The sequence below is a fragment of the Lepidochelys kempii genome, chromosome 23 (genome assembly GCF_965140285.1).
Source record: "Lepidochelys kempii isolate rLepKem1 chromosome 23, rLepKem1.hap1, whole genome shotgun sequence".
Classification (NCBI taxonomy): domain Eukaryota; kingdom Metazoa; phylum Chordata; order Testudines; family Cheloniidae; genus Lepidochelys; species Lepidochelys kempii.
This window is the reverse complement of record NC_136402.1, coordinates 2,432,541-2,572,275: the sequence shown is the minus strand read 5'-3', so window position 1 is coordinate 2,572,275 and position 139,735 is coordinate 2,432,541. Positions and strand designations below refer to the sequence as shown.

At 55.5% G+C, this 139,735-nt stretch overlaps 1 protein-coding gene across 1 annotated transcript; it reads right to left on the bottom strand.

Moving 5' to 3' along the window:
* Positions 1 to 60,667: 60,667 nt before the first annotated feature.
* Positions 60,668 to 139,097, bottom strand: SLC8A2 (solute carrier family 8 member A2). Its single transcript, XM_078850048.1, has 8 exons — positions 138,959 to 139,097; positions 116,154 to 117,987; positions 74,444 to 74,547; positions 73,254 to 73,271; positions 66,998 to 67,122; positions 66,009 to 66,108; positions 65,425 to 65,700; positions 60,668 to 64,054 (listed from the first exon to the last, which is right to left on the bottom strand). The coding sequence occupies exons 1-8, from the start codon at positions 139,023 to 139,025 to the stop codon at positions 63,678 to 63,680; spliced, it is 2,901 nt and encodes a 966-aa protein (XP_078706174.1). The 5' UTR covers positions 139,026 to 139,097; the 3' UTR covers positions 60,668 to 63,677.
* Positions 139,098 to 139,735: the final 638 nt, after the last annotated feature.

Genomic DNA, 139,735 nt, shown 5'->3' with positions numbered 1-139,735 from the left:
CCCTCCCTATATCCCCTCCCATCTCCAGCTCCCATGAGTGTCTGTCTGTCTGTCCCCTCCCTGTACTCCCTCCCCCCCCCCGGCTCTGGCTCCTACTGGTGTCTGTCTGTCCCCCCATTCTAGCTCCCACTGCTGTCTGTTTGCCCGTCCTGCAGTCCACCTGATCTGCTGTCACCTCCCCTGCCCACATTTCAATCCATCTCACCCCCACTTTATATGGGCCTCTTCCCCCTCCCCCCAGTCTGTGTGTCTGACGCATTGTACTGACCCCTAGCTCAAGGGCTGTCCTGGGCCAACAGGCCCCGCACTGCCAGCATCCGGGGAGGAAGGAGGGAAGAGTTTACAGATGATTTAAACACTTCACCCTTCTGATTATTCTGTATGTATTATTTACAGAGACACCCGCTTTTCCTTCCAACTGGAGATCACCTGGAGCAGAATGGTTTGCAGTTACCACCAGAAGCTGGGGAAAGTGGCCCAGACGTTGCTGTATTTTTATTATTATTAATAATTCCATTGAGTTCATTAACGTCTGTGTCCTGCTGTCTTCTCAGGGGCTGGGCTGCTGTTTTCCCTCCACTGTCTCCAAAACCTTGGGGGCAGCGTGGACACGGTTATTTCCAGCTGCCTTACAGCAAATTTCAGGCCTTGCTCAAGTTGTGAAGGGGCAAATTCCCCTCGTGTGGGTACAGTCCCACCGGGATACATGTGCGGTGGAGCGGAGGAAGGGGACTATGCTGTAATGCTCTGCCAGGACCTCGCTGCTTTCATCCACAGATCTCAAAGCGCTTTACCAATGAGCCTTATTCCCAGGTTACAGATGGGGAAACCGAGGCCCAGAGCAGGGGAGATGACTGGCTCCAGGGCATCGATCAGGCCCAGAGCAGAGTTGGGTATAGAATACAGCTCTGGGGTCCCCTCTCCCCTGAGGTATAGTCACTAGGAGAAACAACCTCCGCACCTTTGGCCTACTCTGCGTCTACATTAGGGGGTGTCACGATGGTGGTGAGAAAGGACAGCCTTCACTGCCATAGTTACACCGATGCGGGTTGACCAAGCTTAAGCCAAACTGATTCCTAACTCAGGGTTTGTCTCCATGGAGAAACTGACTGGGGCTAGCTCTTCGGAAATCACAACTGTGCTATGGCCGTTCCAGGGCCACGTGGGGAGTTTATTGTCAACCAGCATGAGCACTTTACGTTCACACCTGACTGTCCCCGGGAATAACTTCCCCCGGAAGGCAAGCCCTCGGAATCCACACCCACATGCACTGAAATGGGCTTGGGGGGTCCTGGTGGAGAATCAGCTGAACGTGGACTCCTGGCGCCCGCTGGCGAACGCAATCCCGGGATGTATAGATGGGGGGCTTTTGAGAGGTTATTTTCCCTCTGTGTTCGGTCCAAGTGCGACCGCTGCTGGGATCCTGCATCCGGTTCTGGTGCCCACAACTTGGGAAGGAGATTGATCAATGGGAGAGGGGTCAGAGAAGAGCCAAGGACATGACTACAGGATTGGGAAGCCTACCTTACCCAGAGACACTCCAGGAGCTCGGTATGTTTAACTTATCAAAGAGATGGTGAGGGGCGACTTGGACATTAGCCTCAGGCAGGGGGCTGGTAACCGGAGTCCTGGGGGCTTCAGCCCCAGGCCCCAGCAAATCTAAGCCAGCCCTGGCGACCCCTATTAAAATGGGGTCGCGACCCACAGTTTGAGAACTGCTGCACTAATGCAATCCAATGGCTGAAGTTGAAGCCGGACCAATTCAGACCAGCAACCAGGGGCAGATTTTTAACAGTGAGCATAATTAACCATTGCAACCATCCACCAATGTGTGCAGCAGATGCTCCCGCTGCGTCGGTGTTTAAATCAAGATGGGCTGATTTTCTGAAAGAGCTGCTCTGCTGTGAACAGGAATTCATTCAGGGAAGTCCCCGGCTGGCCTTATACAGGAGGTCAGACCGGATAACTGCCCAATGGTCCCCTTTCTGGCCTTGGAATCTCTGCATCTATGAAGACTGATGAAACAGTGCAGATGTCGCCACCCTGTGCGATGCTACAGCGCAGCTTGCCATATTGCTGAAAGCCCCAGCTCCTGGAGTCCTGTGAATCCATGAGAATTTCAGCTTGCATTGTTGGGGGGGGGATTAATTTCTAGCCCCCAAGGTTGTGGACAAAAGTTTGACTGCCCCCACACACATGCTAAAAACCTAGAAGGTGAATAAAAAGAACACCACATCTACCATTTTTTAAATTGCATGGATTTTTAAGCCAATCTTGTGGTTTGGAAGGGGTGGGCTGTCACAGGGTGATTGGCCCTTTTAAGAGGGAGCAGGGCCCATGCACCTTGCTGGTCAGCTGCCTCCCCTTGTGGCTTAAGAGGAGGCAGCTGGGCCATATAAAGCAAGGGAGGGCTGGCTAATGAAGAAGTGTTCCAGACTGGAGGAGAACAGGGAGAAGAAAGCGCCTAGAAGACAAAAGCTGCAGGAGAGCAGTAAATGTGAGTGGCTGGTGTTGAGGAGAACTGGCTGGAGCTAGGGATACCCAGTGAATTGCAGGAAGGTTTTTGCAGAGACCCCTAGGAAAGAAATTGAAGAAGCTGGCTCAGTGCATGCTGGTCCTGGCGAGAGGGGCTGGGAGAGGGGAACCCCAGAAGCCAGGAAGGGAAGACAGGAATGGATCGCTCCTAAGTGGATCGCTTCCCTTGAAGCTCTGATGCTGGTTGCTGTTGGAGCCAGGATACTGGGCTTGCCGGACCATTGGGCTGACCCTTGCTTGTAGGAGACCTGCTGTGGGGCTATGGGAGAAGACTTGTGGGTCACGGGGCTGTCTAGAGAGATGGGGAGCAATGGAACTGGGGCAGAGTGGTGGATGATCTTCAAGCAGGATTCCCCAATTCGCGCACCAGGTTGGCATCTCAGCTGGTGAGGCTGAAGGACATTGCTTTCCAAACTCCCCCTGCTCAATGAGTGAAGCTGTGGTGCATAGACCAGGCCTGTGGGTGTGGGTGGGACCAGGTGTCATGCAGTTTGGTTTGTACTCTGGGCAGATTTTCACCATGTCAGCCGATTTCTCCTGTCTTTGCGTGTGCAAACCCGGGTGTCCGAGTGTGTGTGCATGTGTGAACCCACATGGGATTAAATGGCCTAAAAAAAAAAAAACCTTGCTAATGCAGAATTTAAGGTGGCCTGGAGCAATCTGGTGCGTTTCCAGAAGGTCACATTCAGCAAAAACTCACCCTTGTGAAAGCCAGCAAATCCAGCATTGAAGTACACCCCCACACAGCGTTCACTTGGCCCCCCTGGAGCTGGCAGCAGCCCCTGGGAATTATCCGCAGCTGCCGTGTTAGGTGTAGGTGTGCGGAGTGGCGGAGGAATTAATTGGAGCAGCTTGGAAGAGTTGTGATGGTGACAGAATCCCTGGTTTCTCTCTCGTGCTTTCCATTCCTAAATCTCCGCTTGCGTCATTACCTTTAATGCTGTTAACATCACAACTCCTCAGCAAGGCTGCTGTGCAGATAGGGAAACCGAGGCAGACAGCAGCTAAATGATTTGAGTACCTCTAGGGCAGGGAATTGAACCCAGGTCTCTAGCTAGCGCCTAAACACCTGGACCATCGCTCCTGCACACATGCCCCTGGGACTCAGGAGAGCTGTGTCACACTGGGGTTTTGGTTTAGAGGCCCAACGGTAATTCCAGCCCCACTGTGTCCAGCATGGCACAGACGCAGAATGAGAGGCCAGCCCCTGTCCCAAAAAGCTCACAACAGAAATGCACAAACAGGCTGCAGACTGGGTTGCTTTCCTAGGCCAAGCTTTGCAGCCAGGTTAGAGAGAAGCTGCTGCCTGTGATATGTGCAGCTGGCAACAGGGGGCACCAGAAAGAATATCTGTCTTTTCTAGCTAAAGAGCGGGAGAGGAAACTGAGGCAGAGGGCAGGGGCGTGAGCTGCCAAAGGTCAAACAGTGGTCCCCTGACATCCCTAGCCACTGCGTCATGCCGTCTGTAAAAGGGATATACAAAAATATCTCCTTGGTCCGTTTTGCCTCTGAATTGTCCACGTCTTCAGGGCTGCCACTTACTGTGGTATGTACAGCGCCTGGCACGGTACCAGTTACAATGATAACTATTTCATCGGCATCGCAGTAGCCCACAGAGCTCCCTGGTGGGGATCAGAACCCCCCCCCCCCCACACACACACACACTGTGCTAGGTGCTGCATGAACACAACAGAAAGACGGCCCTAGCCCTGAAAAGCTTGCAATCTAAGATGAGAGGAGAGAAAGGAGGCTCAGAGGAGGGGGGGGGGCAAACTTGGCCCTTTCTCAGGGGTGCTGGGAGCCTGGGCTTCCAGCTGAAGTCACATGTGGGGGCTATGGAAGCATCACGGCCTCTGGATTCTTGCTCCCCCAGGCCGACTGCTCAGACACCTCGAGTGAAGTTGCCAAGCCCTGCCTAACCGGGGAACCCCTCTCTGGTGCTGACAAGCCGCCATCTCGTTCCACCAGAAGCACGGAGCCCGGGCCGGATCCTCCACTGGGGTCTAGCAGCATCACTCCGGGGGGCTTTACCTCAGGGCCGGCAAGCGTTTGATGCGACCGCGTCTAGCTGGACTGTACGCTGCTGTCAGTCTCTCTTCCGACCCCGAGCTGGTGTAAACTGGTGCGGCACCGTGGATGCGTTATGCTGATTCACACCGCTTGGCCCAGATGTTTTCCACAGTGCCATCCCCTCCCACATAATGCTCACTCAGTCGCCACCTGACTATTTACATAGGCGACCTCTGGGGTCTAGAGCAAATGAAACCTGTTTCCAATGGGCTCGCCAGTCAAGCCACCTGCACAGAGCTCCGAAGAGTGGGGTTTGGTTTTATTTTCCGTCAGATTGAGGCTGGATTTGACTGAGGAGTTTTAGGAGCTTTTTTTAAAGGAAGCTTAAGGCCAGTAGCAGAATTCACAAGGCAGCCGGCATTACCAGCCCTGCAGTGGCCACTGGCCTTGTCAGCAAAAGGGCAGAGACAAAGGGTTGTTTTGTTTTTAAAACCATGGAATTTTTTTTGTTGATGGCATGGCCTAGTGGTTAGAGCAGGAGGGAATGGGAGTCAGGACTCCTGGGTTCTATTCCCAGTTCTGGGAGGGGAATGGGGTGTAGTGGTTGGAGTCAGGTGGGGGGCTGGGAGTCAGGACTCCTGGATTCTCTCTCAGCAGTGGGAGGGAAGTCACTGAAACTTAGGCCAATTCTGCCGTGTGACCTCAGGGAGATACCATCCCATGGAGTAAGGGGGCTGTTTTCTCTGTCTGGACGGTGAGATCTTTGGGGCTCACCCTGTCTCTGAGCTAGGGGCCCAGTATGTTCCCACAGCAAAAGGGACCATGCTCCCAGCCGCAGCCTCTAGGGGGTGCTGTGATGTTAATAATATTGCCCCTTTTGGCCCCAGCAGCCAGCACTAAGATCTGGGCCTGTGAGAAGACCTTGATGCTACAAGTCGGGTGCAAATCTTGTTTCCTTGCCAAGAACGCACCCCAACTCCTGTTTCCCCGAGTACCGTCGGGACAAAGAGCAGCAGGTGGGTTTCTTGCTCCAGAATTCCCCGCGCCTGCCCCTTTATCTGGTTCTGTGCCCAACAAGCCCTGCCTCTGTGAGCGTGTGAATAAGCGACCGCTTCTCGAGGCTTTCTCCCCCTCCAGGCTGCAAACCACCCTCCTAGTCCCTGCGCTGGCACCCAGGCGACCCCCCCCTTGGCCCACATGGCTGAGCTCTGTGCCCTTGGGCACCCCCGCTTGTGCCTGCATGACATAAAGGGGCTCCTGTTCCCCATTCCATGACAACTTTGCACATTTTAAAAAAAGTTCCCGTGCCGAATCGGGACAAAACATTTGCAGTGTCAAAAAACGACACAAATGGAATACTCCAAATCCACTCATCAACAGACACGTTTCACTTCAACAACCTCAAAGCATCTTGTTCTGATTTTGATTTTATTTTTTACTTTTTTTTTTAAGTGTCATTGAGTTAAATTTCAACATGACGAGTCATTTCAAAAAGAGCAAAACCCCAAACTTGTCATTCTGAAAATCTCCAGATATCCCATTCGGACAATTTTGAAAGGTTTCTTCTCAATGTTTTTTTTTTAGTTTTTGTTTTTTGTTTTGTTTTTTTTTGGAGTCAGGAAACTTGTGGAAACCAACCTTGTTCCCCAAAACAGTTTTGTTTCTGCTGAATTGGCACTTTTCAGTGCATGTGTTTAATAGAAAAACTTCTGACAGGCTGTACGTAGCTCCCACGCTGGCTTTGGTGAGATCAGGCATCGTTGTGAAACTACCGTCGTTTAGGGTTAGATCCGCTTTCTCGTTAAAGCTTGGCTCTTCTAAATGCTCTAAAATCCTCATGGTGACTTGGATTGCCTTGAAATTTGGTGCACCACATGAGGGCACAGAGCAAGGTGAGTGGTCCAAATTTGGGATTATTTCACCAAGGGGTTCCTGAGATACAGCCTCATAAGTATATAAGAACAGATGTAGTGGGTCAGATCAATAGGGTCCATCTAGCCCACTATCCTGTCTTCAGACAGGTGGCTGGTGCCACAACTCCAGGGGGAATTAACAGAACAGGGCAATTAGAGAGATCATCCCCTGTCATCCAGTCCCAGCTTCTGGCAGCCAGAGGTTTAGGGACACCCAGAGTATGGGGCTGTGTCCCTGACCATCTTGATTTAATAGCCATTGATGGATCTATCCTCCATAACGTGTCTAATTCTTTTGGAACCCAGTTCTACTTTTGGCCTTCACAACATCCCCGGCAAGGAGTTCCACAGGGTGACACTGCGCTGGGTGAAGAAATACTTCCTTCTGTTTGCTTTAAACCTGCTGCCTATTGATTTCATTGGGCGACCACCTGGTTCTTGTGTTCTGTGAAGGGGTAAATTACACTTTCCCTAGTCACTGTCTCCACACCAGTCATGATTTTATAGACCTCTATCGTATTCCCCCTCAGTTGTCTCTTTTCTAAGCTGAACAGCCCCAGGCTCTTTAATCTCTCCTCGTATGGAACCTGTTCCATCCCCCAGATCATTTTTGTTGCCTTTCTCTGCACCTCTTCCAACTCTAATACATCCCGTTTTGGGCTGGGGTGACCAGAGCTGCAGGCGGTATTCAAGGTGTTTGCGTAGCAAGTGTCCTGGAAAAACACAGCTTTCCTGAACATAGCCTACAAGGGTTTGCCCAGACTTGGGGATCAAACCCGTGGCTGCGATCCTGGCCAAAATGGTCTCCTTGAGTCCATACCTGTACAGGCCCCCAAAATGGGTCACTTCCCTCTTTCTCTAGGGTGACCAGATAGCAAGTGTGAAAAATCGGGACCCTTTTTGAGGGGGGGACAGGGGGAATAGTTGCATGTATAAGACAAAGCTCCTAATATCGGGGTGGTCCCGCTAATATCGGGACATCTGGTCCCCCTCTTTAGGGCCGAGCTGGCCCTGTGCTCTGGACCCTGATTTTGAAGCTGAGCAGGGGATTTAGGCACCCAGCCTCACAAGGATGGTGGGGGGCAAATCCCCAGGTGCATGTGGAAACCTCAGCCGTGCTGCATCCAGGGCAGGGACTGCCTGGTGAGCGGGGGATGTTGCTTTAAGGCCCGGGGTTCTCTCCCACAGCGGGTGAGCCGAGGAGGGATGTTTCAGTGATAATGGTGACTGGCTGACAGGATGATTAGCACTGATTGTAAGTTAGGTTTTGGAGGGGCTTGGGCAGATAACAGTAATTTGTGCCTGTCGCCTTCCATCACAGCCGCTTGTAGGGCTTGGCAGCCTCCCCCAGATGGCAGCTAAATATTCTTGTCTTCCTAGTACAACTGAGGGGGGAAGGAGAGACAAGGAACTCACTGGAGTGGAACCCAGGAGTCCTGGCTCCCAGCCCTCCCCTGCTCTAACCACTAGACCCCACTCCCCTTCCAGAGCTGGGGAGAGAACCCAGGAGTCCTGAAGGAGAGAGGAAATATCTTTATAGCTGCTTTCCTGCAAGGTGGTATGGTCCAGTGGCTACAGCACTGAGACTCAGGACTCCTGGGTTCTCTTCCCATCTCTGCTACTGACCTGCTGGGTGATCTTGGGCAAGTCCCCTCTTTAGACCGGGTTGGCCCAGCCCGTGCTGGGAAGGGGATAACTCCTAGGCGGGGTCGGTGTGGGGCTGGCTTGCGTCGGTCAGCATTGGGTGTGTCCAATCAGAATGGAAGAGGTGGCCGGTTTCCCGAGCCACTGGGTTACATCTTTGACAGCCCCAGGTGTCAGCAGTGCCTTTCAGAGCCGCCCGGGAAATCAGCGCTGATCTGTAGCCCTCTGGACCAAAGAGGGTGGTTTCATCAATTCCAAGGCCAGACAGGCCCATTGTGATCTAGCCTGACCTCCTGGACAGCTCAGGCTGGGGAACTGCCCTGAAATAATTCCCAGAGCAGATCTCTTAGATTTAAAAACAGTCAGTGATGGAGAATCCACCATGCCCCTGGGGAAATTGTTAATTACACTCACCATTAAAACGGTGGCCTCCTTTCCAGTCAGTCTGTCCAGCGTCCATTCCCAGCCACTGGATTGTGTTCAACCTTCTTCTGCTAGACTGATGAGCCCGTTATTAAATATTTGTTCCCCAGACAGCTACTTACTGACAGTGACAAAGCCACCCCTGAGTCTTCTCTTTGCTAAGCTCAGTTGGCCAAGCTCAGTGAGTCTATCGCTGTACAGCAGGTTTTCTAACCCTTTTGATCGTTCTCAGGGCTCTTCTTTGACCCCTCTCCCATCGATCCACCTCCTTCTTGAGTTGTGGGCGTCAGAACTGGATGCAGGGTCCCAGCCGCGGTCGCGCCAGGGCCAGACACAGAGGGGAAATACCCTCTCTGCTCCGATGGGAGATTCCCCTGTTTATGCAGCTTGGAATGGGGTTTGCACTTTCGGCTGCAGCGTCGCATCGGGAGCTGATTCTCCACCAGGCCCCATAGAGGCCCCAGCCCTCTGTGGAGATAGAGGTGGTTAGGGACTATTTAGAAAAGCTGGACGTGCACAAGTCCATGGGGCCGGACGAGTTGCATCCGAGAGTGCTAAAGGAGTTGGCGGCTGTGATTGCAGAGCCATTGGCCATTCTCTTTGAAAACTCGTGGCGACCCGGGGAAGTCCCGGATGACTGGAAAAAGGCTAATGTAGTGCCAATCTTTAAAAAAGGGAAGAAGGAGGATCCTGGGAACTACAGGCCAGTCAGCCTCACCTCAGTCCCTGGAAAAATCATGGAGCAGGTCCTCAAGGAATCAATCCTGAAGCACTTACATGAGAGGAAAGTGATCAGGAACAGCCAGCATGGATTCACCAAGGGAAGGTCATGCCTGTCTAATCTAATCGCCTTCTATGATGAGATTACTGGTTCTGTGGATGAAGGGAAAGCAGTGGATGTATTGTTTCTTGACTTTAGCAAAGCTTTTGACACGGTCTCCCACAGTATTCTTGTCAGCAAGTTAAAGTAGTATGGGCTGGATGAATGCACTATAAGGTGGGTAGAAAGCTGGCTAGATTGTCGGGCTCAACAGGTAGTGATCAATGGCTCCATGTCTAGATGGCAGCCAGTATCAAGTGGAGTGCCCCAAGGGTCGGTCCTGGGGCCGGTTTTGTTCAATATCTTCATAAATGATCTGGAGGATGGTGTGGATTGCACTCTCTGCAAATTTGCAGATGATCCTAAACTAGGAGGAGTGGTAGATACAGTGGCAGGTAGGGTTAGGATACAGAGGGACCTAGACAAATTGGAGGATTGGGCCAAAAGAAATCTGAGGTTCAACAAGGATAAGTGCAGGACCCTGCACTTAGGACAGAAGAATCCAATGCACCGCTACAGACTAGGGACTGAATGGCTCGGCAGCAGTTCTGCAGAAAAGGACCTAGGGGTTACAGAGGACGAGAAGCTGGATATGAGTCAACAGTGTGCCCTTGTTGCCAAGAAGGCCAATGGCATTTTGGGATGTATAAGTAGGGGCATTGCCAGCAGACCAAGGGACGTGATCGTTCCCCTTTATTCGACATTGGTGAGACCTCATCTGGAGTACTGTGTCCAGTTTTGGGCCCCACGCTACTAGAAGGATGTGGAAAAATTGGAGTGAGTCCAGCGAAGGGCAACAAAAATGATTAGGGGTCTGGAACACATGACTTAAGAGGAGAGGCTGAGGGAATGGATTATTTAGTCTGCAGAAGAGAAGAATGAGGGGGGATTTGATAGCTGCTTTCAACTACCTGAGAGGTGGTTCCAGAGAGGATGGTTCTAGACTATTCTCAGTGGTAGAAGATGACAGGACAAGGAGTAATGGTCTCAAGTTGCAGTGGGGGAGATTTAGGTTGGATATTAGGAAAAACTTTTTCACTAGGAGGGTGGTGAAACACTGGAATGCATTACCTAGGGAGGTGGTGGAATCTCCTTACTTAGAAGTTTTTAAGGTCAGGCTTGACAAAACCCTGGCTGGGATGATTTAATTGGGGATTGGTCCTGCTTTGAGCAGGGGGTTGGACTAGATGACCCCCCAGGTCCCTTCCAACCCTGATATTCTATGAAATGTTTTTCAGACTCCCTGTTTCCCAAGGGAGAGGTTTCCCGCAATCCTGTAAGCATGGCCTACATTCTTTGTTCCTTGCTATACAGATTTACATTGAGCTGTATTAAAAGGCACATCAGATGGGCTTGGAGAAGTGGGGCTGTCAGATCGGGCTGCAGTGACCAGAGACTAACAGCGGAGGAGGAGGAGAGGAGAAATAATAACCCCTCTGTCCTGAAAAGTCCTCTTGTAATTGGTACTTTCTTGCATGAGACTTCATTATCGGTTAAAAGAAAGCGGCTCTTGGAGGTAATTTATCACTAATTGCCCAATTATCTTCCTCCAGAGGAGTTTTAAAAGGAAACCACTTGAAATACTTTTAGCAAAACTTGAGGCAAATATTACTACCCCCCGTTTGACTCCTCTTCTCAGATAGGGGGCAAAGGGAATGGGGCTGCTTTCAGGATGCCTGGGTTTAATTCCCCAGCCTTCCCCATGCAATCTTGTTCAAGTCACTTAAGGGGAGATATTTAAGAGGGCTAGAGCCTCAAAGGTAGTTAGGTGCCAATGAAAATCCAGGAGGTGCCAATTTGCCTCTTTAGATGCCTCCGTCCCTTTGTGACTGTCCCTATTTAGGCCCCTAAAGCTACAGATGGGTGGCTTTGTAAATTCCAGTAGGGAACTATGTGCCTAATTCCCAGTGGTTCCAATGGGAGTTAGGTGTGTAAACATCTTTGAGGCTCTGGGCCCTGAATCACTGATTAGGGCTTGTCTACACGGGGGATGCTCACGAAACATTAATCCTAATTAACTAAAGGTATGACTTGAAAGTGGATTAGTTAACCCCCTGTGTGGATGCTATTAATTTGAATTCTGAATATTTGATTTGATTTTAATTTAATTTCACTTTGGGCTTGTCTACAGGGGGACATCTGGTCAAGTGAATCTGAATTAGGGCTTGTCTACAAGCTACAGCAGCACCAACACACCACTCTACTGGTGCAGTGTGGATGCTCCCTGCGCCAACCGGAGGGATTGTCTACATGGGGAGTTAGGTCAGTTTAACTACACTGCTCAGGGATGTGGATTTATTTATTTTTTTACACCCTGACCAAAGTAGTTAAACTGACCTAATTTTCTAGCATAGGCCAGGCCTCAACTAAAGGTGTGAATTTGAAGTGCATTGATTAAACTGCATTAAATCCTTGTTCAGAATTAAAGTGGCCTTAATTCAGTTTATTTTAATACTTTCAAAGTGAATTAAACTGCACTGAATTTTAATTCCGAGTTACAGCATCCACTCAGGGGTTTAATGCAGTTTAACTAATCCACTTTAAAAGTTAATACAGATGAATTTACATGAGTGGCCCTGAGTGGACAAGCCCCTTAGGCCGTATAACATTGTGCAGAAAAATGGCTAAACACCTTTTAAAAATCGTCCTGACTCGCCCGGTGTCTGTTTCGCCATCTATTAAATGGTAGAGATGGTTGGAACACTTTCATCTTGCCCTTTTTAAACCTTTTTTGTGAAATTCTCAGCCCAGGTAAAATTTCATTTTGAAAACAATTGGGGGGGGGGGGATGGAAAATCCATTTTGCAATTAGCTCTGAAAATGGCCATTATAATCCTTCATTTGTCTGTGCTAATTCGTAAACTTTTCAGGGCAGTGGCTGGATCTGGGCAGCACCTGGCACAATGGGGGGGGGGGTGGGAGGCTGATCTTGGCCAGGGTCTAGGCAGCACCCGGCCCGATGGGGCCCTGATTTCGGTAAGTGCTACTCAGCGCTACAGTGGTTTGAATAATCACTAACCCCATGTACTGGTTTCAGAGTAGCAGCCATGTATCCGATGAAGTGAGCTGTAGCTCACGAAAGCTCATGCTCAAATAAATTTGTTAGTCTCTAAGGTGCCACAAGGACTCCTTTTCTTTTTCCCATGTAGCGGGTGTTCCTAAACCTCCATCTGGCACTGACCGCTGCCAGCGACAGGATACTGGGCTAAACCATTGGTCTGACCCCGTCTGGCCGTTCTTATTAATGAACGCCGATGGAGTGTATTGCGGTATTACCACAGAGTGTCATAAACCGTTTGTCATACGAGCTAGCAGGAGAAGCTTCAGACATCCTGCCCTGCATGCAATCTGCTGGGGCTTGCAGCACCCATCCCATTTTGATGCCTGGGATTCACACACCTCCCTGAGCTATTGTTCCAGGCTCTCTGCAGACTCCGGCAGGCAACAGCTGAGATTCACCACAGCAGAAGCCTGGGCGCTAGACGCTGACCTGTAGGGTCTGCGAGTGATTCGGGGCTCTGAATTCTGCCGAGTTCCACAAGGACCAGAAGCAATTTTAAAGGGTCAGTGCATCGTTCCTCTGGCTAATTGTAATGGCTAATTACACCAGAATGGGGAATCATGTGCCTGGGAGACTAATTTGTTTTGGGGTGGGGTGTTTTTGTTTTTAAAGGGACCTTTTGCTCTTTCCCTTTGGTGGGTTGAGCCTTTGATAGGGCGATAATGATCGTTTCATACCCTGATGACTGCTAATAACATCATCTGCAGCTCTGCCACCTCTGTTCGAAGGATCATCACAGATCATGCAGATGAATGACTGCCAGGAAGAGGTGGGGGTGAGGCATGTAGCCCTGGGTGTGGTGGCAGCGGGGTGGGGGGAGGGTTGTTCGTTCTGGTAGGTTCTACTCCTGGTTCTGCCGCTGTGGGCAAATCATGTCTTTATGCCTCAGTTTCCCTTCCCTGTGTCCATTTAGACTGAGCAGGTTGGGGTTGGGGCTATGTTCCTGCAGGGTCTCTGGTGGGTCTGGGACGGTCACACACTCTGCGCAGCACCTGGCCCAGTGAGGTCCCGATCTCCGCTGAGGACTGTCGGTAATCCAGAGCTCTAATTCATGATTGCGGAGGTCTTGTGCAAAGAACATTACACCACCTGGCTCAGTGTTTCAGCCAGTCCCTATTAGAGAGCAGAGGGCTGATTGCCCCACATCTGGCCTTCTTCCATCTCTCTCTCTCTGCAGCGTCTGTGGCTGGCCGCTCTCCGAGACAGAATAGTGGATTAGAGGGATCTCAGTTCTGATCCAGGTTGGCAGTTAGAGGGGGGAAAAGGTGGAAGAACAGGACTGAAAGGGACAGAAGAGAAGGGGAAGTATGGGGCTAGAGGCTTCTGTGATAATCCTTAAAGAGATTGTCCCATTGCACAGACTTTTCCACCTCTGTGATGCTTTCTCCAGCAAGCCCCTCTAGGATCTGTGCAGGTGGGGGGCAGGCAGCCATGGGATGCCAAGTGACCATGGTAAATGTTTAATAGCATCTCAGAACTAGGGCCATACTGACCTTCTGCCAGCCCCCTAAGGAGCATTCAGAACAAAGAGGGCAGCTTGCAAGCTGAAGGCTGGTTTGGAGACACTGGTGTCTGCGCAGGGAATCCGGTGAAGACTTGTGTAAACTTTTTTCTCCCACGGGGGTGGCTTTGAATTCAGGGGCTTGATCCCAGCTTTCCTGAGCCCCTGGGCAATGCAGCCCTCAACCATGAGCCTGGCCTTTGATTTGCTGCATTAGGGCCAGGCTGATGATAAAGTGCCCATCTCCGAGGTATTTGGGCTCCAAGTTAAAGGACTCCAGGTTTGTAAGAAAGGCCAGGATTCCCAGCAGTGCTACGGCCCTGTGGCACATGGCTCTGGCTGTGTAAAGGGGGTGTTAAAGGAAACCCATAGCATAACAGAGAACCATGCTGCTCCCCTTCACCCAGCCCCCACCTCCCTGTTTGCAGCCCTCCCCCAGCCTTGCCAGGTGCACCCCCACAATCTCACCAGCTTAGGTGTCTTTCCCCAGCCCAAACCTGCTGCCTTGACAGGCTCCATGCACGGGGAGATCTCAAAGCACCGAGCATCACCTTCCATTGGGGACCTTTCTCAATTACACATGGGGGCAGCCGTCACTTTGATCCGTCACCCTATGAGAGAGCGAAAACTCTCCTAGTGTGTGAGATCAGAAGTGACCTGGGTGGAGTAGATGGGGGCAGGAGGTAGATACGAGATGGTGAGTGGATGTAGATATAGACAGACAGGGGCTAGATCGGTTGCATTGCCCTTTTTCCTGCCTTCCCACCAAGGATCTCAAAGCACTTCCCAGCCATCAACGAATTCGCCCTCCAGACCGCCCAGTGAGGTAGGGAATGAGCTTTATCCCTGTGCTACTGAGGAGAAGCCTGTGGGCTGGTCTGCGCTATAGAGCTGGGTGGGCTTAACTAGGTCGCTCAGGGCCGGGAGGGATTTCGTGCCCTGCGCGATGTGCGGAAGCCAAGGTGGGGGTCAATCCTGGGTCGAGGGAGGAATTCTGCCGCCTCTCAGGGTGGGGCGTTTGCTGCAGTGACAGAAGAAACCCCCCCTCCCGGTCCCCTGAGACACAGAGACGTGCGAAAAGCCCTGCAGCGAGGTAGGAATAGAACCCTGCCGTCCAGACTCCCATTTCCCCCTGCTCTGACCGTGGAGGGAGGAGAAAACGCTGCCAACTCTGGGGGATACAGGATGGAGAAGAGGTGATGACTTTTGTCTCTCTGCAAAGTCCAATATCTGCAGCCAAAAACGAGGTTGGACGGTACCCTGCTCTTCTGAGCTACGCTCCTGCTCAGGAGCACGGACGGATGCTGTTTCAGAAGAATCTTGGGGATTCCCAGCTCCTTCTTTAACCCCTAGACCCCCACTCCCTTCCCAGAGCCAGGGCTAGAACCCAGGAGTCCTGATGCCCAATCCTGTGCTTTGACCACTAGGCTCTGAACCCACTGCTCTGGATTTCTCAGTTCCCTACAAAAATGAAAGTGCGTGGCCAGGCCCTCCCTGAAAACCCTGATCCTTTTGCTCCATCCCTGGAGGGAAAACTCTTCTCTTCTCCTCCCCTCACCCCCCCCCCACCACCACCCTCGCAAGCTGCCAGCAGCCTGCTCAGCACAGCTCCCTGGGAACATGATTAATGGCCAGGCCAGCTCCCCAACCTCTCTCCCCTCTCCCGTCCCTGGCTCCGCTTCGGCCACAGCCCCCGCCAGCTGTTGGGCTCACATCTGGGCTGGAGCAAGAGGAGGAGGGTGGAGAAGACTCCGCAGATGAAGGGGAGTAAGACATAGGCTCCATCCACCCACTGGGGTCACAGCTCAGCCGCTCACCGAGCCCAGGTCTGCGTCTTATCTCAAGCAGCAAGCCCCCAGCCTCTTCTTGCCTGCTTCCCGTCCCTTGAGACTGCAGGAGGGCCGTGATTGATTTTTCCGAACATGGCACCCAGAGGCTACGGTGACGGGCAGCTGGATAAAACTCCAAGAGAGCTCGTCTTTCCTTTTGATGGTCAGAGAACAAGGGAAGGTCTGATTCCCAGCTGCTCCAGCCCCGTGCTTAAGAGTGGGGTGGGGGAGGGGTGGCTTTAAAGCCCCTTGCTGCCCTGCCTGACCCATCCTGTGTTGTTTAGAGCAGCCTCAAGGCTGTTCCAGCTCACGCACTACCCCCTACAGGCCCCGGGGGGGCAGGAGAGAATGGCCACAGTGCAGTGAGCTCTGGCCCCGCCCCTGATTTGCTTCCTAGGGCAGGGGCTGACAGGAGCAGACTGGCCAGGGAGGCCCCCCAGCATATGGGGGGATTCTCAGGGGTCCATCCCACCCCAGAGGGGCCTGAGGTTGAAGCTGCTGGTCTCAACCTTAGGCTCCAGAGTGGGAGAACCTCCCACAAACCCTGCTCCCCCCCCCCTCCAGTCCCCTTCCCCCTTTTTCTCTTCCTCCTCCCACCTCCCTCCCCAACTGACTTTATTCCCCATAAATGTGGGGGTGGGGATAAGATGGGGAGATGCAATTGCAGGCCTAGAAAGCAGCTACTGTCCCTTTAAGGGGATCCCTTCCCCCCTGGTGGTGGGGAATCTCACTCCATCATTGTCAGGCACCCATCCCCTTGGCAGGGAGTGGAAATTAATTCCCATCCAGTTTGAATTAAAATGCAAAAAAAGAAAAAAACAAAAACAAAAAGCCCCATTCCCTCTGACCCCTGGCACTTTTTTTGTTTGCAGTTTGACACTAAACTGGGAGGAGAGGTAGCTACGCTGGAGGGCAGGGATAGGATACAGAGAGACCTAGACAAATTAGAGGATTGGGCCAAAAGAAATCTGATGAGGTTCAACAAGGACAAGTGCAGAGTCCTGCACTTAGGACGGACGAATCCCATGCACCACTACAGACTAGGGACCGAATGGCTCGGCAGCAGTTCTGCAGAAAAGGACCTAGGGGTGGACGAGAATCTGGATATGAGTCAACAGTGTGCCCTTGTAGCCAAGAAGGCCAATGGCATTTTGGGATGTATAAGTAGGGGCATTGCCAGCAGATCGAGGGACGTGATCGTTCCCCTCTATTCGACACTAGTGAGGCCTCATCTGGAGTACTGTGTCCAGTTTTGGGCCCCACACTACAAGAAGGATGTGGAAAAATTGGAAAGCGTCCAGCGGAGGGCAACGAAAATGGTCAGGGGGCTGGGGCACATGACTTAAGAGGAGAAGCTGAGGGAACTGGGCTTATTTAGTCTGCGGAAGAGAAGAGTGAGGGGGGATTTGATAGCTGCTTTCAACTACCTGAAGGGGGGGTTCCAAAGAGGATGGATCTAGACTGTTCTCAGTGGTGGCTGATGACAGAACAAGGATCGTTGGTCTCAAGTTGCAGTGGGGGAGGTCTAGGTAGGATATTAGGGAAAACTATTTCACGAGGAGGGTGGTGAAGCACTGGAACGGGTTCCCTAGGGTGGCGGGGGAATCTCCATCCTTAGAAGTTTTCAAGGTCAGGTGTGACAAAGCCCTGGCTGGGATGATTTAATTGGGGATTGGTCCTGCTTTGAGCAGGGGGTTGGACTAGATACCTCCTGAGGTCCCTTCCAACCCTGATATTCTATGACTGAGTCCCCTCCCATCCTGCTGAGCCCTGGGAGGTGCCAGGCACCAGCAGTAGCCTGGAATAATATCACAGGCGTGAGGGAGCAGAGGGTGGCGCCCCCCTGTGGCTGGGGCGCTTATCCCCTGGTGCCGTTGGGCTGCCGGCTGGGGATCGATGTCTCCTGGGCAGGTTGTACAGCAGTGACCCAATGCCGTCTTGTGTTTTCCCAGGTGCCGGACTGTTAAATTTTCTACCTGCTCTTACTGGAGGGGGCAGAGCTCCTCGGCCATTCTGTTGGCCTAGGGGCTGCGGAGTGTTACAGGGTCAGAGGCCCATGGTGCTCTCCAAGGGGACTTGACCTTAGTTCTCTCTTGAGGCTGATTTTCCTTATTTCAAAATGAAAGTCATGCCAGTCTGCATGGCCACATGGAGCATGCCCACAGTGCTCTCCCGCTGGAGCACTTTACTTTAGTTCTTTCTTGTCAATGCTTTTCCTGATGCTGCAATAAAGTTGTGCTAAACTGACAGCACTAAGCCCTCATGATAGTGGGTGTGTGGAAACATGAACACACACACTCTCCTCTGCCTTCAGTCCTTTCTTTTCATGCATTCTCCTTGTTGTAAAATGAAAGCCACGCTAGCCTCAGAACCCCCGCCTCATTCTGGCTCGACGCAGGGTGGAAATTTCTCTGAGTCTCAGTTCCTCCATCTGTAGAACGGGGGAGATGCTTAGACGGTGAGTTATTTGGGGGCAGGACCTGTCTCCCACTCTGTGCTTATGCAGCACCTGGCGTGATCTTGGTCAGGCCCTCCTGTCCGTCATGCAAATAAAAAAAAATGTATGCAAAGTATTATAAATTCTGAGCAGATCAATATTCCATATTCTGTGTGGTGAGCAGTAGACCCGAATAGGGTGACCAGAGGGCAAGCGTAAAAAATTGGGTAGGGGGTAATATCAGGACTGTCCCTATGAAATTGGGACATCTGATCACCCTAGACCTGTATGCAGCATGTGTATTGTCAGTCAGACAATTTGTACGCACACCCCTCTACATACAGAACCCCCCCCAACCTTTTAAAAAAAGCAACTTACCCATTAGTCTGGAATTTTATTCTCTCAGTAGCACAGGCCAGTCGGTGGGATATAACCCACCTTTGCGCCATAAGGGAATCCTGGGACTGGAAGGGACCTCGAGAGGTCATCTAGTCCAATCCCACGCACGCGTGGCAGGAATGAAAAGCTTTACACTGGATCCAGGGCCAGGCAGGAGCGCGGCCCCGAAGGCCTGTTGGTGTTACACCCGCGAAGAGATCACTCTGCGCTTTCGCTGGGTCCAGCTCAATCTGAAGTAGCCCAACACGTGAGGGGCCCTGGAAACGAAAAAGGGAAAAGCTGCAATGGTCGATCACTGGCTTTTGAATTGGGGGGGGGGCGGGGGGAGGGGAGTCGATTCCCAGGGCGCCAAAAACCAAGCAGGTAACAGACCTGACTGCACACCTCTGGTGACTGGTGGAGCAGTCCCAGGTCTGCTGCTAATGAGTGTGATCTCTAGCAGAGCCCCCCCCCCCGGCCACCTGAAAGCATGGGGGTCATTCAATCAAAGCAGGGCAGAGTCTCCACCCTCTACATTAGAGCTTTTCTGATATAACCATTCTGCCAACCCTGGCCCACCTCCACCTCCTTGCTTCCCAGTTACACCTTCCACTGCTTCCATGTCACCCCAACACCCCCCAGGGGGGGCTGTCAGTGTGGGGGGTTGAACCGCAGGCCTTGGGGTCATAACATAATTCGCTACGACTGGAATTAGAATACCTGTCACAGGCACATCAATGGGCATAGCTTTAAATACCTCCTCCATAGGCCATGATGGAGTTCAAGGGAGGAATTAGACAGGAAATTGCATGCTATGGCCCATCAGGGGAGCTCTGTTCATAAAGCCAGCGAGGGGCGGGGGGGCTGTTTTAAGGGGCAAGTGAGAGCGACGGGTCTCTACCTGCCACGAGGACTGGGCTGAGACCCAGCCAACTTCTCCCCTGCAGGGGAGGTGGGTGATGTGACTGAATCGGTCTAGAACCCTGCTCAATGGGGTTAGCTCTCCACTGGTGACCAAGAGGCAAAAGATTCTGTAGCTTCTTCCAAAGCCTATTGACAGCGATTCATAGATTATAAAGCCAGAAGGGACCATTGCAGGGCCTAGAGCATGTGGGGCGAGAGCTGGGACTCAGGACATCTAGCTTCCATTCCTGGTTCTGTCACTGATCAGCAGCAAGTCACTTCCGCGCACCGTGCCTCAGTTTCCCCACCCCACTACTTGTCTCTTTAGATTGTAAAACTCTTTGGGCCAGGGACTTCTTTCACTCTGTGTCTATGCAGCGCCCAGCCCAACGGGGACCCTGATCTCGGCTGGGACCTGTGCAGAGCTGGGACAGCTAGATGCTACTCCAATATATATAACAACAGATTATGTCTTTAAAGCTAATTTTGTCCACCCCCATTTAAAAGCCTTTTTGCCTTGTTTCATATTTCAAATAACCCTTCTCCTAATCCCCTGTGTTGTCTCCCCAAGTCCAGCAACCAAGAAAGCACCATCCCTGGGATACTGCATCGTAAATTACAGGCCTGCCAGGTCATAAAATCAACAGGGCCCGAGTGTTTATTTTGCTGCATTAGACCAGCCCCTCCATTACAGACAAGAAAACATGTAAGGAATGCCCCCTTTGAATTTCTCCGCTGCATAAACGATATTTATTGCATGGCAGCTGTGAATTTAAAGGCACAGCGCCCGCATTTATGACCTCTCGTTACATACAATTTTCAGTTAAAAGAAATCCTTTTTTTTCCCCTCCCCTCTCTCTTTCTCCCTGCCCAATAATTCATTCTGGGGCCAAAAGGGGAGGGAGTGGAAAGGATCACTTGAAGTCTGCGTTGGCATGCCGATAAATTAAAAAGGAGAGCATCTCTCTGTACGGCAACACAACCAAACGACACTGAAGAATGAGATCTAAAAGAGACACACAAAGTGCATAGGTGGTTGCATCTGAAACACGGAGTGATTAGTTTTTCAATTAAAATCTGACGTTTGCCAGCTCGCTTGCCAGCGCTGCCAAATTAATGTATGCAGAAACAGTGATTTTTTATTTTTTTTGAAAGGAAGAATAGGAAATTCAAAAAGGATGGATGGATGAATACAGAGATAGAGAGGAGTGTGCATTGGGATGGATGGATGGATAGATAGATAGATACCATTTCAAATAAAATGGATTTATACTGGCAGATCCACTAGAAATTAAATAGCCAGATCCCATTAAAAATAAAATGGATAGATAGACCGACGGATCCACCAGAAATTAGGTGGGCAGATCCTAATAGAAATAAAATGAATAGATAAATCCCACTTGAAATCAGATAGACAGTGAGGCCAACCAGAAATTAGGTGGGTAGGTAGGTAGATAGAATAGATTTAGGAGAAAGTTTTCTATTTCTCAGGTCTGCAGCTTTTAAGGAGAAGAAAATCTCATTAGAACTGTGTTGAAACCAACTTTTTTGTAAATGTGTTAACTTTGTGCCATCCAGAATGAGGGTGTTTGGGGAAGTTTGGTTTATCTGTTAGATTGATTTGGGAAGGGTGGGGGGTGGTTGTTTTGAGTCTTGATTGAGTTTTATAAATTCTATCCCATTTGTCTTTGAAGATATCGCCACCTTCTCGCTAAAATCCAAAGCTTATAAACCCTCCCAGACTTCTATCCGCTGTGTTTCTACAGATACCATTTTATGTTTCTATAGCAGCTTTGCATTTGTGGATCTCAAAGTAATTTAGCAATGTGGCAAATAACATACACGCCGTATATTAAATATCTATTTGCCATGATATATCCTCATGTTTGTTTGCCTGCAGAGACACATATGCAGTTAATTCAGGGATAATGCCACTGATAAATTAAGCAAACATGGGCTAAAGAAATTTATCTGCAATTTGAGTTTATCCATTGGTTGTTTGAAATAACATTGGTTAAAGCAATTTTCCCCTTGGCTGATGCAAAAACGACACTAAGAGCTGGAAGTTGACCTCCTTTTTTAAAAAAATCAAATCTCTAGAGGAAAGTTCTTTGGGTATTTTAAGTATTAGATTCCAAAGCAAGCCACTGGTATCGGATCTAAAGTTCAAAGGCCTATGTCCTTGGTATGGTAAATAGATCATGTGGACGCAACAATGTGATAATCTCCTTCCTTCTCGAAAAGGAAAGGGGAAAGGAATGAAAATGATGATTAGGGTGAAATTTCAGGATCAAATGCATTTTCCAGAGTGGCCCTTTAGGACAGATTTGTTCTTAGTGTGTCTTGTTCAGTTGTTTGTTTCTAAACCCTCTAAAAGCCTTTAAACACAAATATTTGCTAGATACAGATTAAAAACTGAGAAAATAGGCCCCTGGGTTTTGCTAACGTGCCCAGAGCAGCCCTGGGAAGTTTGGAGAACATTTCTTTTTTAATGTCCAAAAAGCGGGTTTTGAAAACAATATTTCAGAATCCTCATTACAGGAAAAAGCACCCCAAGATTTCACACACACACACACAAACCTTCTGCTTTCAGGATTTCCCACCGAACACAACAGACCTGTTTGTCTTCAGCTTGCAAACAAATCGGCCGGCGTGCAAAAGATTTGCCAAGCACACAGTGCAGAATCCAACTGCAATTAATGAGGACTCTGCAGAATTAATGGCAAACCGGTGCCACCGTTTCTGGTTTGAGTCCTTCTGACTGTGTGGGCTCTTTGCCAAAGTTGGATCGTGTGGGGGGTGGGGGAGGGGAGGCGGGTGTTTTGTTTTGTTTTGTTTTGTTTCAAACAAAGTTTGGATCCTCTTGTAAAAGTGACTTATTTTAAAGACAGACTCAGGGAATCCTTTTTAATGAGGATTTAAAACCCCTCCACTGTGGCTTCCAGAGCAAGAACAGGGCATGTGGAGGGTGAAACAGACAGGCCAGTTTTAGACTATTTAAAGAAGACAGTTGCATTTTTCTACCTCCCCTTCCTTAAAAAACAAATGAACAAACAAGGTGGATTTTAAAGCAATCTGGCCGGGGGAGGAAGAAAGGGATGAGAGAAGCAAAGGAGAACAGAAGGTGCTTATGCAAATAATTCATTGGAACAAAAGGGACACACACACACCCCCGCACCCCCAACGCCTGTAATAAAAGGCTGGAGATTTTCAAACAGGCGGGAATGGGGGTGGGGAAGGGTGGATGGGTGAGAGAGACACCGAGAGAGCTCTCCCCAGCCCCTTCCGTTCTGGCGAACCCACAGAGATCTGCTCACTCTGGCAAGAGGCCGGTTTTCAGGGGTTGGGTTTAGTTGCTGGGTGCTGGCTGGCCTCAGTGCCACCCAGGAGGGTGGACAAGATGACCCGCTTCCGGCCTTCTATCTTTCTTCTCCCCCCGTTGGCTTTAACCGCCTCCCTATTTTAAAGGCCGTGCATGTGCGTTTCCAGCACGGGGAGGGGGCTGGATTCAGAAGTTGGGGGATATTTTCCACGCCGGGGCTTGGGAAACTCAGACGTGATTTGGAGCCGGGAAAAAATAAACTTCCGAAAATAAATCAGTCGCGCCTGTTACTTCATATACTCTGTGTCTTTCCGTGCCAGGTGGGGCCCAGGCGGAGAGGTTGTTCTCCAGGGGTAACAGCGACCCGATTAACTGCATGGTGCTTAGAGGGTTAGGACGGTTAACGCAGCAAAGACGTAGCTGACCTCTGGCCCTGGCTGGGATCAGAGCTGCAGCAGCAATCCTTTGCAAAACCCTCCAATTTGTTTTGAATCCTGCATCTCTTCCTAGCGTTTTCCAGCCACCCCCCACCCAGGGTTACCCGTGGTTGTGTTTATTATTGTAGGGTTAGCTAGATTACTTTGCTCTGAAGAGGAAGGACAGAGGTTGAGGCCTTGACGGCCTGCTTTGTTTTCCTATTTATCTAAGGCACCATCCCGGTTGGGGTCATTGTGAGGTCAGATCTGGCCCTGTAAAGATCAGCAGATCTGCAAAGATGCCCCCTTCTAAAGCTCTAATCTCCCCCACAACACCCCCCACCCACCACCGCATGCTGCCCCGAAGCATTGAGGGGAAGACGAAGGATTCAACAGTTCTGTTCGGGAATGTAGATCTGCCATCTTTCAGTCGAAACCCCACAAATCACCACCAAGGAGACCCCCATCCAGGTGAAACATACAAACTGCCCGCTCTCTCTGTGAAACAATTTCCCGGCTTGTTTGCTCTTCATCCACCCTGGCTAAGCTGCTGACACACACTCCCCCCGCCCCCGTGCAATCATTTACATCTGTGCAAAAATACAATGCGTGCCCAGAACAGACTGGGGAGAGCTTGGCTGTGGGGAGAAAGGAAAGCCCTGGGTGCGTGGCAATGGAGAATCGAGTTTGTTGTAATTAACCACCGCAACCCACCAAGGGTCAAGGTGGATTTGCCATCACTGGCCGTTTCTCAATCAAGTTTGGGTGGTTTTTTATTCTATCTGTTGTAGGGCACAAGGTGTTACTTTGGGGCAGGCTTCTGGCCTGGCTGACAGCAGATCCTTCTGCCTTTGGAAGCCGGGAAGTTAGTTTGTATGTTTTCCAGAAACTGAGGGGGGAGAACTTGGCTCATTTGTGTCTCTGCACTCTGAGTGTGTGTGTGCGCGTGGGGTGTTTTAAAAATATTTTAGCGGCTGTTCACACACACTCACTAAACCTCTAAATGTTCACACACACACACAACCTCGAAACAATGTGTTCATACACACCCAATAACTTTAGATAGTGTACACGTAAACACACACACACGCAACCCCTAGACAATGTTCAGACACACACACACACACATTTATCTCACTGTAGCCTGAAACCAGTCAGCTTTTGGGACACACCCACTCCGCTTGCTTCAAGTTTATTGTGCTTCATAAAATTTGCAAGAGAAGCTTCAGCATATTACATTACTCAGCTCCCAGCGTTTGTACAGCGGGGCAGTCGGGGGTTGATCTCCAAAGAGGAAGATCCATTACACTTCAGTATTTCCCTCCTGCTTCTTTGGTGTGGTTTTTACTTATTTATCCCTTCATATGTCCAGTGTTGGAATGTATAGATCTTTCCAATGCCTTGAGGAGGGGGGTTTATGTTTCATGCCTGATGAGCTGCTCAATAAAGGTGCTTTTCATGTCACATCCTGAAAGGCAGGCAGGCAGAAAAGAGTGAGAAAAAGAGAAAGACAAAAGGAGGGTAAAAAAAATGAAAGAAAGAATAGAGTGAGAAACTGAAGGAAAGAAAGAAAGAAAGCGAGAAAATGAAAGAAAAAAATAGTTAGAAAAGGGAAGACTAGAGTGAAAGAAAAAATATGAAAAAAGAAATAGAATGAGAAAATGGAAGAGACAAAAGTAGAAAATAAAATAAAAATACAGTGAAAGAAAAAAGAAAATTAAAAAGAGAGAAAATGAAAGAAAGAAAAGACTCAATTGGGAAATGAAAGAAAAAGTGAGTGAAAGAAACAGCAGAGTGAGAGAGAGAAAGAAAGATCAAAAACAGAGTAAGAAAATGAAAGAGGGAAAAACCTGAGAGAGAGAAGACGAACAGACTGAGAAAAAGAAGAGAGAAAAACAAAGCGCATGAGAAAAAGAAAGTAAAAGTGAGTGGGGAAAAAGTAAAAGTGAATGTGAAAAAGAGAGAAAATCAGAAACCGATAGCAAGAACAAGAAAAGAGAGAAAGGAAAAGGTGAGTGAGCAAACGAAAGAGAAAGAAGCCGAGAGAGAGAGAAAGAAAGAAAGAAAGAAAGGAAGAAAGGAAACCCCCCCCCACCCCCCAGCCTCTCCGGGGGCCAGTCCCAAGGCTGTGGAGCGGGCTCAGGGAGCTACTGGGGGGGAGAACTGGCTCTTACGGGAAGAGGCGGCCCGTGGGCGGGGTGCGCCGGTCCGGCTGGCTCAAGGGGGCGCCTACCACAGTCCCAGCCTGCAGGCCGGGGGGCCCTAGTCACACCCAGTGTTGGGGTTCTCAGGGGCTGGCTTGTTGTTTTGAAATGGGATTCGCTGGACTTTTGGCTTATTGTGAAAGTGGGGAGGCTTATTTACCGCATGAAAGTTGGCAACTGTGCCCCTGGGTCTCTTTTCTGCTCAGCTCTTTTTCTTGCTCTGTTTCCAAGTCAGGGGGAAGTTTCCGGGTAATGGAGGGATAATTGCAGCTTCTCTGCCAGGCCAAGGCAATTAGCAGCGATTGTGGCTCACACCAGGAAAGATTGGGGGGGGAAGGCTCGTTTTGGAAGATAAAATGCCTTAACACTCAATTAATTCCTCAGATCCGGGGCTGATAAAGCAGTGGGAAGTTACAGCCAGGCGATTAAATAAACAAGTGCAGGAGGTTTGGGTTCTGGGGGCAGAGAGAGCAGGTGGGGAGGGGAGTGGGAGGCAGGAGAGACTGGGGGCAAAAGAAGAGCAGGAGAAAAGAGACTTTGGAGAAGTTGACTAGAAGTGCAGAATACAGGACCGCTAGCGAGTGCCCACAGGGGCGGCAGAAGGGCTGAGGGATAAATCCAGAGCAAAGAGAAGAGGGATCTTTCCCAGGAAACAATATATTCAGGCACTGGGTTCAAAACAAGTGTTTTCTTTTAAGCAGGTTTAAAATAGTCATAATAAATAACAATTAATTAATAATTCCACGATCCTTGCAACTGGCTTTTGCTTCTTCCTCGGAGGCCCCTGCAGTCAGAGAAGAATAACAAATAAAAGCCAGCAGGAGAGAGATAAATAAGTCAGCGCTAAATGATGGACCTGTAAAGAACTTAAAGCCCAGGGAGGTGATCTGGAGAAGCAGGAAGAAAAGCAGGCTTTGAAGGCTGCTTACCCAGAATAAGCTTCTTCCACAGCAGCACAGAAGGGCAGAGTTAGCTGGAGGTCTCTGAGCTCTCGGTTATTGGGATTCCTCTTGGAATCCGGGGGGCTGGTTTTTTGGCTAGAAACTGGAGGTCCTTCTCCTGGCCTAAAGTCGGTGGAAAGCCGCGCTCGGCTCTTTGGGGGAGACGGATGAGTTCCCTCTTTGCCTGACCACAAAAGAACAGCCCTAAGTCTCTTTTTATCTGGGCTAAGTTTACTTGAAAGATTTAGAAAGTAGATTGAATTTGATCCAGTGAAGAAAGAAAGACAGAAAATATACTTCCAAGACTATCCACAGTGCGCGTTAGAGCCGGGCTGGCCATTGTAACGAGAAAAGGACAATATGAACTGCCAAAGCGCTCTTAGGAAGCCTGGGATTTGTTAAGGTGATCAAAATTTTCTTTTCTCCTTCACAGCCTGGATTTATTTTACAAAACACACACAGTCCATTTAGTTTCTCTGCTGGGACCCATAAAGTTAATTCAACTAGAAACAGATTTTTAAAAAAAAATCCTCGCACTGTTAATGGCAAACTAATTACCCCGGATAATATTTTGATCAACAACTCCCCTCTTCTGGCTCGCAATCTGTAGGCGAGTCAAAATAAACTTTAAACAGCAAAACAGCCTTAACGTGTGAGGACGAGGGGCCTTGTAGCTATCCAGTTATGAAACGAAAAGCCATGCACAATTCAGATTGATTCAGCCGGGTGGAAGTTTATCAGTAAAAGTAAAAGCAAAAGGGAAACGGATTTACTTTAAAAAAAGAATATCCTCCGCCCTGGCTGCTTTCGTCTGGTGTTTCCGTGGTGGTTTGGGGTTGGCTGCCCAGCGGGTCTGTTAAATGTTGATCAGATTTGTTTGTTTAGAAAGTCGATCAGTGTCAGCTACTTCAGACAAATAAACTCTCATGAGGATGGAGAGAGATTTGGGGGGAAACAGGGGAAAATAATACAGAGCAAGAAATTTCACGACTGAAAAGATCGCAGCCTTGCTCCGAATGAAATATTCTACAACCTGACCGGTCAACCGCCCCCCTCCTTTGGATCCAGAAGGACGCAAGCAGGCCGCAGAGACACCCCCCCCCCCACAATAAAGCGAATATCCTACAGTGCTGTGTTAAATGTAAACTACTAAAAAAAGGGGGGGGGGTTAAAAAAAGATTTGAGGAGGGAAGGAACCTGTTTCTGTGTTTGCTCCGTTTACATTGAGGTAGCTAAAAGCAGCCCTTGTCTTGTGCGCAGGGATGTTTCAAAGCCGCATTAAGTCGGGGTTCAGTTGTAAACTTTGGGCAGAAGCCCCCCAGCTTCTTAGCGCTGCGGTTCCAGGGCGCGGCCAGCGATCGGTACCCGCAGGACGCTTTCTGCCTAGAGGAGAGGGCGGGGGGGGCCACGTTTTATAAAAATAAGTTGGCCCAAGACCTCACAGTCACGGGGCCAACGGGGTATAACTAGGGTGGCAGAATTTGATTTTTTGGGGTGCGGTCTCGACAGAAAAGATTGATTATTTGTAAGCATTTATTTTAGATTTGTATCTACTTAAATTTTCACAGCTGCCGGAGATTCGGGGGGAGGGGGGGTCAGACAATTATTTAATTGCGGTAGAGGCTGAGGCTGGAAAGGTGAGAGCTTGATCAGCCGTTAAAACGCAAACCACGTCGGGTGTCAAACTAGGCAAAGTAACCAGCCTTACATCAACCACCCCGGCCTGGTGTCAGGGTCCGTTTGCTGCCCCGCTTTGGGACCTGCCTCCTTCGGCACTTGGACCCGAATATGTTTTCAAGCCGCGTTTTTCTTTCTTTGCCTCGCTGTTGCCGATGGACTCGCCCTTCGCCGGGGTCTGTGCGTCTCCGGGGACATCGACGTTCCCCGGCACAAAAGTCTAACCCTTCCCAGCCGGGCTGCAATCTAACGGAGGGGACGAGCTGTAGGTAACCGCCTGGGGATCAGGGTTTCGGCTCAGCTCACCCAACGGTAATTTAGCCCCTTCCCAACTTGCAAAAGCTCCCTTTGCTGCTGGTGCTTTGGGGCAGGAGACGATCCCCCGGAATGGTTTTGGTTAATACGTTTTGTTTTTGTTTTTTTTTTTTAAATCCGGATTAATAATAGAAAGCGACAACGAGCCCGAAACGGACACACGTGCAGTGAGAGAAAGGAGTCGGAGTGGATGGGGCTGGAGCGGGCTGGTGGGAGAGACATTTACCGGTTGTGTGGACTGTCCCACGCATATATTGTACTACACACCAAGAGCCCGATCCCTGTGTGCATCTAGTGTGTGAAGACGTGTGTAGGCTATAGGCGTGTATGTACACATCTGTGTGATGTGTCTGTAACATGGTGCAAACAGAGGACTGCCCCCTTTTTCTTTCTCTTTCTTTTCTTTCTCCATGCACCTCCTCAGTCTATCGATTTATCTATCCCCATACACCCTGTCTGTCGGTCTATCCCCATACACCCTGTCTGTCTGTCTATCCCCATAGACCCCCTCGCTCTATTTATCTATCCCCATATACCCAGTCTGTCGGTCTATCCCCATAGACCCCCCTCTCTCTATTTATCTATCCCCATACACCCTGTCTGTCTGTCTATCCCCATAGACCCCCTCGATCTATTTATCTATCCCCATACACCCTGTCTGTCGGTCTATCCCCATACACCCTGTCTGTCGGTCTATCCCCATAGACCCCCTCGCTCTATTTATCTATCCCCATACACCCACCCAGTCTGTCGGTCTATCCCCATAGACCCCCTCGCTCTATTTATCTATCCCCATACACCCAGTCTGTCTGTCTATCCCCATACACCCTGTCTGTCGGTCTATCCCCATAGACCCCCTCGCTCTATTTATCTATCCCCATATACCCAGTCTGTCGGTCTATCCCCATAGACCCCCCTCTCTCTATTTATCTATCCCCATACACCCTGTCTGTCTGTCTATCCCCATACACCCTGTCTGTCTGTCTATCCCCATAGACCCCCTCGCTCTATTTATCTATCCCCATACACCCTGTCTGTCTGTCTATCCCCATACACCCTGTCTGTCGGTCTATCCCCATAGACCCCCTCGATCTATTTATCTATCCCCATACACCCACCCAGTCTGTCTGTCTATCCCCATACACCCAGTCTGTCTGTCTATCCCCATACACCCCCTCGCTCTATTTATCTATCCCCATACACCCTGTCTGTCGGTCTATCCCCATAGACCCCCCTCTCTCTATTTATCTATCCCCATACACCCAGTCTGTCTGTCTATCCCCATACACCCAGTCTGTCGGTCTATTCCCATAGACCCCCCTCTCTCTATTTATCTACCCCCATACACCCTGTCTGTCTGTCTATCCCCATACACCCTGTCTGTCTGTCTGTCTATCCCCATACACCCTGTCTGTCTGTCTATCCCCATAGACCCCCCTCGCTCTATTTATCTATCCCCATACACCCTGTCTGTCGGTCTATCCCCATACACCCTGTCTGTCTGTCTATCTATCCTAGGCAATGGTGTTACAAGCCCTGCTTATAATATGGCCCAATCAGATAGAGAATGATAGAAGTGGGTATATGGGGTTAGATGGATGGATAGATTAGATAGAGTGTGTAAATGTAGGGTACATTGTATGTGAGTGTGAGTGTGTGTGTGTCGTGTGACACTGTACAAGAAAAAGTACCCAGTCGTGTGTGCATCTAGTATATACATAGTGTGTATGGCTGTATTTGATTAAAGGGCTCAATCTAATAAATAGATGGATAGTGTTTGTGTAAATGCAGTGTACATTGTAGGTGTCTGTGTACATACACATAGTGTGTTTGGGTGTGTGTTGCTAGACAAGTAAAAGTACCCAGTTCTGTGTGTTCATCTATTATATATGTGTATATATGATTGTGATGTGTGTACCTATAGACACACCTGACTATACTCTGAGGATCCTTTGTATGTGTAGATAGATGGGTGAGTTTGGGGCTATAGAGAGAGTTGTGGCGTACAGTGTGTGTGTTTATAATTAATACACATGTGTATAATCTTACACAAATATAGATGCATATTCTGCACACACGAGTGCGCTGCGTGTGACATGCATACACATAAGATGGTTGAAATACGTCTGTTGTTCTGCGATACGTGATGCATATGTTTGTGAGTTGCTGTATTTATCCTGTGTCTGTTACACACACATTCACACCACGCTGGGGTGGTCTACCGCATGCGGCTCTGTGGCGTTCCTCTTGCAGTCGTGGGCTGGGGTACAGGCTCCTGAGAGCCTTCGGTCTTTTCTCATTGGTAGTCAGGGGTGGGGGGAGTTTGATTTTTTTTTTAATTACAAATACCCCCTATGTCTGCCCGCTCTGCGAAAATTTCCATTATTTTTCTGGTAGCAACGGGAGGCCAGGTTTTATTGTATTAAAAATAAATACAACTTGATTTATCCAGAGGGAGGGAAAAATCTTGCCACCAGATTTCTGAATGATTAAAATCATCCAGGGCAATAAAATTTGACCAAAGGTGGGGGGAAGAACTCCTGAAGGAGATTCCCCTCAAAAACCAGAATAGCCCCACTGCTCTTGGTTTGTTTTGTGTCTATACTATGGGGCTAGGCCGGCATAAACTATGGTGACGGCCCGGTAATGTAGACATGGCCTTTGACAGAGATGCAGTCCAAAGTATTGGAATGGGGTATAACTGGTCAGGGAGGGGCTAATGAGAGGTCAATCAGCCCCAGCCAGCTGTACCTTGGGAAGGTGTCAAACCAGGAGGGGGAAGTTAAAAGCCCAGCTCCGTTACGGTAGCCGGGGAGGAGGAGGGGTACTTTGGAGTTAGTTCTGTGATGGAAGATCCGGCTCGGGCCAAGGTATCCTGGGGGTGGGCAAGCCTGGTGCAGGAACTTTCATTCCCTGTAACCAGCTTGATTTCCCTTTGTGGGTGGCTCTGCGGAAGAATCAGCCTGTACCAAACTCCTAGCTGCTGGAAGCAGCCCAGGGATACAGCAGAGGGTCTCAACAAACAGCCCAGGGTCTAGGCCATGTGGAGTTAAGACCCCATAGATAAGGGCTGGAAGGTCCCGAAGCCAGGCCGAAGCTCTGGCGTGGCGCTGCCAGGGTATTGGTGAGCGTGACTCAGTTTACCCCCGAAGGAGCAGGACTAAAAGGGGCTGGCGGGCTTGGTCACAGGAAGAGCCAGCCAGACCTGCCAAAGGAGAAGAAGCTGCTGCACCACACCCAGCCCCGAGGGGGCGGCCTGGCAAGGCCTATAAGCCCTGCACTAAACTACTCCTGGGGGAATTCTGTGCCACTGTGCATGTGCAGAATTCATGCCCCCCGCAGATTTCTTTGCTTCCCCACAGAAAAATGACTTTCTGACAGGGAAGCAAAGGGAAGCTGCAAGAGAAGTGCCACACCATTCCCTAACTGCACAGGTACGTCGTTTCAGGCACCCAGAGCAGCCAGCGGAGAGGTAAATCACCGCAGGGCTGGGGACACCCCTGCCAGTGGCTCCTACCCTGAGCAGGGATAACCGCTGCTAATCCCAGCTGGGCTGGAGACAGAAGAGGATGGGACTTCCTCTCCCCCTGCAAGGACCCAGAAACTTCCCCCAGCTGCAGGAAGCTCAGAATCCTCCCCCTGCTTCCTGCCCCATCGCTCCTCAGCAGTGCGGCGAGGGGCCGCTGTATGGGGAGCTGCTCCCCCATCCGCCCAGCCCCTGTGCTTTCGGACCTCCCATACCCAGACGCCCCTGCCAAGCCTCACCCGGTACACCCAGAACCCCCTGGCCCTCCATACCTGAACCCCACCCCACTGAACCTCAACCCTTGCATCTGGAGCCCCCTGTTCCCAGACCCCCTGCCTCCGACCCCTGCACGGAGACCACCCCCCACTGAGCTCTCTGCACTCAAACCCCCACTCTGATGAGCCCCACACCCCTGCACCACTCTGAGCCCTCACATCCAGACCCCACACCACTGACCCCCAATTAGTTCCACTCAGACCCCCACCCCACCAAGCCCCACTCCCCCAGCACCCGGACCCCCTCTGCTGAGGGCCAACAACCTTCACCTGGAAGCCCCTGCAGAGTCCCATTGCTCCTCCACCTGGAACCCCGCTCCCCAATGAGCCTCTGTGCATCCAGATCCCCCCACACCGGGACCCCCACACACACTTAGCTGCCTGCACCCAGATTGTCGCACGCAGAATCCTCTCACCCCACACCTGGATCCCCCCCACACTTTGATCCTGCCTGGGGGAACCTGCCTGCCCCACACCTGGTGCACCTGGCACAGAGGGGCAGGGCCCCAGGGTGTTTCTGGGGCAGGCCCAGGCCTTGTGCTGTGTCAGGGTTGGGTGCAGCCTCACCACTGAGTCCATGTCCCCGGGATGGGGAGGTTGCAGGGTGATCTCCCACCTTTGTGCACTGCCATGTGGAGTCTCTGCATTTATTTATTGACAAATAAAACTTGCAGAATTTTAAAATATTGTGCACAGAATTTTTTTATTTTATTTTTTGGCACAGAATGCCCTCAGGAGTAACTAAACTCAACAACTGACAGTGTTGGATTTCCTCTCTCTCTGCTTCACAGGGCTAATAAATCCATTCAAGGGTTGTGAAGCGCACAGATGCCAAGGACTGGTCCATTTGGGGGCTGGCAGGAAAACTAATCTGAATTAACTAAAGATTCAACTGCGTGGGAACCCCCTGTGTGGACACCCTCATTCAGAATTCCAGGGGCCCTGATTCGGGTTGAGTGCTGTAGACAGAGATCTGTTAAAACTGACCTGCATGAGCTCTATGGAGTGTGTGTTTCTTCCATGCGGGTGAGGTGAGGCTGGGCATGTCCCCTATTTCAGAGGGGAACTGCTTTACGGCTGGGCTGTGGAACTTGTGCCAAAGCAACCCCCACCCCACTCCTGGGTTTCTTGTCTACACTTAAAAGTTAATTTGGATTAAGGCCGTGTGTGAAGTCAAAGCCCACTAGCTAGGCCTGAGCGTCTCATGTGTTGATACGCTTATTGTGGAATAATGCAACCTCCAAAGAGAGCTCCTGAAATTGACCTAAGCTGCAAGAACATAAAAGTGACTCCAATTTTGCAGGATCTTTGAACAACCGCCGCCCCCCCGCCCCCGCTGCCTTTGGTGAACTTTCTTTGAACCTCCTCCTCCTTGCTTTCTCTTTTTGTGAGCATGGACCGTGGGAGGCATGCCTGTCCTGCTAAGGTAAGGCAAAGAAGCCTTGATGGGAGCAGGAAGGTGTTTCCTTACAATCGGCTACTCCACAAAGGAACCTGAGAAGCCTTTTCCTTAAACATCTGTCTGATGCTCACCTCAGAGCAAAAGCCCCCCGGCTGTTTTATACCTTGTACTGCCCAATGTAACAGGAGTGCGGGGAAACAAAGTGGGATACACCTTTACCTGTCCTTTTTCAGCCAGAAGCCTGCAATCCAGCCTTCTGTCCTCCTCGTCTCCCATTGTTGGCTTGCTAACGAATAGACTAGGGCTGTCGATTAATCGCAGCTAACTCATGCGATTAACTCAAAAAAATGAATCACGATTAATCGCCCTGTTAATGGAATACCAATTGAAATGTATTAAATTTTTTTGGATGTTTTTCTACATTTTCAAATATATCAATTTCTATTGCAACACAGAATACAAAGTGGACACTGCTCACTTTATATCATTATTTTTGTTACAGATATTTGCCCTGTAAAACTGATACACAAAAGAAACGGTATTTTCCCCTTCAACTCATACAAGTGCTGTAGAGCAATCTCCTTAGCGTGAAAGTGTAACTGACAAATGCAGATTTTTGTTGTTGTTCCCTAACTGCACTCAAAACCAAAACCATGTAAAACTTTAGAGCCTACGAGTCCACTCAGTCTTACTTCTTGTTCAGCCAGTCGCTCAGACAAACAAGTTCGTTTACATTGACGGGAGATAACGCTGCCCGCCTCTTGTTTACAATATCAGCTGGAAGTGAGAACAGGCCTTCGCCTGGCACGGTGGTAGCCGGCATTGCAAGGTATTTACGTGCCAGAGATGCTAAATATGCCTATGCCCCTTCATGCTTCAGCGACCATTCCGGAGGACATGCGTCCATGCTGATGATGCTCCTTTAAAAAAAACAATGTGTTAATTAAATTTGTGACTGAACTCCTTGAGGGAGAATTGTATGTCTCCCGCTCCGCTTTACCCGCATTCTGCCATAGATTTCATGTTCTAGCCGTCTTGGGTGATGACCCAGCAGATGTTGTTCATTTTAAGACCACTGTCACTGCAGATTTGACAAAACGCAAGGAAGGTACCGATGTGAGATTTCTAAGGATAGCTACAGCACTGGACCCAAGGTTTAAGAATCTGAAGTGCCGTCCAAAATCGGAGAGGGAGGAGGTGTGGAGCATGCTGCCAGATGTCTTAAAAGAGCAACACTCCAATGCGGAAACTACAGAACCCAAACCACCAAAAGAGAAAATCAACCTTCTGCTGGGGGCACCTGACACACATGATGAAAATGAACATGCGTGGTGCCTCACTGCTTTGGATCGTTATCGAGCAGAACCCGTCATCAGCATGGACGCACGTCCCCTGGAGTGGTGGTTGAAGCATGAAGGGACATATGAATCTTTAGGGCATCTGACACATAAATATCTTGTGACACTGGAGACAAGAGTGCCAGGCGAACGCCTGTTCTCACTTGCAGGTGACATTGTAAACAAGAAGCGGGCAGCCTTATCTCCCGTCAGTGTAAACAAACTTGTTTGTCTGAGCGATTCGCTGAACAAGAAGTAGGACTGAGTGGACTTGCAGGCTTTAAAGTTTTACATTTTATTTTTCAATGCAGTTTTTTGTACATAATTCTACATTTGTAAATTAAACTTTCATGATAAATTGCACTACAGGACTTGTGTGAATTGAAAAATACTATTTCTTTTGTTTTTTTTACAGTGCAAAAATTTGTCATCAAAAATAAATCGTATATTCTGTGTTGTAATTGAAATCGATATACTTGAAAATGTAGAAAACATCCAAAAATATGTAAATCAATGGCATTCTCTTATTGGTTAACAGAGCGGTTAGTCAAACAGCCCTAGAACAGACATCTCACATCCCAGCGGCATCGCTTCAACCGGCCGCCCTGAGTCTGGCCGTGTAGACGTTCCCTGGGAGTCAGGACTTCTGGGTTCTGATCTATAGGTGGGAGTGTGAGTGTATACGTGTTGCAGTCCTGGAAAAATGCTTCCCCCCCCCCCAACACAAAAAAAATGTTTTTTACCCATTTCCATGACGCATTGTGCTTTCCACAGACCGGCCCTTTCCTGGTGGAGAAACGCCCCTTTGGGACTTTCCGACGGGTTCCCCCTTGGCAGCGGCTCCCGGCGCGTTTGGCGGGTGGCTCGGGGCCGGTGCGCGGTGGCGGGCGCTCCTTGCGCGGGGCGGAGGTTAACGGACCGAAGAACCGGAGAGGCAGATGAGCCCCTAGCTTTGAAATGGCCCGGGAGCCCGCTGGCCGTCAGCGCCTCTTGAAGGGCTGCCAAGCCCTTCGCGCAGACCTGGCCCGCTCCGCTTTGGCCGGGGCGCGGGGAAGAGGCCGGCCGGGCTCATGAGGGACACTGAGGGGCTGAGGCTCGTTCACGGTTCCCCTTTATCACCAAATGAGCAACATCTGTCAGCGGGCCTCGCGCGGCGCCGGTTCAGGGCTGACTTCGCCTTTTCACACGAGTCGGGAGACGCCGGTTCGCGTCCTTCCTCCCCTTCCTTCTCGGGAGGGACAGCCCAGGGCTGGGGAACGAGCTGAGGATCTGGGCCGGGTGCGTTTTTTAACGGATCATTTAAAGCAACGAAGTTCGTGTGAGGCCAGTGTCGTGCTGTCCTGGTTTCCCCCGGCTGGGGCTTTCACGCAGTGTTTCTCCCCTGGCTTTACACCATCGGGGTTTACACCGTCGGGGGATGGATCTGTCCCTCAGTAGCCAGAGTTTCTGTTTGAAAAGAGTCCCAGATCTGGTGGCGGATGGCTGGGGCCGGTCCTCTGTTGCCCCGCACCTTGCACGGTCAGGATGGAAAATGCTCCCTTTCCACCTGCCGATTCCTCTTTCCCTCCGGTGTGAAACAGGAGTCGCCGGGCAGAAGTCAGAGCCCGGCGCGCCGCTGGGAAGCCAGAATGAGCGAGAGCCGAAGTGCGGCCTTGATTCGGTAGCCCGCTCACGCCCATTTTGGACCTGGTGTAAACTGCACAAGGCGTGAGCCAATGGAGAATCGGGCCCCTTCCGTGGAATTACTCCTGACTTGCGTTAGTGCCAGAGGTGACCTAGAGCCCCCAGCTCTCTAATCAGGATAGCCCGGGGCTGCAAACACCTGCTACCCGAACAGGAGTGAAGTTATTCGGGCCCAGGCCTTCAAAGGGTCTAGGCGCCGGATTCCTCTGGGAATCAATTCCTGGTTGCACCTCCCAGGGAGATCCGAATCTGGCCCATTGAGTTAAAGGTAGGGGTGTGTCTCCAAAGATCTTTTTTCAAACTCAGTGAATTTAGGGCCAGATTAACGCCATTGATCGCGGATTTAGGACCACGCTCTGTGCTGGTGTAAATCCGGAGTAACCCTGACCGTCTTCAGTGACGGCGTCTCGCCGCAAAATGCACCCATCAGGGTAGAGCCCGGAGAGATCATGAGCCAGGTTACTCCAGATAAGGATCTCGGGCCCTCGGATCGGAAGCCAGGTCTGGGTCCCAGGGTCGAGGTAGGGCTGAGATCCCCCCGATGAGCTTCCCGACCCCCTGCTTCGCTCCTGGCTTCGCTTCCATCCGGAGTTTGGGCTGGTCCCACCTTCGCTGTTCAAACAGCATTAAGGTCCCCGTGGCCGGAGCCTGCGGCGAGAAAGGTGAAGCAGGGACCGATTCCCCGCGGCCCCCGCTCCCTTCCCAGGGGGGCAAAGCCTCTTCATTGCTCAGCACTAGACTCAGCCTGATTCCCCAGCACTGCCTTCTTCCAACCCCGGCCCACCCTACACGCTGGCAATCAAGGGCCTGAGCCCAACACAGCGGGGCCAGGATCTGTAGTCAGCCCCCAAGGCCCGACCTGCAAACCCATCTGGGGCGTCCCGTTTGATTGCAGGGCGCAGGCGAGCAAGACGCTCTGGCTGGACTCATAAACAGCAGCGCTTGTCACCCGTAGGTCTCCAAGCCCTTTACGAAGGAGGTCGGAGTCATTACCCAGATGGGGGAAACTGAGGCGCAGAGCGAGAGGGAGCAACTATGCCCAAGGTCACTCATTCGGCAGAATCAGGAATAGAACCCAGGCGTCCGGAGCCACAGTCTGCTCATTAGACCGCACTGCGGCTGACTCTGCGCGGCTGGACCCCTGGATTTCTGGGGGGCGGGGAGGGGAGGGGGCGTCGGCAGGGGGCGAGGGGGTCTGGTGATCGCTCTGCCGCTGGGGGTGCTCGGCTCACTCTAGGGGGAGCCGGGGGGCGAGGGGCCGGCACAGAGGCGCTGCGTGCGGCTGTCTCTACGCCCGGTCCCGGCGGGGTTTGCCGCAGCCTGGGTCTTGCCCTGATGCGGCTACGCCTCCGTCCGAGGGCAGCTGGTTGATCCCGGCGGGAATTGCGGGGTCAGCGGTTTCTTTAAACCCCCCGCCCCCCCAAAAAATATTAAGTAAACTTTCGGCATGTCCACTTCTCCACTGATAATAATAATCAAAGAAGCCCTGCCAATCGCCCGGCGCTCCGCGCTCCCAGGGACCGCTCCGCTTGACGGATGTCCCCCTGGCTCTATCAATAACGCACCGGGTTATCCATCACCCGGATTGATTTATTAGCGGCTAAGCGGCGGGGAAATGAGATACCGGCTGCTCTGCGGAGCTGAGAGGCGAGATCCGGGGGCCTGATTCGGAGCTCCTGGGCGCGCATCAGCCGGGCGTGCGATCCAACGGCCTTACTCCGGATTCGGGCTGCGTCCACACGAGGCGCCAAGCATATGAGTCCCCTGAGGGTGCGCGCGCCAGTTCTCATCAGGAGTGTAAACAGCCGTGGTACCAATCAGAGACACCTGTCTGGGAAAAACAGGCCCAGGGAGATTTGAACTGGGATTTAAGGACGATCAATATGTCCCTGACGCCCAGAGGCTCCCAGGGTTGGTAACTGGAGATTAGCTGCCTGCAGGTGAGGGGCTGGCTGCTTTGGCGAGCAGAGTGATTAGTCTCAAATAAAGTCCCGTTTACTCTGGATCCGCAAGGGGAGCGGATCCGGAAGCGCTGTGGGCTGCAGAATAACTGAATCCACCCTGACTCTTCCCGTCCATTCCCCAGCACAGAGAAGGCCTGGGGGGTCCTGCTTTGATTCTCTGATTCTCAGAGTCCTGTGGGAACCGATGCAGAAAGTTGGAACTCCTGGGTTCTCTTCCTTGCGCCAGAGAGGGAGTGGGGTCCAGTGGTTAGATCAGGGATTGGAGTGCAGGACACCTGGGTTCTCTTCCGTGCTCCAGAGAGGGAGTGGGATCTAGTGGTTAGATCAGGGTTTGGAGTGCTGGATTCCTGGGTTCTCTTCCTTGCACCAGAGAGGGAGTGGGGTCCAGTGGTTAGATCAGGGATTGGAGTGCAGGACTTCTGGGTTTTGTTACCAGATGTGTGCAGGGGGGTTGTCTCTTGGTGGGGGGGGTCAGGATTCCTGGGTTCTCTTCCAAGTTCTGGGCAGGGGTATGATCTACTGGCTAGAGAGGGGGACTGGGAAGCTCAGGACCCTGGGTCCAGCCATGGCCTCCTAGTGTGACTCTCAGCAAGTTGTTCCCCACCTTCACTGTGCCTCAGTTTCCCTGCCAAGGGTCATTCTCTTTGTCTCCCTTTCCCAGCCATCTCCCCTGGCACGCCATAAACCCTCTCCAGCTCTGCAACGGAGATGCGCACGCCCCAGCTTACTTCGAAGTCTGGGTATGTCCCAGGGAGCGTCTAGCAGCCACCATTTCATTAAAGGCCTCCCGAACAGACTCCTATTAAGCTTGACAGGCCGGTTGACAAATCGCCCAGGCTGGGCCCGTTCCCTGCTCAATGACATCATGGCCTTGTGGCTGCAGCTGCCAAGCCCCGGGAATGGAGGCCAGGCCGCTGGGCTGCGTTTAACCCATGCCACCCCCCTGTGGGGTGTGCGGCTGAGCCTGTGGGCCCTGAGTCTAATCCCTTAGTATTAGGGGTATATTACAGTAGCACCAAGGAGCCCAGCTCATGGACCAGGACCCCCTGGTGCAAGGGGTTGTACAAACACAGAGCCAGCCCTTTGCTTCACATCCCCTGCCCGCGCCTCTCCACTGCCCAAGCTCCTAGATAGTCATTACCAGCTTCCCAATGTGTCTGTGGACAAAGCAGGGAGGGGCCCTGATCTCGGTCAGGGTCTGTGTAGCACCCAGCACTCCGGGGCCCTGATCTCGGTCGGGATCTGGGGCCTTGATCTCAGATGGGTTCTCTGCAGCTCCTGGCACAAAGAGGCCCCGAGAGAGATCAGGGCCCCAAATTGCTACTGTAATAGGCTGAAACTCTGGCCAGTGAATCTATCTCATTAACCCTCTGATCTCTGGGGAGTTGCAAGCCTGCCGCACCTCCAAATCTCTCTCCTGCTGCTTAGGGCTGGAGGTTTATGAAGGCCCAACCATGCCTTGTGGCCCCCTGCCCTCCCCCCCACAAATAAATACCCTTTTATTTCCTGGGCCTGCGGAACTGGTTGCATCAAGATATTAGGGAAGCGAAAAAGCTCAGCACTGACCAAGGGACTCAGTGGTTTCACGGCTAATAAGGGTGACAGCTGCAGGGACGCTAGGGAGGGTAGCAACGTAGACGGGATCTGAACCCTTCTTCTTTGGGGGAGGGGCCCAGCGCTTACTGACGGGACTGGGTCAGGGAGTCGGGGGTTATCAGGCTAGCTGGGGACCACTGGTCTGAGCTGGGGGGCGGGGAAGAGGAGTGGGGCAGGGGGGATATCAGCCTAGAAATGTCTCCCTGTGGGGCTGTTAGTGCAGAATTCAGAGGGGCTCATGCTTTCCTCTGAAACCAGTGGTGTCGGCCACCAACTCACACTCCCCTCCCGGAGCCGGGGAGAGAACCCAGGAGTCCTGATTCCCACACCCCACCTCTGACCTCTACACCCCACTCCCCTCCCCTGGGCCCCTTGACGAGTCACTTCCCTCACTGGGTCCCTCGGTTTTCCTGCTACCTTTTGTTGGTTTAGACCTGAACGCTCTCTGTAGACCCATGTGCCAACCATGAGGAAACTCCACTGAAGTGGAGTAAAGCTACCAAAATTCTACCCTGATGTAAATCAGGAGTAGCTCTATGAGATCAATGGGGTTTGCATGGTGTAAATCAGGACTGAATCTGCTGAAGTCAGTGGTCTAAATGCTTAGGTATGCTACCAAAGATAAGGGGGTAACGTTGATGTAAATTAATGAGGTCACACTGGTGTAAATCAAGAGTTACACCATTTACTTCAGAAGACTCAGACGCCAATGTCACCTCCACTGACTGAAGTGGAGTGACTCCTGATTGACTCCAGCGTCACCACCACTGGCTGAAGTGGAGTGACTCCTGATTGACTCCAGCGTCACCACCACTGGCTGAAGTGGAGTGACTCTGGATTTACACTACTTACTTCAGAGGAGTGTGAATCAGGAGTCACTCCACTTCAGTCAATGAAGTTACACCAAGGTCAAACTAAGGAGAGATCTTTGTCAGGTGTGGAAATTCCTGGCCCCTTTCTCCCCCTACCCCTGCCCTGGTGTCTGCCCCACTTCTCCCTCCGACCCCCCAAGATAAGCCAGCAGCCCCAACAGAAAGCTGCACGTTCCTCCAGAGACGCGGGGACAGGGCCCCGACTTTAAAATTCATGTGAACCACCCGCCTGCTCCCTCCCTGGCTTTGATTAATGATCAGAGCAGGGAGAGAACACAATAAATATCGTAGGTGAGTGGAAAACACTGGGGCATGAAGGAAGCCTGAGTTAACCCTTCCCCGGCTGGGCTGAAAGCTGCAGGAGCCTCGTTGGTTCACTTGGGGGTGGGGAGAGCCTTGGTTCCCGCCCCCCGAGGTAAACTGAGGCCGGATGCGGCACCTTGTGCCGCTGTTTACATTAGATGGAGCGATGGCCTTTTTCACTCCCATATTGCACTGCAGCAAATGGCGGGGGAGGGGGGGGGTCTAACCATTGTCCTGGGACCCTACACAGCACCAGACTAGAAACCCCGAGTCCCCAGTCCGGTGCCTTTAAACCAGGCTTTGTCCCCAGGCAGGGTGAGCCCCGGGTCTGGCGCGGGGGAGGCTGCGATCTCCGGGCATGGCTGGCAGGTTCCCGTTCTCCGACCCCCCCACCCCGGCGCCCGCGTTTGCCCCGCACCAGCCTGCAGCGAGTTAGAAAAACAGGGGTCTTCCCCCCTCTCGATAAACAGTGGCTTACAAATCAAAGGTGGGCGTGGAGTGAAAGGCAGCTACAGCCCGGCTGGACTCTCTCAAGGGGAAGGGCAGACCCCAGGGGTTTGAAAAACATTTGTGGGGACACCACCCCCCCCCAGCTCTGGTTGTGGGGAGGTCTCTCTCGGGGGAAGAAGCACAGCTGGGACAGCTAGAACCCAGGAGACCTGAACCCAGTTTGCTGATCTAACCACTAGACCCCACTCCCCACCCAGACCAGGAGAGAGCGACACAGGCAGGGTCTCCCGGGCCAGCCAGAGGAGGAGGGGTGAGGCTGGGGGGAGCAGTGGGGCTGTCTGTGGCAGGTCCCAGCCTCGCCCCCCGAAAGGGTTAAACTAGGATTTAATCAACGGCGGCTAATTAATCCCCTGGCTGACATCAGAGCGCGGGCTTCACGGCTGGGGAGGGGGGATCTAATTCACTCCGCTGATTTCTCCGGGGAGCGGGGCGGGGGCGGCTGCAGCCGCAGGACCGGAGACAACCCACATCAATCACCGCGCCCGGGAAGGGGGCGAGGCGCGCGGGGGCTGCGCGGGGGCGGATCTTGGCGCGCGCGGGCAGGTCTCCCTCCCCGCCCCCATCCCCGTAGGTCGCCTATGGGGGGCCACCCCCTGCATCTGCCTGGGCCTGACACCCGCGGGCCCTGGCTTGTTGGGCCTCCTTCCCCATTGCCCGGCCCAGCTGGGTCTGCCAGCCCCAGGGGGCTCGGGGCAGGCGCGCCAAGGGGGCGCAGCCTGCCCCCTGGCTTCCCAAGGCCCCCCACAGTGGGGAAACCAGGACTCCTGGGGTCTCCTCCCAGCTCTGCCCGGGCACTGGGCTCTGGAGGGAAGAGCGGTGGGGTCGGGAGTCGGGACTCCTGGGTTCTTTGCCAGGGACTCCGCCTGACCTTGGCCTGGTAGGTGCCTCAGTTTCCCAATCTGTACAATGGGGGTGTTGTGTGTTCAGTGCTGGGGGGGTTCTTTATTTTCCCTCCACCTGGCTTCATCCCAGCAGGGCTGCTCTCCCTTCCTCAACAGCCGGTCCTTTCATCCCCCCGCCCCCGGGCCCTAGCTGTCCTGTCCCCCCAAACTCTGCCCTTGGGAGCTGGCTTGGCCCTGGGAGAAATGGCTTCCTGGGCCAGGCAGGATTGGGCAGAAGGAGCAGGGGGAATTGGGGTGCTTGTTTCCCCATGTGAGCGGAGGCGATTGGCATGGGGGAGCTGGGGAGATCTAGGGGCTGGGGTCAGTTTCAGACTCCATCTACCACCCCACCCCACCCCCCCTTCATTCCTGCCTCCTTCTATTAGGAAGATTTATGGGAACCTTTTGATCTGCGGAGAGCAGTCCCTGGAGATAAAGCACCAGTTTCCCATCCATCACGTTGGGGGGCTGTCACGGCTGGGGGGGGGGCTGGCAGACGCGGGGGGGGTGTGTGGAGAAGCGTGCTCCTAGCCATTCTGCCTTGGAAGGGTTAAGTAAATACACTTTATTCCTCCTCTACGGCTGCGTTCAATTCCCCCCCCCTCTCTGCCACAGCCTGGAGACCCCGAGCTGGGACCCATCCATCATGTGGGCCGAGCCGAGCGCCGGCCGGGCGTGTGTAAATAAACCAAGGCAGCGCATGGGAACGGGGGGAGAAGCAGGAGGTTTCCATGGGGAAAGGAGCGGGGCAGGGCCAGTGTCCGAAGTGGGACCGAGAGATGTGGATGAGAGAGAGAATAAGAGAGAACCCAGGAGTCCTGGCTCTCAGGCTCCCCCGCTCTAACCACTAGACCCCACGCCCCTCTGAGAACTGGGAACTGCGGTGCTAACGCCCATTTCACTATGTGGCTAAGGTGGTTTTAAACAGAGAGATGGATAGCAGGGTGTGGGGGAGCCAGGACTCCTGGGTTCCATCCCTGGTTCTGGGAGGGGAGCGGAGCCTAATGGTCTGGGGTGGGGGAGGCGGTGCTGGAACCCAGAATTCCTGGGTTCTATCCCTGGGGTCTTGTGGTTAGAACAGGTGGGCTGGGAGCCAGGACTCCTGGGTTCTATCCCCACTTTGGGGAGGGAAGTGGGGTCCAGTGGTTAGAGCTGGGGGAGGGGAGGGCTGGGAGCCAGGACTCCTGGGTTCGATCCCCAGTTTGGGGAGGGGAGTAGGACCCAGTGGTTAGAGCTGGGGGGGGGCCTGGGCTGCAGGACTCCTGGGTTCTATTCCAGTTCCGGCTCTGACTTTCTCAGGCAAGTCCTTTCCCCTTTGTGTATCTGTCTCCCCCTGGCCCCAGGGGGATGAGGGACGTGGTCCAGTTACTCGGCGATGCCCCATGTCTTGTCCCTTCCTTGCAGACGCGGGATGGCACAAGACTGGGGGGGGGGATTGTCCTGGTTGCCACGTTCCAACAAGAAAAGGTTTCCCGCCCCCACCTCCTTGAATTGCAGCTCGCCCTCCCCTCTGGCCCGCGGCCAGACCCCGCATTTCCCCGAGAAGCCAGCCCCGGCCCCGCCAGCCCGCGGCGGCCACCCACACCCCGGTTATTTCCTGCGCCCGCGGCGGGCGGGCGAAGCCGCTTCAGCTCAGGGGACTTGGCCCGGGTGAGCGTGTGGCTGGGAGACCTCCGGGGGCAAACCCGCAGGGCAGGACGGGGGCTCGGTAGGGGGCGCCCTCCCCGCAGAGTCAGTGCTGGCCTCTGCCACCAGGGGGCGCTGTGCGGGAGGGGGTTGAGCGCAACACCGGGGGGCGGGGGAGGGATGGAGCCCCCCAGGTCCTTGGTTGGCTTTAATCCTCCACCCCACCTGCTTGGAGGGGAGTAACCCCAACCCTCCCCCATTAGAGCAGGCCAAGTCTCCCCCCGGTTCTGCTCCCGCCCCTGGGGGGCTGGGCGGCCGGGTGCGTGTGTGTGACAAGAGTCCCACTGGGCCGGTGCCATCTCTCCATTGGGGGGCCAGACAGTCCGGGGGAGGGAGGGCGGAGGAAGGGGGTGTCCCTGTTTTCCCAGCGTTGGAGGGGGGGATTATAAGATATTTCAATAATAAGGGGGCTGGCGGTAGGCAATCAGCTGGGGGTCCTGGGTCCAGCAGGACTCTGCTGCTATAAGGGATGGGGGGCAGCGCCTGAAATTGGAGCTGGATTCCACCCCCTGGCAAGGGACTTTGGGTGCCGCTGCTCCCCCCTCAGGGGGGTCCTTATCTCCTGCTACGGACTCAGCAGGGGGAGTCCCCATTTCCTGCTCTAACCGCTAGATCCCAGTCCCCTCCCATAGCTAGGGATGGTAGATGGAACCCAGGAGTCCTGGCTCCCAGCCCCTTCCTGCTCTAACCACTAGACCCCCCTCCTCTCCCACAGCCAGGGATGGAGCCCAGGAGTCCTGGCTCCCAGCCCCCTTCCTGCTCCAACCACTAGACCCCACTCCCCCGATAGAACCCAGGAGTCCTGGCTCCCAGCCCCCTTCCTGCTCCAACCACTAGACCCCACTCCCCCGATAGAACCCAGGAGTCCTGGCTCCCAGCCCCCTTCCTGCTCTAACCACTAGACCCCACTCCCCCGATAGAACCCAGGAGTCCTGGCTCCCAGCCCCCCCCCCCCTCCCCTTCCAGCGCCAGGAATAGACTCTCCGAGCCCTGACCCCTAAGCCCCACATGGCACCTACCCCACTGCATCCCTCCGCAGCCAGGGCGTGAACCCAGGAGTCCTGACTCCCTCCCGCAGCTCGGGGCCAGTGCCCGTGGAGACCTGGCTGGCTGGGGCGAGCCCCCCACCCCAGGTCCCCTCCTTTAAACCAAACAAATCTGTCCGCAGCCCCTAAATCCGCCGCGGGGACGGAGCCGCGCCCAGCCCAGCCCCGCGGCGAGGGCTGGGCGCTGGGGGAAACATTTGTCTTCCCTCCCCCCGGCCCCCGGCCGGCTCCCAGTCGCCGCCCCGCCGGGCCGGGCCCCCGCGCACGGCCCGCAGCCATCGATTGCCGCCCGGGCCATCCATCAGCCGCCAGAGCCGCCTTCGCAGGCCTCGTTTGTCATCCGCCTTTCGCCCGCTGCTCATGGGATTTTTATTCAGATTTAATTTGTTTTCGCTCCTATTTCCCCCCCCCCGCCCCCTTCCCTCGCCAGCTCGGCTGCTCCCCGCCCCGCGGGGTCCTGATGCTCCCCGGAGGCGCCCAGAGGCGGGGGTGATGGGCCCCCGAGCAATGGCTGGGGTTGGGGGGCACGGAAGGGCGTCGATGCTGTGGGGGCGGGGTCGCTAGACAGAGGGAGGCGGGGGGGTGCCCATGGATTCGCTAGAGGGACCCGGATAGGGATGTCCCAATTTTATAGGGACAGTCCTGATTTTGGGGTCTTTTTCTTATGTAGGCTCCTATTACCCCCCTCCTGGTTTTTCACATTTGCTGTCTGGTCACCTTAGTAGGGACAGGTAGGTCTATAGCTGGGTGGGGGTGGAGAGCTACACGGGGGTGTAGGGGAAGGGGGGCACGGATAGCTAAATAGATAGAGAGGTACCTATGGGGATGGTTAAGTAGAGGGGTGTGTATGGGGAGGCAGGGACTGTGGGGTGTGGGGAGGGAGGGAGGGATGGGGCTGTGTATGGGGATGGGTGGGTGGATAAAGGAGTGGGGGGGGGTGTATGGGGAGGAAGGGAGGACGGCGGGGTGTGGGGAGGGAGGGGTGTGGGGGGGATGGCTGGATGGCTGGGGGTGTGTGGGGGGATGGATGGATAGAGGTGGGGAAGGTAGGGAGGGGTGTGTATGGGGATGGACGGATGCTGGTGTGTATGAGGATGGATGGGTGGATATGGGGGGGGATGAGAGATCATAGACTATCAGGGTTGGAAGGGACCTCAGGAGGTATCTAGTCCAACCCCCTGCTCAAAGCAGGACCAACCCCAACTAAATCATCCCAGCCAGGGCTTTGTCATGCTGGGCCTTAAAAACCTCTAAGGATGGAAGATGTGAGGGCAGGGGGGATGATGGAGGGTACGTTTGGGGATGTGGGGAAGGGGAGATGGTGGGTGTGGAGAGGGAGGGAGGGATGGGGGTGTGTCTGGGGCTGGATGAGTGGATAGAGGGGTGTGTTTGGGGATGAGGGATGGGGTGTATGGGAAGGAAGGGATGGAGGGATGGGGGTGTTGGGATGGATGTGTGGATAGAGGTTGGGTGGGGATGGGGGATGGAGGGATGGATGGGTGTGGGGGGAGGGAGGGATGATGGATGTGGGTGTGTGGGGGGATGGATGGGTGAATGGGTGGATAGAGGGGGGGTGGGGATGGGGGAGAGAGGAATGGGGTGTGTGAGGGGAGGGAGGGGTGGGTGTGTGGGGATGGATGGGTGGACAGAGGTTGGGTGGGGATGGGGGATGGGGGATGGAGGGATGGAGGGATGGATGGGTGGGGGGGAGGGATGATGGATGCGGGTGTGTGGGGGGATGGATGTGTGGATAGAGGTGTGTGTGGCGATGGAGGGATGGGGTGTGTGTGGGGATGGGTGGGTGGATAGAGGAGAGTGGGGATGGGTGTGTGTGGGGATGGATGGGTGAATGGGTGGATAGAGGGGGGGTGGGGATGGGGGAGAGAGGAATGGGGTGTGTGAGGGGAGGGAGGGAGGGGTGGGTGTGTGGGGATGGATGGGTGGATAGAGGGGTGTGTGAGGGGATGGGAGAGGGAGGAAGGGATGGGTTGTGTGTGTGGGGTGGGGTTGGGTGGGGTTGTGTGTATGGGGAAAGAGGGATGGAAAATCTTGGTCATTCGATCTCCCCCCCCACCAGGCCGGCCCCTTTCCGGTGTCCAGCGGGCCTCAGCGCCGAGCTGTCCAAGGTGGCTCGCCGGGCCCTGGCTTCCCGAGGGTGCTGCCCTGTGTGTCCAGGCTGGGACGGCCGAGCGTGTGTCTCTTACACCCTCTGTGCGCAGGTGTAAACGACTCTCCCCGGGCAGGGCACTGAGGCGACAAGTCTCCCCTGGGGTATTCCGGGGGTGTGCAGGGGCCAGCCTGGTCCCCAGTGTAACTCAGAGCACTATGGACACAACAGGGCCTGATCCCCGGCGGGTGTCGCTCCGTGGGAGTCAGTGGGGCCTGATCCCTGGTGGGTGTCAATCGTCCGTCACTCTGTGGGAGTCAGTGGGGCCTGATCCCCGGCGGGTGTCAATCGTCCGTCACTCTGTGGGAGTCAGTGGGGCCTGATCCCCGGCGGGTGTCGCTCCGTGGGAGTCAGCGGGGCCTGATCCCTGGCGGGTGTCAATCGTCCCTCACTCTGTGGGAGTCAGTGGGGCCTGATCCCCGGCAGGTGTTGCTCTGTGGGAGTCAGTGGGGCCTGATCCCCGGCGGGTGTCAATCGTCCGTCACTCTGTGGGAGTCAGCGGAGCCTGATCCCTGGCGGGTGTCAATCGTCCCTCACTCTGTGGGAGTCAGTGGGGCCTGATCCCCGGCGGGTGTCGCTCCGTGGGAGTCAGTGGGGCCTGATCCCTGGTGGGTGTCAATCGTCCCTCACTCTGTGGGAGTCAGTGGGGCCTGATCCCTGGCGGGTGTCAATCGTCCCTCACTCTGTGGGAGTCAGTGGGGCCTGATCCCCGGCGGGTGTCACTCCGTGGGAGTCAGCGGGGCCTGATCCCCGGCAGGTGTTGCTCTGTGGGAGTCAGCGGGGCCTGATCCCTGGTGGGTGTCAATCGTCCCTCACTCTGTGGGAGTCAGTGAGGCCTGATCCCCGGCACGTGTCAGTAGGCTGTATCTACGTGGGAACCGATGGGGCCACATCCCCAGTTGGAGAATCTGGCCCAACGCTCCCCCTCTATGCCCACTTTGTTCCAAACCCGCTGTCTCCCCTCCCTTACACCAGTGTCACTTCCATGGGGTCTGATGCTCAGGGCCCCTTTCCCCGGCTCAGGGCAGCTCCGTGGGGCTGTAAAGTAGGCATCCTGCTCAGTCTGCTTGCCGGCGCGGTGGAAAGGGACCCGAGCCTCAAGGCTAATCCGTCCTTGTGGCTTGAATGGAGTTGCCTCTAGTGTGGGCCAGAGGCCAGGCCAGGCCTGGGGGGTTGAGCGACTGGTGTTGGCCCGGCTGGCCGTGCCGGTAAAAGGGACTGAACGTGACGCGGGAGCGGGTGGCGGTGGTAGGGGAGAGGTCTGGCGCTGGGTGCTCTCTTGGCTGGGTTTTTAAGGATAACGATCCCATTTTCCAGGAACTCGTGGGAGGCGCGGTGATAATTATTAATTATGCCCTTTAATGGAACAAAAGGGGAACTCGGAGTGGCTGAAGGTCACGCCAGCCTCTCATGTGCCATCCACTTGGAAACTGGAACAGAGCTTGCTATTGCAGTGACCTTGCAGTTCTGGGAAGGAGGGGAGAAAGCCGGGGGGAGGGTGATGGAAAAGAGGATGATCAGACGAAGCTAAGGGTCTAGGTGGCTACTTATGTGGTGCAGTGGCTAGCACACAGGGCTGGGAGGCAACTGACCTGGGCTAGTTCCACCTCTGTCTATCATTCTGGGCAAGTCACTTCCCAGCACTGTGCCTCAGTTTCCCCCACTCTGTGGGGCATGGGCTGTCTCTTGCTCTAGTTCTGTGCATGGAGGGGGCCCTGATCTGGCCCAGGGAGAATTTGCTCTCAGCTCGTTATGGGAGTTGCTGGAAATGGGGTTTCACAGCAGGCACGTTGAACAGAACGGGGTGAGGCTTTCCAGGGGAGTAGCTGATTTGCCAGAAAAGGCAATTTCAGGTTGGCTGAAACTATTCACAAATTCGTGTTCATTTCGGGCGTGGGGGGGAGGGAGTTCGAAAAAGTCATTGTTTTTGTTTTGCCGTTTTCAGAACGAAACCTTTTTGTTTTGTTTTTTTGTTTCCAAACGCTGTTTCATTTCCACCCGTCACTGGGTGTGTTAAGGAAACAAAAAAGGTGAAAAATGCCCAAGAACTAAATGAAAATAAAAGAACCCCAGAAAATCAAAACCAACACATGAAAACAATATATATATATACATATGGGGTCAAACGAAACAGTTTGTTTGACCCAAAATGACATTTCGGGGCAGTTTATTTGTTTGGGTGAGGAAAACAACCCAACTTCCCCTTTGGGGTTGACCCAAAATGAAATTTGGGGGGGGAGGGGATTTTTTTGGTTTGGCCACCAGGGTGGAAAAACAAGACGCTGGGCCTGGACGACAGGGGCTGGGTCACGTCACCAACTGCCCAGGCCTGTTCGTTCCCTCTCATGCACCAGCCGCTGTGGGAAGAGGCCACTCGGCTAGCTGGACCATGGGGCTGACCCCCGTGGCCGCTCGGCTGGTGGCCGTGGCTGGTAGGGGTTGGCAGCTCAGGCCTTGGGGAAGGAGAATGGAGCAGTTCTGAGCCCCGCAGGCTGGATGCCCCATTGGCCAAGGTGCAGCCAGGAAAGGACGGGCAACTTGGGCTGCATTTTGCTGGTGTTACGGGGGGGAGCACGGGCCCTACTAATTGCCTCTTTCCCTTCCCCACCCCCCCTCTTGCAGAGAGGAGTCTGCTGGGTACCATAACTCATCCTCTGGCTCCCAGCCTCGTCCCCTCTGAATCATCCCTCCTCTCTTCCCCTCTCCCTCTCTCTCGCGCTCGGTTTTAATTTTCTAGGTTGTGCTCCACTCCTGGGTCAATCACAAACATTTTTCTTCCCCATTGTCAGCTGAGCCGTCGCGCTCAGGCAGAGAGCTGCACAACCCAATCAGCCGCTCTATGGATTAAAATCGTTGTTTACGGGCCGGGACCATTGATCACCTAAATGGTTTTATGTTAATGAAGGTGGTTTTCACTTCCATTTTTCTTAGCCAGACTCTGAAAGCCTTGGACAGGTGCTGCAAAGCTGGGGTTTTTTTTAAAGCCACAGTGTCCCCTCTTTCTTGTCCTTTAATAAAGAAGAAGAGAGCAAGGCTCCTTCGCTCTCAGGCTCAACAAAGAGCGATAAATCCGGAGCACAAGAAGGATTCTGCAAAGTACTTGGGGAAGGTGGGAGCTGAATGGGAGAGAGGGGACGGATTATATCAGCCTGGTGACAAACGAGCGAGAAAGTACAGTGGCAATGGCAAGCCGGCCCTTTGGCTTTAGCTGGGGGAGAGCTTGCAGGCCCGGGTATCAAACCTCAGTGCCGTTCAACAGGCACGGGGGCAGAGAGGTAACATTTGGACTATGGTAGCACCCAGAGACCCTGGATGAGTTCAGGGCCCCTACTGTGCCAGGCGCTGCACAGGGCCTGACCGAGATCAGGGGTCCCCCTTTGTGCCAGGCGCTGCACAGGGCCTGACTAAGATTGGGGTGCCCCTGTTTACCGAGCGCTGCACAGACAGCTCCTGTCCTGAAGGGCTGCGATCCCCCTGTTATCAGCAGAGGAAACGGGCACAGAGAGCCAAGGTGACATGACCAAGGTCATACAGAGAATCCACGGCAGGGGAGGGAATTGAACCCGGGTGTCCTGGACGAGATGCACTGCCTTGCCCACAAGGTCACCCGCCCTTTCGGTGAGCGCCTGTGGGTTGCGGGCCTGCACGCCGGCTGTGTGGCTACGCGGAGCTGCCCATCACGGCTGGGGGGAGGGATAGCTCAGTGGTTTGAGCTATTGGCCTGCTAAACCCAGGGTTGTGAGTTCAAACCTTGAGAGGGCCATTTAGGGATTTGGGGCAAAAACTGGTCCTGCTTCAAGCTGGGGGTTGGACTAGATGACCTCCTGAGGTCCCTTCCAACCCTGATAGTCTATGATTCTATGATCACCCCAGCGTCTGACTCCCACATGACATGCGGTCACGCCCCTGAGCCCCCTCCCCGCTGAGGGCGCCTTTGGAACGAAATAACTCTCCTACGGCCTAAATCCCCTTTGACAACGAGACTTGATGCCTCCGTCCGCCACGCGCGGCAACACCCATGCGCCTTTAACCATCCGGGCCGGGGAGCCTGGTTCTTGCTCTCTGCCCCCGGGCCCTTGGTGCGCGTCATCACCGTTCGGCTGCACTGGGGCTTTCATGCTGGCTTTGCCCAGGCGGGACGGGCTGCAGGTGGTGAGCAGTGCCGGTGAATCGGCGGAGCGGGGGCGGGGCCAAGCTCGGACAGGCCTTGGGGCAAGGAGAGGGGCCTCGGGGCAGAGGGCGGGAAGAGCAGAGGGTGGGGCCGCAGTCCAGGCACCCGGGCCCACAAAAGAGTAATCTGGCCCCTATTTTTTTGGGTGGGTGCTTGAACCCTGGCACACCCATGGATTCAGCGCCTGTGGTTGCAGCCGCTCTGTCTGCTCTTTGCATGTCCCCTGCGGTGTTAAGTCCCCCTCTTGGACTAGTGACAGACAGAGCGATTCCTCTGTCCCCCACCCCGGCATGTTCGTCTCTGCATAACTTTAGAGCAAAAGGTTGTTAGACCCGGGCCTTGTTACACATTCAGCCCCTTTAAGAGCAGTATTCCTTCCACCACCCCAGGCACATGCTTTGGAAGTTTCATTATCCCCCTTTTACAGATGGGGAAACTGAGGCAAGGAGAGCAAAATGATGTGACTGAGGTCTTGGCTGGAGCCAAGAACAGGACCCAGGCTTCCTGTCTGCAAGAATGATTAGAGGCCTGGTGTGTTATCCTGTTACCCCGGGAGGTTTCAGTGGCGTGAGTCCTCGGCCCAGCCAAAATCCGAAAGGGAATTGGCGCAGGGCCGGTGCCCCGTCCCTACCTCAATTACAAGCTGTTTGATCCCCCTGAGAAAACAATCTGGAAAGAGCTTATGGGTGGAGAGGGCAGCTGATTAAGCCCCAGGGAATTAGGCTGGCCAGAAGCCAAGGAGCAGGGAAGGGGCGGGCAGGGAATGGAAGGATGCAGAGGGGCTCAGGAGTTGCTTGGTGCGGGTGGCAGGATGAATCCGCCTTGAATTTGGTTTATTTTTGCTTCTGAAAGAGGGGGTGGGCTTCTGGGGCAGGGGTGGGGCAGCTGGGGCTGGCTGGGAGGGGCCTAGGCTGGTGGTCGGCTCCCTCCCAGCAGTGGGTTTAAAGAAATCAGGTCAGTGGGTCCAGCTGGTTACTAAACAGTTCGCTGCCTGCGGGGCAGGATGCAGCTAAAATGGGCAAGTAATGGGGCCCACGCTGCTCTGGGAGGCGCACTTAAGTCCCCGGCACGAGGACAAACCCCCATGGGGAACAATGACATGCCCCTGAAATGGCCATTCGCTGGGGGGCGGGGGGGAGCTGCTTTTGTTGCTGCCTAGCTGCCAAGCTCCTAATGCCATTTAGCTTCAGCGAAGGGAGGGGGTGAGAGGCTGGAGGCATCACCATGCTCACTGGGTGACCTTTCCCCAGGTCCCCTGGGCAGGGGGAATCTCCCCAGCTGGGCTACCCCTATCGGCCCTGGATTTCCGTCGCCTTTAACTTAACACAACCAGAGAAACCTGAGCAAAGTTACTGTTGTTATCTGAATTATGATAGCACCTAGGGGTGCCAGTCATGGACCAGGCGCTAGGCGCTGTATATTTTTATTGCTATTAGGTGTATTATGGTAGGGATATACAAAAATACTGCCCAGAAGAGCTATTAGGTCCCTATAATAAAAACACCCCCCCCCCCCGGCTCTTCTTCAGCTGGAGACCTCAAAGTGCTTTGCAGCCCAGTGTCATTATCCCCTTTTACAGCTAGGGAAACTGAGGCACTGAACAGGGATGTGAGTTGCACCAGGTCACTCAGCAGCCCAGTGGCAGAGCTGGGAACAGCTACTTGGAGGATCGGTATAAATGTGCTGTGTATTAGAATACTCCCAAGACCATCATAATGGTGCCTTGTCTAGACAGCACTTCTCGGCGTACCAAAAAGATGTTGTGTGTATCAGATACTTCTTGGAGCATCAGCCGCATGGTGTGCGTGACAGGCCTGCTCTAGGGAGCGTAACAGGGCTGTAGCTTGTAACCATCCTAAGATTAGCATAGCGCTGTGTATTAAATCCTCTGAAGGGTAAGTGACCCAAGACAGCAGTGTCTCACGGTGCTATATAGTACAATACTCCCGGGGCTCGCCGAAGGGGCTGGGTGTGGAATACTCCCCGGAGTATTACTCTGAAGGATGCTGTGTGTAACAATACTCCCGGGGCTCTCCTAAGGGGCTGGGTGTGGAATACTCCCCGGAGTATTACTCTGAAGGATGCTGTGTGTAACAATACTCCCGGGGCTCTCCTAAGGGGCTGGGTGTGGAATGCTCCCCGGAGTATTACTCTGAAGGATGCTGCGTGTAACAATACTCCCGGGGCTCTCCTAAGGGGCTGGGTGTGGAATGCTCCCCGGAGTATTACTCTGAAGGATGCTGCGTGTAACAATACTCCCGGCGCTCTCCTAAGGGGCTGGGTGTGGAATACTCCCCGGAGTATTACTCTGAAGGATGCTGCGTGTTACAATACTCCTGGGGGTATCACAGCAGTGGACCCAGGGGTCTAGGAAGAACCAGCCCCTCGCCCTAAGTGGCTGCCGTCGCAAGCACTCGCCCCATCATTGCTCCCCCAGGGCGGAGAACCACCCCCACACCTGGTGCTTGGGGACCCTGACTGCACAATAACCCCATTGAGCAGGGCTATTGTGGGGGCTCTTCTCTTTGCAGGATCCCCCCTCCCCAAACAACTACCCCACTACACCAGTTACGCCGCCCTGTCCAGGCCGTTCAAAGGGGCTCAGGTTTCAGGCTCCGTCTAAATGAGGCTATTTGTCCTGTTTGGCTCGGCTGTTAAGGGGGCAATTAAGGGGGCAGGCCAGGCAGGAGGTGGGCCCCTCAGGTTGTTCCCAGGGTTCCTCGCTTGACCCCACACTTCCTGTATTTAGTCTGCCCCGCTGGCTCCGCGAGTGCAGGGCAATTACTGCGCTGGCTCCTGGAGACCGGCTCGTTAGGATGATGGCTTAACACCAACCCCGCCCCGCCCCCCCAGGCCACCCAGCTATAGCCCCCTTCCCGATTTGCCCACCTTAACAGCCAGCCAGCCACCCTCTGTCTGCTAGATCATAACACCCTCCTTTTACATAGGGAAACTGAGGCACATGGTTTGCCCGGGGTGACAGAGCAAGAAAGTGGCAGAGATTGGACCAGAACCCAGGTATCCTGGTTCTTAGTGCCCTGCTCGAACCAGTCATCCCCTCCCAGAGCTGGGGACAGAACCCAGGAGTCCTGGCTCCCAGCCCCCGCAACTCTAACCACTAGACCCCACTCCTGTCCCAGAACCAGGGACAGAACCCAGAAGTCCTGATTCCCAGCCCGCCCTGCTGCTCTTACCCATCAGATCCTGCCAGGATTTTACCCTGGTAACTGTAACGGGTTACTTTAAGCCAAACTCAGTGAAAACCCGGTAGCAAGAGCTGCGTCTCTCGTGCACATCTGGAGTCCATAAATACCACATGCTGCGGAGGTGAAAGGTCAGATCCGTGGTCTTGTGACAAACCGGGGGGCACGGCCTTTCCAATTCCCCATGGCGTGACCCTCAGCCCCAGGCTCACCCCAGTCCTACATGCCCATCGCAGGATTCTGCTCAGCTGGTGTGAATGGGCAGCGGCCTGTTGCTTTTCCCTGCCTAGCGACTTTAGTGGGAAGCAGGACTGGTCTTCCACGTAGGACCATATCTGATACTTAGCACGTCCCGTCCACAGATGTCAACGCAATGTATCATTAACCCCATTTTTTCATTCCAAATCAGAATGAACATCCAGACGTTTGAAACGTGCCGCAGAATGAAAATTCAAACACTTTTTGATTCAGAGCCACCCGCACGTGTCCTTTCCGTAAGGGCGAAACCTGATCATAGCACGTAAAACTCTGACCTGCCATATCGCCGTAGAAAAGACCTGTCAAAGGAATCCAGTTAGCCATCCCCCCCCTGCCCTCCCCCCGCCCCCAAATATATGGCTGCCACTGCCATGGGCCTGCGAAACGGTTCGGTTTGCAATGGGAAATTGTCCCATGAAACATACTCAGGGCCGGCTTGCTCAGGAGAGAGGCCGCGAAGCAGAGCTGTAGAGGCCGGGCTGCATTTCGGGACGCGCACCGCGCTTGGGGGAGGGGTTACTGGGATTTGGGGCGTGGGGGGGGGGGCGGGAGGCAGGGCGAAAGGTTGATTTAGGGTCGATCCTGCCTGTGCAAAGACAACCCTGCAAGAAATCAAGGTCGGGTCTATTTCCGCTATGAGTTGGCTGGCAGTGCTGGGTGGGATCCAGGCCCGTGCTAAGCCGGGCAGGTGATCACAGTGGTCCTGAATGTCGATGGGAAAAGAACCCTCCAGGTGCTCCGCCCCGAAGGAGAGGGACGGGAGCCCAAAGGTCCAGCTTGGTCTCAGAGTGGGGTCCCTCCAGGGCGGGGGGGAGGGGCACACATCGGCGGGGGGCCACGTTGGGGGAAGCGTGCCCCTTCCCCAGCCACGCTGGGCCTGTGACAGGGAGGTCAGAGCGACAGATACGCCTGGCACGCCTGGTACTACGGCGATGGACGGAGTATTTGGCTTTCCCTGCCCCCCCGGGCCCGTAGGGGGCAGAGTGTGGTTTAGACCCCCCCGTGCAGAGATTCCTTCGCCCCCCCTGCCTTAGACAGCTCTACCCCACCTCTGGCTGGTATCTTTTTGGCCACGGGTCACACTCCAGAAGTGGCTGCAATTAGTAACTGATGCAATCAGGCCTTATTGGGTGGTAATTCTCCAGAGAGGGACAAGGCGTGTGGGACCCAAGGATGGGACCTCTTCCCCCCACCCCAAATCCTCAGGGATTAAAGGGTTCAAGATGGCGGGGGGCGGGGTTCCACCGTTCCAGTGAACAATTCCGCCATGTGTGATCCAGCCCCACCAGCTCTTCGGAGCTGGCATCGTTCTTTATTACGCGCCACTAAGGGGCAGCCTCTCACCCTGGTGTCTGGGCGCTGGGCCTCCCTTGCACACACAGGGAGTAAAGGTGCCTTTGAAAGCCAGGCTGCAAAGGGGCCGTGCTTTCCTGCCCAGAGCGGGGAAGTGCCCACCACAAACGGGAGCGTGAGGCTCAGGGATGAATGAGTCATGGGTGGGTAAAACTGGGGTTTGCTCCTGACGCGCCCCCCCGCTCCGCAATCCTCCCCCTGACTTGGTGCCCTCAGGAGCCCAGGAGTCTCGAGTTCCAGTCCAGAACCCATGTCGGCCTGGTGCAGCTTCCTGACCTCACGGAGAGGGTCCGTGCTGGGACTGCCGGGGATAATCCCTTTGCTCGCCACGCTCAAACCTCGGCCCTCTCCGAGGGCAAATGGGACCCTCTTTCGTGTCCTCGCTCCAGCCATGGAGGGTTTGTGTTTTTTAAATGCTGCTTTTATTTTTAGTTGGGGTTAAACCCTGCGCCGATTGGAAGTTTCCAGCCGAACAATGGAGGGGCCTTTAATCAGGTTTGCACCAAAGACACACAGGCCAGCTTTGAATGCAGGGTTTTAGCAGCCGGGTGGGGAGCGGGTGAGGTGGGAAAGCAAAGCCGCATCAAAGCCGAGGTCCCTTTTGAAGTGGCTAATCCCCTTTGGAAATCATATTCGGGGCATAAAAGGCACACAATGAAAAGAGCCGCCAAGGTCAGACCCGGAGTGTCGGGGGGTCGCGGATCCGCAACGACGTCTCTATTATCCGCCCGGCTCGGATGTGGATCCAAATCCCACCATTGTCGGGGGAAGCAGCTGAGCGCGTTAGCCCAGCCATGGGCGGGGCTGGGGGGGACCGGGCCGGGCCGGGAGAACCGACTCCTCGCAGCCTGCAGCCGAGGACAAAGGGAAGGACAGATGCTGGGAAAGGCCGGAAGGTCCCTTCCCCGGCAGGGGGCAGCGCAGCGCTCACAGGATGTGGGTCATGGTAGCATCCCAGGGCCCCCTTTTGTGCCCGGTGCGGCGCAGACCCAGATCTGAGCCAGCCCCTGCCCCCAAAGGGCTGGCACGTAAAAGCGGGGAGAGACCCTGTGACCCGCCTGAGGTCCCACAGCAGGGGGAGGGGCAAAGCCAGGACTGGAAGGAACCCAGGAATCCTAGTGCTCACTCCCCACTCCTCTAGCCCCCTGCATGCCACTCCCCTGGCCAGGCATAGAACCCAGGAGTCCTGGCTCCCAGCCCCCTGCTCTAACCACGAGACCCCACTCCCCTCCTGGAACCAGGGAGAGAACCCCGGAGTTTATTGATTCATTTTTCTTTTCCTCTCCTGCTTTCCCTGCCCCCGTCCCGGCAAGCCCCCGGGGTTCAATTTGCACCACAGCTCAGCTGGGCAGGCTGTGCTGGGGGTGGGACGGGGGGGTCAGTCGCTCCTGGCTGGGCGACCACTGGGAGGTCAGGCCCCCGCTGACACCGCGGCCTGGCCGAGCCATCCATCACTGGCTGCTCCTGGCAGGTCAGCGGGGCCGCGGCGAGGCCGGGAGCCGCCGGGGATGTGTCTCCACGCTGGCTGCTAATGCCAGGCGTGCAGGGCCGGGGGGCGGGGGGCGGCCACACGCCATAGGGGCTGGATGTGGGGCCCGCCAGGGATCAGCCAGGGGCTCTGGGGAGACCCAGCCCAGTCACACGTGGGCAGAGGCGGAGAGACGTGGGCAACACACACAAAGCTGGGCTCTGCCCCTCCAGCAGGGGGCAGCGTCTCACACACACACACACAGAGCTGGGCTCTGCCCCTCCAGCAGGGGGCAGTGTCTCTCACACACACACACAGAGCTGGGCTCTGCCCCTCCAGCAGGGGGCAGCGTCTCTCTCTCACACACACACACAGAGCTGGGCTCTGCCCCTCCAGCAGGGGGCAGCGTCTCTCTCACACACACACACACAGAGCTGGGCTCTGCCCCTCCAGCAGGGGGCAGCGTCTCACACACACACACACAGAGCTGGGCTCTGCCCCTCCAGCAGGGGGCAGCATCTCTCTCACACACACACACACAGAGCTGGGCTCTGCCCCTCCAGCAGGGGGCAGCGTCTCTGTCACACACACACAGAGCTGGGCTCTGCCCCTCCAGCAGGGGGCAGCGTCTCTCTCACACACACACACACAGAGCTGGGCTCTGCCCCTCCAGCAGGGGGCAGCGTCTCTGTCACACACACACAGAGCTGGGCTCTGCCCCTCCAGCAGGGGGCAGCGTCTCACACACACACACACAGAGCTGGGCTCTGCCCCTCCAGCAGGGGGCAGCGTCTCTCTCACACACACACACACAGAGCTGGGCTCTGCCCCTCCAGCAGGGGGCAGCGTCTCACACACACACACACAGAGCTGGGCTCTGCCCCTCCAGCAGGGGGCAGCGTCTCTCTCACACACACACAGAGCTGGGCTCTGCCCCTCCAGCAGGGGGCAGCGTCTCTCACACACACACACACACAGAGCTGGGCTCTGCCCCTCCAGCAGGGGGCAGTGTCTCTCACACACACACACACACACACACACACAAAGAGAAACCAGAGGAGCCCCCCCCCCATTCCTACTTGTAGCTGCTGGGGGGGGGGGTAGCACCTGCTGCTCCAAGGGGACTCCTGGGTCCGCAGCACCTCCCTTCTCCCCTGCCCCCCTCCCCGCCCTCCATCCCGCCGAGCGCTGCCCAGACCCGGCGTGCGGGAGACGACTGGTGTTGCGTAGGGTGGCCATGCACCCCTCACCGAGCCCCCGCCCCACCCCCCTGCAGCCCAGCGCCCCCCTGCCCCCCGCCCCACCCCCCGCAGCCCAGCGCCCCCGAGTGCCACACTGGGGCATTGGGGCCAGCACTGACTGCGAGGGGAGAAGCCCCCTGCTGAGCCCACCCACTATTCCCGGCTGCCCTCTCTTTGGGCTAGATTTGCCCCTGGCTATTTTGGCGGGGGGGGGGTTCCACTGGCCAGGCTGTAACCGCCCCCCCCCCCCAGCGGCTCCACGGGCTGGTCTCTATTCGCTCCAGGCCCGCGGGCACCAGGCGCCTCGCAGGCCAGCGCCGCCCGCCCCACGGCTGGAGCAGCTGCGCCACCTTGTGGCAGGAAGGGAGAACTCGCTGCATGGGTAGCGTAGAGCAACCCCCGAAATAGGGGCTGCTGGGACCCGGGAGAGGGGGGGGTCCCCGCTTAACACCGGCCCCCCCCAAAAAAACCCCCACAAAGGACTAGAGCCGCAACGGGAGTTGGGGGTCTCACACCCGTTTGGGCCAAGCCGCTGGGCAAGCTGGACTGAGTTGGGGGGGGGGCACGATTATAGGCAGGTCAGGACTCCTGGGTTCCATCCCTCGCTCTGCGGTGGGCTCGTGGTTAAAGCGGGGGTGCTGGGAGCCAGGACTCCTGGGTTCTATCCCTGACTCTGGGGGCTAATGGTTACAGCAGGGAGGTCCGGGGTGGAAGCCAGGACTCCTGGGTTCTTTTCCCAGCGGTGGGAGGGGAGCGGGGTCTAGTGGTGAGAGCATGGGGTAGGGGGTTGGGAGCCAGGACTCCTGGGTTCTTTTCCCAGCGGTGGGAGGGGAGTGGGGTCTAGTGGTGAGAGCAGCGCATCCCTTAAGCAAGGCTACATACAAACGCCTGAGAAAATGCAGAACACGCAACCTCAGGCCACAGCTCGGTTTTCGGTGGTGGCGCGTCCTCTCGTGGCCTCCCTTGGTAATGACACCCTGTGTACTTAGCCAGAAAAGGTTTGTACCTCTCCATTACTCACCCAGGACATGGGGCATTTGGAGGGGGGGCGGCACCAGCCTAGCGGGTCCATTGAGCTGAACGAGGGTGGAAAGGGGGGCAAAGATAGTGTGTCAGATGAGCCCCTTGGTCTGATTGTGGGTGTCCGGAAGGGGCAAGGGAGACCAGGTGAGACGGCAGGGGGGGGGGCCCTGATTGGGGGGTGGGGGCAGCGTGGGAACCCAGCCGAGCAAGAAAGCGACTGTCCCCCTGAAGTCAAAACACAAAGTTCTCGTGCCTCTTTTTTTTTTTTTTCTTTTCTTCAAAATAAATGTATTCGGCAAGTCAGCCGGCCGTCCCGGAGGGTGGCATGCATGTTTCCCCACCGCGCTCTCTCGGCCACGAAGACATTAACAGGCAATATTCAAAGGTTTATGGCAATTCGTACAGAAAGAGACCCAGCGTCTCAAAAGGTGACGGACAAAACTACCGACAGAGAAGAAAGAGACTAGAAAGAAGGGGCAGGAGACGGCCTCTCTCCCCGCCCCGGCCCAGGCCGGCAAGCTACAAAATCCCTGGTCTGAAAAGTGTCGTCGTCCAAAAAAACCGGGACATGGTGGTAAGAAATCCAGGTTAAAAACCCTGCCCTCTGCATGGGGCCAAGTCTCCCCGTGCAGCCCCAGCCACGTGGCTCATGGCCAGGGCCCACGGAGGGTGACCATATGTCCCGATTTTATAGGGACAGTCCTGATATGTGGGGCTTTTCCTTAGATAGGCTCCTATTACCCCCCAGCCCCTGGCCCGATTTTTTACACTTGCTAACTGGTCACCCTACGCCCACGCCTCGCCTGTGCAAAAATTACAAGGCAGCCAATTGCGAGGTGCTTAAAAAAACCCAGGGCATTTGACAAAGAATACACAACGGGGCCTGGAAGGGTGTGTTCGTTTTGTCGTCTGGCAGTGGACCTGTGGAGGCTTTTCTCTGCAGCTAGAAGGGCTAGAAACGTGTGTTTTTTAAAAAAATATTAAAGCCAAGATTCTCAGCTAATTCCCCCCGTCCCGGAGCTGGGGTTTTATAAACCACACCCCGCATCGTGAGAGCTGGGAACGCTGGCTAACAACCAGCCAGGTTGAAAAGGACCCATATTTCCTCCCCCCCCCCCATTTAATAAGGCTTTTTTTACTCCTGGACTTTGGGGATACTTCTCAGAAAGAATAAAACTCAATGCTCTAGCGAGGAGTTCCCCCCCCAACCACCCCGCTTTGAAAGACGCAGACGCCTAACAGGGAAATGACCCAGTTGCACCACCCCGACCAAAGCCACCGCAGGCCCTAATTAGGGCTTGTCACTCAAACTGTTCTTTAGACAATTGGGTTTCTGACAGACTTGGCTGCGTCCCGCCAAAAACGTCCATGTTTTGGTTTAACACTCCCTCCGAATGCCCCCAAAATGAACAATTTTCCAACCAAAATGAAGATATGTCCCGTCTGATCAGCTGCCGGGGAGCCCCATGGGAGTTGTAGTTTGGGTGCCTTCCTCTCCCGTTCTCTATGGGCAGCGCTCCCCGGCCAGACTTCACTTCCCATGTTGCACCGTGGCCAAGCCGGAAGGCTGTGGTGCTTCATGGGAGATGTAGTCCAAACAAGCAGCCCAATTAAGAATGGAGCTGGGAGCTGAACTACACTGCCCATGCAGCGCTGGACTGGCATTTCAGACTTAAAATAGTTCTGTTTGCAGCCAAAATATTATAATTTAGGGGTTTTTTCACCAAAAACTTGAAATTCAGCATGGAAAAAAACCCCATTTTCCAGACCCCCTGTAATTTTAATATATGCATCTTCCATGCAGCCCCCACCAGCCGCTCCTCTGCCCCCTCCTGCTGGAAATTCTGGAGTGGCCCTTCCTCATCTGGGCCTACTTTGCCTCCTCGCCAAGCTCCGACGTGCAGCCAGTGAGCAATGCGGACCTTCAGCGGCTTTACCTGAGCCATTGGCTTTACTGGAGCTCTCTTGGGAAAGCTCAGCGCCGGGCGAGGGCTCCCTGTACAAACAGCTGCTCTGTCCCACCCCAGAGGTGGCTGCATCTCAGCGCCAGAAAAAAAATCCCTGCTATTCGAAATGATGTCACGTGCCCCCACCCAAGCCAGTTGGCATCACACAGCAGGGATCGGACCCTCTGTCCCCCTTTGCAAACAGCTCCCATCAATGGCTTGACCCAGGTCTGTGGGGGCAAGGACAGATCACAGCATCCCCGTGGGGCCAGGCCCCTGGAGTTCGGGGGTTAATGCAATTTGGGACTTTGATCTCCCCTCAGCTCCACATGGTGACTGACGAGCTACATGGCTGGATCAAGGGACAACCCCTCCCACACCCCCCCCCCAGCACCACCATGGGGCGGGTCATGCCCTGCCCCATGGAATGATGACGCCCCATGGCCTGAGGGGATGTGCTGTGGAACGGGGCGCACGAAGAGGCGCTGGGAGAGGGGAATGGTGGAGCAGTGGGTGTGGGTGTGTGTGGGTGGGTGGGTGTGTGCACGGTACGTGTGCGTGTGCATCGCACACACACACACACACACACGTCTGCACCGGGGCGTCAGACCAGGCTGAGGAGCAGGTGGCCCCCCCGTCCACGAGCGGCCGGCCGGCCGGCGGGGTGCGGAGGACACACACCACCGGCCTGGCTGGCTGCCGAGCCCCCCGCTGCGAGCGGCCCCCTGCTGCAGGCCGACATGGGGGGGGCGCTGTTCTTCCGCCGCAGGTGGGATCCGGCGGCTGGTTCTTGCACCTCTCCAGAGCCGGGGGTGGGGTGGGGATCGAGTCACTCCCGTCCGTTCTACTGCCCCCCAAATCGCCCCGCCAGGCCCAGCCGAGCAGCTGCTGCAGCTCGAGTCCGCGTCCGGCCGGCCAACGCCCCAACCCGTCCCCAGACCCGAGGAGAAGAGCACGAGGCTGAACAAAACAAGTTAAACGAAAACGCCATGGGGGTGGGGGGGGACTGTTGTGGCACTCCCCCCCCCGTCTCCCCCTTCTCCTAAACCTCCCTGCCCTCCGATCCCCCCAAACCTCGCCAGCCCCTAGGGGTCACGCTCGCTTCCACGCACCCCCTGTACGCTGAGGGGGATGTGCCAGATCCGATGTTCATGGGGATTGTTCATGGGGGGGGGGGGGGCGGTGACATCAATCAGGTGCTAAAAATTAGGGGCGGGCTTGTCCCCCCCCATATAATGGCTGCACCCATGACAGACTGGGGCAGGGGACGGCTCCTGGTTCCACACAGACCCCACAAAAACAAAAGAGGACACTCAAAGATCTGGGTGCTGGGATGGAGCAGGACCCCCCCCCTTTCCCCCCAGGAGGTGTCTCTGGGCAAAGGGGACGGTGGGGGGGGCAGCGTCCCCCCCGCCCCATCCCCCCCCCGACGCCGGCTCAGAAGCCCCGGATGTGGCAATAGGCCTCGAGGCTGGAGAAGAGGATGTAGAGGAACCAGAGGCCCAGGAAGAGGCCGGCGGTGAGGAGTTTGGCCGGCCGGGGGCCCCCCAGCTCGCCCCCGATGCCGGGCCGACGGCGGTACAGGAGCACGCTGATGCAGACGAAGGCGAAGATGGTGAAGAGGGTGACGGAGAAGGCCAGCGTGCCCGTCTGCACCTTGAAGTCCTGGCCCTGGGCGGCCCAGTAGATGGCGGCCACCGACCAGGCCACACCCAGCCCCAGGAACACGTTCACCGCGTTGCTGCCGGTCACGTTGCCGATGGAGGCGTCGGCGCACTGGTCCTGCAGGGCGGCCACCTTGCTGGCAAAGGTGTCTGCCGGGGGGGAGACATGGGGCATCAGCTCGCGGCCACGGAGCCGCCCATGCAGCCCCCTGGCTGGGGGCTGGCCGGTGGGGCTGGCACCTTAGACCCCCAGCATCCCTGCTAGCCCAGCCCTGCCCCCCACCCAGCTCCGCTGGTGCCCCTCACTTCCGACCCACAGCCCCTGCTAGCCCAGCCCTAGGGCCCCCGGCCCTGCCGATGCCCCTCACTCCCGACCCGCAGCCCCTGCCAGCCCAGCCCTAGGGCCCCCGGCCCTGCCGATGCCCCTCACTCCCGACCCGCAGCCCCTGCCAGCCCAGCCCTAGGGCCCCCGGCCCTGCCGATGCCCCTCACTCCCAACCCGCAGCCCCTGCTAGCCCAGCCCTGCCCCCCACCCAGCTCCGCTGGTGTCCCTCAGTCCCGACCCACAGCCCCCTGCCAGCCCAGCCCTAGGGCCCCCGGCCCTGCCGATGCCCCTCACTCCGGACCCGCAGCCCCTGCTAGCCCAGCCCTGGGGCCCCCGGCCCTGCCGATGCCCCTCACTCCTGACCCGTAGCCCCTGCTAGCCCAGCCCTGGGGGCCCCCCCAGCTCTGCCGGTGCTCCAACTCTTGTAAAATGTCCCATCACATCTTTAATGATCTTGGTGGTGAAGTCTTGGCTGAAAAAGCCACTGTCCCCTAGCGTCGCCCTGGGGCATTGAGGTCAGCCCTGCCTGCCAGGGAACGGAGCCACTCCGGAGCCCCCAACCCGCTCCCTGCCGCCCAGAGCCCCCTCGCGCCCCACTGCCCGGGGAGAGCGCCCCCTACTGAGCCCCCAACCCACTCCCTGCCGCCCAGAGCCCCCTCGCGCCCCACTGCCCGGGGAGAGCGCCCCCTACTGAGCCCCCAACCCGCTCCCTGCCGCCCAGAGCCCCCTCGCGCCCCACTGCCCGGGGAGAGCGCCCCCTACTGAGCCCCCAACCCGCTCCCTGCCGCCCAGAGGCCCCTCGCGCCGCACTGCCCAGGGAGAGCGCCCCCTACTGAGCCCCCAACCCGCTCCCTGCCGCCCAGAGGCCCCTCGCGCCGCACTGCCCAGGGAGAGCGCCCCCTACTGAGCCCCCAACCCGCTCCCTGCCGCCCAGAGGCCCCTCGCGCCGCACTGCCCAGGGAGAGCGCCCCCTACTGAGCCCCCAACCCGCTCCCTGCCGCCCAGAACCCCCTCGCGCCGCACTGCCCGGGGAGAGCGCCCCCTACTGAGCCCCCAACCCGCTCCCTGCAGCCCAGAGCCCCCTCGTGCCCCCTCGTGTACTCTATGGGCAAAGCACCCCCACAACCCCTGGCTTTCGCCTGGCACTGCCCAGCCCCAGCCCTGTGTAGCTCGCGGGCCGTGCCAGGCTGCATACCCGGGATGGAGGTGCCCAAGGCCACGAACACCACAGCGTTGACGGAGTCCTTGAGGCCCACAGTGCAGCCGAAGTGGGAGGCCAGGTCGCCGATGAGGGCGGTGAGGAGCCCGATCACCAGGATGGAGATGCTGAAGCAGGCCCAGCCGTTCCAGTACTCGGTGGGCGGCACGCAGGCGAAGAGCACCTTCCAGAACACCGTCAGGAAGTGCATGACGTAGTCGAAGCAAGACGGGAGCTTCTCCTCCCGCCCGTCCTCCTCCTCTTCCTCGTCACCTGGCGGGGAACGGCAGCATGTCAGCCAGTGTGCCGGCCCCCAGTGCTGAAATGCAACCACTGCTGGGGTGGGGCAGGGGGCTGTTTATACAGGGATCCCTTGCCTGGCACTGAGATGCAGCCACTTCAGGGGCGGGGCGCGGGGGGCTGGTTACACAGAGACCCCTCAGCTGATGCTGGATGGAGCCACCTCTGGTGTGGGGCATGTGGGCTAGTTATACAGGGATCCCTCACCCGGTGCTGAGATGCAGCCACCTCTGGGGTGGAGCACGCGGGCTGGTTAAGCCCAAGCCAGCCCTGGCACCCACCTGCGCTCACGGTGATGGCGTCCAGGAACTGCTCCCTCCAGGAGTGGGTGCCAATGACAAGGGCCAGGTTGGTTTTCTTGATCAGCTTGTCCACGGTGTTCTGTCGGGGACGGGGCTCAGTCAGTTTCCAGGTACCAAATCAGGGGGGTGGGGGGAAGGGAGAGGGGTGGGACCAGCAAGGTCCACTCAGTGTGCCCCTCCACGAGATGAGTTTGCCAGATCTCAGCTCCAGTCCCAGCCTCGAGGGCGGAACGGGCCTTGGAGAGCCACCCCCCTGTCACCCCCGAGCAGTGGGTCCCTGCACTTGGGCACATTGGCAGGGGGGAGTCACACAAGCCCCGAATTCCCACTGTTGTTCCCCCCCCCCCGAATCATGTGGCCTCTCGGGGAGTGTGTTGGAGAAAGAAAGAAAGAAAGAAAGAAAGAAAGAAAGAAAGAAAGAAAGAAAGAGCGGCCACCCTGCTGTTCTCCCATAGTGTGTGTGTGGGGGGCAGTTCTACCCCCTCCTGCCCTGCTCCCGGAGGACGATAGTCCCCCCAGTTTGCTGCTGCCCCCTGGGGGGGTGGGAAGACCAATACACCCTATGTCTGCTCCCCACCACCTCCTTGCTGGGTGCTGTTGGTCAGGCGTGACAGACGCACGGTGCTGTACCGGGGGGATGGAGCAGTGTTGTGCTGGGAGCTTTGAGGCGGAGAGGCCTGGTCCCGTTTGGTGCGAGCCGGTTGAAACGAATGTCTCAGGAAGGAAGCACGGCCTAGTAGTTAGATCACTGGGGGGTCCGGATGCCCTTTCTCTGCTCTAATCACTAGCCCAGTGGTTCTCAACCGGGGGTACGCACACCATGACTGAGAGAGCTTCCAGGCGGTTCATCAACTCATCTGGAGACCCTCCATCCCCTCCCAGAGCTGGGGAGAGACCCCAGGAATCCTGACTCCCAGCCCGCAGCCTGCAGACCACGCTAGCCCGGCGGAGGAGCGCGGAGTCATTGCCTTAAAGTCATACGACTCCTCAATGATGACTTCCAGCCGGCAGTTCTCCCCCAGGATCGGCTTGCCCATCTCGGCGATCCTCCAGGCTTCCTCTTCCTCTGCCGAGAGCTTCTTGTCCCCGTCGACTGGACAGGACACAACCAGTGAGCCTCCCAGAAGCCGCCTCGGTTTCCCCATCTACCTCGCGCCTCAGGGACATCGCTGGCCCCCTCCCCACAGCATCTGAGTGCCCCACACACTCCTGTAACGCGTTTATCCTCCCCACACCCGGGGAGGCAGGGCAGCGCTGTTGTAATACAGATGGGGAAACTGAGGCCCAGAGAGGGACTTGCCAGGCCAGCACCCTGACCCCTACTCTGCCTTCCCTCCCTGGGAGCGACTCCCGTGAAGTGGACGGAGCCAGCACCGGTGTGAGCGGACCAGCCCCTGGTCTCGCCTGGGACGGGCTAGATGCGGAAGGTGACGCAGCCCATTGCCCGGGATGTCCCCTCCCGCGGGCAGGGCTCCGCCCCAAGGTCCCGATCCAAAGCCAACGGAAGCCAATATCCCCACTGCGCTTGGTCGGCTTTGGATCCGACAGCCCGACGGGGAAGCTGGGGACAGACTGGAGAGAAGGCACCGGTTTGTAACAGGGCAGGGAACCAGCCGCCAGAACAACTCACCCGGGGTGGCAGCGGGTTCTCCATCATGGGCATATGGACCCATCCATCCATCTCCATATGGACCCATCCATCCATCCATTCCTATATGGACCCATCCATCCGTCCATCCCCATACGGACCCATCCATCCACCCATTCATCCCCATACAGACCCATGTATCTCTGCACCCATCCCCATACAGATCCATCCATCCATCCATCCCCATACAGACCCATCTCTCTATCTATCCCTCCAGACGCTCCGGGAAGCCAAAAGCAGGGAGGTCGGCGCCACCAGCCAGCAGGGGGAAATCGGAGGCCCATGCAAGCAAGCGGCCAGCAGCACATGGAACAGAACCCAGGAGCCCTGGCTCCCAGCCCCCCACCCCCTACTCTAACCACGAGACCCCACTCCCCTCCCAGAGTTGGAATAGGACCCAAGAGTCCTGCTCCTAGACCTCCCCACACACACTCCGCTCCCAGGAAATAGAACCCAGGAGTCCTGGCTCCCAGTCTCTGCTCTGATCAGAACCCAGCACTTGCCCCCTAAAGGTATACATCACGGCTCTGAAAGTTTTGTTCCAATATTATTCCTACATCAAATCCTTTTAAAGGGCAGAGCAAACACCGCTTGAAAGGTTTCGAATATTTTATGCCTCTAATACTTGGCCGCAGCCTGTTTCTTGAGCTGCCCAGGGACCGCTCCATAAACATCTGCTTTCTAATTTATTTTTCATCTAACTTAGCATGTATATAAGCTGGTGCGTGTGTATTTCGTACTTCTATGTGGAGGTTTACCGATGTGTGTGTGGTTACATGTGTGTGCATGAGTCCATGCGTGTGAGGGTGGACACGCGTGTGCCAGCATGCTTTGTGTTGGCACGTGTACATATGTTCGCATATATGGCCATCTGTGGTTATGTGTCATGGCCTGCATGTCTTGGCACGTATGTATAGTCATGTGTTATGTGCTGGGAGTAGCCACTGACCTTCATATGAGACAGCCTTCAGAAGCTATTCAGTAGGGACCCTAAAACAGTAGCGTCCACTCAGAACATGAGCAGATGTCCCTGATGAAAACGCAGACACACGCAAGGCATATGTGGGCAGAGAGGACGCTGTTTTATGAAGGTTTGTGCATGCAAGTGAAAGAGAGGCTGGAAGACCAGAGACACGGAGAGAGGGAAGGAAGCAGTGTTGGTAGGATGGCCCGGAGAAAAAGCTGAGAGAGGATTTTTGGGCAATGTGCTGCCTGGAAAGGGGCTTGGAACTGCGAGCAAAGTGGCTGTCTCCTGTTATTTGATTCCCTCCTGTGTTTCAAGGGAATGGGAGTCTATATGCTCCTTGTAATTAAACCGGACTGCATCAAAGAAATACCTGCCTCTTGCCTCCATTTCTCCTCTTCCCAGAAATCACCCCCCAGAGCCCCAAGTTTTGGTTACCGAACTGGGTCAAAGAAATGTGTGTTTTGCAGGTGTGTTCTGCCTACGTCTGTATGTGGGTTACTGTGAGCATGCAGAGCAGTGCAGGGGTGCGTGGGTGCGTGGGTGAGTGCACACCCACACCAGTGCTGTACTGCAGGGAAAACCCATCCTGACGGTTTCCAGGAAGGAAATTAACATCCAGCCATGTGTGCCATTCGCCACGGGAGATAGCGACAATCTGGTTCCCTCTCTAATTACAATCAGCTTGGTGTGATGTGTCCCCTCCCAGTAGCCATCTAAGGGTGATGTTGCCAAGGACACTTCAGGGGGCTGGCACCCTCCCCTGGTTGGCTGACACCCTGCCCCGCTGGGCTGCCAGCTCTTCCTTTCCTGTTTCAGGTTTGGTGCAATTTCAAAAGAATTCAGGCCGCCACTGAACCTGGCCGAACAGTGGGTTTTCCTCTGGTGACTCATCTCCCAGCGCCTGGAATGACCTTTCTAACCCAGAAAGCTGGGGTTGGAGACCAAGTTTAAGTGACCCAATCAATGGTCCCAGATCCCCAGCTGGGGTGAACTGGCTTTTTTGAAAGCTGCTCTCAGGCTTTGTGACACATGAGGGGAGCCTGTCTTTCCACCTCCGCTTGCCTAATGCCACGTTTCCTGCTCTGTTATCGTCCCGTTTCCATGACAGCGACATCTTCCCTGTATATCGTCTGCTGTCCTCCTCTTTGCCATCTTCCGCCAGGTGGCATCCACACAAGGGCTTGTGTAGAGATGCGGTTTTTTGACATCTGTCCAACATGCCCAAACCACTTCAGTCTTCTTCCTGGAATCACTGGCTCTCATCAGCACCGGTTATTTTACGCCAGTTCTTTGCAAGCGTCACGGAGGGACTGCCTTAAGCTGCCCGCCGGGGGTTTCTGGCATTTGCCAAGTAACCACGTGGGGTTCACAACAGCATTGCGAGACTTTCCACAAGAACCTCAGAACTGCCCTACTGGGTCCGATCGGGGGCCGTTCTTCCAAGTGCCCAGTCTCCGACGGTGGCCCATAGCAGAGCTACACACTTCTCCACGACAGACACACACACACACACATCACCACAATCCACACACCCAGACCCACAACACACACACACATCACCACAATCCTCACACTCCCACGCTCCCTCCCACTCACACACGCTCTCTCTCTCACACACACTCCTTCAATTGCTCTCAGTCCCAGCCTGCCTCCCGTCCCCAGCCTTGGTTTCCCTGCCTGCAAAGCTCTCTGCACTATGCAAGCAAGCTCTCCTGGGCAGCCCTCTCCCAGCCCGGCACCCGTCCACACCAGGGTGCGTTACTGCAGAGACCCACGGTCACTGGGTTTGAGCTGATGGACTCTCCCCCTTCCTTTGCTACCAAGCCCAGCCCAGCAACACTGACATCACCAGCTGCTCCCTGCAGGATGGAGTATTTTATCTGCCCGGGGGTGCCGGCCAGCGGGCAGCTAAACACACAGCCCGGGAGTGCCCCCTGTTAGCAACCGCAGGACGAGGCCCGAGCAGGGCTGGAACGTTTTTAGGGTGAATAGGGAATTGTCCATCCAAACTTTCCTCCCTGACGGAAAACTGGCAAATTGTCCGAAAGAAAGCCCAGGAAATCGCCTGTTTTTTTCCAATCCGATAATCAAATGCTTTAAAATGGAACATTTTCAGCTGAACATGGGATATTTTGCAGTTTGGGGCCCACTTTTTTTGGTGTGTGTGTGTGCGGGAATGTTGGTCACTTTTGGTCAAAATGTTTGCTGTTTGGGTCTCAAGAGGTTTGGGGTTTGGGGGCTGAAAACAATTGGGGGGTTTTGACGACCAATCAACGTTTTCTGCTGAAAACGGCCCCCGGCTGCTGTCAGAGGTGAGACAACAGGCCAGGGGGGCTCCTATGTTCCAACAGGCTGGATAGGGCAGTACCCACCTCTCCTCCACCTGGGTACATCTGCACTGCAGAGTGAGCCTCCCCAGGGCTTAGCTGACGTGCATGCCGACTCACGCTTAACACGCCCGCCTGCAAGGGTCTGCAACTGCACATGCCCACACCCGGGTAGCCACGTCCACACTGGCACTGCCATGACCTGGGTTGGGTGCTAGGATTCGGGGGGCGGGGGCATATCCCAGGGTTCTGAGGGCCTGGAGCTGCTCTGGGAATTGCTTTGCAGTGTATTATGGGAGAACTTTTCTGTCCTCCCCAGACCCCTTTACTGAAATGTTCTTGGCCCACGCTACACGTAGCTGGCTTCCGACTGCGCACAGACCTCACTTCTGTCTGTGCCAGCTGGTGCCAAGCCACGGAGAACATGCGGTAAGCCTCACAACACATGATAAGCCGTAGGGAACACATGTGAAGTTATGGAGAACAGGTGATAAGCCGTGGAGAACATGCGGTAAGCCTCAAAACACATGGTAAGCCATGGGGAACACATGTGAAGTTACGGAGAACAGGTGATAAGCCGTGGAGAACATGCGGTAAGCCTCACAACACATCGTAAGCTATGGGGAACACATGTGAAGTTACGGAGAACAGGTGATAAGCCATGGAGAACATGCGGTAAGCCTCACAACACATGGTAAGCCATGGGGAACACATGTTAAGTTATGGAGAACAGGTGATAAGCCGTGGAGAACATACGGTAAGCCTCACAACACATGGTAAGCCATGGGGAACACATGTTAAGTTATGGAGAACAGGTGATAAGCCATGGAGGACATGTGGTGAGCCTGGAAACGTGTTAAGCCATGGAGGACACATATGAAAGCTGCATTATAGACATTCCCATCCCAATTTGTTTCTACAAGGCCTGAATATACAGGTAATTAACCAGTGGGAAAACGTATCCAGGGGCATGGTGGACTCTCCATCACTGGCCATTTTGAAATCAAGATTGAAAGTTTCTTAAAAAGGGTCTGCTCTAGTCTAAACAGCAACTAATTCGGGGAAGGTCTCTGGCCTGCCTTAGAGAGGAGATCGGACTAGAAGTCAAAACACCCTTCACAAATTCAAGAATTGGTCAGAAATCAACAAGAGGAAATTCAATAAGGACAAGTGCAAAGTCCTTCACTTAGGGGGGAAAAATCAAATACAGAACCACAAAATGGGGAAGGATTGGCTGGGGGGGTCATACGGCTGAGCACGAGCGTGGGAGTCAGAGTGGATCACAAATTGAATATAGTCAACAATGCAATGCAGTTGTGAAAAAGGCGCATGTCGTTCTGAGGTGTGTGAACAGGAGTGTCGTATGTGAGACCCGGGAGGCAACTGTCCCGCTCTGCTCGGCGCTGGGGAGGCCTCAGACGAGCCCTGCCCCCCCGCCCCCCGTGCATGGGGCTGTCCTGTGCCCTGACCCTCCTGCCCCCTGCGCATGAGGCTGACCTGAGTCACTGGCCCGAGCCAGCCGGCTCCCTCTGGGGGGCTAGTGTCACTCACCGCCCTGCACGTTCCTCTGCGCTGGGGTGCCCGCCCCACGGTTTTGTGCAAGTGGGCGTTTGTCCCGTTGGCTCTTGCCAACTAAATGCCCACTTTTGCCAAAAGGTAAGTCAGGATGGCCAGGACAGGGCTTAAAAAGGGGACTGGCTTGGCCCAAACAGGGCGTCTGGTCACCCTTGTGGATGCTGGGTGCCATTCTGGGGACCGCAATTTAAGAGAGAGATGGGGGCAAATTGGAGAGAGCCCAGAGGAGAGCGACAAAAATGAGAAAAGCTTTAGAAAGCCTCGTCACGGGAGGTTTTGAAGAACAAGTTGGACAGATCTGTCAGAGACAGTCTAGATTGGCTTGGTCCTGTCTCAGTCCAGGGGGCTGGATTTAATGACCAGTCAAGGTCCCTTCCCACCCGACATCTCTATGAGTCTATGGTCAGAATGATCCCGTCAGGCCTGGGAATCTATGACGCTACTCATCTCTTCTTTATGTATTTCCCTTCCTAAGCTGCTGTACGTGGAACTGTATCAGAAAGCGCAAGCATGGACCCGCAGGCCTCTCCGGCACTTCCCACTCCCTGGGAAACGGCGTGAGTTCTGCTCTTCCGATGGGCGGCCAACAAGGCTTGGGAGTCCCATGCTCCTGGCCCCCTGGAGACACCCGCACTGGGGCGGGCTGGGGGACAGATGGGGGGAGGGCAGAATGGAGGAGAGGACGAGGTGAGGAGAAAGGGTCTTACCTTGAGTTAGCAAGAGAGCTGCAGAGAGAGAGAGGGAGAAAGAACATCTGATGAGCCCGACCAGCAGATCAGAGCCACGCAGAGGGGAACCAGAGGGAAGATCCCGGCTGAAGGCAGGAAGCCGGGCTCAGAAGTGGGGTGAGTGGGGCAATCGCCCATAAGCTGGGCTTTTCCCAGCTGGGCTCCTGCCCGCAAGGAACCAGGATGAGACCTGGCAAACTTGTTTCGCTGAACGGGCAGCAGGTTGTAATACGAGTTAGTCACAACTGGCACAGTAACCAGAGATGCATCCCCATCCACTACACCTCTGATCTTTCCTGTCCCATTAACTGGAAGGTTTCTCTAGCCCTGCCCTCTCTCCTATGCTGGGGCCGGAGAAGCTGGATCCGATAAACTGGATTCATAATGCACACACATCAGAATCCATGGGCAAAGCCTCCGGCCAGGCGGGATGCGAGCGAGGGTTGTTCTCCAAGCAGAATTTCTCACGTTGCTCCTTAAAGAAATCTGACACATTTGACGTCTCCCGCTGTGCCCCACAGCCCGGCTCAGCCTGCCCTGCACGATGTCCTGAAATCATCATCACCGCCACCCACAACTGGCAGCAGGACCCAGGAGTCCTGACTCACGCTCGCCCCGATCTAACCACTAGGCTCCCCTCCCCTCCCAAGAGCCAGGAATACACAGAACTCAGGAGTCCTGACTCCCGGCCCCGACTCCCACCCTGTTCTACCCACTAGGCCCCACTCCCCTCTCAAAGCCTGGGAGAGAACCCAGGAGTCCTGGCTTCCCCTCCACTGCCCCCACTCCATGCCATTACCATGAGATCTCACTCTTCTCACAGAGCCAGGGATATAACCCAGTAGTCCTGGCTCCCAGCCCCCCTGCTCTAACCACTTGACACCACTCCCCCCTCCCCCAAGAGCTTTGGATAGAACCCAGGAGTCCTGGTTCCCAGTCCTGCATTCTAAGCAATAGACCCCACTCCCCTCCCTACACCAAAACTGGAACCCAGGAGTCCTGACTGCGATGGCCCCCACAATGGGACATGCCCCCTCTCTTCGCACAGGGACAGGGAGCCGGTGGCAAACTGACCCACCCCGGCTTTAGACCAGGAACACGTCAGGTGGGCGGAGAAGCAGGGATCCCCCAACTCCAGCGTGGCAATGGAAGCAGGTACCCCCCCTTACCCGAGATGCCCCGTTTCAGCCAGCGCGGCTGCCCCAGCTCGATGAAGAAGTTGTCCTTCTTCTCATACTCCTCATCGTCCACAATCTTCACCTGCAGGCTTTTCCTGGAGAATGTGAAAGCAGGGTCAGCAAAACAGGAATCCTGGGCAGCAGGCAGGGGAGAGACAGGCGGGGAGGGAATCGCCGCCTCTCCGGGGCCACCGGAGCCCAGTGGGCTAGTTTGCTTCATTATATTTACTGCTACCGTAGCCCAGTGGGCTGGCTTGCCTTTATTACATTGACTGCTTTGCATTATATTCAGCAGTAATGCAAGAAACCAACTGGCCTGTATCCCGTCAGATATTAGCTTCAGCGAGTTAGCATAAGGCTGGAGGCCTATGAACTCTGCACAGAGAAATGGCCCAGTGGGAAAACCCCAAGTATTTGAAAGCTGAAAATAGAGTTTAAGGGGAAGTTCTGATCACCGGTAAATAATTCAACCACAGAAGTGTCCTGGCAATGTACATGAGATACATTTAAGGCTCGCCTGCTTGCTTGCCTATATATATATATATATATATATATATATATATATATATATATATATATTGCTCTTATAAGTTTCTTATTTTCTTATAGGTTTATTTGTTTGATTATAACAGGGTTATATTAGGGTATATTTTGGCTGTAACACAAGGGACCTGCGGGCCACATTCTGTATGATCCAAATATGGCTGCAACCTTTCACACAGAGGATGCGTTAAAGCAGGTTGGCAGAGGGGCTTTCGTACGTTCAGACCCTTTCAGCTTCTCAGGTGCCCCACAACTTGGAACTTGGAAAGAAGCGAAAGAACCAGTCAGGACAGAAATAGCCAATGTGATAGCTAGCCACAGAAGGGCCGTGGTAATGAATGGACGTGTGTGATAGTAAGTTGAGATCATTGACATACCAGCCTATCGGAAAAAGACAGCCCAATGTTCGTGAGGTGAGGAAATACAAATAAGGGAAAGGGGGAAACTCCCCTACTGAATATGCATCGAACATAGCGGTGTCCGCGTAACGTGGCATCCCAGCCCAGGGGCGGTAGGAGAGAGAGCTGCCGTCCTTGGGAGCCGCCAGGGTGACGGGCACTGGTGAGGATGAGGAAGACGATGGCTGACATTTCAGGCTGTTCTAGAGGAGATGGGGTGAGGAGATGGAAGTGCAGACGGACGTTCTGTCCTATCTCAATCGGCCTTACTGCGTTGGGGGGGTCGCAACTGTGCAGTATGTATTAACACACGACATTTGTTATTATAAAAGAGTTCCCTTCGTGGGAGCGGTGCACCTGTGCACGTGGGGGTTCCCAACGAGAGAATAATTTAAATAACACTGGGCCTGATCTTGGGACAAGAACCTGCAAACCCCCAAGGTGATAGTGGGGATTCTTAAGTCATCAATATAACGAACACAGAATCTAAGCTCAGGTTACACCACGCCGTCTTGGTTGCTACTGGCCTGGGCTTTGCTCAGTGCTGCTCAGGATTGGCCCAGACTAAGGACTGGGTCGAGGGTGAGATACTTCAGTGGAGCAAGAGGGTTATTGTTATTTAATCAAACTGTGGGTCAGGGCCCCAAAGTCAGTCTCTACCCCATTTTAATGGGTCACCAGGGCCGGCGTTAGACTTGCTGGGGCCTGGGACTGAAGCCAGTTCCTGACCCCCACCACGGGGGGATGAAGGCGATGCCTGAGGAACCACTGCACAGACCCTGGCCGAGATCAGGGCCCCGTCGCACCGGTCGCTGCCCAGACCCTGACTGAGATCAGGGCCCCGTCGCACTGGGTGCTGCCCAGACCCCAGCCGAGATTGGGGCCCCGTCGCGCCGGGCACTGCCCAGACCCCAACCAAGATCAGGGCTCCGTTGTGCCAGGCGCTGCCCAGACCCCAACTGAGATCAGGGCTCCATTGTGCCTAGCACTTGTGATCTTTCTTGAGATATTTGCTGTCTCTTCCTTCCTTCACAGCGCCCCACTCCCTTTGTTCCTGGGACGAGCCTGTGAACGGTTTGCCAGAGCGGTACTTTAATATTCCACAGGCCCAAGATCTCGTTCGGGAAGCATCTCACTGCGGGAGGCAAACAAACATCCGGGCTAGCAGTTAGCTCCTCGCGATCCTGTGCACCAAACCCTGCCCGATGGGATGTGAGATATGCAGGCGCAGGCCTGGCTGGGTCGGAGGATGGGATTATACATCGGAGGTTTTGGAGGCTGGCCAGCGAGGGGAAGTGTGCTCAGTGTGTGTGCTGATGCACAGGCAGGAGCGGGGATCCCCAGCCCATCTCCCCACACCTTCAGCGCGCCCAGGTCGGCACGTGAGAGATTCGCAGCCCAAATCCACAAGGGGGCTGGGACGCTGCAACGCTGAGCATTGCAATGCCGGGCTCCGAGGGGCCGAGCCCCCCAGTGGAATCCACAAAGCCGGCGCTGGGCACGCGGGATCTCCAGACAGCAAATGGGACAGGGGCGGGAGACAGACCCCTAGGAGCCTGATCCAGAAAAGCCGCCCCGCTTGGCGGGGAGCTACCCAAGCTAGCCAATAGCAGATGCCGAGGGGAGGGGTTTGTCCTACGCCCCACCCCCTGTGGGGAGTTCAGAACCATGCTACTGTCCTGGGGAGGGGGGCAGTTGTGCACCACCGCCACCTACTGCATGGAATCAGAACTTCTCAGCCGCGTGTCAGGCCCCTACGCCGCCAGGGCGATTCTCCTTTAGCTCAAGGCCCGGGGTCTGCTGGAGCAGGAAGGCCGGGAGTTCGGCCTTCTACTCCCCTCTTGAAAGCCACAAGAGCGAGCTCGGCCGAGGGATTCCCCAGGGCGCATTGGGGCTAGGGTGGTACCAGTCTCCCAAAGCACTGAACATTGCTTGCCCAGTATGGTTCCCGAGCAACCAGAAGCAGGAGTGGCCATGGAAACGGCTAGCGTCTCCCCCCACCCCCACCCTGGTCTGGTGCAAAGAGGGTACCTTAGCGGCTATGGGTCTGAGGGTCTGGGCACCCCTTCCCCACGCACGCTCCTCTCCTTTGTGCTCGGTGAGCTACACAACAGGGGGTGTTGCAATGAATCAGCCCCTGATCTTGGGGGATGCCGCGCTGGGGGCCCTCCTTGGATGAGCACTGTCAGCTGCCTCATCTGGTGTCACTCACCTCCCGCCCCGCCCGGGAAGCCAGTCTGATTAAGGGAAGGCTCATCTGCAGGCAGAACAATCTCCAGGCAAACTGGAGGAAGGAGATAATTTCCCGATGAATAATTTAATCTGCGGCTCTGAGATGAGAGTTTTCGGTTTATGTTTTTTCCACCCCAGAAGCCAAAGGGGGTGGGGGAGACTCTCCCTTTGCAAACCTCTTTCTTGGCCTTCTCAGAACTCTGTAAGCTCAGCGAGGCAACCCGGGGGGCAATCAGCTGCGGGGATTGGTGCTAAGCGGGGCAGGGGGGAGGCGGGCGCTCTTCCTGGGAGAAAGGGAAGGAGAAAGACACTAAATAAAGGAGAGAAGAAAATAGACCTTTCAACCCTCTGGGTTCCTGTGCGATAGCGGATTCTGATCCCCACCCCTCAAGCCTCTGCAACTGGCTCTCTATCACACTCAGACCCCTCCACGCAACTCTGGGTGGGAATGAGCCCCTGACAATCTCCACCCCCTCTGGTGTGAGGGCTCTGCTCCTGGCGTAGGGGGCGGAACAGGGGCGTGGCCAGCGCACACTGCACTGTGGCTATTCTCATGCCCATGTGGGGGAATGGAGTATGTGCTAGAGCAGCCTTGGGGCTGCTCTAATTTACACTGAGGGGGAGGGGGAGGCAGGGTGCTGCACAACCACAGGATGCCGTCAGAGCAATGGAGGCTTTAAGCTCCCACCCACCTTGTCTCTGCCCCAAGCACAGGAGCAGAGAATCAGGTCCTCTATTGCTATATTGTCGCTGTCATCCATTCTTTAAAGCAAGACCCCTTGCAGCTCCCCCTCCACACATGTATCCCTGTTGAACCAACCTCTGTGCTCCCGGAAGCACCATATCCCTGGCACCGCACTGGGGCATTGGGAGGGGAGAGCGACCCCTGGTGAGCCCCTACCCCCTGCAGCCCAGCACCCCTAGAACCAACAACAATGGGAGTTGTGCCCCAGGACACAAAGACAACTCAGTGGCTTTCCTCCCTGCTTCAGGGCTAAGGTGCAAGAGCCGTGACAGCCTCATTGTTATGGCACTGGGCATGGACTCAGGAGATCTAGGTTCAGTTCTCACCTGTGCGATCTTGCACAAGTTGCTTCATGCCTCGGTTTCCTCATCTGTAAAATGGGAAGAATGACCTTCCTATTTAGACTGGAAGCTCTGCAGGACAAGGACTGGTTCTCAGTCTGTCTGTGCAGTGCCTGGCACAATGTGGGCCCTGATCTCAGTCGGGGTCTGTGCAGCGCCCGGCACAAGGGAGCCCTGATCCCATTTGGGTTTGTCTACATGAGCAAATTGACCAGAATGGCTATTTTGCAATATCTCCCCACTCAGACTCCCTATTCAGACACAAAACAGAGTAATGAATCTGGAAGAAAATCACTTTTATTCCTGCAGAGAATGTCCATGTGGGGGGGTTATTCCCGAAGAGGTAGATTATCCTGGAATAGCCACACTAGTCCTTTCCCCGACTCCGTCAAGCCTCTAGTGACTGGATCTAGCTAGGGCAGCAAACTACAGATGTTCTGCAGTTCAGGAGAGCACTCCTTTCCTCCTGCATCCACTCTAACTCCCTGTTCATCCCAGCCACTCTCATAGCCATCCATTCCCCCCAGATCCCTCTCCCATCCTATATCTCTCCCCTCCGCCCCCTCCCCCACAACCCCTCTGACTCATTTTCAGGTCTATGTTCTCTCTGCGGCTCGACAGAGTAGCTGCTTTTCGCGGTAATTATTCATTGCATCCCACCCACTGTTTGTTATTAAAAAAAAATAAATCGGGAACATCTTCATATTCCTGAGTCATGAGAAACTGCCTCTTCTCCCAAGTGCACATCATTGAAGCAGCAAAGCGCCAAGGATTAGAGGCTGTGTGGTCTAGTAGGAAGGCCAATGGGCTCGGGGGTCAGGACCCCTGGGTTTGATCCCTAATCCGTGACTTTCCCCACTCTGTGCCTCAGTTTCCTCAGCTTTGGACTAGTTAGACCATGAGCTCAGAGCACCAATCTACCCTTGGCCAGTGTCCCACCTCCAGCCTTCCTGGAAAGGCTTAAAAATAAAACAGAATACACTGGGAACATTTTCTTTCCTTCCTGACCCCGGCCGGAGACTGGCCGCAGCCCTGAAGCATGAGATTTTGGGAACATAAAACATGGAGTGGAAGGGACGCCCATGTGCCGATTTCGCACCTGAGAATGCTCCAACTCATTCCAACAGTGCAGAAGCTTGCAGCTCCGGCAGCCTGGATCTCAGCACTCCAGCTGCATCCCTTCGGGAGCGAGAACCCCTTCCCACTCCTTCCCCGCATGATGCCCTTGTGTGTTTGGATGTGGATCCATGAAGCCACTGGAGAGGGAGAGCGCCAATATTTCTCTCCGGCTGCACACCCACGCTGCCGCAGCAGGCTTCACCGCCCAGGCATCATAAACTCAAGCAGGGAGGCAAAAATAATCCAGTTTCCCACACATAACATTTAAAGAGGCGCCCGAGGAAGCAACCTGGGGGTGCTAGAGGAAAGAGCTAGGCCCAGGCTGGGGTGAACCTCATGGGGATTCTCTATGGAGCCTGCTGGGCTCTAGACAGACCCCGGGGTTCTCTCTAGCTCCTAGATGACACCACATGGGGGGCTGGGGCTGCATGGGGCGGGGCTCAAGTCATCTCTGCCCCCAGGGGCCCTGGGGGGGGGCAGAGAACAGCCAAAGCGCAGTGCACCCCAGCCATGCCGCCGATGCACCCTCTAGCCAGGGATTGTGAGCCGGTTGGGTGCAGGGCCCCTTAAGCAGCTCCACACTGGCCTGGGAGGCCCCCTGCAGGGGGCGGGGGCAGGATTCTCAGGGTCCGTTTCCATTCACCGTAAGACCCCGTTTCGCTATGGGGACATGACAGAGAGCCGGGCTCAGTGTGGGGCTTTGAGGGCAGAGGGGCCTGGTTCGCCACTGGGCCCTGGCCTCCCTGCGATGCTCAGGATGGAGCCGGCCAGCAGCGACTCCGCCCCGGGCTTGATTCCCCAGCAAAAGAGCTGCCACGTTTGGCTTGGCTCTCGTGACGGGCCCCTGGGGGCCACTGCTGGGTTCCCACAGGCACCAGGCCCAGCCACACGCACCCCAGAGCACAGGGAGCATCCCTCGAGAGCTCCCAGCCGATTGAAACACGGCTCCCATTGTGACAGGTTTCAGAGTAACAGCCGTGTTAGTCTGTATTCGCAAAAAGAAAAGGAGTACTTGTGGGGCTCAAGTCTGAAAATCCCTGTAACAACTCCCCTGCTCCCGTTCAGCCTTTGTGTTCGCCAAAGCCATTTCAGTGGCAAACCACTGGATCATCCTGGCTCTCTTAAAACCCCTTAGCGGCAAGCGGCCAGTGTTGCCAGTCCATGTGATTTCACCACGAGTCTTGTAGCGGTCGGTGTCCGGAGTTTCCACAAGGATCTCAGATTTTTTCTTTTTTAAGAAGTTTCCAGCCTTCTGGGTTGTGGGGAAAAGCTGGAAAAATATCAGCCCGCAGACTCAGCAACGAGAAAGCCAAGAAAAAGAACCCTGGGTGCATTCTGCTTTTAAAAAATAATCTCATGACTTTTAAGCCAGTCTCACGATTTCGGGGGCCAGACTCATGATGCCGTGACTCCAAACGCTAAGGCAGCTCATGAGCTTGTAAATTACCTCCCTTTGCCAGGGGCCAGCTTGCATGTTGGCTGCTACCCCATCCGTGACTTTTCGTCTCACTTAATTATCTCATTTCCTCCTCTCTGGCTTCCCCTCTCCCCCCGATTTGTTAGGTCACTGAAATCTGACAGAACGCTCATCAGCTCTGTCTGGAGACAGGTCCAGCCACTGAGGAGTTTGCCATTTATTACGTGGATTACAGCAGTCCTGAAAGGACCAAGCAGAGGATCAGGGCCCTATTGCGCCAGGCGTTGCATATACACAGTGCGAGACAGTCCCTGGTCTCAAGAGAAAGCAGACAAAGCAAGGAGTATTACCCCATTGCACAGATGGGAAAACTGAGGCTGTGAGAGATGCAGTATTTTGCTTGTATCAGCGGCAGAGTAAGAACTGAATTCAGGTCCCCATCTAGTGCTTTAACCACCACGCTCTGGGCCTGGGCTTTGGAACAACGATCACTGCAGCTGGCTCTAGAGACTCCATCCCCGCATTTACCCTGAGGACGCGGCAGGACTTAGGGGGCTGGCCACTGAAGAGACACAACAGACACTGAGCCAGACCCTCCACAGCTGTCAATTGGTGTAACCCCTTCTACTCCAAAAGAGCGACACCGATTGGCACCGGCTGGAGATCTGGCCCCATTCATTGCCACCAACGGAGCTGCACCGATTCCCAGTGTTCGGCTCAGGATTGACCCCTCTGAGCTCACTGTTCTCGAGTCTCCAGCTGACGTACTGCTTGACTCCAATCTGTCCGGCACCGCTCGATCTTCCGGACGCTTTCCCAGCAGGTCCTCAGGGGCTGGCGTACTCACTCTTGCCAGGACCGTCAGACCCTTCGTCTGATGCTAACGCAGCTCCCGCGCTTGGCTTTTAGAGGGGAGACAGATTGTTCCCAGCTCCCACTCCCCAGAGATGCGCCTGGCCCCCTTCCCTGTCTGTCTCACCCCTGACGTTACCCAAAGACGTCCTTCTCTGCCTCTCCCTGCATGCAGGCTGCTCAGAAAGGGCTTTTCCTTCTCTTCTCTTCCTCCCGCTCTTCCCAGTTCATCCAGTCCAACCCTCATTATTATTAGTAATAGGTGTATTACCATTCTGTCTAGTGGCCCCATTGTGCCGGGCGCTGCCCAGACCCCGACCGAGATCAGGGCCCCGTCGTGCCAGGAGCTGCCCAGACCCCGGCCGAGATCAGGACCCCATTGTGCCAGGCGCTGCCCAGACCCCAACTGAGTGACAGTCCCTGCTGTGAAGAGCTCACAGTGTAAACAGACAAGACCAGGCAAAAGGTAGGAGGCGAAACAGAGGGGAAGTGACTTAACCAAGGTCACCCAGGAAGTTGGAGCCAGGAAAAGAACCCAGATCTCTTGACTAGTCCCCACTACCCACCTACCCCAGAGCACACTGCAGGCCTGATCCCGTGAGGTGACGAGCATCTTCATCAGCTGGGCACGTGTGTTTGTGTGAGCTGTAACTCTGCCCCCTACAGGATGTAATCAGAATTGCTCTAATGTGTGTCACAAGCCCTATACTGCTCGTGGGGGTTTCTCCTTGCGCTTAAGGAGCCGGGGGCTCTGGGAGCAGGTGGATCTAAGTTGTGATGCTGCTCTGAAGTTCCACCGGGCATTGTCAGCCCCCGGGTGCCTCACTCACTGCCTTTGCATTCCCCCGTCCCTTACAGATTTGGCCTCTCCGGCACAGGAGCCGCCCAGCTCTGCTCCAACTGAGGGGAAATCCAGGTGCCTGTAAACTGGAGTCTTTCCCCATCAGCAGGGAAGGATCGCCATGGCAACCCGCATCTCTCCTCGCTGACATTAAGCCCAGAGGAATCAATTACTGAAGCCGATCAGGGGAGTGGGACGGGGGGGGGCCCATCAATTGAGGCTGTGGGGGGAGGGGAGAGGAGAAGAGAGAGGAGCGTGCTGGGGGTAGGGAGTGCTAGAACTGAAACCTGAAGGGGTGTGGAGAGACAGACAGACAGACAGATGGGCCACAGGTGAATGATTCATCTGTCCAACCCCCATCCCGGAGGCTAGGTGCTGGGGGAAGGAGGTGCTGGTGTCCTCCATCCCACCGTGCTCTTCTTCTGAATCCCTGCCCTCAGCGTCTCACCCCATGTGACTTTGCAGCCAGGCCAGCTGGAGCTTCCAAGTGTCCCCACTTTCAGCATAAGCCAGCGCCGCTGCTAGGCCCCTTGCCGGGCAGCAGGATCAAGGCAGGGGCATTGGACCAAATGGGCTTTTAATAAAGTGGGACCTGTCAGGGGTGTAGCCACTTAGCACCCCAGGCCTGCCCAGATCTGAGCAGGGGTGTGTCGTGTTGCTACAGTGGCCCGGAGCGCCACGCGGGCACCTGCAAGCTCTGCGCCCGCCCTTCAGAAAGCTACTCCCTGGCGGCTCTGCCGGGCCACGCGGGTGCCCAGCTCGGCAGGTGAAGCCCTGGGCCTGGGGGCCCTAGGGCCAGGGAGAGGGTGCGGCATCGGGGGAGACGCTGAGCTAGCAAGCGCTCGGGGGCAGCTCGTTGCCCGGCGGCACTCTCCGCACGGCTCATCCCCTGCAGCGGCGAGGCCGGTCTCTCTGCAGCGCTCCCAGGAGAGGATGCACTGAGCGGGGGCGACACGGGACAGAGTCCGGGGCAAGCTGCGCGCGCAGGTGGGCCCCTGTTTGTGCCCCCCGTGGCACAGCCAGAGCCAACCCCGCGCGGCCGGCAGGAGACGCAAGCCCCCAGCTGAAGGGCAGCAGCCCAGATCCCGCAACGAGGCCACGGCTCCCTGTCTTCCCCTGCAGCCGAGTCAGGGTGCAGCCCAGGGGATCAGCGCTCCCCGCCCCGGCCAGGCTGCACCGCACGGTCCATCCGTGCCCGTGCACCCAAAAATCAGCCCCCACCCAAATTTCCACTCCTAGCTATGCCACTGGGGTCTGCGCCCCACCTCTTTCGGAAAGACCCACCTGGCTCCACCCTCGTTGGAAGGCGGGGCTACATAGCTCCGCCCCTTTGGGGAGGAGTCATACAACTCCACCCTCTAAGTGTCCTAGTCTCCAACCTCTTCGGGGGTGGAGTCATGTAACCCTACCCCCCCTTTGCGGAATGCGTTGTATGACCCCACCCTTTTGGGGGTGGGGCTAGGTGACTCCCCCCTTTATGGGAGGAGGAGTTTAACCCCGCCCTCTTCATGGGCAAGGGCTATATCGCTCCTCCCCTTTGTGGAGGAAAGTCCTAGAGAGCCCCACCTCTTTTGTGGGTGTGGCTATGTAACTCCACCCCCTGTACAGGCAGGATTTAGTCCACCCTCTTTAGGGAAGGTCTGTAGTTTGGGTTGGTTATTACCTGATCCTGGGCTGGCCCCGCTGCTGGGTGGCCGCTGTGCCAGTCGTCCATACCATGGCACTGACCGGCTTCTGATCCGCCTGGAGGGGTGAGACCTACCCATTCCCCGCCTCAGTCCCCTGCCTTTGAAAGGCCTGTAGATTTCTGCCCAGCAAGCATCATCTTCGCCCACTTCTCCCCCGGCTAAATCTCCACAGAGCAGCAACAGGCATCGCCTCCAAGGGCCGCCGCGCCCACCGGGATTCCTTCCTCGGCTCGCCAGCCTGAGAAGGGGGGTCCCGGGGCAGGGCCTGCCAAAAAAACCCCTTTGCAAACTCATCAAGGAGAAGCGCCGAAGCTGCTCCTGATTGGATCCAACCGTCCAGCTATGAGATTTGGGTGTGCAGGGCCCTCAGCTTTCACAGCCTGCAGCCGCTACGGGAGCGCTGGGCTTGCATCCCGTGTGCGCTCCAGTGGGAAGACGCTCAGGGAGAAGCGAGAGAGAAATGCACGATGGAGTGACAGAGAGAGATGAAAGGAGGAGAGAGATCTAGACAGAGAAAAAGGAGAGGGAGGCACTCACAGCAAAAGGAAGCGGCAGGTTCCACGGCAGCTAGGACCAGATGTCCCATTTTATAGGGACAGTCCCGATATTTGGGGCTTTGTCTCATATAGGCCCCTATTACCCCCCACCCCCCGTCCTGGTTTTTCACACTTGCTGTCTGGTCACCCTACTAGCAGCTGAGCCGCTCACAATCAGGGCACCCCCAAGCCATTTGGCTTTAACTACTGTGGGATAGGCAAAGTGAAACTGCTCCCCTGGTGTGGCTGGAGTTATACCTGGATAAATGAGCTTGTACCAATGTAGCAAAGGGCACTGGCAAAAAGCTTTCATAGAGCAGGCTTAATGGATGCATTGATCCTCGCAAGCCTGCCTGCGAGCTAGGGAAGCATTCTCCCCATTGAACAGGTGGGGAAACTGAGGCACAGAAACACTGATGTCTGTTCTTCATGCAGGCTTTGTCCAGTATCACTGTGTCAGGCTAGGGGTGTGATTTTTGTTTGCCGATACTGTTACACTGGTGGATGCCCTCACGGTATAGCTTATTCCCCTTCCTCCACAGGGAGGCAGTCTGGCCCAGTGGATAGAGGACTGGATAGAAAAGTGGGTTTTATTCCCAGCCCCATCCCGAGCTTCGACAAATCACTTCCTCTCTCAGGGTGTGTCTACAAAACACACTCAGCCTGGGCTCTGAGTCAGGTCTGAGCCCAAGCCCCACTTCCATCCACATGCAGATCAGCCTGACTCGGGTCAGGCAGCCGTCAGGACCTGGGTCCTGCTAGTGCCGTGGGTCAGAGCCTGAGCCCTGCTGTGACCTGGGTCCAAGCTGGCCATTCTGCAATGTGGACGCAGCTCAAGCCACAGACCCGAGGCAGAAGGTGTGCGTGGCACGGTATGGATGTGTCAGCACGGCTGCGAGACCCGGGTTTACAACACAGTGCGGATGTTCAAGCGTGGACTTGGAAACACTGAGTCCACAAGCCTGGGTCCCACAGACCCGGGTCTACAACGCAGTGCAGATAGACCGTCTGTGCCTCGGTTTCCCCATCTATACAATGGGTTTAACAATACCAACCTCCTTTGCAAAGCGCTTTGAGATCTGCTGATAGGTAGAGCTGGGGATGATTATTAGAGGCACATTTGTACAGTTATAACTGTGTCCAGACTCGGGAGACGATAGAGCAAGCAGCATAGTTATAGCAGGACGACCGTTGTGCGGAGGCAAAGCCTGAAAGGTCACACAGGAGCTAGACACATGGAGCCGTTTGTGCCAGAGGTGGAAAATCAATCCAGGTCCCCACACTCCCAAGACACATCATAATCCCTAGCTCCCAGATAGCTGTGCATCTCAAAGCACTTCACCAAAGGGGTCGGGATCATTATCCCCACTGTACAGGTGGGGAAACTGAGGCACAGAGCTGGGAAGCAACTTGCCCAAGGTCACCCGGAGGGCCAGTGGCCGAGCCAGGCCTAGGACTCCCAACTCTCCTACTTTATCCACTAGGTCGCACTGCCTCCTACCAAGGAAGCCAGCGGCCGGCTGGACTAGAGATGCAGCCAGCCGCTGCTAAGCCGTCTCTCATTCCCACCAATGGCAATCTGTGTCCTGTTGCTTTAAATATCTTGTGATTAGTCACATCTGCTGTCACCTGTGGGGTTTTTGCTTAAACGCTTCCCAACAATACGGTTTGTTTAGGTGCCAAGGCACCAGCTCCTCCCCCCGGCCCCAGACTCCTGCAGCAGGCGTGAGAGCCCGCGACAGACAAGCTGGGAACGTGGGCGGATGCCACTGATTATTCCATTATTCAAGTGCCGTGTGGTCTGCTGAGATTTGTCGCTTTCACACACACACACAGAGAGCGCAGGGAGACTCACTTATCGGCGCGCCCCAGAAACGCAGCCTCACGGCGCCTGATAAGAGCCACCCTCATCTCCCGATGAACAACAAGCAGGGGGATAAACCTCCCCCTCCCCAGCCATCTCAGCCTGGCACTCGCTACCAGCCAGGGCTGAGGAGCCAGGCGATAAAGGGCTCCCTTGCTATGGATCCAAGTGCTAGACAAATGAGGTAGTGGGTAGTGCAGGGCTCCTGGGTTCTATTCCGCGCCCCCCCCCCCGAGAGTCAGGACTCCTGGGCTCTATCCTGGGGTCTGCGAAGCACATGGGGGATCTGGGCTGGTACCGAAGGTGGGGTCTGTTCCCAGCTCTGGGAGGGGAGTGAAAGGACTGGGGGTCAGGACTCCTGGGTTTCATGCATAGCTCTGGAAGGGGGTGGGACAGGGAGGCAGGATGCCTGGGTTCTATTCCGTGCGCTGGGAGAGCGGAGTGATGTCGAGTGGTTAGAGCAGTGGGGTGCACGGCCACGAAGGTCAGGGCTGCTGGATTCTGTTGCCAGCCCTTTCCTGACTCGAGGCACTTCCCTGCTCCGTGCCTTGGTTTCCCCATTGATACAATGAGGATGACACCAACCCACCTCCCAGGGGATGCTGTGAAGATCAATTCATATGTTCACAGACATCACTGCGTGTATCTGGGATTCAGGTGAATCTGGGATAGATACATAAAGGGACCGACAGACCGACCAACAGACAGACAGACCGACAGGGTGCTCTGAGATCGGCCCATAGAAGGGTCTCTAGAAAGGCAACAAGAAGCACAGATTGTGTTACCGATCAGTGTTGCACATGGTTTGTATCACTGGTAGAGGCAGCCAGCGACCCCAGACTACAACTGCTCCAGCACGCTCTAGAAACGCAGCCTTTGATTATCATGTGTATTACCATAGCAGCCAGAGCCGAGTTCAGGGCCCCGTCGTGCTGGGCGCTGCCCAGACCCTGGCCGAGATCAGGGCCCCGTTGCGCCGGGTGCTGCTCAGACCCTGGCCGAGATCAGGGCCCCGTCGCGCCGGGCGCTGCCCAGACCCTGGCTGAGATCAGGGCCCCGTCGCGCCGGGTGCTGCTCAGACCCTGGCCGAGATCAGGGCCCCATCGCACCAGGCAGTGCCCAGACCCTGCCGAGATCAGGGCCCCGTCGCGCCGGGCGCTGCCCAGACCCTGGCTGAAATCAGGGCCCCATCGCACCGGGCAGTGCCCAGACCCTGGCTGAGATCAGGGCCCCATCGCACCGGGCAGTGCCCAGACCCTGGCCGAGATCAGGGCCCCGTTGCGGCAGGCACTGCCCAGACCCTGGCTGAGATCAGGGCCCCGTCGCGCCGGGTGCTGCTCAGACCCTGGCCGAGATCAGGGCCCCATCACACTGGGCAGTGCCCAGACCCTGGCCGAGATCAGGGCCCCGTCACGCCGGGCGCTGCCCAGACCCTGGCTGAGATCAGGGCCCCGTTGCGCCGGGCACTGCCCAGACCCTGGCCAAGATCAGGGCCCCATCGCGCCGGGTGCTGCTCAGACTCTGGCCGAGATCAGGGCCCCGTCGCGCCGGGTGCTGCTCAGACCCTGGCCGAGCTCAGGGCCCCGTCACGCCGGGTGCTGCTCAGACCCTGGCCAAGATCAGGGCCCTGTCGCACTGGGTGCTGCTCAGACTCTGGCCGAGATCAGGGCCCCGTCGCGCCGGGTGCTGCTCAGACCCTGGCCGAGATCAGGGCCCCGTCGCGCTGGGCGCTGCCTAGACCCTGGCCGAGATCAGGGCCCTGTTGCGCTGGGTGCTGCTCAGACCCTGGCCGAGCTCAGGGCCCCGTCGCGCCGGGCGCTGCCTAGACCCTGGCCAAGATCAGGGCCCCGTCGCGCTGGGCGCTGCTCAGACCCTGGCCGAGATCAGGGCCCCATCGCGCCGGGCACTGCCCAGACCCTGGCTGAGATCAGGGCCCCATCGCACCGGGTGCTGCTCAGACCCTGGCCGAGATCAGGGCCCCATCGCACCGGGCAGTGCACAGCTGAGATCAGGGCCCCGCGTTATGACTGGGGCTGGGGCAGTCAGGACTAGTGGTGAGAGCACTGGCGGTCAAAGGCCAGGAACAGCGCCGAAGGTCAGAGCTGGAGTCAGGAGTCAGAGCCGGGCCCAGGGGCCCAAGGGCAAGCCAAGAGGCCGGCCCATCACTCCGGCCGGCAGGGCACCTAGAGGGCCTGGACCAACCAGGGGCCATGAGGGACGCTGTCAGTCCAGCTTCCCGGGATAGCAGTAGTCATCTCTGTGCAACGCACACAGCCCTGCCGGGGCTGCCAGGGAGTGGTGCCGGCCATCCTGCAGACCCCCCCATCCCCGGTCCATGTGATGCCAGCGACCTGGCTGGCATTTTAACCCCGACGCCCGTTGCCGGAGCAAGTCCCTTCTTCTTTGGTGTTCGGCTCCCCACTAACCAAGCAAAACGAGCCAGAGACAGAGCTCATGAATATTTCACCTCCAGCTAAAATACTGATCCGGGCCCCTCACCTGCTGCCGGTGACGGGAGCTGAATTGAGACATCGGCCGTGCCGGTTCTGAGACAGTCCCGGATTTCTCACTCGGCAGCAGCGTGGGAGGACAGAGATTAAATCCGTGGTGCTGGACTCCTTTCTTGGAGAATCCTGCCTGAGATACTGCCAACCTGTCCAGAACAGCTGCTAGAGAGACTAGTCTCTATGCCCAGGCTCAATTCTCCGTCCTGCTCAGTGGATCGGGGATATGGCTGAGTTCTGAGCTGTAGGGCCCGTCAGGGGCAGCATGGGAGTTGTAGGAAGTAGCGTCCTAGTGTTGGAATGCATTGTACGTGTGTAAGGGCAGGAGTTGTGTCTCGGGGTGTTGGGCAGGCAGGGGTAGCCTGCCTCCGTAGGATTGAGGGGTGTGATGGGTAGGAGTGGCCTGTGCATTAACATTAGGGCTAGCAAGTAGCAGGGTCACCGACATGGAGCGGAGAAATTACAGTGACTCACGCATCTCTCATCACTTTGTAATGGTCATTTCTGGACTCGTTGGGCCTGTTCACTGCCCCCCAGCCCCCCACGAGCCCAGCTGCATTTGCAAACTCTTTGAACTGATGTGAACAATCACCCGGGGGAATTGCTAATAACACTCTGCCTCTCTCCCGTCCTCCCCTGCACGGCGCGATTCACTTCCCGGCTGAGAAGGACGATTGCTTTCCAGGCTCTGTCGATGGTGGCATAAAACCCGTTGGAAGCCGTGCCCCGGCTTCAGCTGGGTGAGACCAACGTAGCTCTTTCACGTAGCTCTTTCCAGCCCCGCAGTCATTTCGTTGATCCTCTCTCACCTCTCCAACCTCCCCTGGCTTACACACTTCAGTCTCCCTCCTTTGCTCCTTTTGGTCCCACCTTCCCTTTGGCAGGAGTCTGACAGCCCCTGGCCTCCATTAGCTCCCTCAGCGACGGGGAGCCACAAGACCTGAGGTCAGAGGAAGCGTTATCGGCGCCAAATCCCGCAGCATGTCCCGTTTCCTGCCTGAGTCGTTTTGGGGGGGCCCCTCCTTTTGGGGTCTTTGTCCCACGTTGCATCTCAGGCCTGGGTTCAGCCAATAGCCTCCCTGCTATCGGTACCCAAGTTAGCTAGATTAAAGCTAACTCGGGCACGTCTACCCGGGCTACCATCAATTCTCCGATGGCAGTGTAGACACACCCCTACGCCATTATTTACCTCCTCACTTCTCCTGAGCTCTGTTCCCACACAAGGTTGCAAACTAACCAACCATCAAATCATAGAATCGTAGGACTGGAAGGGACCTCGAGCAGTATTTAGTCCAGTCCCCTGCCCTCATGGCGGGACTCAGTATTATCTAGACCATCCCTGACCTGGGTTTGTCCAACCTGCTCTTAAAAATCTACAACAATGGAGATTTCACAACCTCCCTGGACAATTTATTCCAGTGCTTCACCACCCTGGCGGCTAGAAAGTTTTTCCTAATGTCCAACCTAAATTGCCCTTGCTGCAATTTAAGCCCACTGCTTCTTGTCCTGTCCTTGGAGGTTAAGGAGAACAATTTTTCTCCTTCCTCTTGTAACAACCTTCTATGTACTTGAGAACTGTTATCATGCCCCCTCTCAGTCTTCTCTTCTCCAGACCAAAGAAACCCAACTTTTTCAATCTTTCCTCATCGGTCATGTTTTCTAGACCTTTAATCATTTTTGTTGCTCTTCTCTGGACTTTCTCCAATTTGTCCACATCCTTCCTGAAATGTGGCACCCAGAACTGGACACAATACTCCAGCTGAGGCTTAATCAGCATGGAGTAGAGCGGAAGAATTACTTCTCGTGTCTTGCTTACAACACTCCTGCTGATACATCCCAGAACGATGTTTGCTTTTTTTGCAGCAGAGTTACCCCGTAGCTTGTGATCCACGATGACCCCCAGATCCCTTGCCACAGTACCAACTAGAGAAGCACTAATGATGCAAAACTCTGAGGACAGCTCTGTTTCAATTTTCGCTCTTTGGTTCTACAATGTGAGCGGGGGCGGGGGAGGGGAGAATCAACCCACCTGCCCTAAGCAGTTTATACATTTGAATTAACGAATTGACAAGCCTCCCAAGGAGCTGACACTCCCCGCTCTTCCCTGGATAATTTTCCAAAGATAAAAACACACTTTGCAGGCGGGCGTGCTAGCTGGTGGCTTTCACATGTCGTTAATGTCTCTCTCTCTCTCTTCCTAATACCTGAAGTTCTTTGAGCTTGTCAACTTTAATAACTAGCGTCGGATTGCAATTTTTCTCCCCCTCTCAGAAGCCAGGCAGCCATTAATTTCAATTTGCAAGCAGGCGAGCCCGGACAGAAAGTTATCACCGAGTTATTTGCTCTGCCATTGAATGAGATCCAAGAGGAGTGAAATGCTGGAAATGTCATGAGGATGAGAGTGTGTGTGTGTGTGCTAGGTTGGAACTTGGGAAGCATGAGTTCAAATCCTCCCTGTTGTGTTGGGTACATTACTTTTCCTCTCTGTGCCTCAGCTGCCCACCTGGAAAGAGTTTAATTTGCATATCACGGTGACTCATGGGAGTTGTAGTTCACGTGCCTCGTGTCCCCATTCTCCTCTATGGGCTGGGCCCTGCCAGCTGGACTACATCTCCCATGATGCCTCTGCCTCCCCTCATAATCCCATCAGTGAAGCATCATGGGAGATGTAGTCCTGACCTACAGAGGAGACTAGACCTATGAGGCCCCGGAACTGCGACGCCCATGAGGGACCGTGGCAGCCCTTTCAAATCAAAATATTTTGGGATGAGATACTGACCAGAAATCAGAGGGGCTGAGAGATCATGAGCCCCCTGGGGACACTGAGTTACAGAGGGACCAGGTGACTTGCCCAGGGAGTCTGAGGCAAAGCAGGAGATGAATCCAGATTTCCAAAATCCCAGCCGTGATCATAGCACCTTCCTTCCCTCTACCAATGCCCCCCATAGCCGCATGGGTGAGCCTTTCAAACCCCCCAAGCGCCCTCGGCCTGTTGGTTCCGTACAGCCCCACATGATGCTCCGTAACCAACAGAGCCACTCAGCATTTTCCCACGGAACGAGGCTCTTTCCCCCTCAAAAAACCAGGCGGCGTTCTCCCCGCTTGGCCACTATTTCTGATTTTCTGCGGGGAGCATCAAATTGGTTTTTCCTCTAAAATCCTTGGCTCTTTCGACTTTTCAATTCAAACCAAGATCTCAAGAGCTGAGATTCCCCGTGGGATGGAAATGCCTAGTTTCCAGCCACCCTGGGAATACACAGCTGTTGCTGTCCATGGTGCTGAAAGCAAAAACCCAGCTCCCGTTAGATCTGCTACTGCCAAGGGCGACTTTTACCAGCGGAGACCCTCAAGTGACCCTCAGGGCTGCCCGGCTGGCTAACCCATCCAGGAAACAGCTACATAGGAGTAGGTAATCAAGGAAACCCATCAATCTGATTCCACGCCACGCTTCTCCGGCTCGGCTAAACAGAGACCTAGCCATGGCAGCCGCTGGGCCTTTGACACACCGGCCCCATGGGGTGGAAGGGGTCCTGGAGTTGCTAAGTAACAGCTGATCTTTGTTGCGGGGACTGGATATTTTGGGACGCATGTTCTGCCGGGAGGTGGCAGCTACGGCAGGGAGTTATAGTCAAGGGGGTGAAATGTCTGGCACCTGGGGCTCTGTGACAACCAGCTCTGCTGGCCTGCTTGTTTCCATACACCAGTCTAGCACCATGTCTCTGCCTTGCTATGGAGAAAAAAAACATAGCTAGTGGGTAAGATTAGGGAGAGTGGACACCAGGACTCCTGGGTTCTGTACTTGGCTCTGGCAGGGGAGTGGGATCTAGTGGTTAGAGCAGAGGGAGATGGGAGCCAGGACTCCTGGGTTCTATCCCCAGCTCTGGGAGAGGAGTGGGGTCTAGTGGTGAGAGCAGGGAGGACTGGGAGCCAAGACTCCTGGGTTCTGTGGCCAGCACTGGGAGGGGAGTAGGGTCTAGATTACAGCACGGAACAGGAGACAGAACCCTTGGGTGCTATTCTCCATTCTGGAAAGGGGTGGGGGGGTCTCATTATTAGGGTAGGGGGAGACGTCTGGACTCCTGGGTTCTGTGTCCCTGTCTGTGTGAGATGGGGTACACAGGCTGGGCTCCCCAGAGGGCAGAAACAGAACAAGCCCGTGGAGGTGGCGACAACAAGGAAAGCCTTATTGATGTGGAACCCCTAAATCCAGCTCCCAGACCTGGCCCAGGCTCAGAGGGCCCCGATCCCCAGGCTGCGGCTGAGCCATCCCCGCCTGGGAGTGCGAGGGGGCAGAGGGGTTTCCCAGGGCGGCAGTCTGAGCACCTCCTGGGCACCTGCCTGCTTGGCGTGTAACGAACGAGACGGACATCCGACGTGCGTCTGCCTCTGAAACAAGATGTCAGCTGCAGCCAGCACCAGGAGCGACGCCAAGAGCGAGTCGCTGATCAATCACGCTGCGGACGGCCCGCCGTGCAATCAATTTGTTTGGATTCGCAGCTACGCCCAGCCCCTCTGGCAGCACCGCGGGGCCTTAATGGATGTGAGGAGAGCTTCCGGAGCAGCTGCCACAGGGCTCAACACCAGAACTGCTCCCAGCCCCTGGCATAGGGGGTGGGTCAGGTGCATTGCACTGTGGCTATTCTCTGCCCCCCAGGGCCCATAGGGGGTGGATCAGGGGTATGGTCAGGGCACGCTGTGCTGTGGCTTTTCTCTGCCCCACAGGGCCCATAGGGGCCAGACTGGGGGTGTGGCTGGGGCTATTCCCTGCCCCCCAGGACCCACAGGGGGCAGACTGGGGGTGTGGCTGGAGCTATTCCCTGCCCCCCAGGACCCACAGGGGGCAGAGCTTTGGGCCTGCTCTAATTCCCACCGGGGGCCTAGCACAGCCCAGAATACAGGGAGCACAAAGAGGATCTGAGAGCCACCTGCCCCAAGCCCCAGGGCGGCATCACTGAGAATCAGGCCTCTGGTCCCCGGGGCGTCCTTCCCTTTACACCCCCTGGGCCTGGTCCAGTGGCAGCCGGTGCAAAGGCTCTGAAATCGGATCCTCGGGCAGCTGGAATCACAGCAACGTTTTCCCAGCAGAGCACGTGGCCAAGCTGCTGGCTGCAGCCTGAGCTCTTGGGCTAGCCTCCCATCTGGCATTACTGCCACCGGGCTGGCTAGCCGCAGGTGCCCTCGCCCTGAGAGGGGCTCGCCACCCTGTTAATTACTGAGACACTTCCCACCTTCCCCGCCACTGCTCCCTCCGCCGGCTAGTCTCACACGTTGCCTAGAACCGTCCCGGTTTGATTTGGGGATCTGCTCCCAGCAAGCCACGTTCTGCCAGCCCTTCCGTGTTTCGGGCCATCGCACGTTCACAGCAGCCCCCAGACGCACCCTCAGCAGCGATGGATGGCGACACATACAGGCAAGGGCTCCTATCGGCCGCGAGTGGCACCTCGCCCACCGGGGCTCCCAGATGTAAGTCCCCAGCCCACCCTTGGCGCTGGTTCCCTTTCTCACAAGCTTCTGTTTCTTCCCCCAGGCTTTTGGATCAGCCAGATTTGTTTGACCAGGTGCCATAGATCCACTGTCAGAGCAGAGATTAGATGGAGATCCTTCTTCCACATGGTCGTTACTCAGCCGTGGATGCCCTGGGGGTGGGAGCCTGCAGGGGCGGAGAACGTCAATACTAACCGTGCGAGGGCGAGTGACAGAGAGCGTCTGCACACAGCTGTGGGCTTGTGTGAGTAGCCGTGCTTGTGTGTCCGGCGGTGTCCGCAGGCATTTCTGTGCTTGGGTGCGTCAGTGCAGACATGTGTGTGTACCCGGGTTGTGCACGCATGTTCCTCAGTGCGTGCATGCGTGGGTCTGTGTGCGCTCATGTGTGTCCGTGTGCGAGCAGGTGTGTGCATGTCAGTGTGTGGGGAGACTCCGTCCCACCCACTAGACCGCGCCCTGATCTCTAACAGTTGGAGATTGGCTTGAAGCCCGAAGCCGGAGGTTTAACGTCCCTTCCAAAATGGTTTGCTAGCAATACTCTGATAACTCAGATATTCTTGAGATCCATAAAACTGTCCCATCAAGGTTTGAATCTTACTCAGTTCTCGGCCTCAACAATTTCATGTGACGGGGAGTTCCACCGTTCAATTACGCAAAGTGTCCAGTTGGAACGGACCCCCTTTCCACTTCCCTTTCCCTGCCTGGTCCCTCTGCCGTGTGTTGGGAGACACGGAAAAAGGAAGTTCCTTTCTTCCTTCTCTAGCCCAGTCATCATTTGATAGACTGTTCTCACGTCCCCTCTTCTTTGGGACATTCATGTAAGAGACTTTCACTGCTTTAATTAACCGGCAATCTTCTAGGGCGGAGGCATCTCCCCCGATTGGTGTGGCAAGGCAGAGGAGAAAAAGGTTATCATTTTAATTTCAAATCTTATTCCCCTTAGTAACAAAGCATTAAGTAGACTCATGTTCAGAGGCCCATCGTGCTAACTCTGCACAAGGGCCTTTCCCCCTCCCCACCCCCTTCCTGCAGCAGCTTTTCCTGTCCAATTAAGCACCACGGGGCTCTTAACACGCTTTTAATTGGACACCAGCCCTAATAGGAGCATCAGAGGGAACTGCGATCGGTCCCTCGCCAGGACAGTCCTTGCAGGAGTCTGCAGAGGTCGGGGGCTCATATTAAATGCTTTGCCAAGGCTTTGAGGATGGAGGCTTTCACTACCAAAGAAGCAGGGAGGATGTGGGGGGAGGGAGGGACCAACCTCATCATCTTTTCCCTGTTCCTGATTTGTCCTTAATTAGTTTTCGAGACTGGGGGCTATTGAAGCAGTGGTTACAATTTAAAACTTAAGCAGCTCCTTTGATTTATCGCCTTTATTGGAGGGGGAGAGAACAGATTTTTAATTAAAACAATAAAATAAAATAAAATAAAATAAAATAAAATAAAATAAAATAGGGCCTGATTCCCAGTCATGCTCACGCTGCACTGGTAACATCGAGAGGTGGAAGTGGCCACTGGAGCGTGCCCCACATGCCGGGGGATGGTGGCATGGCCAGAATCCACTGCGCTGTGGCTATTGTCCGCCCCCGTGGGCCCAAAGGGAGTGGATCGGGGGCCTGGCTGGAACGCCTGGCACTGTGACTATTCTCTCCCGCCCCTCCCTGGGCTCCTAGGGGGAAGAGTACAAATTAGAGCAGCCTTGAGGCTGCTCAGGCTGACACCAGGAGCTGAGCAAGATATGAAGAGCCCAAAGGGAGCTGAAAGCCACTTGCCATTAGCACAGGAACAAGGCAGCTGGGAATCAGGCGCTTGGTTCTAATTAGGATCCAACTGAGGCCAAACATTTAGTAGGATGCAGAAAACGATCAGACATTTATATGGAGGATGAGACCATCTAGCGTTAGAACAGGAGATAGTTAAACATAAGCCTAAGGTTACAAACCCTCATGCTCCAAGGCATGAGACAACCTCCAACAATTAAGGGTCAGGAGGGAACATGCCCTGGGCACCAAGCTATCCCCACCACTTCCCACTAGGGGGAGCACCTCGCACCTTGCTCTGAAGCAGCTGGTGCTGGTCACTGGGGAGCCGGGCTACCCGGCTAGAGGGACTGGTCTGATCCAGTGTTGCGATGGCTACCTTCAGCCGGCATTTTCCACCAGGCATAAATTCACCCCCCAGAATAACCAAAGGAATCCAGTGGCTCTGGTGAAACGGCCAGGATGGTTTTCACTGACTTTTGAAACATCTGTTCCTGGCATTTCCCAACGTTTGTCTCCCCAGATACGGAGTGGAACCAGGACCGGGTGTAAACAAACACCTCCCCCAACCCTGGATTGGCATCCAAACACGCCCTGACATCCGAATTCAAGAGTAACATGAACTGCACATGGTGACTGGTGCTGGAATCAGCGTGGTAAGTGCTTTACATTCATACCCTGCCTTATTCTGGATTAACTGCCCTGTGTAAATGAGCCAGAATGCGCAGGGATCCCTTTTCTCTCGTGAAATCAGTTAAACCCGTGACCTGGGTTCCTCTGTTCGGGGAGGCAAAGAATCAAACTGCCACCCCTCTGCTGTTCTCCAGATCCGCTCTGCCCCCGGGAGGGATCCAGGCCCCGCCAGGACGGTGCTGTGCCAGCAGGAGCTGGCAGGGCCCGGGGACTAGACCGTCCTTCTCTGCCAGATGGAAGGCCCCCGGGTAGCAGATCCCAATAGGAAGAGCCATGGTGGACTCTAAGAGCATCTTCTTGTGGAGGGTGTCACAGCACATCATGGAGGAGAGTGAATTCAGACCCACGGATCCCCCGTTAGATCCCTGTTATCTTCCCCATTCAGCAGGAGCGGAACCAGAGGTGAGGAGTGTGGGAGGGGCTGACCCCAGGCCCCGAAGTAAGTCAGTGCCAGGGACAGGACCCAGGATTCCTGACTCCCAGATCTCCCTGTCTTTAATGCCAAGGCCACAATCGTGAGCCATGACATGCAATCCCCCTGTTCTAACCACTAGATCTCACTCCTTCACAGAGCCAGGGATAGAACCGAGGAGTCCTGACTCCCCATCCCCGCCGCGCTCTAACCACTAGATTACACTCTCTTGCAAAGGCACATATAGAACCCAGGAGTCCTGACTGCCTGGACCGTGCTGAAACCACAAGGCGACCCCTCCTAAATCTGCATTTCGCCTTTGAGTTCAACAGCGTGATGGCCGATTCCCACCTGTTGGGGTGGAGTGCAGCAGCTGACAGTACAGGGACCCCTCACCCACCACTGAGATGCAGCCACCTCTGGGGTGGAGTGCAGCAGCTGATTATACAGGGACCCCTCACCCACTTCCACCATCCATGGATCTGGCCCTAGAAATCCTAAAGATGGGACTTACCCTGATTTAAGCACAACCTGATTGGAAACTGGCTGCTCGTGATAAGCCACAGGTAAGGGCCATTTGTGTGCCTCTGGGCTGCCAAAAACGTCCTCCCAAGGGGAGAGAAAAGCTCAGCTCTGCTGTGGGAAGCTCAGAGCTGGCCCAGCCTGGCAAATGCGGACGTCTGGCCCAGCAGAGTCTCCAGGCAGCTGGTTCTGGGTCGCTGGGAGGAGCCGGGCAACAGCCAGACCCTGGAACTAACGAGCAGGAGATTTCGCACCGTTTGCTAACTAACTCAGCCCGGCAGGGCCAAGGAACTGCGGGGCGAAGCGGCCAGGCTTTCAGTGGGTACAAATTGGCATGGCAGAGCTGATGTCAGTGCCAGTTTGTGCCAGCTCGGGGTCTGGCCCCATTGACTGAGTCACTCAAACCTGGGACTTGACCCCAGCTTTCTAGGTTAGAGAAATGTGATTGTGCAGGCACCCCGCTTCTCCATCAGTGAGATGCAGCCAACTCTGGGGTGGAGCACAGCAACTTTACAGGGATCCCTCATCCACCACTGAGATGCAGCCACCTCTGGGGAGGAGTGCAGCAGCTGGGAGCAGATCCTGGACTAAGAATCACTTGCTTCTCCTCTGGGTTTGCTGAAGAGGGAACTGCAGGTCAGGATGAAGGTGCAGCAGATCAGTGTGTAAGACTGGAATAGCAAGGGGGGGTGGCTGTGGGTTGGGAGTGAGGGGCACCGGCAGAGCTGCGGGGACAGGTCTGGGCTAGCAGGGGCTGCGGGTCAGGAGCGAGGGGCACCAGCAGAGCTGGGGGGAGCGGCTTACCACAACACCTACCTATTGGCCCCTCTCCAGACCCACCAAGGAGCTTTCCTGGTTCCGTTCCCTTTGCTTCTTCACCCTCCTGCTACTCACTTGTAAGCCCCCAGGCGGCTTGTCCCTGGGTCGGGGGGCCAGGTGTCCCGCCAGGGAGCCGGCCCCAGTAGGGACGCGACCAGACAGCCAGGGCAGGGGCAGGGGCTGGAAGCAGCTACAGGCCTCTCCCTCGGCCAGGCGGGTGCGGGGTCCCCGGGCCCCCTTCCCCAGCAGCAGGGGAGAGATGCTTTTTAATAAAGGAGCGAGCGGCTGTGCTGAGCGTGTGGGCGGGTAATGGCTGGTGTGGGCGGCAGGGCTGGCGGGGACGTGATGTCGGGTGTGATGGGGGTGGGAAAGAGTGGGTGTGTTACGAAATGTGTGTGTGTTTGTTAGTGATGGGGTGTGCAGAGAGCAGGTTGTTCTGGAAGAGGGGTGTGGGGGGGATTTGGTATGCAGAGAACAGGTGTTAGGCAATGGGTGTGCAAGGGGGTGTGTGGAGCACAGATATGTCAGGCAATGGGTGTGAAAGAGGTGCAGGGAGCATGTGTGTCAGGCAATGGGTGTGAGGGGGGTGTGGAGCACAGGCATGTCAGGCAATGGGTGTATGTGTGTGAGACAGGGTATGCAGGGAGCAGGCATGTCAGGCAATGGGTGTGCGAGAGGTGTGTGGAGCACAGGCGTGTCAGGCAATGGGTGTGTGAGAGGGTGTGGAGCACAGGCATGTCAGGCAATGGGTGTGCAAGGGGGTGTGGAACACAGGTGTGTCAGGCAATGGGTGTGCAAGAGGTGTGTATAACACAGTTGTGTCAGGCAATGGATGTGTAAGGGGTGTGGCACACAGGTGTGTCAGGCAATGGGTGTGCATGGGGTGTGGAGCACAGGCGTGTCAGGCAATGGATGTTCAAGAGGTGTGTGGAGCACAGGTGTGTCAGGCAATGGGTGTGCAAGGGTGTGGCACACATGTGTGTAAGGCAATGGGTGTGCAAAGGTTGTGGCACACAGGCGTGTAAGGTGATGGGTGTGCGAGGGGGTGTGGAGCACAGGGATGTCAGTCAATGGGTGTGCGAGAGGTGTATGGAACACAGGTGTGTCAGGCAATGGGTGTGCGAGAGGGTGTGGAGCACAGGCGTGTCAGGCAATGGGTGTGCGAGGGGTCTGGCACACAGGCATGTCAGGCCATGGGTGTGCGAGAGGTGTATGGAACACAGGTGTGTCAGGCAATGGGTGTGTGAGGGGGCGTGGAGCACAGGCGTGTCAGGCAATGGGTGTGCAAGGGGGCATGGCACACAGGTGTGCACTGGTTGGTGGACGTGTTGGGCAGCCGGGGGGCAGTCTGGTACAGCTGCCCAGGGTGGATAGCGCGCACAGAGACAGACAGATGGACACTCCCGGCCTATCCCACAGGCCATTTCTCTGGGATCCCAGCAGGGCCCAGCTCATGGCTCAGCCCCATCCCGCTCTGACGAGCAAACAGCGTTCTCAACCCAACCCTCCCCTGCCCTGCAGCTGGGGGGGCACCCGCCTCGGGGTACATCCAACCCCCCACGGGCCCTCTTCCATGTGCAGGTATTACAGACCCTGACCACCAGGGTTAGTGGGGTTTAGCAGCTAGAGCTGGGGGCTGGGAGCCAGGACTCCTGGGTTCTGTGCCTAGCTCTGGCAGGGGAGTGGGGCCTAGCAGTTAAGGCACACAACTGGGATGGTGGCTTCTTCTTGCCTAAGATCACGTGGCAAATCAAAAGCAGGGCCAGGCGTCGCGATTCCCACACCCCTGCTCCCAGAACCGGACAAGAGACAGGACCAGAAGCCACCCGTTCTGACTCCAGCCTCAGTGTGCTGGGCACAGCCAGTGTCCTTATTCCCCTTGCCCACATTGCAAAGCAGAGGCATGCAGCGGGAAGCCAGCCTGCCACGGGCCGCACAGCGGAAGTGCTGGGAAAAGAACCCCGGCGTCCTGCCTCCCACTCAGCCCAGGAGAACCGCTGTTTACCGACACAAAAAAGAGTCTCTGCCCCAAACAGCTAAGTCAGAGAAAACCAAGCCACTGGGGATCCCCCGGGCCACCTGGAGAGGTTGAGAGGGAGTTTGGGTGGGTGGCTCTTCCAGCCTGGGGCTCAGTGGACCACGTTAGTCCAGGGCCATTTTGTAGCGTGGTTCTTTGTCCCGCTAGAAACCGGCTGCTCCTTTCATCCAGGCCCCCAGCTAACATCAACATCCAACCAGAGAGGGAGGAACGCCTCTGATCGGGACTTGGGACACCTGGGTTCTATTGCCGGCTCTGCCACTGAGACACCGGGTGACCTGGGGCAAGTCACTTCCCCACTCCAGACCTCGGTTTCCCCTCCCGCCCTTTGGCTGCACGTACATTGGGCTCCGGGTTTGTCCAGCACCTTGCACACGGGGACTCCAGTCTCGAGAGGGTACCGTAATGAAAGCTGGGCCATAGGGGAGCTGGGTTTGACTTTGGGCACTGTCCCAGCCAGGCAGCCTTTGAGACTGCAGCTAAATCATCAGTGGCTAGGACAGGAGCTGGGAGGCCACAGGGGGTCCTCGAGATCCGTTAAGCCAGTGGGTTCCCACTCCCCAGTCTATTCTGCAGGAAGAGTAACAGAGCTTGGAGCCAGCCCATGAGCAAGCCAAAGGAAAAGCTAAGAACGAGACTGAGACACGTAGCTGCAGTAGTTCCCCCAGGCTGCAAAATTTACACAGGCGATAACCCCCGGCCAGAGCCAGCTACCCACCGCCCCAGAAGGGAGAATTCTTATATTAAAGCATTAAAGAATTAAAGCAGCAGCAAAAGCCAGGCAGTAATTTCTTCCCCGTAAGAGGGGCGGATGGACTAGATTGGAACGACCACCATCCCAGCCAAGGAACCATCAAGCAAAGACCCGGAGCTGCCCACACACAATCTGGCCCTTTTGCTGCTTAAAAAAACTGCTGGGGAAAACCGATACATACTTCAAAGCTTTCTGTGTAGAGACTGTTCAAGCCCAAATCTGATTTTCGTTAGCTCATTCTCTGGGGGGTTCAGAGTCTGATTTTCACAGAGTTCTGAGACTCCCCGACCTGGAAGTGCAGACTCCTTTCAGGGGTCTTCAGTTGGGCCCCTCAAAAAAAAAACTACTAAGGATTCTTGAAAATGTAGAAAGAAAAGGAGGACTTGTGGCACCTTAGAGACTAACCAATTTATTTGAGCATAAGCTTTCGTGAGCTACAGCTCACTTCATCGGATGCATCCGATGAAGTGAGCTGTAGCTCACGAAAGCTTATGCTCAAATAAATTGGTTAGTCTCTAAGGTGCCACAAGTCCTCCTTTTCTTTTTGCGAATACAGACTAACATGGCTGTTACTCTGAAACTTGAAAATGTAGGTCTCTGCTAACATGGCTTGCCTCAGTTTCCCCACCTATAAACTGGTTGGTAACCGTGCTTGCCAGAGGCGGGGAAAGGTCATCCCGATTGAGTAGTTGAGGTCTACAAAGCGTGTTGATGATAGAGGGGAAATTAATTTAGGTGCCAATTCACCGACCCATACGGCACTAACTACGAATTAGTATGATCATTTATTCCAGTAGTACCTAGAGATCCTGGCCCAGATCAGGCCCCCCATTGTGCCAGGTGCTGCACAGACCCCAGATGAGATCAGGGCCCCATTGTGCCAGGCGCTGCACAGACCCCAACCAAGATCTCAGAACGGATCCCCAACCTTCACCCCAAAACTCAGAATGGACTCCCCAGCCTTGTTCCAAAGATCAAACTCAACTCCCAACACTCAAAAAAACTTCCCCAAGACTTCACCTCAAAATTCAGATCCCCTGGCTTTGAGGTCCCCTCCTTCTCTAATCACTCGACCCCACTCCTCTCCCAAAGCTGGGAGTAGAAGCCAGGAGTCCTGGCTCCTAGTCTCTTGCTCCAACCACTCAACCCCACTTGTTGGCCACATCTGGGAAAAGAACCCAGGAGTCCTGGTTCCTAACCCCCGTTCTTTAAACACAAGGGTAAGTCAAAAATGTGTGTTCCCTGGGACAAACATTTGTGGGGTATCCAGACTAGCATGCACAATCATGTTAGTTAACTCATGTTAACTGGCAATCAGTTAAAACAGGACCATAAACTCCAGTCTAGATGCGGCCCACACTGTGCCAGATGCCCAGATTTGGGTGAGCTCCTCTGATACCTTTGGCCAAGAGATTATAGATGTTGTAGGTGCTCGTGTGTCCTGCATCTAATCCCAGAGGCCCCAGCTCCGGAGGTCACAGAAGAGCCGGTTCTTGGTTTTAATTTCAAATGATATTTCTAACACTTGTGACTGAAAATAAAAGCTTGAACACGTGACCTGAGCTTAACCGATGCCCGTCTGAGTCTGCAGAGAGCCTGAAACGACAGCTCTGAGCAGTGCGAACATTCCATTGCTCATCCCGCCAGCCAATCAGAGCCCCCCAAAGGCTGTATGAACTGCTACGCTGTCAGCAAATCCAAGGGGATCCTGGCTGCTGATTGGCTGGTGGGGAGGCCACATGGTTTTGGAACAACGTTTCTTAATGCTGATGTGAAACCATCATCTCCATCCTCTGGTATCCCGCTCTTCCTCCTTCCCTGTGCATGCTCTGATGCCCACAGTAACTCCAGCTGGTGTTTCCGAACCCTGGCGGAGCCCGGCCAGTGCCATTCACTGCCTGGCAACTGGCACTGGTGGCTGCGTTACACATAAATTAAATATTTAGGGCTGCGTCTGGAGGGAAGGAACCATCTCTTCCAGGATTTATTAGCCAGCAATCTCTACCAGTGCCAGGCCCTTCAAGCAGCTATAAATCCACTGGCTCCGGGTCCCGGCTCAGATTAAACCAAAGGCTCGGCTAGTTTGCCGAGGCAGCCTCTCACAGTAGCCAGCTGACTGTGACCCAGTTATTAGTTTTTAAGGAGAAGAGACGGGCAAAAATTGGCATCCAAACGTTTCTTCGGTGAAAAATGCAGATTTAGCAACACGAAGACATTCCGCAAACATAATATTGACTTTGCCAAAGTGTTTGGTTTGGGGGGAGGGGGAGACACCCAAAGCTTCCTCCCAAAACAGAAAGGTTCTATTTACACATTTTGAAGATGAAAAGTTCGAGTTTTCGATTCTAAATAACTTTTCCGCTCGAAAATGCCCTTCCGCTTTCGTTTAAATCCCTTACAAACATTTTAAAATGCTCAGAATTGAAACCAGCCACTTTCTTCAACCCAGGATGGACACATTTGCCATTCCCTGAAAATCTGCATTTTCAGTTCAACATGAAACACGTTTTCCCCAGAATTACCAGTTCTATCACCCATCCCAAACTGGCCTCGAAACACTGGGCTCTGCAGATCCTGACTGAGATCCAGGGCCCGTCGCGCTGGGCACTGCCCAGACCCCGACCGAATTCAGGGTCCCGTCGTGCCAGGCGCTGCCCAGAACCCAACCGAGATCAGGGCCCTGTCATGCTGCACACACACATAGTCACAGACAGTCCCTGCCCCAAACAGTTGGAACTTGTCCCGTATAACTCTGTCGGGTCAGGGTGTGATTTCTCATCCATGTCCTTGTACCCGTGCAAGCCCTGGTCGGGATGCGGTTATACCGGGATAAAGATGAGCCGGACTACAAATGTTTGCCAGCATAGCTCTGCTGGTCAGAGCGTGATAAGATGTGATCGCGGAGTGACAAGCTTTGTGCCGGCTAATGCCCCCAGTGCAGAGGCAGCTACCCCAGCGTAAACCGGTGTAAGCTGTGTCCACACGAGGAGCACTTTGCTGGTATGGTATCGTGGGAAAGCCACACCGGCAAAGCCTTCCACTTGTAGACCTTGCTCCCGTTCCCTATAGCAGCAGAGCTAAAGCAGTACAAATTTCTAGTGTATACAGGGCTGCAGTAGACAAGACAAATAGTGGGTGGGGAAACTGAGGCACGAAGAGGGGCAGTGAGGGGCCCAAGATTACACAGAGCAGGGATCAGAACCAGGTATCCTGGCCAATGTTCCCTCTAATTTTTGACAGGCCGTGTGCAAAAAATTTATTCTGTGCAAATTTTTGACAGGCCGTGCGCAAAAAATGGCTTCTGTGCAAACTGTTGTGCGCGGGGTGTTTCGCCGTGTGCGCGGGGTTTAGGATCTGTGCGCACGCACACGCACACAGCTTAGCGGGAACAGTGGTCCTGGCTCCCGCCTGCTGCACCCCACTGACTTGCCCTGAAAGCGCCAATTCTGATTCGACGGCGTTTTCCTCCCGTTTTAGGCCAGCCTGGGGGGCTAGAGGCGCCGCAGGACAAACGTCAGGCGTGAAGAGCGAATGGGGTTTGCTCCCACTCTGCAGACCTAGGGGAACCAACGCGCAGCGGAAACGGAATTTGATTTTTAAAGGCCTCTCGGTTTTCGTCACTGGAATCGCACAGGTAGGGAGTGTTAAGAGACGGGTTTTAATCTCAGAAAGCCCTTTGATGTGCATCCCCGCCCAAGAGACAGAGATGATCTTTCTTCCTCCTTCTTCTTTGGACTTTAAGGCCAACATTTTCCACAGAGCTCAGGGCCCTGATGGCACAAGGCCAGCACCCTCTAGCAGGGCCCAGCATGCTCACCTCTTTGGAAAATCTGGCCCTGTACCTTGGTGCCTAGCTGGAGGGTCGTGCTACGGGGTATTCCTGCCTGCAGAGCAGTGCATAGACAGTCCAGGCCAGGCTGCTGCAGGTTAGAGCAGCCGCCAGGGTCGCTCTAAGGCCACACACGCAAAACTGTGCCTTGCAAAGATTGCAGAAAAGCCCAGGAAACACAGCCCAGGGCCCATTCGCCGCATCTTTAGGGAAATTCAAGGTCTCCTAACGAGGCAACCCAAATCCCATTGGACATCTGCAGGCTCAGATCTCATCAGCCAGCGAAGATGGGGGGAAATGACTGGCCTTTAGAAGGACGAGCCCAACTGTAATTAATTTGACTCCATTTCGTTTCGGCAAACAAATGGAACCAAATTTTGTCTCCAAAGTTGCCTCTCTCCCTCCCTCTCTCTCGCTCCTAATCCAGGAGGGAGGAACAGTCATTAATAAAACAGCCTGTCAGCACCTCCATAATACCAGGCATTAAAAATTCATGAGCGCCTTTTTCCCTCCAGCTCGCCATCTCCGCAATGAGTAATGCCAATCGAAAGGTGAGAGTGGGGGCAGGGGGGTGGAATGAGATGGAATGAAAAGGAGCCATCCAGCGCTGGGGGCTGATTTTCTGTAGGGCGTGAGGATGCAGGGCAAGGGAGGCTGGGTGGGGGATTGAGATCCACACGCCCAAAACGGCGGCTGTAACTCCAGAGTCCCCAGTGGGCAGGGGAGGCTGGTTAGATAAAGGGGCCGGCTCGGCAGAGCGATTACATTACATCGCCAGTTACTGCCCAGTGGATCAGACTCTCAGTCTGTCTAATTAAGGATTTTACAGAGGCTAATGCCATATGCTTCGGAGGAAGGTGCCAGCCACCCCGCCCCCTGGGCCATTATGGAATAACCAGCCCTCAGGGAAAGACCTTCCTGACCCCAAGAGTTAGAGGTTGCTTTGTGCCCGGAAGCATGAAGGTTGCCACACTTTCATGCGTCGAAAGGTACGAATGGCTGTTTCGCCCAGATTGATTTTTCCTGCCTCTGATGGAGGAGGGGGAGAGGACTGAAGCAATGCTAAGAAAGTCTGGAAAACCTCTCTTGGAAATCACAGAGCCTGAAGAGAAGGGGAAAAAAAACAAAAAAAAAACCCCGCAAGCAGCAATCAGAAATGTCAGTGGCTGTACTATTTGGATGCCAGATTTGATGAAGGGTTTGCAAGACACGCACACAGTAATACATCCAGGGAGAGGATTAATTGCTGCACTGAGGGGCGGGAGGAGAATTACCAGCCCCCACTCGTCTACTGGCATCGAGACCATCAGGCGGGTGGGAATGTCGTCTAGTAGTTGGAATGGGGAAGTGAGAGGGAGGAGGGCCTAGTGGTTATAGCGAGGGAACGGACCTAGGATCTGGGCTCTCGGGGGTGCCGGAGCAGGGGGCTGGGAGTCAGGACTCCTGGGTTCTATTCCCAGCTCAGAGTGGGGCTGATGGGGGTACCGCAGTGGAGACTGAGTCAGGACTCCTGGGTTCTCCTCTCGTGGTGGGGCTCCCTCATCGGCAGTCAGGGAGGAGGAGGAAATCTTGTGCCATCAGTTCAGCTCTCAGCTGCGTTCTCACAAGGCCGGCAGGTGCAGGTGGATCAGCAACCCTCGGAAGCTGATGCCAGGGCAGGCTGCTAAAGCTGAGCAAACACACAGGGCGAGGGGGTGGAGAAAGGCCCTTAGAGACAGGACAGGAAGGAGCTGGGAGCTGGATGCTAAAGGGACAATTCCTCTGTTCAACAGCAAATTTAACATTCACAGAGAGTGGTTAGAGCAGGGGACTGGGTTCCATTGTCCGCTTGGAGGAGGGGAGTGGGGTCTAGTGGTTAGAGCAGGGGACTGGGAGTCAGGACTCCTGGGTTCCCTTTTCAGCTTGGAGAGAGAGCGTGATCTAGGGGTTAGAAGGGGGACTAGGCGGCAGGATGACTGGGTTCTATTCCCGGCTCGGGGAATTTGGTCCTGCGGCCTTTAATGGAGCTAATGTTGATCCATAGCAGCCAGGGATCTGACCCTCTCTTCAGCAAGCCTGGGATTTAAGGACCAGCCCGATGCCCTTTGATCCAACTCTTAACTCCTGTGAAAATAGCGACTGCCCCGAAGTACCTGCTGCGCATTTTGACTCAGCGCTGGAATCTAGCCGAACACCAGCAGGGCGCCTCGGCCTTGGAAGCAGGTGGCCTGAGCCCAGGGAGAGATTTGCCCACGCACATCCACAAACGTCTCTTCTGCCCTGTGCTCTGAGGCGGCTCGGCAGGGCCTCGGGACAAGGCCCGGTTTGGAGCCTGCACCCAGGGAGCCGTTCTGAAATACCTCCGCCCAGAGCCCGACCTTTCACAGCAAGAGAGTTTGTCAAGGGCTCAGTCTGTTTGGTTTATCAAAGAGCGGGTTGAGAGGGACTTGATTACAGCATAGAAGCACTTGCAAGGGAGGCCAATTCCAGGCACCCCAGGGATTCTTAATCTAGCAAAGGAAGGTACCACCAGCCGGACGAGAAAGGCAGACAAATTCCAATTAGAAATCATGAACAGATCTGTATGCATCTGGCTTAGCCAGTCACGATTGTGTCTTTTCTGACACCGCTGGGAGCCCGGGGCCAGTGAGGCGGCTAAAAGCAACGCCTTAACCCGCCCGACACCGGCACGAGTTTGCCAGGTCTCGGGGCGACTGATCAGCCCACTCGCTTCTCCAGCTGTGAGGTTGTGAGGACGAGTCAGCCCCAGAGACAGACGCAGCGGTTTCTCTCTGTGCTGGTCTTTCTCCTGCTGCCTTATGTGTGTTTGTCTAGTTTTGTCTTCTGGGAAACAGGATCAGAGCTTCAACAGCCGCACCTGTCTCACTAACATCGTGTCCCTTCCCCAAAAAGGACAATTACAATGATGAGGACCTTTAATGCCATCTGAACGGTGATCAGACGGGGCGGGTCCTTATCAGGTCTCTCTGCAGCTCAACAAAACAAGGGCCGTCATTGGAATGAAACCCTGACTTAATGCTCTCTGTTTCAAACGCTTTAGGCGCTTTTCTGTCTTTTCAGGGATTATTCTGAAAAGGTTAGAAAGACTTTTAATGGGGCTGTTGCCATGGGACGAAGCAGCCAAGGTTTCTGTATTCAAAACCCCACCCTTGTCTGACGATTCGTGTGGGACAGCAACGGGGTCGTGCTGATTCCCTCTGGGCCTGTTTATTCCCTGGAAGTTAACAGTTAGCAGGGAGGAAGAGGAAGACAACTTCTGATGTGCTCCATGCACTAGAGAGGGGATAAAGTGCCACGTAGCATGTTGTTATTCTTTATTATTTGAACTACCGTAGTGCCTGGGACCCCACTGCGCCAGGCGCTGTACGTTTTTATTGCTGTTCAGTGTATGACAGTAGCACTGTGGTGCCCCAATCATGGGCCAAGCCCCCACTGTGCAAGGCACTGAACAAAACCAGACCTAAGAGAAGATCCCTGCCCCAATCACGCTCTTACAGATGGGGAAACTGAGTCACTGAGACGCTTGCCCAAGACTATTCTGGGAATAAAGGTAAGTGGGAGGCTTGAAAGGCAGGTCCATCGGCAGTACGCAGAGAGCTGAGGTCAAGGCTCCGAATCCAGAACCACCGGGCTCCCAGGCCAGCACTCAGCAGAACTTGTGGAAAAGAGTCCATCGAAAACAGCTTGTTTCTGTGTTTTCACTGAAAAGTTTTAAAGCTCGAAACCCGCAAAATTGCAATGGAAGCGCTGGAAATTTCTGAAGTAAAATTTTAGCAGAGACGGAAAAAATGATCGGTTTCGTCAAAAAACCGTTCATTCAGGAGAAAAAATAAATCTCTCGTCCGTCAGCGCCATTGCTCAGACCTCCCGCACAGCCTGGGCTTGTTGTCACAAACCCTCCACCCCCACCCCCGTGGGACCAAGATCGCAGAAAAACATTGTTGCTCTGCTCCATCCCACACCCCACTCCCCTCCCCGAGTTATCAATAGAACCCAGGAGTCCTGACTCCCAGACCTCCTCCCTTGCACCCTAGCAACCTGCTGATAGACAGGGAGATGGGATGCTGCAGTGTTCTGAGCCGGGCTCTCAGGATGAGCACGCTGGCCCGTGGGCAGAGCTGGGGCTGGGAGCTCCAGGCTGGGGGACAGCGGCTGATCTGCGCCAACACCTCTGGTGGGCAGAGCCTTTCCTGAGCTCGACCGGAGCATCTCAGCTCTGCCTGCAGCTTGCAGGAGAGTCCGGTCTCCCGGCCTCTCTGCTGAGACGCTGCCAATCAGCGCCCACGCTGGAGACCCCCAAACTCAGTTCGCGCGGACGGCCCAATGGCTGTCAGACGGCAACAGCTGTCCCATGTTCGCACCCCGCGGCTGGCCGGAGAAAGGCAGGAACTGAGCGTCCAGGCCTCTTGTCTGCACTTCCTCCTTTTGAAACAGCAGGTTCAGACAAAGCGCTGAGCCCCGTGTGATCTCCAGGCCCCAACAGCTCCTCCACTGCACAGGGAGAGATACTCCATCACAGCAAGGACAGCCGGCCTCGGGCAGGGGCAGAGTGTGAACAAGGCCCAGCAGGAGGAGAGCAAGCAAAGGAAAACCTTGGGGACACTTTGTGACAGTTAGATCTGCGAGAATCGGCTTCCCCAGTGCTAGGAACTGGGCCACGGGCAGGTGGCCTGTTTGGGTTTCCTGTGAGCTGCCTCTGTCTGAGCCTGCAGCACGGTGGGGACCCCAGTCAGAGGCACTGAGGCAGAGACGGGGCCTGATCTGCAAAGCTCAGAGCCAGACCCCAACTTCTTCCCCTTCTCCCCTGAGACAGGAGCCACCCCTAGCCCTAGGCTGAGAGCTGGGTGCCCCTTGCCCCCCACTTGCCTTTGAGAGACAACAAGGGCTTGCCCCAGAGACAGACTCCTCTGGCTCTTGGCCCTGTCAGGCGCCATCACAGGGTGAGAGATCAGCCGATCAGAGTCGGAAAGCGTCAGTTTCTGGCCCTGAACTCAGCTGATCCCGGTTGGGAGCGCAGCTGCTGGGCCGCAGATAAATCCTCACCCCCCTGCTGCGGTGTCGCACTGAACGGCAGGTGCCAGCAGGTGAGCAGGGCACAGGCGCTGAAGAAATGCAGCTGGCGGGGTTAGATTTGTGCCATCGTTGCTTCTCGGCGAGCTGGCGCAAACAGCACGAGACCTTTGCTCTTTGCCTTTCTCCTTCGCCCTCGCGCCAGCCCGGACGCAGGGGTCTGCCCGAGCACCGCTGGGGACCGCCTCCGTTCCAGGACCGGCGCAACTAGTTGGACTAAGAATCTACCCAGCCTCTGTACGGCTGATTTCTCCTCCAGCGGGAAACTGTCCTGTAAGGCTACCTGTGATCTGCTACCTTCCTGCTCCAGGCCAGGAGGCAACTGCTCCTTGGGAGGAAACACGCTTATAGATGGCACCAGATCTCACGCCCCCCGCTCCCCTTGGAGCCTGGTGATGCAGCTGGATTGGGAGGAGCAGCCCCCTCCTTCTGTTTGGAGAAGCACAACCTCGGCACCCCTCCAGAGCCTCCCACCTTCCCTGCCCACGCAGCTCAGGGCTCGCCAGCTCCCGAGTATATTAACAACTCGTTAATTTCCCTGGCTTGTCAGCAGGGCCAGATGAGGCAGGGCTGATGAGCCGGACAATCAACCTGGGAAATCAATAGCAATTTCTTGGTACTCGCTGAGGCTGTACAGACTAGCTGATTGAGCCAGAATCTTCCAGACGGTGAGGGCCCTGGAGAATGGGGGAGCTTTGTGAGCCATGGGGCAGCCTGCCTTCACACCCAGTAAACAGGGGTTCCCCAGGTTTGTAGCACCGTCCGCCGCCCACCAGCCCAGTTCCCAGAGTGACGTGGCCAGCTCGGGGCAGAGAGGATTGGTGGGTTCTGCGCAGAGCACGCTAAATGGGGTTAGGCCTAACGAAATCGCGGGGGGGGGGGGGTGACGTCCCGCGTTGGTACTGAGCGCAAGGCAGCGTTAGCGGGTGCTGTGCTGCGGGGAGCTGTGCGGATGATACACTAGGGGGGCGCTTTCCCTCCTCAGTCAGTGCTGCGGGAGCATCCGTTTTGCAGGGCAAGTTCAGTTGAGGTCATGGTTAGTAAAGATCCCGTGTTATAAGCAGCTGCCACGCCCCACCCCAGAGCTGGCTGCATCTCAGCGTTAGCCCAGTGATCCCTGCACAAATAGCTGGCATGCCCCACCCCACCAGTGGCTGAGTGATCCCCTAACTAGCCACCACCCCGTAAGACTTAGTTCTTCCGCAGGAAATGCTGCGTAAGGAGCGCAGGGTTCAGACCCACATCAATGAGAAGCCCCTCCGAGGGCTGACATTTCCAGCCCAGCAGGCAAGGTGGCGTTTGCAAAGGGGAAGCCACTTTGGCATCACTTCACTCCAGTGCAGGTGCAGAGATTGCCCGGTTGATCCGTGTGCACAAGCAAGGAAACCCCTGGAGAATCAGTAAGTCTTTGCTAGGGCTCGGCAACCTGTACTTGGGGAGGCTCAGAGGGCACCGAGGGAGCTGGGATCATGCGGGCACAAGACAGACAGGCAGGATACAGGGCAGCACACGGGCTGGGCTCTGGCTAGGGTGGCCTCATGGTGCTCTGGGGTTCACCGGGCCCTGGCTCTGCAAAGTGGGGACAAAACGCGCCATCACCTCACCGCCTGGGGAAACTGAGGCACTGGGCAAGGACGCGCCTTGTCCCAAGCAAGTCTGTGACGCAGCCTGGAAGAGAACTCTGTCTCTAAGTCCCATGCCTTAATCAGAAGCCCCTTCCTCCTGCGGTCTTTTCCATCTCATTTCTGTCATTCGCCCACACAAACGAGGCCTTCTCTTTGTTGGCAGCCATGGCAGAGAGAGGGCAAAGAGTGAGACCAACATTGACGCAGATCTTAGACAAGAGTCTCCCCGGGCAGAGAGGAGGCCCCACAGAGCAGCTGGCCCTACTGCTAGCTACGTGGATCTGTGGGGACATCTGAGGCTCTAGATCTGACCTGACAGCAGCTTGGGCACTAAATACCTGTCGATCCAGCCGGGCAGTGCAACATAGCATTTTAAGGATGCCCGATCTCCGCTTTTGGTGACATTCCCCCCCTGCCCCTGTTTGTGGGTGGTTTGGAACAGCGCTCATGCATCCTGACAGGCCACAGATCACAGTCGAGCCTGGGGAAGGGAAATCAGCCCTGGAATCAATAGAGTCCGAACGAAAACACCAGCAGCGAGCGTCCCCTAGCATGGTCAGTGCTGCCCGGGAATCCGATTTCCATTCGCGCCGCCCTAGAATCCCACTCGAATGCCAGCTGACTCGGGATCACCACCCTTTCCAAACTCTCTGATAGATAAAGGTTTTGCCCAGGCTACACTCCTGGTGCTAGATCCAAAGTAAGAGAACGTTGCCTTTAAAACTAGCCACTCCCAACCTCACCTAAAGCGTTTCTGAAGTCGCTCTATAATGAAAAAGAAATGTTTCATTCAAAACGAGAGCAAGAACGCGGCAGGAAGGGTATTAATTATGCCGTTAAAAATTCATTGAAAAAGGAGTTCCTCAAGTCGGCGCTATGCACACAGAAGCGATCATTTAGCGTTGGTTTTTCTAGGCAGCCATCCAGGGTTTTGCACTGGTGGGAGCGGTGGGATGAGTGAGCAGGATGGGACACTGGCATTGGTGCATTCCAGCGTTTTTTAAACAGGAAATAGCTACTTACAAATAAAGGATTTCGGGAACGGGCATGGTGTGATTATGATTAATTATTTTTATTAGGGTAACTCCGAGGAACCCCAGTCACGGCCCAGGCCCGCTCTATGCTAGGCCACGGTGCTGTACATTTTTACTGCTGTTCGGTGTATTATAGTAGCATCTCAGAGCCCCAGTTGTGAACCAGGTGCTGCACAAACCCAGAATGGAAAGTCCCTTCCCCAAAGAGCTTCTGGTCTAAGGCCTTGTCTACACTAGACTGGGGCTGGGGGTGCAGGTATACCGGCACGGTTGCCAATTTTGCCTGGACATATTCCTGGAGGTTTCATCACGTTACATGATCTTTAATTAAAGATTCATCTTTAGTTCCTGGAGGGTTGGCAACCCTATATCCCGCCCGAGCCTTTCATGTGGGGACAGAGCTTCTATTGGCAAAAGTGTGCTTTCTTTGGCACCGTTTAGTACAGTTCCCTGAACAAAATCCGCAACCCTGGCAGAAGGACTTTTGGCTGCTGTAACTGCATCCACCCTGGGGCTTTTGCTGGTATAAACACGTTGTCAAAAACTATCACCCTCCTAAATCGACATTCTCCTCCTGGCAGGAGATTTGGGCACAGACCAAGCCCGAGGAGCAGAGAAGAGGCGACAGCTGGAGACAGGCAGGCAGATGTAGGAGCACTGGGAGACAATGATTTCGTCTCAGATTTATATTCTAATGTGGGAAATCCACAAATTAGCCTAATTTCTATTCCAGTAGCACCTAGAGCCCTCAACTGAGATCAGGACCCTGTAGTCCTGGGCGCTGCACAGACCCTCACAGAGCAAGATTGGGGTCCCCCCACTGGGCCGGGCATTGAAGAGACCCCCCCGAACTGAGATCAGGGTCCCTCACTGGGCCGATCACTGCACAGACCCCCCCAGCTGAGATCAGGGTTCCCGACTGGGCCGGGCACTGCACAGACCACCACCCCCCTCCACGACGGAGATTGGGGTCTCCCACTGGGCCAATCGCTGCACAGACCTCCCCCCCCGACTGAGATCGGGGTCCCCCACTGAGCCAGGCACTGCACAGATACAAGCGAGAGCACTGGGCCCAGAGAGCTCACAGTCTGCACAGACAGAGGAAGGCTGGTTCTCCCCGCGTTACAAGCCAGAGCCAGGGAGTGATTTGCTTGAGCTCCCAGAGTAAGTCTGGGGCAGTGCCAGGGCTCAGTCCCGGGCCAGGCCCCCCCACCACAGGAGCAGGCTGGTTACACCCAGTGTGAACAGTAGAGATCTGGGGGCGCGCTGCATGACAAGCTCTCACGGAGCCGGCCAAAAAACCCTAATAATACAGTCGAAGCTCAGAGGAGAACTGGGTGTTTCCCCGTGTCAGCCAGCAAAGGCAGACCCCAGCCCACCGTATCTAGGTTCTCCTGCCTTTGCTCTCTGAGCTCTGGCCCTGAGCGGCTGCTAAGCGGCTCCTTTTAGAGTCACGTATTTCACGGCCCTAGCACGAGCCCTGGGAATCTCCTCCCCCACCCCCTTTTCCTGCTGCAAACCCAGGAACTCTTCGGGGAACGAGGGTTTCTTTAGGGCACAGGGAGCTGAGGGCTCCCAGCCATTTGCACAATGTGGCACTCAGCACAGAGATCGCTATACGCACGACTCCCTAGATCGTCACACCTGCTGCATACCAGGAACTTGAGTGGGGCTTGAACCCAGATATAGCCCTTCTCCAAAATCCCAGCCCCCTGCGCTAATGGCGAATCCCCCACAGCTTTGGCAGTACAGGGCATAGGACAAACAAGTGAGGAGTTCTCATTTCCCCCAGCAGAGAGCAATAATACCAGCCAGGGCAGTGCAATGCTTTTTCTTCTCTTATCAAAGAGGACCTGGGAGCAGGAAATTGACACTGATGCCAGGGGACGAGTATTTACAGCTGATGTCTCCCCCTGCCCGACCCCACTCCCCAAAAGTCACCAGAGAGCCATAAGGAAGAGGTGGCCTTTAAAGAGCTAGAATACGAAGGGCCCGATTCTCCCTAGCTCTGCGCCTCCTTCAGGCCCAGCAGAAAGCGCTGCCAGATCTGAATTTACACCCACCTGCCACCGTCTGTAGCAGACCCACGTCCTCAATAGCTCGGACACAGTGAAGCAACTCGATCCGCACTGAACCACGGGCTACAAGCAATCGAGCCCACCGCCTTGTCTGCACTGAAGATTTGCCCCAATTCCAGCCACTGGTGGGAAACCCCACATCTGGCACAGATCTTGGCTTTCCACAGTGGCTGGCCACTGAGGGGTGGCATCTCAGTATGGCCAGCCCCCATGCCTTCAAAACTCATTAGATTAAATATATATATATATAGGCTGGGGTTTTTTCCCCACCTTCTGCATTTGGGGCCAGTAGGGGGTTGCATTTTCCAATATTTCTCCCCAACCATGAGGGCTAGAAACTTGCTTTTTTTAACTTTTTCACAATAATGAAAGCCAACATTCTCAGCTAATCCCAGGACTCCAGGAGCTGAGGCTTGACGCGCTCCTGCATGCAGGCACACCCTCACCAGGCTGCAATGCTGGGTGCATCTCCAAGGCGGACCAGGCCGACGGTTCGTACTTACACCGTCTCGTCGTCCTTGAATTCCAGCTCCCCGCAGGCGTCCTCGTAGTCGATCCCCGCTCCACGAGCCGTCCCCTCCACCGTCCGGTAGGGGACGATCACCGTCCCCCGCGCCCCAGAGCTCCGCACCACTTTCACCTCCATGGTGCCCTGGCACTCGCTGACACGCAGGAGCTTGTCCTGGAAGGTGAAGATGCCAGCATGGTCGTCGTCCAGGATGGTGACGGTCGCAATCAGCGGGGCCACCAGCCGTCCCTTGGGGTGGTCGGCCGAGTCGGACTCAAACATGCCCTCGGCGTCCCCCACCCGCAGGTTGAGCAGGCGGACGAAGAAGTGCTCGTCTTCCTCGAAGATGTCATCGTCGATGATGCCAATTTTCAGCTCCTTCTGCGTCTCGCCCGGCTTGAAGATCAGCGTCCCCTCGCTATATTCATAGTCGGAGCCTGCCTTGGCCGAGCCATCCTCCGTCTTGTAGTCCACGTAGAAGGTGTGGTTGCCCTCCCCGCCCTGCTGGCAGGCCACGGTCAGCGTGACTGAGCCGCAGTTCTCCAGGCAGTGGTACAGGCAGGGCTCAAAGAAGATCTTGCTATAGTTCTCCTCCTCCGCCTCCGACGGCACCTCCAGGAGGTTGGATGACTTCTTGGAGAACTCCGAGACGTGTTTCTTCAGGATGTTCCCAGCCCCGGTCATCATGCGGGTGGCTTGGATGCGGTAGAAAGCTCGGCTCTTCTGCTGGTGCAGCAGGGCATAGTAGTTGGCCATCTCCACCAGCTGCTCCAGCTCTTTGTCCGGGTGCTTCTGCTTGAGGTCCTTGAGGATCTGGATCACCTCCTTGCGGCTCTCGTCCAGCTCCTTCTCCTCTTGGGTGGAGGAGGCCAGGGCTGGGGACGCGGAGGCTGTCCCGTCCATGAAGATGTTCTCCCGGTGGTCGTTGGCCAGGAAGCTGCCATCCATCTCGATGTCCTTGGGGAACTCCCCTTCGGTGCCGATGATGATGCCACTCCGAGGATCGGCGCGGTACCTCTTGTAGACATACTTGTAGAAGAAGAGCCGCTTGTCAGCGATCCAGGCGAAGACCACGCAGACCGGGAAGAAGACGAGTGTCAGCAGAGCTTCCCAGACCTGCACCACGCCCGGGGAGATGACTGCCAGGATCAGATAGAGCCAGATGTAGGCGAAGATGCTCCAGGAGGCCGTGACGAAGAAGACCCGCAGGTGCTTGATCTTGCGGCTCTCCCCGGCGGGGATGACGTAAACGCAGATGGCGATCACCACGAACATGTTGAAGGCGGCGCTCCCCACAATGGTGCCGGGGCCCAGCTCCCCAGCTTGGAAGTTGTGTCCGCACACCTCTATGACGGAGAGCATGATCTCGGGTGCGGACGAGCCCAGTGCCATCAGGGTCAGGTTGGAGACCGTCTCGTTCCAGATCCGCACCGTGCCAATGCTGGTCTCGCCGTTGGCCTTGGTGACGGTGATTTCCTTCTCTTTGGAGGTGATGACTTCGATGGAGGCCATGAAGCGGTCGGCGATGATGGAGACCCCCAGGAACATGTACATCATGGCCACGAAGTAGACAATGGCCCTAGCAGCTTTGTCGCCGAAGGAGGGGTCGTCCGGCTGCCAGACGGGCAGCAGCACCCCCGGCTGGCACGTGTTGGACCCTTGGCAGCTCACGTTGCTTTCCGGCACTGTCTCCAAGGCTCCCGCTTGGTGGAAGTTCTCAGCCAGGAGGACGGAGGCCAGCAGAGCCTTGGAGAGGAATTTGGGCAGGGGCTGCCATGCCAGCGCCATGATCTTGGATGTTTCGGTGCGGCTGCCAGACCCGGCAGGATCTAGAGGAGAGAACGAGAGAGATTTGTGATAGCACTCCAGGCTCACACCTCCTTGGGGCTCGGAGCATCCCAAAGCACTCTGCCCTCCCAGAGCTGGGATAGAACCCAGCCCTGGCTCCCAGCCCTTCCCCCCAATCACTAGCCCCCACTCCCCTTCCATTGCTGGGACAGATTGCGCCAGGCTCCTACACTAACCAACCGGCTCCCGCCCCCCCTCCCTTCAGCGCCGTGCTCTGCTCGCTGCGACTCTCAGACCAGCTGCGAGTCGCTGGTACGCGACAGATGGATCCCCCCAAACACAACCTACGAGCTTGGCTCTGCGTTGCAGCCCTCCGGGCGATGCGTCGCTGTTTTTATGCCTTCTTCCTGTTCTGAACGCTTCTACGGAGCTCGCTGCCCGAGGCTCGGGCAGGTGCAGGAAACCCGAGCGATTTGCTTGGGTTCTAGGGGAAGTGGATTTCAGGGCATTGCAGGGGCCGCCCTGGCAGGTCGGACCGAACAGGGCCAACGGTCGCTTCTCCTGACCCTTTATTGGGGCAAGATCCCCCGGAATCATCCCTCCGCTATCCCAGCCCTGGGCTCCTCCTTCCCCCAGGGCCCCTCAGTCCTGGCCCGCAGCTCCCTGCTATCCCAGGCCTGGGCTCTTCCTTCCCCCAGGGCCCCTCTGTCCTGGCCCGCAGCCCCCTGCTATCCCAGCCCTGCCATGCACTCCCCTGACAGTGCCCTTCAGTGCTTCAGCCACCTTCCCAGAGGACAGACCCAGCCACGCCTGCACCTCCGAGACACCAGCAGACTCCCGCTCAGCAGAAACTGCTTCTCTCGCCCGGCCGCCTGCCACTTTCTGCCCCCCGCGGCCGTGCCCAGTGGGCACCGGGGCAGCAGGGCTGAAGGAGGAGCTGCAGCAGAAGGTCTAACCCAGCTGGGCAGGGTTCAAATCCAGCAGCTGGAGGCGGGCAGCTGATTCAGTTATGGTAGCTCAATAGTGGGCTGGGGCCGCAGTAATTGGCTACATCTGTGAAGTGGGCAGGCTGGGAAGGAGGGAAGGGATAACGGTGGCACTGGCCCCTGGTCCCAGCAGGTCCCGGAGGCAGAATGGGGAGCGGGGTGGGTAAGGCACTCCAGCTCCAAGCTGTAGGATTCGGGTGAGCTAAGTGGAGGCAAAGCTAGCCCCGGAGCAGGTAGGAGACACTTGGTTGCTTGACTGGAGTTACCCCCTCAGTTGCTTGCACCAGGAGTAAAACCCAGCCCCAGTGCCCTCTACTGGAGGGCATCAGGACCGTACCTCTGTGTCTCATGAGCCCTCCACTGCTAACAGTTAGTGAGGATTTTCCTTTAGCTCTAATGGCAGGTGGCTTGGGCTTTTGGGTCTGGAGGGGCTGGGTTTTCCCCCCACTGCGTGCACCAGAGCGCCCCAGGGCTATGGATTTGTTATCGGCCGCACACCGGGGGGTCTTGCTGCCCAAAGGGTGAGCCTTGGAGATGGCCACATGTCTGCAGGGGGCGGGGTGGGCTCAGATTTATCCCAAGCGACTAGTGATGGGGGGACACCTCAGAGACCCAGCACATGCGCTGAACATCGGGGCTCTCTTTAAGGTGTCTTCCTTCAGGCCGCCCAAAATCCCTGCCCACTTGTGAACAGCTTAGCTATGGGCCCTGGATCCTTCCCACCGAGCGAGCCCTGGGCTGGGTCCCACAGGGGAAATCCTGGGGACCGACTCCCCTCTCACTCTGGCTGGTGTAGCTATCGGCCCCCAGCCCCTGATTTACCGCAGGGCGAGCGAGAGGGAACGAGCTCCGTTCACTGCCCTGGAGAGACTCTCAGTCCCTGGCTCCCGCTGGATCCCAGCCCGGCTACCATGCCCCACCCTGCGCGCCCGCGAGAGCTCTGGGCAACGCTGACTCTGTCCCCGGGGGCATCTCCGCCCGGCCCCATTCACGCAGCTACCCGCCACCCGGAGCCACCTTCAGAGCAGTTTTCCGTTCATTAGCCCCGGCGGGAGGGACGCGGCCCCTGACCGGCACCACAGGATCGTGGCCGCTCCAGAAATGAACCACTGTGAAACAAGCACGGCTCTGCAGCTGCGTTCTCCCGGGAACAGACCGGGCCCGACCCTTTCCTCAACAGGACAGAGCATCAGACGGAGACTGCGACCGGCCCCACCATCTGTAAGCACTTCAGCCCCAAGGCACCGCGCGCTTAATGCCTGAGCTAAAGGGGTACGCCTCTTAGCCAACGGCAGCCGCAGTAGTAGGCTGTTATCCTCTCCATGGCCCATCGAGGAGGAAAAGCCAGACGCACACACGGTTTTGTACACACACACACACACAGAGTGTGCCCGCACACACGAGCACTCTGCACACACGGTTTTGTACACGTCCCCCCACCATGCTATAGACAGATGCAGTTTTGTGTACACACACACACACACAGAGCATGCGCGTACACACACCGTTTTGTGTACACACACGCACGCACAGAGCATGCACGTACACACACCATTTTGTGTACACACACACACACAGAGCACGCACGTACACACACCGTTTTGTGTACACACACACACACAGAGCACGCGCGTACACACACCGTTTTGTGTACACACACACACACACAGAGCATGCGCGTACACACACCGTTTTGTGTACACACACACACACAGAGCATGCGCGTACACACACCGTTTTGTGTACACACACACACACACAGAGCATGCGCGTACACACACCGTTTTGTGTACACACACGCACGCACAGAGCACGCGCGTACACGCACCGTTTTGTGTACACACACACACACAGAGCACGCACGTACACACACCGTTTTGTGTACACACACACGCACAGAGCACGCGCGTACACACACCGTTTTGTGTACACACACACACACGCACAGAGCACGCGCGTACACGCACCGTTTTGTGTACACACACACACACACAGAGCACGCGCGTACACGCACCGTTTTGTGTACACACACACGCACAGAGCACGCGCGTACACGCACCGTTTTGTGTACACACACACACACGCACAGAGCACGCGCGTACACACACCGTTTTGTGTACACACACACACACGCACAGAGCACGCGCGTACACACACCGTTTTGTGTACACACACACGCACAGAGCACGCGCGTACACACACCGTTTTGTGTACGCACACGCACGCACAGAGCACGCGCGTACACACACCGTTTTGTGTACGCACACGCACGCACAGAGCACGCGCGTACACGCACCGTTTTGTGTACGCACACGCACGCACAGAGCACGCGCGTACACGCACCGTTTTGTGTACGCACACGCACGCACAGAGCACGCACAGTGCGAGCACACACACGCACGCTCCCGCACGGTTTTGTACACACAATGCCCCCCCCCCACACACACACACGGCGCCACACCGTTTCGCGTACACAGGCACCAGGCATGCCACATACACACACAGGGCGTGCACACGCACACAGCCGCACGCACACACGGTTTCGTCCGCATGGCTCGCAGCCCACGCTTTCCTTTGGCCGCCCGCTCGGGAACAGTGGCATTAGCCAGGCGAAGGGGGTACTAGCCCTGCAGCCAGAGGCGGGCCAGCCCTCCCTGGATTGGGTCGTCCCAGAGAACAGCAGGGGGAACTCAGAGAAGCCGCTTCCTCCCAGGGCGAGACACTAATTAGGTTTAGCAAAATGATGTAAAATCATGCCAGTGGGAGACACTGGTTTTTAACTGCCGTTCTTAATAAGAGATCATGTGGGTCTCCGGCTGCTGCCAGCCACATGCATACATCCATGGCGGAGAGGGGGAGGTAGAGGGACAGGAGATCCCCAAGCTACAGGGGCCCCCCAGTCTTCCCCCTCTCCCGCACCCACAGCAGGATGCACTTGGAGCAGGAGGCAGGAGAACCAGGGATCCCAGGGCTGGCGGGCAGCAGGGGAGTGGGAAGGAGAGAGGGAGTGTTTTCAAGCTGCCACGGACTGGCGAACGGGGCCCATCAGCCCCATGAGAGCCCCACGACTTTGCAGCGGTGAGCAGAGTTTGCCGGCTCCCTTGCCTGCCAGGCACCCTGAGATCCACCAAAAGGACCCTGCCAGCGACCGGCCGCCCTGGCATTGTTGGGGTCTCCTGCCAGCCTAGCACTAGTGGCTGAGCCGGGGAGGGCAGCGCATCCTAGTGATCACAACGAGCTGCCGGCGACACGTCTGTGGCTGCGGATTCCCGGCCCCTCGAAGCTGACAGAGCCGATTCTTTCAGCCGGAAGGACCTCATTAAATCCAGAGGCCTCATTAGCACAGGTGAGATGAGAAATCCCGGGCGACTGTAATAAGGGGGGGGAAGTGAGCGGAGCTGGGGGGTACCCGGTGGCCAGACTGCTGACCAATCTGCAGCTCTCGCTGGTCGCAGGCCCCCGGAATTACTAGGAGCCAAGCCTGCCACATGCCAGCTGAGCCCGGGGGCCGCACCACGGTCGCCGTGCGTGGCTGGTACAGAGACAGTGGCACCAATCCAGATGCCCGGGGTACAGGGCATTGTCCCGGCGCAAATCCTAACTTTGCCTAATCCCCGAAACCCCTGCCTCAGTGGGCATCCCTGGCCATGCTGCTCTGCCGGAACTGTGTTGTCCAGGAGCAGGAATGGGGCAGTGAGCCAGGGCTGGCACGAAGCCTGGGTTGGCAGTGGCCTGCTACAGACCCACCAGGATCTGCGCTTCCTAGCAACAGGTCACCTAGGGACCAGTCCTGCCCGGCCCCATGCGTGCGGTGAGCCCAGTGGTAAGCCGCCTCCTGGAGGTATTCTCAGAGCAGGGGTTGTAAGAATCGAAAACAGGCTTAGTGGTTAGCATGGGGTGGAGGGATTGGAGAGTCGGGACTCCTGGGTTCTATTCCTGGCACTGGGAGGGGAGTGGGATCTAGTGGTTAGAGGGGGTCAGCAGAGGTTAAGACTCCTAGATTGTATTCCCAGCTCCACCAGCGATTGCTGTGAGACCCTGGGCAAGCCACCAACCCCCTCCATGCCTCAGTTTCCCCATCTGTAAATCAGGGGTTAATGATCCTCTCCTCCTCTGGCCACACACTTTGAGGGCCCCGGGTGACATGAGCTAATTATGACAATGAATCTACAGGCCCAGCCACACTCCAATGCTCCCCTCCACCCTGAGCAGCTTGAGTAGCCGCATGGAGCAACTTCACTGAGCTGTGTGAGCACCAGCCAGCTCGGCACCAAGAACGAGGGGAAGGGCCCAACACAGGGGAGTCAGGGCGGTGTCTTTACACTACCTCTGCCAGATGCCCCCAAGCAGGTCTTGGCCCACACCGGGCCTCCCAGCCCCCTGGCCCCGGAACCGGCCCAGCCCTGCACTGCTCTGGAAGGGGTTTGTTGTAAATAAGCACAGCGGTTAGAGGCAGGGGTCTAACCATGGGTTCCGTCTGGGAGGAGGGCAAGGCTGGGAGTCAGGATTCCTGGGTTCTATTCCCTGGTCTGCCACTACACCACTGTGTGCACAAATCAAGTCATTGCTCCATACCTCAGCGTCCCCGCCCGTCTCACCCCCACACCTTTCAGGCACTGTGGGGAACATTAAAATCATCTGGTCACTTGGGCAGCCTTCATCCTTCCCCATTGTGCTGAGGCAAACTGAGGCAGAGAAAGATGAAGAGAGGCTCCCAGGGCAGAGCTGGGCATTCTGCTCAACCAGTCTCATCGCACAGGAGCAGGGGGGCACTGGACGAAACTGAAAGGCAGCACATTTAAATCCCACCAAAGGAAATATGTATGGCACCACTGGCCTGTGGGACTCCCTGCCACCAGATCTCAGTGAGGCCAAGAGTGTAGGAGGATGCAGAACAAAGGAGCAGCCACTTATCCGGACAATGAAAATATCCACAATTATAAGCTCTGACGCCCGCGGTCTCTTTTCTCACCAGGTGTCACTCACGTGACCCTGGGTACCACAAGAAAAACAGGCCCAGCTGCCAAATGCGCAGCAATGCACGCCCATGGCTCGGGGCAGGGGAGACGGGGAGGGAGGGGAGCGTACACAGCTCCGTGGGGGGCCGGGGCCGGTGGGAGCCACAGCAATCTCGCCGGCGCAGCAGCTGCTGGGGACTGGGAAAGTCGTCTGCTGCTCTCGCTCCCGTCTCCTGCCTTCGTCGGCCAGGGGGCATTTCGAGATGCAATCTGCGCTGCACACAGAGGCATAGCAGAGACCTGCAGACAAAGGATGGTCTTTGCACGACCACAGGGGTCTGAAAGCATAAGGCGACTGCCGGCCGCCGTATGCGATTTCCTTCCGAGGGACAAACCCCCCAAAGCTCAGCGCCCCGATGTCTGGTCAATTGCAACCCCAGCTCCTGCACTCCCAGCCCCCTGATCCGCTGTCAGATGCCCTAGGGCTGGGGGGAGCTGTCCTTCCCCATGGAGCGGTGGCGACTGGACACCCTGGGTGCTGATGACACAGGATGGCTTTGCACAGGCAGGAGGGAAGGGCTCATGGTTAAATCTCCGGCCAGGGACTTGGGAGGTCTGAGTCCAATTCTAGCTCGTGCTATTGGTTCCCGTGTGACATGTGGGGGGGTGGGGGTTCCCAAAGGGACCAAAATAAATCCATTTAATTCCATTAAATCTCTTCCATTTTGGGCCCCACCTCCAAAGTCGCAACACTGACAGTGGGGGTGGGGGTTCCCAAAGGGACCAAAATAAAGGCCAGATTTTCAAGCTAAGCCATTTAAAAATCCAGCACATTATCCCACTAGGCCTCAGCGGTACACTGGGGAAAATGAGCCTTTTATGACGATTATTAATGTATTTGTATTGGGTATAGGGCCTCCTTGCGCTAGGCGCTGTACAAACACAGAACCAAAAGACAGTCTCATTGTCTATTTTGTCTAGTTAGACTGGGAGCTCTTCAGAGTAAGAACTGGCTCTCACTATCGTGGAGCGCTCGGGACGATGGGGCCCTGATCTCGGTCGGGTCTGGGCAGCACCTGGTGCAACGGGGCCCTGATCTCAATTAGGGTCTGTGCAGCGCCCAGCCCAACGGGACCCTGAGATGGGTATTCTGTACAGCACCTGGTGCAATAGGACCCTGATCTTGATTGGGACGATAGGGCTCCTTCTCTGGGAGACGGGCTCAGTTTTCAGAAGTCTGGACAACACTGGGCTATGAGCAGCTTTTACATGGAAAAGAAACTTAAATCTCTTCCGTACAGTGGGCAAAGTGCCTCTGTTTCAGGTCTCCAGCCTTGTATATTTCAAAGAGTAAGTACCTAAAAGCCTTCCAGTGAAGTGATGTATTATTTACATGATGTGGTTTATTGCTTCATTTAAGGACATAAGAGATGCCAGGCTGGGTCAGACCAATGCTCCATCTAGCCCAGTATCCTCTCTCTGACAGTGGCCAGCGCAGAGCTTCCGGAGGAGTGAACTAAACAGGGAAGCAGGAGTGATCCACATAAGAACAGCCATACTGGGTCAGACCAAAGATGCATCTAGCCTAGTATCCTGTCTTCCGACAGCGGAAAAAGCCAGGTGCCCCAGAGATCAGGGCCCGTCATGCCAAGTGCTGCCCAGACCCTGACCGAGATCAAGGACCCATCAGGTCGGGCGCTGCCCAGACTCTGACCGAGATCAAGGACCCATCAGGCCGGGCGCTGCCCAGACCCTGACCGAGATCAAGGACCCATCAGGCCGGGCGTTGCCCAGACTCTGACCGAGATCAAGGACCCATCAGGCCGGGCGCTGCCCAGACTCTGACCGAGATCAAGGACCCATCAGGCCGGGCGCTGCCCAGACCCTGACCGAGATCAAGGACCCATCAGGCCGGGCGCTGCCCAGACCCTGACCGAGATCAGGGTCCATTGTGGCAGGCGCTGCCCAGACCCCAACCGAGATCAGGGCCCATCAGGCCAGGTGCTGCACAGACCCTGACCGAGATCAGGGCCCATCAGGCCAGTGCCGCACAGACACATAGTAAAAGAGAATCCCTGTCCTAAAGAGCTCACACTCTAATTAGACAAAGGGAGGGTGGGGAAACTGAGGCACAGAGCAGGGAAGCGATTTGCCCATGCTCAGTGGCAGAGTCAGGAACAGATGCCAGGTTTTCCAGTAGACCACATGACCCCCTCCCAGCCAGCGGGAGCCGTAGAACCAAAATATCTCAAGTCGGACACTGACAAACTTTAGCCAACTTTAGAGTTCACCCAAGAGGCGCGTGCTCCGAATTGGAGACAAGGTGCTTTTGCTAAGCAAACGCAGGCTCTTAATTTCCTCCCATCTGAATATCCCTGCGACTCCCCGCCAGGTTGTCCCCGGCAACAGCTGCTGTGCGGCAATTAGCGGGGACCGAGGCGCTGATAATCCCGAGGAAAAGGAAATTGAGTTGCACCAGGCAACAGGCACCGCACCCGGCAGCGGGCACAGCCGGACGGGTGGGCAATAGCGCTCCTGCCAGCACATCTGGGACTACGCCGCCCACGCCCACCCGCCGCAGAATCCACTGCCTTGGTGCCATGCTGGTGGGCGAACGCTAGGCCCCTCCCATAGCAACGCCGCCGTTTCCACGGCAACGGGAGACAGGAACGGGCTATAAAAAGGCGAAAGAAACGAAGGAATGTGAAAATAGAAACCCTGATGGCTCACGGGACTGGCTACCCGCCGACACCTCTCCCGCCCCCCGTCCCTCCAGCGCGGGCCCGGGGCTCGCCCCCAGCACGGTCACCACTGAGCTTCCCGCTAGCTTTAATGTATTTATCCTCACAGCATGCTGGGGCCAGACCCCCGGCTGGTGTCAATCCGCCGTAACTCCATGGCAGTCCATGGGGCCAGACCCCCAGCTGGTGTCAATCAGCCAGAGCTCCACGGGAGTCCATGGGGCCAGACCCCCAGGTGGTGTCAATCAGCCGTAACTCCACGGGAGTCCATGGGGCCAGACCCCCGGGTGGCGTCAATCAGCCAGAGCTCCATCGAAGTGGACGAAGCTTTGCCCACCGACACCAGCTGCGGATTTGGCCCGGGGTCTCTCTCACCCAAGGCAGCTTCCCCTGAAAGCCCAGCCGCGGGGCTGTCCGGTGCTCCCGGAGCCAGGGAGCTGCCTGGGGAAACGTGGCTCCAGCCCCTAGCTGCGCTAGGCCCGAAAAACAGGCATCTCCGTCTCCAGCGCCAACATTCCTGTAATTAATTTAATAGCCTCATTAACAGTGCCAGGGTGAAACATCAATTAAACAGTCCAGGAGGCTCATTCTGCGACAATGGGATTGTATTCGTTTTCCCCCTTTTGGAGTGGCGGGTTCCCGGCTTTTAATAGACGCTTTAATCAGGCTTTGTAACTCACACAAAAGGTCCCACTCGCACAGCCTCAGCTTCCCATCGGGATGTCAGGCCGGGCTCTCTGCACCATGAGCTCTCTGCTTGGGGCTGAGGCTGGGGGAGGGATGAGCTGCATCTGGTCCCATGCAGGGGGTGGGGATCCTGGAAAGCCCTGGAGAGGGGCGATGGGCTGGCACCCCGGAGAGCTGGGTCTGATGCTCAGCTGTGCCAGTCTTTGGACTGAAGCTGGGACTGGATTATGGGGGATGGATCACTCGATAATTGCCCTGTTCTGTTCATTCCCTCTGAAGCACCTGGCACTGTCAGGGACAGGATACTGGGCTAGACGGACCACTGGTCTGACCCACTATGGCCGTTTTTAGGCAAACTCCCCTATGTGACCTTGGACATTTCACTTCACTTCCCTGGGCCTCAGTTTCCCCCCCCCCCCGTAACATGAGGGTAATAATTCTCTCTCGTTGAGTTAGATTTGAGGCTCCCGGGGGCAGGGGCTGTGTCTCGCCATGTATCCGTGAAGCGCCTGGCACAGTTCAGGACCTGATCTCAGCTGAGGAGGATTAAGTAATAAAAGCCGCAAGTCACTGCGTGGGTAAGCGCAGGGGCTCCAGAGTTTAAGGAGGGTGTTGGGGGGAGTTCCTATGATCTGGTTCCCACCTGTAGCTTTAATGTGGCAAGGTAACTCCCTGGGAATGCACCTCCCTGTCCTATCCAGAGAGAGCGCCGTCCATTAACAGGTGCTCTGGGCTCCATCTGAGACACCAGGGATTCAAACATCCATTGCCCTGAACATCCCCAGAGCACATGTAACTGGGGCGGGTGGATCAGCGTCGCCGCAGGAAACCTGCTTCCTACCAGAGATCAATAGCTGGTCTCAGACTTGTGCACCATGTTGGACCACATCTTAATAGAGAGATCACCCACCCGCACAGTCTCCTCGCCAGCGTGAATCCACAACGACCTGTGAGCCACCAGGGACGGGGCCGAGACCCACCAAACTACTGCAAGCAGCTGGGAACCTCCAACTCATTGCAGCAGCTAAGAATCAACAAGGCATTGTATACAACTGGGAACCACCAGCTGCTTCCCCTTTGACAGCTATTGTCTCATGCTCTCTGCAGACCCAGGCAGATGCTGCTGCACCGATTACACTCAAGGCAGGTCACATTTTCAATCTTTTCTCGACAAACATGAGGGCTAGAAATGTATTGGTTTAATGATCGTCAAGTGCCTGCCATAATCACGTGACTGCAGGAGCTAGGGCACTAGACACCAGAATAATGACCGTACATTAATCCAGCCCTGCCTCTAGTTATCTGAGACAGTAGCTGTGACGGGCAGAGCTGCCCCAAGTCTAACTGATGCAGGGACATTTGCCTGAGTCTGCAGAGAGCCTGAGACAACAGCAGTGTCATTAGATTGTGGGTTCCTTGGAGCAGGGATGGTCTTCCTTCAGTGTTTGGAAAGTGCCTGGCACATGAAATATAATCAGTCGTGATAATAATAACCATCGCTACCACTATGGACTAGTTAGTAAGTACATTCAGTATCGCCATGGTTACCATACCTCTTCCCTAGCAACACAGGGCCAGAATCTGCCACGCTTGCTCATGCTGAGAGTTACTTTTCCTCCTCAACTAGGGTACCAATCTCCTTGGGAAGACTCAAGAACTAACAAACCACTTGTTCTGAGTAGAGGCTGTAGAACGTGGCTAATAATAAGCCCCAGTTTTCTCCTGATTTGCTGCACGTGCCCCATTACGACGGGCCGGTGGAACTCATTGCCACAAGATGTCACCAAGGTCATTAAAAATGGCTGTTGGTTTTGGGATGCCATAATTGTTGGGTGAGCAAGATGGGATGCCTTAAAGAGGTCTGATTGTCAAAGGGTGGGCACCCAGCACTGCCTGGAAATCTTGAGTGGTTTATATTATAATCATAGTATTTATAAGCACTTGTCATCAGTAGATTGCAAAGCACTTTCAAAGGAGGGTGATATCATTGTCCCCATTTTTACAGAGGAGAAAACTGAGGCCCAGAGCAGGGAAAGGACTCACCCAAGCAGGCCAGTGCTAGAACCCACATTTCCAACATCACAATCCAGTCCTCTAACCACTAGGCCACACATAAATCAAACGATGGGATAACCAGCCCCCAGCCAAGGCAGGTCCCCTCCTGACCTGCGATCGTTTGAGATCAGCCCATGAGCTGAAGCAGGGGGTTTTAGAGCCCCGCAAAACCTCTGGATTGAGTTGGTTTCTGGAATATTTACTGTTCTGGCTCTGAATTTCCTTGTTACCCATACAAACATCCAAACCTTGTTCTCAGAGCTGCTAAGCTCGTACACCATGATTTTCACAAGTGACGAGTGAAAAGACGCACGGGAAGGGGCCAGATATTCGGACTAGCCCTGGTCCTTTGCAGGACAGAGGGCAAAGAGCTAGGAGCAAACGATACTGACAGATCGAGAGCAGCGTCCTGGTTAAACCGCGCTTGGTGCCCCTGGGAACAGCAAACCCGACGCGCCATCATCTCTCCCTCTTCCTCTCTAAAGACGTTGCCAGTGACGGACATCCTGAACCAGCTGGCGAGCTGTGGACATTAACGTTTCACTGGGTTTGAAAGCGTGCTCTCGAAAGCCCGAGTAGAACTTGCCGGTGTATTTATAGACTAGGGCGGGGCGTGCCTCCTGCATGTCATGCCAGTTGTGATACCGCCTGCTGCTGGCTTCTTTTCCTCCAGCTTGGCGGTAGCGGCCGGCCTAGTAGCCCAGGAAGCAGACACGGGGCAGCAGCAGTGCGAGGCTTCTGCGTGCAGTTAGACCCTCCCGTCGCAGGGGGATGCAAGAGGACATGCTTGGACGAGCAGTCACCTGCAGGGAGTGAAGCTGGGACCGCTGGATCCAACAGCGCGAGGCACCAGTGCCTGGCCTCAATGCCCCAGCTTCTACAGCGCAACGGCTGCAGTGGACTTGTAAACCTCGGCCAGCCCCTAGAGGGGGACAGAGAGGCACACGGTGTGAATGCAGTTCACGCATGTCCCCCTGGCCGGGGAAGGATCTCTGTTCCTGGATTAGCCACCAGAGAGGGATCGAGAGGAAGGATGGTGCAATGGTTAGAGCACCAGCTGGGGACTTTCCTCGGCTCCAAGGCCAGAAGGAAGCGGTGTGAGCACCTGGCCTGACCTCCTGCGTCGCATCGGCCATCAGAGGCCCACAAAATAATTTCTGGAGCAGATCTCAAAAAACATCCCACCTGGATTTAAACGTTCCCTGGGCTGGAGACTCGACCACGGTGCTGGGTAAGTTGCTCCATTGGGTAATTCCCCTCCTTGTTAAAAACAGACAGCTTTCCTGTCTGAATTTGTCTAGCCTCAGAACTATACATATACAATGATGGCTGGTAACAGCTAATTTAGACCCCGAAGGAGAGATCTTGGAGTCATTGTGGATATTTCTCTGAAAACATCCACTCAATGTGCAGCAGCCGTCAAAAAAGCAAACAGGATGCTGGGAATAATTAAGAAGGGGACAGATAATAGGACAGAAAATATTATATCGCCTCTATATAAATCCATGGGATGCCCACAGCTTGAATACTGCGTGTGGATGTGGTCGCCCCATCTCAAAAAAGATAGACTGGAATTGGAAAAGGTTCAGAAAAGGACAATAAAAATGACTGGGGGTATGGAATGGCTTCCGTATGAGGAGAGATTAATAAAACTGGGACTTGTCAGCTTGGAAAAGAGATGGCTAAGGGGGGATATGATAAAGGCCTATAAAATCATGATGGTTGCGGACAAAGTAAAGAAGGAAATGTTGTTTACTCCTTCCATAGCACTAGAACTAGGGGTCACCCAATGAAATTAATAGGCAGCAGGTTTAAAACAAACCAAAGGAAGTATTTCTTCACACAACGCACAGGGAGTTCCAACCTGTGGAACTCCTTGCCAGAGGATGTTGTGAAGGCCAAGACTATAACAAGGTTAAAAAAAGAACTAGGTAAGTTCATGGAAGACAGATCCATCAATGGCTATTAGCCAGGATGGGCAGGGATGGTGTCCCTAGCCTCTGGTTGCCAGAAGCTGGGAATGGGTGACAGGGGATGGATCACTTGGTGATTCCCTGTTCTGTTCATTCCCTCTGGGGCACTTGGCACTGGCCGCTGTCGGAAGACAGGACATTGGGCTGGATGGACCTTTGGTCTGACCCAGTCTGGCCGTTCTTATGTTTTTCAACTTCCAGTCACTGGGACCTGTTAGATCGAAGAGGCCGTGATCAAATCTTGACAGGCCTGAGTTCAAGTCACCTGCTTTCTGGGTCACCCTGGCCAGGTCTCTTCCCTGCCTCAGAAGGGGTTGGAAGGATAAATACGGTAACGGTTGGGGGCTACTCAGATCCTGGGGGAACATGGGCCATTGAAGTACCTTTGATTAGTGGGGAACAGCTCCCTGGGGGGATGCTCTATTCTGAAATGAAAGTGACTTGATTCTGGAATAATTACTCCCATCACAAAGCTCTGATGGAATTGCGTTCAGAATGGAGTGTCCACATGGAGGAGTTATTCTGGATTAGCATTGCCGCTCAATTTTCCCTGTGTAGACAAGCCCCGAGCGTTTAAAGTTTGACACCCTTCGATCTGTTGGGAAACCCCGGCCATTCGATCTGTTTTAGAGCTAGGCAAACTGAAGTGCAGAGTGAGGGGAGTGACCGGCCAAGGTCACATGTGGCAAAGGCAGGATGGAAACCCAGATCTCTTAGGGCCCAGGGCCTTAATCGCAAGGTTGTGCGTTTTTATTCCCAGACGTTTCAAAACAACAGCAAGTGGGAGGGAGGGAGGGAGGGAAGGAGAGAGAGAGGGAAGGTGCGCGCCCGGGTTCCTGCAGCGATTTATTGTAGGAGCTACATTTTTCATGCACTTTGCAGGGGGGAGAGGAAACACTTCTCCCTGACAGCTGTTCCTCCCTCGAGCCAGTGGGGGGTCCAAATGTACAACAATTGATGCTCCACAGAGGACGAGCGACCTAATGGTCAGAGCAAGGGACCTTCTTCTTCATTGTCTTGCACCTTGTGCAGCCATTTACCTGGGGGCAAAATGCTCCCGGAGGAACTGGTCGCTTCGGCCCCGCGCTCTGCACCAGCTCAGGGCAATGCAGACTCAGGGCCCAGAGGCTGGGTGCTGTTCTGGACTCTTGGAGGGAGTTATTTATAGCAGAGGACCAGGAATCAAAGCCCCTTGGTACCATTCTGGCTACGAGAGGGAGAGAGGTCTAGTGGTTAGAGCAGGGGACTCCTGGGTTTTAGCATCAGGTCTGGGAGTGCGATCTAGGAGTGGGAGCAAGGGAGGGTTTGGGGAGACAGGACTCCTAGGTTCTGTTCGTATCTCTGCCATGGCAAACAGCTTCCCAGCTCTGGGAGGCTGGGTGGTCATGTGGTTAGAACAAGAGGGGGACTAGGAGTCAGGACTCCTGGGTTTTAGCTCCAGAACTGGGAGCTGGGTGCTGTCTAGGAGTTAGAGCAAGAGAGGGTTTGGGGCGATATCCCCACTTCAGTAACGAAATAAGCACCTTCCCGAGACCGGGCACTCTGAAAATCAGCCAGCGCTCAGTCTGTTATTCACGCTCCTGTAAACTGTTCCTCAGCACCCTCTGTGGAGAGAACGCTTGTTGCCCCCTTGACTAGCTCTGCTCGGGCTCCAAAGCCCCCAGATCACCGGCAGATCCTTCAGTTCGTCCTGATCGCAGCACGACTGCCGTGATCGGCTGGGTGGAAGGCTGATTTGGAGCTCAGTCTCCTGATGCAGCCTGCGGTTAGTTTTGGGGGAGCAGGCGCAGGATGCGGGGGGGGGGGGGCAAAGGTTTAGGCAGGGAAACCTTTAAGCCCATTTGGATCAGACAGCTGGGTGCCAAGCCAGAGGGACCTGACAGCATTTCTCCAAGCACCAAGGTCTAGTCTATAAGGGGCAACTCCACCTTGGGAAGGGACTGAGCTAGGTGGGACTTAATGGGGCTAATTTCCATGACGAGTGGTGGGGGTAAATGAAAGCCAAATTTGGCCTTGGGCGCCGGCTGCTTCGCCCTTCCCTGGTGGGTTTCAAGAAGTGTGTGGGCAAAGCAGGGCGGGATCCTCTCCTGCTGGAGGTCTGGTGGGCCACAGGCTGCATGGCCATGGAGCGTGGGAGCCTGGCTTAGAGCCGAGGGAGTATTACTGTACCACAGCAGCCTCTGTTGAAAAGAGACCAGCTGAAGTGCTAACCTAGGTTTGATTAAAAAGGAAAATAGGGTAGGAACCTGGATTAACGCAAAAAAGCCAGTTGCACTAGATACAACTGGGGCCAGGGCCTGGAACCGTGAGGAGCAGCGGCCGCTCCGACCTACACCTGCCACCCCTTCCCCCTGCCTCCCTGCTCGCTTGGGTTACTGGGCTGGCTGCCGGGGTAACTGGGCGAAATTTCCTGGCCTGTGCAATGCAGGTCAGCCTGGACGATCCAGTGGTCCTGGCTGGCTTCATAAGCTACGAAGCCCATTGGGAGCGGTTCTGCACCTTGTGGAATTATCTGCACCAGCCCACTTGGGACAGGAGCAACCGGGTTCCAGCCCTACTGCACAGCGGTCTGAGGGGCTGTGCAGCGTGGACCGGGGGGAGATCAGAGCCCCCAGCGAGTGCTGTCACTGATAGAAGCAGGAGAGGAAGTGGAGGAGAATTCCCATACTCCGGGAGGAGGGGAATACGGGGAGGCAAAGCTAACTCTGAGATGTGGGGATGGGTCGTCGGCAAGGGGGACTGCACACACCACCACCGCATCTCAAAGCACGAGAGGCTGAGCTGAAAGAGCCAGCTCACACTGCTCCACGGCAGGGGGTGCAGAGTCCCACTACTGCAATTTACTATCATCCCGGGGACACAGGTGAGGAAACTCTGAGATAGCGCGTGTGCCTCTTTAAAACCATGCTTCTGCAGCATAGGACTGCCTCGCTGGGTGCCCAATTACAGCTGGATCCTAGGGCTCCAGGCTACTGTAATATAACTAATGAGGGCCCATATAATGACCGGTTAGTACAGGAGCCTTTCCCTACAGCCCTTGGCACAGTCCTGTTTTATGAAGGTTAAGAGGCGACTTATCCCAGGCTGTAAGTACCTAGACAGGGAACAGAGATGTGATAACCGAGGGCTCTTCCCTCTAGCAGGGGAAGGATCCAATGGTTGGAAGTTGAAACTAGCTGAATTCAGACTGGAACTAAGGTGCAAATGGTTAGCAGTGAGGATACGTAAGCCATGGAACAACCTACCAAAGGCTGTGGCAGAATCCACTTCTCCCTCACTGGGCCTGATTAAATCAAGACAGGTTGATTTTCTAAGAGATCTGCTCTGATTCAAACAGGAATTAATGCTGGGAAGTCGTCGGGCCTGTGTTATATCTAGGCCCGGCAGAATTCCATTTTCGTTTTTTTTGCAATTTTGGCAGAGAACATGGATGTTTATGTCTAAACAGTTTTCTGTTTTTATCAATTTAAATGTTCACAGTTCCAGGAAACTATGCAGGGGGGAGGTCAGACAATTATTTAATGGCAGTAGATGTGGAGATTCAAAAAGTAAAGGGCTTTATAACCGTTAAAAGACAAATTGTCAACACATCCAAAGTAAATCTTCTTTGGTCAAACCCAAATAAGTTTTCAAGCAGCATTTTTCTTCCTTTGCCTCTCCATACATTTCTTTGAAATATTTGTCCTCAGTTTGTGTGGATACAGTGAAATCGACACTTACTGACACCAATAAAAATCTAATTTTCCAAGGCCAGTGATACAGGAGGTTAGAGTAGATGATCCCAGTGGTCACTCTGACCTGAGATAAATCTCTCAGAGCGTGGGGTTTCCACTCCAGTGGAAGAGGCTTCCTCCGACACCCGCTCTACGTATTCCCTGTAATGCAGCTGTTACGAGTCCCCGACACAGCCATCATCCCTAAGGCCTGGCGTCTCAGCTAAAACGCTCTGGCAGAGTCGGACTTGCCCACACGCAGACAGCGACAGGGCTAGCTATTCCAGAGTAGCTCTCCCCGTGGATGGCCTAGTCCAGATTCATTCATGCGCTTCCAAAGCGGACCGGGCGATCTCCTGGAACAGAGCGTCCACTCGGGGGAGCTATTGCAGAATGGCCTATTTCACAACGGCTATTCCAGTCGGTGTCACCCTGTAGACAAAACCTTGCCACTGAGAATCAGGTCCCTCACAACACACTCGGATTATGAACACTGAGCTCCTTTAATTCCCTGCCCTCACCCCTTAACCACCCTGAGCTCTGTCCTCCTAGTGCCCCCAGTTTGTCTCCAGCTTGTGTAGGCCAGTGAGGAGCCCACAAGTGAGCAGGGTATTACAGGGGGCGGTTACCCCAGAGAAGGGGCCAACACCTCCACACCCACAAATCGCATTGGCCTTTATCGCATCACACACTCAGATCAAATCTGTGCCCCAATGTCCCGCCGTGAGTAAAAGCACAGGTCCAAACCCTGACACTGTCTGTTCTGCCGCAGAGGACCCCCGGGGTGTCACAGAGAAGCCAGCAGATGGATTTCACCCAGCGTCGGCATCCGATTCCTTTCCTGGTTCCGCTAACTCAGGATAACACTGTCCCCCGACACAGAGCAAGCCAGATGCCAATCAGCAAAACAGGCTCTGGTGGGGCCCCAGGATTTTGAAGTGGCTGATGAAATGTTAGCTGCCGATTAAATCAAAGTGTGAAAATGTTGCAAGGACCTGGCTGTGAGGGCAAGTCGCACATATTACACGGGCACAGAATTCAGTGCATTACCATGCCCATGAACCCAGGTCAGTACGTTACACACACGCACACATGAATCCAGTTCTTTATAATACGCACACATCCATAAACCCAGCTCACGGCGGTATTCTATTGTGTACGCGTAGATTCACGAGCATGCATACCACTGCTCTCTACCAGACAGAAGCAGGGCAGCTCGGAGGTGCACCGTAACCCCCATGCTGCTAACAACACCCCCCACGTGTCTCCTTGAGCTCAGGCGGTCGGGCCGGGGCTTTTAGAGCCGAAGTATGAGTGCCCTGTTCCCATTGGCACTGGGTCTTTCCCACAGGCCGCAGCATGTCAGCGGCCACAGATTTGCTACCATACTTTGCGGGGCACGGCAGGAAGAGGGTGGGTTATTTGACTTCTTCTGAAGACAGCTTGAATCACTAGATGTAATTGCACAAAAAAGGCTCCCACTCTCTGAAAACACATCTGCCCCGATTCCAGCCGAACAGATCCACACGCACCACGTCGAGCGGCGAAGGCTCGTTGGCTGGGGGGGCCGTCGAGGGGAGTTTCCCACAATCTTCACCTCAAGGGACCAAATGCATCACTGGTGTAATCCCAGTGGCATCAATGGGGGCCAGATCCCCAGCTGGCACAAAGCGGTTTCGCTCCCTTGCCAACAATGGATCCATTGGATCCTGTCTGTGGCTCTAACCCATGATGTTACTCAGCTGTTGCTCTTTTGAGGTCAATGGGGCCAGATCCCCGGCGGGTGTAAATCAGTGCCACGCCGCTGAAGTCAACCCAGCTGAGCCAGTTTACGCCATGGTCCAATGGCTCTAAAACCGTTAGCCCCTACAGGAGCGAAAAAGACCTTTAGCTGTCACCACCGAGTGACAGGTACAGGGCTGTCCCTCCTACGCATTTCCAGCTCCCTCCTTTCCGGTCCCCAGGGCGTGGGAAAGAGCTGGCCTCTCTTCCCAGGCTTCGGAGGAGAAGAGGAGTACGCTTCTGTTTCAATTCCGGGTGACTCTTTTTGCTAAGCTGGGTACTATTTTTTATCTAGCGACGTGGATGTACTTACAGTGAGAGTCAAGCCCATTGCAAATAAACACACAGGCTCAGGCCTGGCTCATTCCTCCAGCGGCACCCGCCAGCCCCAGCTGAGATCAGGGCCCCGTCATGCCAGGCACTGTACAGGCGGAGTGAGAGAAAGAGCTCCCAGGCTAACCAGCCCGCCACGGAAGAGACAGCCTTGAAAACAGGATTTCCGGCTGATCCTGCCGTGTTACCAAAGGAGAATCTCGCCCAAGTCCCACAGACTCCGGGATAATGTCTGGAGACAATGTAACTGTATTCTTAATTCAGGTTGAAGGTGGCTTCCTAAGGTAAAACCCAGTTTTCAGGGAGCCTAACTTCTACCATGCTGTGAAATGTTACCGCCCTCTATCTTCTCACCGTGTAAATGATACGCACGGGGCCAGATCCTCGGCTGGTGCAAAGCCGCACCGTTGTGCTGGTTTCAATGGCACGAAGCTGACTTACATCAGCCGGGGGATCTGGCCCCACTGACTCCAGTCGGGTAACACCAAGTTACACCCGCTGGGGATCTGACGCGATTGACTCGAATGGAGTCAGATCCTTTTCACACCAGCTGCAGCTCTGGTCCCACAGACTCCGTGGCGTGACGCCAATTTACACCTGCTGGGAGCTAGCCAGCAGCAAATAATTCAAAGTTATTTCACCTGCTGGGCTTTCCCAGTGCATCTTGGTTTCTATCTTTTGGAGCGTAACCCCTGGAGGGTCGGGTCTGCTGCCTACCACACGCTGTCAGCACTTTAATCATCATCCTATTTCTTACGACCTGAATTTCTAAAGCGTGCACCGCTGCAGAGGGGAGGAAACCCATCGGATCTCTTTGGCTACGTTTTCAGAGCTAAATCCCTCTCTGGCCCAGTTCAGCCCGGCCACCACTGACATGGACGGCGCCACTTTTCGCCAGCTGAGGATTTGGCCCCTGCCGGTTCAAAAGCGCGTTTCGCTGCCTGGGAAATCAAGCCGATTCTGGCAGAACACCTGTCCCCAAACATAACGGGCACGCTGCGGGCCTGCCACGCCGCTCCGTCCCATTCAAATCGCCCCTGTTCCAAACACAGGAACCCTTCTCTGGGGCAGCAACATGCACTTTCCAATCAAACGTGGGCGCTAGCATCCCGCTGGCGAATGCAACGAGAAGACCCATGGGCCGCTGGCATTGGGTGGCCCCCTTCGGAGCAGGGCACAGACTGGACATGGAGCAGGCGGGTAAAGGCACCAGGTGGGTCCAGGAGCCGGGGAAGACAGTGGAAGTTTACAGGGGAATTTTAAAAAATGGATTCTGATTATTAAACGGTCGGGAGGAGCCCTGGCAGGATCCATCCCAAGCCGGGGAGGGAGGGGAGATGGTGGGGGATTGTTTTCTGCCGAGGCATCGGTTGCAAATCTAACACTGCACAAGACGGGGGGGGGGGCAGGTTCTCAGGGGGCGTCAGCTCCCTTTGTGCCAGCTATAGAATCTGCTCCCCCCCCCCCCCCGGGACTATAAGGAGAAACCCACTGAATAGGGGAGAGTGGGGGGGAGGCGGTAGGTTGCAGGAGGTGGGAAAAGGAGCTGAGATGTCAAGGTAACGGAGAGACAGGGGCACGCAAGTGATTTGCTGGTGGAAAATCCAGCACCCCCCCCCCCACACACACAGGGCAGCTGCCCCCCCAGCCCACTCCCCCCCCCATACACACCCTGCTCCCAGAGCCTCCAGCAAAGAAGCCAGAGGGAAAACCTGCAAGCACCATCCAGTCACCAGCACCCGCCCCCCCACCATGTGTCCAAGCTGCCCCCCCCCCCCGCATACCTGGGGGTCTGCTCCTCTCTCTCCTCCCCACCTCGAGCCTGGGGCTGACCGCGAGCTCCGAAGGCATCAAGTTACTTCTCCATGATCGCCGCCTGGCAGGGCTGGGGCTGCGTGCGGGGGGGGGGGGGGGCCGCTCCAGCTGCCGGCTCGCTCCGAGACGCGCCCCCGCCCCCCAGCCCCCGCCCTTGCAGCCGGCCGGAGCCCGCCCAGTGTGGGGGGCGGAGCGCGGGGCGGGTCCTGGGGAAAAAGGGGGCACGGGGAGAGCTTGGACAGAGGCCGGGCGGCCAGCACCCAGGGGCGGGGGGGGGGCGATGCCCAGCACCCAGGGGCGGGGATCCCAGTCCCAGGGAAAGGGGATCTTGGCAGAGAGGGGGCCCGGAGCTCCCGAGAATTCAGCACCTCACAGTGCCGGACAGCTCCCCCCACACACACACCCCGCCAGTGCAGGACAGCCCCCCCCCCCACACACACACACCCCGCCACTGCAGGACAGCTCCCCCCCCACACACACACACACCCCGCCAGTGCAGGACAGCTTCCCCCCCCACACACACACACCCCGCCACTGCAGGACAGCTCCCCCCCCACACACACACCCCCCGCCAGTGCAGGACAGCTCCCCCCCCACACACACACACCCCGCCAGTGCAGGACAGCTCCCCCCCCACACACACACCCCCCGCCAGTGCAGGACAGCTCCCCCCACACACACACCCCGCCAGTGCAGGACAGCTCCCCCCACACACACACACACACCCCGCCAGTGCAGGACAGCTC

Excerpts from the sequence above, each read along its gene's own strand:
- SLC8A2 (XM_078850048.1), bottom strand. The coding sequence starts at position 139,025 with ATGCCTTCGGAGCTCGCGGTCAGCCCCAGGCTCGAGGTGGGGAGGAGA. Across the intron at positions 66,109-66,997 it reads AGGAGTCGTATGACTTTAAG|AACACCGTGGACAAGCTGAT; the intron begins GCAATGACTCCG and ends CGTCCCCGACAG. Across the intron at positions 64,055-65,424 it reads CTTGGGCACCTCCATCCCGG|ACACCTTTGCCAGCAAGGTG; the intron begins GTATGCAGCCTG and ends CCCCCCCGGCAG.